Source organism: Carex rostrata, chromosome 11 (assembly GCF_964058835.1).
Source record: "Carex rostrata chromosome 11, lpCarRost1.2, whole genome shotgun sequence".
NCBI classification, from domain to species: Eukaryota; Viridiplantae; Streptophyta; class Magnoliopsida; order Poales; family Cyperaceae; genus Carex; species Carex rostrata.
In genome coordinates this window covers 10,437,146-10,577,920 of record NC_135928.1, presented here as the reverse complement: position 1 = coordinate 10,577,920, position 140,775 = coordinate 10,437,146, and the positions used below count along the sequence as shown (strand labels likewise).

General features: G+C 33.2%; 16 protein-coding genes and 2 non-coding genes across 27 annotated transcripts in view; 12 read left to right on the top strand and 6 right to left on the bottom strand.

Annotated features, from left to right (window-relative positions):
- Positions 1–19,095: 19,095 nt before the first annotated feature.
- On the top strand, positions 19,096–21,057 carry LOC144562360 (ammonium transporter 1 member 1-like). The gene has a single exon (XM_078311580.1). The coding sequence runs from the start codon at positions 19,201–19,203 to the stop codon at positions 20,737–20,739; it is 1,539 nt and encodes a 512-aa protein (XP_078167706.1). The 5' UTR covers positions 19,096–19,200; the 3' UTR covers positions 20,740–21,057.
- Positions 21,058–41,855: 20,798 nt separating this feature from the next.
- On the top strand, positions 41,856–45,692 carry LOC144562282 (nuclear transport factor 2-like). Of its 2 annotated transcripts, none has more exons than XM_078311485.1 (9): positions 41,856–42,153; positions 42,496–42,636; positions 43,338–43,653; positions 43,848–44,266; positions 44,361–44,553; positions 44,645–44,766; positions 44,871–44,936; positions 45,053–45,131; positions 45,216–45,692. In XM_078311485.1, the coding sequence occupies exons 1-9, from the start codon at positions 42,115–42,117 to the stop codon at positions 45,371–45,373; spliced, it is 1,533 nt and encodes a 510-aa protein (XP_078167611.1). In that variant the 5' UTR covers positions 41,856–42,114; the 3' UTR covers positions 45,374–45,692. The 2 variants fall into 2 exon arrangements, with proteins under 2 accessions (XP_078167611.1, XP_078167612.1); XM_078311486.1 differs by having other exon boundaries at positions 41,909–42,153; positions 43,851–44,266.
- Positions 45,693–46,286: 594 nt separating this feature from the next.
- LOC144562281 (uncharacterized) lies at positions 46,287–49,107 on the bottom strand. 2 transcript variants are annotated; one of them, XM_078311484.1, is made up of 4 exons: positions 48,563–49,107; positions 47,761–47,933; positions 46,568–46,651; positions 46,287–46,510 (listed from the first exon to the last, which is right to left on the bottom strand). In XM_078311484.1, the coding sequence occupies exons 1-4, from the start codon at positions 49,055–49,057 to the stop codon at positions 46,459–46,461; spliced, it is 804 nt and encodes a 267-aa protein (XP_078167610.1). In that variant the 5' UTR covers positions 49,058–49,107; the 3' UTR covers positions 46,287–46,458. The 2 variants fall into 2 exon arrangements, with proteins under 2 accessions (XP_078167610.1, XP_078167608.1); XM_078311482.1 differs by having other exon boundaries at positions 46,287–46,651.
- Positions 49,108–52,255: 3,148 nt separating this feature from the next.
- On the bottom strand, positions 52,256–54,202 carry LOC144561939 (uncharacterized). The gene is made up of 2 exons (XM_078311046.1): positions 53,571–54,202; positions 52,256–52,717 (listed from the first exon to the last, which is right to left on the bottom strand). Exons 1-2 carry the CDS (start codon positions 54,072–54,074, stop codon positions 52,385–52,387), a joined length of 837 nt encoding a protein of 278 aa, XP_078167172.1. The 5' UTR covers positions 54,075–54,202; the 3' UTR covers positions 52,256–52,384.
- Positions 54,203–54,404: 202 nt separating this feature from the next.
- LOC144561938 (S-adenosyl-L-methionine-dependent methyltransferases superfamily protein) lies at positions 54,405–56,565 on the bottom strand. Its single transcript, XM_078311044.1, has 4 exons — positions 56,291–56,565; positions 55,976–56,207; positions 55,744–55,896; positions 54,405–55,212 (listed from the first exon to the last, which is right to left on the bottom strand). The coding sequence occupies exons 1-4, from the start codon at positions 56,498–56,500 to the stop codon at positions 54,599–54,601; spliced, it is 1,209 nt and encodes a 402-aa protein (XP_078167170.1). The 5' UTR covers positions 56,501–56,565; the 3' UTR covers positions 54,405–54,598.
- A 1,200-nt stretch (positions 56,566–57,765) lies between these two features.
- Positions 57,766–57,839, bottom strand: TRNAI-AAU (transfer RNA isoleucine (anticodon AAU)). The gene has a single exon. It is a non-coding gene; the product is annotated as a tRNA-Ile (tRNA).
- Positions 57,840–62,307: 4,468 nt separating this feature from the next.
- LOC144561883 (uncharacterized) lies at positions 62,308–64,942 on the top strand. 2 transcript variants are annotated; one of them, XM_078310983.1, is made up of 3 exons: positions 62,308–62,462; positions 62,562–63,931; positions 64,553–64,942. In XM_078310983.1, exons 2-3 carry the CDS (start codon positions 62,615–62,617, stop codon positions 64,694–64,696), a joined length of 1,461 nt encoding a protein of 486 aa, XP_078167109.1. In that variant the 5' UTR covers positions 62,308–62,462; positions 62,562–62,614; the 3' UTR covers positions 64,697–64,942. The 2 variants fall into 2 exon arrangements, with proteins under 2 accessions (XP_078167109.1, XP_078167108.1); XM_078310982.1 differs by having other exon boundaries at positions 62,311–62,462; positions 64,541–64,942.
- A 2,295-nt stretch (positions 64,943–67,237) lies between these two features.
- Positions 67,238–73,677, top strand: LOC144561977 (uncharacterized). Of its 2 annotated transcripts, none has more exons than XM_078311083.1 (8): positions 67,238–67,451; positions 68,176–69,131; positions 70,372–70,828; positions 71,214–71,375; positions 71,718–71,746; positions 72,208–72,307; positions 72,904–73,002; positions 73,399–73,677. In XM_078311083.1, exons 2-8 carry the CDS (start codon positions 68,197–68,199, stop codon positions 73,459–73,461), a joined length of 1,845 nt encoding a protein of 614 aa, XP_078167209.1. In that variant the 5' UTR covers positions 67,238–67,451; positions 68,176–68,196; the 3' UTR covers positions 73,462–73,677. The 2 variants fall into 2 exon arrangements, with proteins under 2 accessions (XP_078167209.1, XP_078167211.1); XM_078311085.1 differs by having other exon boundaries at positions 67,241–67,451; positions 71,232–71,375.
- Positions 73,678–75,311: 1,634 nt separating this feature from the next.
- Positions 75,312–75,382, top strand: TRNAG-GCC (transfer RNA glycine (anticodon GCC)). Its single transcript has one exon. It is a non-coding gene; the product is annotated as a tRNA-Gly (tRNA).
- Positions 75,383–83,581: 8,199 nt separating this feature from the next.
- LOC144562280 (putative inositol transporter 2) lies at positions 83,582–88,188 on the top strand. 6 transcript variants are annotated; one of them, XM_078311477.1, is made up of 7 exons: positions 83,582–83,644; positions 84,776–84,978; positions 85,437–85,507; positions 85,750–86,085; positions 86,708–86,815; positions 86,908–87,510; positions 87,597–88,188. In XM_078311477.1, the coding sequence occupies exons 2-7, from the start codon at positions 84,849–84,851 to the stop codon at positions 88,062–88,064; spliced, it is 1,716 nt and encodes a 571-aa protein (XP_078167603.1). In that variant the 5' UTR covers positions 83,582–83,644; positions 84,776–84,848; the 3' UTR covers positions 88,065–88,188. The 6 variants fall into 6 exon arrangements, with proteins under 6 accessions (XP_078167603.1, XP_078167606.1, XP_078167604.1 ...); XM_078311480.1 differs by having other exon boundaries at positions 83,627–83,644; positions 84,806–84,978; XM_078311478.1 differs by lacking the exon at positions 83,582–83,644 and adding an exon at positions 83,663–83,734 and having other exon boundaries at positions 84,806–84,978.
- A 1,144-nt stretch (positions 88,189–89,332) lies between these two features.
- Positions 89,333–93,803, bottom strand: LOC144561793 (cycloartenol synthase-like). Its single transcript, XM_078310887.1, has 17 exons — positions 93,606–93,803; positions 93,340–93,525; positions 93,146–93,235; positions 92,708–92,902; positions 92,509–92,593; positions 92,260–92,426; positions 91,973–92,161; positions 91,502–91,738; positions 91,302–91,424; positions 91,103–91,201; positions 90,902–90,958; positions 90,741–90,787; positions 90,272–90,415; positions 89,961–90,138; positions 89,789–89,869; positions 89,604–89,687; positions 89,333–89,521 (listed from the first exon to the last, which is right to left on the bottom strand). The coding sequence occupies exons 1-17, from the start codon at positions 93,801–93,803 to the stop codon at positions 89,396–89,398; spliced, it is 2,286 nt and encodes a 761-aa protein (XP_078167013.1). The 3' UTR covers positions 89,333–89,395.
- A 7,206-nt stretch (positions 93,804–101,009) lies between these two features.
- On the top strand, positions 101,010–104,286 carry LOC144561419 (G2/mitotic-specific cyclin S13-7-like). Its single transcript, XM_078310381.1, has 8 exons — positions 101,010–101,030; positions 101,205–101,396; positions 101,489–101,614; positions 101,706–101,948; positions 102,045–102,203; positions 102,305–102,483; positions 102,575–102,707; positions 104,239–104,286. The coding sequence occupies exons 1-8, from the start codon at positions 101,010–101,012 to the stop codon at positions 104,284–104,286; spliced, it is 1,101 nt and encodes a 366-aa protein (XP_078166507.1).
- A 1,607-nt stretch (positions 104,287–105,893) lies between these two features.
- Positions 105,894–107,858, top strand: LOC144562193 (G2/mitotic-specific cyclin S13-7-like). The gene is made up of 8 exons (XM_078311363.1): positions 105,894–106,027; positions 106,127–106,190; positions 106,364–106,555; positions 106,643–106,768; positions 106,860–107,102; positions 107,199–107,357; positions 107,460–107,638; positions 107,720–107,858. The coding sequence occupies exons 3-8, from the start codon at positions 106,373–106,375 to the stop codon at positions 107,856–107,858; spliced, it is 1,029 nt and encodes a 342-aa protein (XP_078167489.1). The 5' UTR covers positions 105,894–106,027; positions 106,127–106,190; positions 106,364–106,372.
- Positions 107,859–113,228: 5,370 nt separating this feature from the next.
- LOC144561731 (G2/mitotic-specific cyclin S13-7-like) lies at positions 113,229–115,187 on the top strand. The gene is made up of 8 exons (XM_078310815.1): positions 113,229–113,338; positions 113,439–113,502; positions 113,675–113,866; positions 113,954–114,079; positions 114,171–114,413; positions 114,510–114,668; positions 114,771–114,949; positions 115,031–115,187. The coding sequence occupies exons 3-8, from the start codon at positions 113,684–113,686 to the stop codon at positions 115,167–115,169; spliced, it is 1,029 nt and encodes a 342-aa protein (XP_078166941.1). The 5' UTR covers positions 113,229–113,338; positions 113,439–113,502; positions 113,675–113,683; the 3' UTR covers positions 115,170–115,187.
- A 4,710-nt stretch (positions 115,188–119,897) lies between these two features.
- On the top strand, positions 119,898–121,396 carry LOC144561418 (G2/mitotic-specific cyclin S13-7-like). Its single transcript, XM_078310380.1, has 6 exons — positions 119,898–120,080; positions 120,173–120,298; positions 120,390–120,632; positions 120,729–120,887; positions 120,992–121,170; positions 121,258–121,396. The coding sequence occupies exons 1-6, from the start codon at positions 119,898–119,900 to the stop codon at positions 121,394–121,396; spliced, it is 1,029 nt and encodes a 342-aa protein (XP_078166506.1).
- Positions 121,397–128,665: 7,269 nt separating this feature from the next.
- On the top strand, positions 128,666–130,744 carry LOC144562135 (G2/mitotic-specific cyclin S13-7-like). Its single transcript, XM_078311293.1, has 8 exons — positions 128,666–128,775; positions 128,876–128,939; positions 129,112–129,303; positions 129,391–129,516; positions 129,608–129,850; positions 129,947–130,105; positions 130,208–130,386; positions 130,477–130,744. The coding sequence occupies exons 3-8, from the start codon at positions 129,121–129,123 to the stop codon at positions 130,613–130,615; spliced, it is 1,029 nt and encodes a 342-aa protein (XP_078167419.1). The 5' UTR covers positions 128,666–128,775; positions 128,876–128,939; positions 129,112–129,120; the 3' UTR covers positions 130,616–130,744.
- A 1,694-nt stretch (positions 130,745–132,438) lies between these two features.
- LOC144561951 (peroxygenase 2-like) lies at positions 132,439–135,191 on the top strand. The gene is made up of 6 exons (XM_078311057.1): positions 132,439–132,565; positions 134,033–134,182; positions 134,343–134,428; positions 134,521–134,615; positions 134,699–134,824; positions 134,913–135,191. Exons 1-6 carry the CDS (start codon positions 132,445–132,447, stop codon positions 135,061–135,063), a joined length of 729 nt encoding a protein of 242 aa, XP_078167183.1. The 5' UTR covers positions 132,439–132,444; the 3' UTR covers positions 135,064–135,191.
- Positions 135,192–136,892: 1,701 nt separating this feature from the next.
- The window catches only part of LOC144562081 (putative inactive histone-lysine N-methyltransferase SUVR2), a 5,956-nt gene continuing 2,073 nt past the window's right edge, over positions 136,893–140,775 (bottom strand). The window contains exons 2-8 of the mRNA XM_078311219.1: positions 140,725–140,775; positions 139,553–140,460; positions 138,875–139,140; positions 138,732–138,798; positions 138,530–138,580; positions 138,314–138,410; positions 136,893–137,132 (exon numbers count right to left, since the gene is read on the bottom strand). The exon at positions 140,725–140,775 is cut by the window's right edge and continues 445 nt beyond it. Coding sequence (XP_078167345.1) covers positions 137,107–137,132; positions 138,314–138,410; positions 138,530–138,580; positions 138,732–138,798; positions 138,875–139,140; positions 139,553–140,460; positions 140,725–140,775 — 1,466 coding nt within the window. The 3' untranslated portion in view covers positions 136,893–137,106. The remainder of the gene's footprint in view (positions 137,133–138,313; positions 138,411–138,529; positions 138,581–138,731; positions 138,799–138,874; positions 139,141–139,552; positions 140,461–140,724) is intronic.

Sequence of the window (140,775 nt, the reverse complement as noted above, 5' to 3'; positions counted from 1 at the left end):
AAAATTCGTGCTCATTTGATCCACATTAATTTCAAAATTGTTCATGTGAATCTTAATCTGAATTGAATGATTTTAACTGGGCATCAAATCAAAGACCGCTCCCGTTATTTGAAGTAAAAAGTGAAGTAAATTATTAGTTCCACGTTTAAACTGTAAAATAAAAAAAAGTAAGAAAAAAATTTAATTAACTTAAATTAAGTTGCTTCACCTATCCAGACAAATTAACTAAACACTTACTCCGCTTATAAGACCACTATCATAAGCAAAACTTCATTTTTCGATATTGTACTCTTTTAAATTAATTAATTTAAGTCATATAAGAGGTCGAAGTAAATATACAATATGAGAAGTATGATGAAGTAAGCAACTTAATTCTCGTTAAATTTAAGTAGTAATCAGACGTAACATATATTCTCGACTTAATAAGTTAGATGTAAAATGAACAAATTTTTACTATTTTTAATGATTTATGATAAATGATAAAAAAAATGACTTAAAAATAAAAGAAAATTGTCAATATTTTAGATTATTTTTTGCTATCTTTCATAAATAATAAAAAATTAGTAGAAAATTTTTTAAAAAATAATAAAAATTAGTATTCTGCAAATTCATTATATAATTAATTTAATGAGTTACTTAGATCTAAATTAAAGTTCATATAATAAATTTTGGGACAATAACACAAAAGATCTTTATGCTAGATGGGCCTCTAGAACCACTTTTTTGTTTTTGTTTTTTTTTTTTAGTCCCTTTTGGGTGGGGCGGGGGGGGGGGGGGGTCTATTCTGTTACACAGCAAGAAAGCAACCTTTGGACTTTTGCCGAATATACCTTTTTTTAAGTTCTAAACAAAATAGGCTCGGCCTAATGCCATATGGGCTTTGTGGCCTTCAAATAGGCCCAGCCTACTGGCTAGTGATGCTCTTTAGAATATGGGCTTAGCGGCCTTGTGGGGTCTAAATTCTTCACCTAGCCACTAGTGAGGATTGGATCTTAGTAGAGCTGTTCACAAATCTAAAGCTAGAATCTGAATGTTGATCAATTCAAGTATTCCATAAGATTCAAATAAGGTGGACCTGCACTAAAACATTTATTGATGGAATTGTACTTGATACCTATTATTTTACAACATCAGATTAAAATATTCTTAAGTTTACTAAGTCAAAATTATCAAATTGACTTCTCTAAATAATTAATGTGTTTATATGTAAATTTTATAAAATTTTGAATTAATTTGCTATAAAACCTAGGGGTTAATTAATGATAAAAATGTTTTAAAAATAATTTATAAATATATTTTTACCACTTAAATTTATACTAAATTAATTTTTAAATTCTATAAATTTACATGTAAACATATCACTCGTGAAGCAGATCAGTTTTAGCGGTTTGCATTTGTCATTTATGTTGTAAAAAACGTCCGTTTAGGCCAATTAATGTGCCGATTAGTCGTTGGCGGTAACCAAACCATCACAATTTTTCTCTATTAATCAGCTGATTATTTTCGATTATGACCGATTATTCCCAATTAATCGTTTGGCGGTACCATGTCTGTCCGATAACCGCATACCGTTATCATTTGTAGTCAATTTGATAGACTTTTGACTTGCTAAGCTTAAGAACAATTCAACTCTACTCATATTTTTTGGATATAATTGTTGACAATATTTTCTTTTAAATAAGGATTTCATTAGTTTCAAATTTCTTCTTTTTATATATATTTAACGAAAATTCATTAATGTATGTGCTGGAACAATAATTAATAGAGGAACGTACATACTTCCCTCTGACAGAGCTGACAGCTAGCTGAAATTATTTAAAAGCAAATCCTGGAATCAAAACTATATAAAGGAATCAAAGAATCTGACGGCATACTAAGTTTTACAGCTCCAAATTAAAAATTATGACATTTATTTTATTATAATTGAGAAAGAGGAGGTAGTACAATTGGCTAAGAAAATGTCCTAGAGTTGTTACACTCAAAGATTGAGAGTTCGATTTCCTCTCACGAACCTTGATAGCTACTACCAAGTTTTCAAAAAGACATTTATTTTATAATATATCCATCCATCTGTACCTTAGCTCTGGTCAGAAAGCAAAATATATTAAAATTGTAAAAGAGAAAGGAAAGCTAATAATACACACGACAAAAATAGAAAGGACATATTTGTATGAATTTGATAATATGAGACAATATATAATTTATTTATGTTTCTCCTTCTCATTTTTTAAATGCTACTGAATTTCAGGGAGATTCAAATAGAATGCCAAGCAAAAAGTCTTTGAGGAATAATGGGTTACCAGTCATCCAATTAAAAAAAATGATCTTCTAGAAGGGTCTTAATATATAATGCATGAAAAAATTTGTAATAATAATGGTACAAAGTACAAACTAATTTATAAGGCATGATTTTTACTAAATCAATTACTAGGGCATGTTTGGCAACACCGTTTCTCATGGAAATTCTAAAAGAAATTACAATTTCTAGTAACTTCTCCCCTGAACTGCTCAGCAGACTCTTTTTATTTATTTATTTTTGATTAAAAGGCTGCAAGCCCATTTTCATTACGAAAATAACTGTTAACTTACATCACAGCAGACTCTTTTTATTTCTCATTTCAAATCCAAGAGAATTGTATTTTCATTCTCCATGTTGTTTTTTTCCGGGGGAAAAACAATCTAATAGGACCTCCGTTTTTTTGCTGAATCTATCAAGTTTTGACAGTAAAAAAATAAAAAATGTAAAATGCCTTTGCAATTTGAATTTGACCATGAAACTTGCACAGTAGATAGGCAACATCCTAAAGATCATGTCTATATCAAAATTTTCATTTTTAGGATTTTTAAACTATTTTTTGAATTTCATCAAATGAAAAGTCAAAAACAGCTAAAAAAAACTGTTTGTTGTTCTATGAACTGTTACTTCACATATGTTTAGAATATGATCTGACATGAATTTACATATAAAGAACAAGAACTTTGGTTTTGTAAATTGCTCACAATTAATTTTAGTACATATAACGTTATATATTGCACAAGGCAAATAATATTTATTAATTTTCTAACAAAATTTTCCTGAACACTTATATTTTAAATTTTCTATGAGTTAAAAGCCTTTGGAAATTCACTAATTTGATATTTCTATTCCCATATTAAAAAATTTCATTCTCACAAAAATTTTATGTTACCAAACAGGTCCTTAATCTGTATGCATCGAAAAGACAAAAATTGCGCCATAGTCCTTGGATTACTTTTTTTAAGTAATTTTTTTTTTTTTTTTTACCATTGGACTAATGCAAGCAAACATAGAAAAATAGAAGTGTCACTTTATAAGTTTATTTCAGCTGCTTTGTTTATAATTGAAGACTAGGTCTTAGTCAGACTCCTAAAAATTATTATAGTACAAATTATGCGGCTGCATAACAAGAATTTTTTTCATAAACCATAATTAATAAATTGAAAATTAGGAAACCAATACGATTGTTTTTTTTTTTGAAAAACCATAAGGACCGAATGGCCCATTCGGTCTCCAGATTTGCATTTCCTCAGACCGAATGACCCATTCAGTCTCACCATTTTTTTTCCAGTTTTTTCACAACTTCTCGTGTGGTAGTTTGTGTAAGGGAATATTTAATGTAAGCTTTCAGATTCAAGAGCATGAATAAACTATAAATTTAAAACAATGAAAATTCCATACAAATAGTTAACATAAGCTTATGTTGATTTTTGTTAAATAATTGGAATGTCTAGTTTCCTTCAATCGTTAACTGAAATTAGAAAATTCAAAAGTAATCTGACCGTTCGATTAAATCGCGCCAAATATAAATTTAACGTAAATAGATAAATGAATTAGGTCATAAAAAGATGTTATTAAATTACATAAATGTACAAATTATTAAATTAAAATTCTATAAATAAGAATTTTCATAAAAATAACATACAATTTTTTTTTTGTGACATATTAAAAATAAGTAGTTTGATAAGAATAAAAATGTTAATAAAAAGTTTGCTAATAAAAAAAAGGGTAACGAAGATACAAACAAATTATAAATTGAGTTTAGAAACTTTCGTTTGATTAAATGTAATGTACGGTATTGTTCTTTTAATTGCCAGAGAAATCTCAATCGATCAATTACAACTTGCACGAATCTCAAAGCCCTTCTTACCTCTGTTAAATTTGGGGAACCCATTTGTACAGAGTAAATTTTGATGCGTACAGCGTTTAAATTTTTGATGGACCAAAAGACCTCTGTTCAGTTCAATCCCTGCCCTGTTTTCCCTGCCCAGCTCAATCTCTGCCTTCGCTATAGGGGTATTTTGGTCCGTAAAAAATTTAAACTCTGTACGTACAGAATCTAACTCTGTAAAAATGGGTTCCCTAAATTTGAAAGAAATTTGGCCTTAACCAAATTGAAGAATGGAGTCGGGTCCGCACCCCACCAAATTATCAAGACCGAACGGTGCATCCGGTGGAGTGCGTATCCTCTGAGATATCTCAACTTTTGCGTGACCGACGTGTCCGGTGCCTATTTGGGGGTGATGTATGGGTCAGTGTCATGTGGACTTTGAGATTTGTGCAAAACGTCTTTAAACGGTTAGGATTTTCCATAAAGTCACGCAAAGTTTGAGATATCTCAGAGGATACGAATTCCATCCTGTCTGGGATAAAAACGGGTAAAAATGGATCTTCTGTGGCTGCAGGTGTGAAGAAGTGGGAAAACAGAAAAAAAATGGTGAGACCGAATAGTCTGTTCGATCTGCAAAAAAGGCAATTCTGGAGACCGAATGGGTCATTCGGTCCTTATGATTTTTCAAAAAAAAAAAACAATCATATTGGTTTCCTAATTTTCGATTTATTAATTATGGTTTATGAAAAAAATTCGCATAACAACCTATAAAAATGGCTAAAAAATCATTAAATGACACAAGCAACTCCCATGTGGCAACTCGACATAGTTTAAATATGTTGTTATTCTAATGGAATAACAGGTTTCTGTTATTCCAATTCCAACTATTTAATTTTGTTGATATTTTAACATGAAAAAGTTTTTCGTATTGAAATTTGCACATAGAAAACTTTAAATAATTGAGATCGGAATAACATGTACATGTTATTCCATTAGAATAACAGCAGATTTATTTCCATAATCTATCAGAAACAAAAAAAAAAATGAATGGTGGCAATATTATTGTAGAATAATAATTATTATTACAATCGTTGTCGTCATCATCATTAGTGTAGTAATATTCAATCTATTCGGTCAAATATTCGGTCCATTCGGCCAAATATTCGGTCGAATATTCCTAGTTGGTTGCAATCTGAATAGAAAATCTAAATATGCGGTTTAGAATATATTACCGGTTTAGAGTATATTAACAGTGATAAAAATACATGTTTAGAGTTTATTAAGAGTGGTTTATACCACATATTACCGATTTAGAGTATATTAATAGTGATTTATATCACATATTACCGTATACTTGTTTATATATATGTGAATTATAGTTTAAAATCTGCATATATAAGTCCGCATAAAAATCTGCATATACAGTATGCGATAAGTCCGCATACAAATCCACATATGCAATCGCATACTGCATATGCCTATGCGGAAAGCCGACTGCATATGCAGTATGCAGTGACTTTCCGCATACCGCATATAAACCGAATATTAAAACACTGATCATCATAATAATAATATAAGAAACTCTTAAATTAGGCCACTATTAAATTAAAAAAATAAAAAGTGTACACACACACATAGCATCCGAGACCGTCACGGCACATAATGGCCTCCTTATCGGCTACATTTTTTTTTTTTTTGGATAATGATGACATGGTTAGACTTTAAGAGGTTTAGACTCAAGTATCTTAATTTGTTTATTTCAGCTACCCTAGTCCCTAGATTCCGATAATATATTTAGTTAAATTTGTCTCCATGACTTGGCTCAGAGCTAGTACGTTCCTGGTTTTGCTTGTCGTCATGTTCCTCTATCGATTATCACATATTGCACAATATGTCGCCAGACAATTCAAGATAAGATTCACCTTATTGAGTCTTAAATTGTTTTTGTTATAATCGATATTTTTTTATTTTTTTAGAAATTCAAAATTCAACTTTTTTTAGAAATAGATTGATTGTTTTTTCTTTACAAAAATAGACGACACTGCATCACTAGTGCGGTTCCGCGGGTGCAAGTTTCTGGGACTGCACTTGTGATGCAATTTCAGTAGTTTTCATATGGTTAATAATATCTGAACTACAGTGTGATTCCACCAGCATGTTCTTGGCGGAACCGCACGATTGACGGAGTTCCATCTATTTTTAAATAAATAAATAACCTATCTCATTCTCGAAGATTTGAATTTTTATTTTCTTAAAAACAAAAATAATCCTTATAATCCGCCAAACAGCTTAAATAACATTAAATTTTTTTTATATAGATTTTCTACATTATGAAAGACGATGACATTACTTCAAATAAATTTCTATAGAAGGCAAATATTAAAATAGCGTTTATCACATTATAGTGCACCGCTATAGTGCATGCTATAGCGCTGATAACGCCATATCTTTTATGGTCCAAAAACGCTATAACACGATATTTAGAACCCGGGTATGAAAGTTATAATTTATGTCAGAATACAACATAACAGAAGTACATTGTTGCACATGTTGCTACACAGGCTAACAACATAGAAGAACAGATGAAGTCCTCTTTGTCGTTGGTGTCCCTTTGCTATCTGAAAGAGCAAATGAGAAATGGCATCACTAAAAATTATATCATATAATTATTTTTTCTAATCACTTGCCGCAGACATTTTGCAAATAATTAGTTGTTTAAGGTTATGTGATGAGGTTGATACTGAACTAATCATTGTTTTAAAACAGCTAAATAGGCAGCATCCGTGTCCGTTCCAGATTCTTCGATTAAGTTCAACGGACATGCGTGTTCTCGATCTCAAACTTTCTATAAAAGAAATAGAGAACTAGGGATTAATCTGTTCAGGTCGCTCGACTCTTCTCATTATTTCTTATTTACTTTTTATATTTAATCAACACACTTTAATTTTAATATTTTTAATTATACCTCTCATTTATTTCATCTCTTTTAATTAAAGCAAATAAAAGACATATAAGAGAGACAATGGTGAGGTGAAGGATGAGGAGGACATGCCATTTTTTAGTTTTTCCTTCTCTAATTTAGCGGAGCTTTTTTATTCGTAGCAATTTGGATCGGAGTGCGAGTTGTAGTGCGGATTTGGGTCTTTCGGTTACTTTTTGCACTTGGTCGGGGAAACGTTAGGCAAGTAGAGGCCTTGAAGGGTAAAAGAGAGAAGAAATGTAAGCGAACACTGTCAAAAAGAATGTGCTTTGATAACCCGCTAACCCGATCATGAGTTTAGTCCTACACTCCTACTGGATTTGGAGTGAGGTGTTAAAATGCACTAACTACCATTGTCTATCTTCTTTTTTCCATGTCTTTATTTGGTTTAATCGAAAAAGATGAAATAAATGAGAGGTATAATGGAAAATATTAAAATTAAAGTGTGTGAACTAAATAACTAATTATAAGGAGTAAATAAGAAATAATGATAAGAGTTGATGAGGTAAATATAATATATTGAAATTTTGAAGAATAAATAATAAAATAAGTAAGAGTTAAAAGACACGTAAAAAATTAACCCTAAATATTAGAATTGCATAGAGCACAATGGTTAATAAAATAATAATGTTTAATAAATAAAATTTGTGTAGCCGAAATGAAAAGCTCATCTTGGAAAGTTGATAGCGTCGTTTGACAAAATTAATATTTGTAAAATTGTCAACTTCATGACAGCGAAGAACAAAAAATGTCAAACTTCATAGCGGTTTCTCTTTTCTCTTTCTTCTTCGTTATTATAATAAAATTATAATAATAAATTATTCATCTCTGCAGATGTATTTATTGTTGGCTTTTGGAGCCTTCGACTTGCTCGGTTGACTAAATTTGCAAAACATATATAATTGCATTTTACAGTTTTTTTCTTGAGACCTGTGCAGATTCATGACAACTGAAGATTCAATTAATACACATCGATGATGAATTAATGAACTTCAAAATAATATCAAAAATGTGGTCATAAAGCACAAGATACTGGATAGCAAAATCATAACTCAAGATTAAGGACAATTAATTTATAAAATTAGTAAAATAAGTTTGAGACTGACCTAAGTGAGACCTACCGTTACAACGGTCCAACGGAATAAATAAATTTGCAGAAATGACTGCGCCAGATTAAATCGGAATCAAGCGGCTCTAGCTGGAAGACAAGACAGAGACTTCCGTTATGGAGACCGTTATAACGGTCCTCAACCGTTACAATCCAAACCAGTTTGAACTACGTTACCGTTGTAACGGTCCATGTACCGTTGCAACGGTCAGCACCAAATACTTCCTTTTTATCAGCTCTCCATAAATAGAAGCTATACCAAAGTTTGGATTGACACTCTAGCCGCCCTCAACTTCAATATTTCGTACTTACAGATCTAGAGAAAAGTCATTGTTACTTGTGTGCTTAAACTTCAATACTCACAATCAATCTCAAACTTATTTAATCAATTCAACAACTCCTAGAGTGATCCTGCATGATCAAATCAATTACTAATTCGAGCCTTGTGCTCACCCAGCAATTCTTAGGTCCTCGCGAATTAGATTGTCTTCCTTTAAGTCTTTAGTGCTTATATTCGGGCAGTGTGACTTCCTAGAAGATTGTAAGGGCTCACCGGTTCCACTTTGTAATCATTTCTCATTGGGTAAAGAAAGGCGCTCCATCTCGAAAGTCGCGGGCTCCGGAGACGTAGGCGTTAGTGCCGAACTCCATAAATAACTCTCATGTCAAGTGTCTCTAAATTCTACTCTTTATTTTATTTATTTTACATTTTAGTTTATGACAAATTTATTCTAAGTTTTCGTCAAAAATAATTTTATGACACACTTGAACTTTATAACTTAAATTAAAAAATTTTAAAAGTCATATTTACCCCTCTAAGTGCCTTTGGAACAACATTTATTTCATCATAATACAATATGTATTATGATAAATATTTGAATAAAAAATGAAATTACAATGTGCTGATGTAACGAGTTCACATTCGTTGTCATAAAATCTCATGACATTAAATGAGGTTCACATGCCAACATTTCATTGGCAAAAGGATTGCAAAACAAGAAATTTGTATGGGACTTACATGTTAACTATTTATTTTTATTTTTTCTGAAAAACTTGGTGGAGAATAGCAAGGTGTTATTATATAGATCAATGTTGTAAATACCATGGTTGTGAAACTAATAGAATATTATTAAATAATTAATAAGAAATAATCAAAAATAATAGGTCGTGATTAAGAATAATTGGTCGATTAATCGGAAAAATTCATGACGATTTGGTCATTGCAAACGATTAATCAGCCAATTAATCAGTCTAAACGGACGTTTTTCACAACACTAATATAGATATGATTACAACTACAAGTCCTAAACAAGAAACCCAAACAAAATTAGATGTTAACTATTAATTGGAACAAAATGTCATTGACAACGGACTTGAACTCTTGTTGGAGAAAAGCGGAGTAGATTTGATAGGCATCAGACTTACTTTAAGTTCGCTATGCTCTAAGATCATATGATCCGCTACAAAATTCGTGTGATCCGCTTTAATATTCATATGAATAGATTTTATAGCAGATCATACGGTTTTGGAGCCTATTAGATTCAAAAGTAGATCCGATGTTCATCGAACCTACTCCATTCTATTGCTAGAGATGCTAGGGTTGTTTTCTGCGCAATTAAAAATATTAAAAGTTTCTATGAAAATGCTGTACTATATTTTTTTTCTTTATTTAGAAGAATTTGAATGACTTAAAATCATATCTAATTTAGTCCTTCAATTTCAATATTTATAAATTTGAAAAATGGATTTAGAAAACTTAAGACAACAGATAGATCAAAATGGCAGGAAAAAAAAAATATAGGACAGGTTGTGATTTCTCTTTTACAATAGTTAATCAAAGTCAACGATAGAAAACTATAATAAAATCATAAAAATTAAAAATTATTATCAGATATGAAAAGCGTATTTAGTGCTAATCGTTGTTCTTTGGTTGTTACAACCCACATGACAATATGACATAGCAATTTCTTTTATGATTTATCTAATGGTCAGAGAATCTGTACTTTGGTTGTTAGAAAAATTATCATGTTGTTTGCTTATATTAGTTACATTTTTTTTTATAATTGTGGAGGTTGGAATGATTTTAAAAATTAACTTTTCTGAAGCATGTATTAATTTGCAAGTTGACAAGAGCCGAAATTTTTATTTATACCATATTCAAAAATAAAATAAACCAAAACACCTCAAAATATGGAGATTTTGAAAAATAATGGAGCCGCAGATTGGCTTGGAGGTCTCTCAAAAACCTAAATATATTTAATATTACAATGTATTTTTTTAGTTTTTAGGGGGCCGCCATGTCAATCTGCGGCCTCCAAGAATAGAGCCATAGATTGATTCCTTGGTATTTTTCAAAATCCCCAAAACATGATTTTTTTTTAATATGATATAAATAAAAATTTCGGTGACAAGAGTTGATCAAAGTAATTTTAATAGTTAAATATTATTTGTAATAATTCAATATCTTGTAGACATAATATCAAACTTAAAAGAACCATTTCCTCTTCTCAATCTGCTAAAAGCTTTTAATTAATACTCTAAAACATGGCTTATAATATTACCTTTTACTTTATAAAATAAGTAAAAAAATTTTAAATAACCAGAAAAATGGCAAAAAAAAAAGAAAAAAAGCTTCCATTGAAATTTTTTTGTCATCTTTTATCTATTATAATATTACCAATTGGGATCTTAACATCTCAGATTCTCAGGGCTCTTTGACTTTGTTTTGGGGAAAGAATTCAACCAAATTCTCATGGAATATAAAATTAGATAATATATTCCATGTAGCAGAATAATTCTCGAATCTAGATTTCCAATTGGAATCTTATGCTCATCTGGATCGGCTGAAACAACATTTTTTTTTGTTACTTTTAGAAATATAATAAATATTTGTCGAAAATGAGATGGATGTTAATTTATTTTTCGATATCATAGAAGAAACCAAATAAATAATTTTGTTCTTAATGCATTGCTTCAATTCTTTAAATTCAAATTTGTTGGCCAAACTTAAAGACCTGTAATTTTATAGAAATGTCTAAGAGTGAGTCTATGGTACTATGCATATCACGGGTTGTTACCGTGCTATGGCTCTATATTCGAGTTTTCAAATCCTAACAGTCGATCCGAACCGTTCATCTTGTTCTTCATATTAATATGTGCTTGGAGACCAAATTTTACATTTTTTGAAAAAAAATTACTATTTTTTTAGATATTTAGAAAATCACTTGATCTGAAAATTCTGGACCATCCAAAAACAGTGATTTTCAATAAATCTAAAAAAATAGTAAAAAAATTTTAAAAAATATAAAATTTGGTCTCCAAACACATATTAATATGGAGAACAAGATGAACGGTTCGGATCAACCGTTAGGATTTGAAAACTTGAATATAAAGCCGTAGCACGGTAACAAATCGTAATATGCATAGTACCATAGACTCACTCAATGTCTAAAGAAACCAAATTATTGATTCTATTCCATCTAATATATAAAAAAAAAAGGTTCCTTCTATGTCCTTAAAGTAAAGTATTTAATATATTTCTAAAAATTAAAAATTCTGCTGACATATCCTTGTAATTTTTATAATTTCCCTATTATGATAGTGTTTGTGTCAAGAGCAGAGTTAAAATGCTTTATTGGTTTTGTAACCCATCAGGTCCCAATATTGTTATTTCTATTTTCAAAGTATAAACAGTCAATCCGAACCGCTTAATATGATATTCATATTAAAATGTGCTTGAAATCTTGGATACAAAATTTTATATTTTTTGAAACTTTTTTGGTATTTTTTAAGACAAATACAAAATCACTATTTTTAAAAGACCATGGACCATTAAAAAATAGCGATTTTGTATCTCTCTAAACAATTAGTAAAAATATTCTAAAAATTGTTATCCAATCACATTTTAGTATGAAGATGAACAATTTAGATCGATTATCTAAATTTTAAAAATAAAAATAATAATTTTAAGGCATGAAGGGCCCAAAACCAATAAAACATTTTAACTCTGCTCTTGTGTCAAGATGCATCGATCTGGTTATAAATCACAAGTCAGTTATTCTTGTACTCATGTGCATCTTTCAAATTTGGATTTGATTCTGCATTTCAACGTGATAATTATTCTATGTCTTATCAAATAAGAGGAAGGATCCACTTACAACATTTGTAAGTTATGATATTTTACAACAATTTAGTTTTGTGACTTTTAAAGTCCAAATAATCAATTCAAACTGTTCAAAATTATATCTATATTAAAATGTGCTTAGAGGTCAAATTTTATATATTTTTTATTTTTTACTATTTATTAAGTATTTTACAAAGCCTTCAGTGGTCTAGAATTGTCTAAAATAATGGTTTTGTAAAATACTTAATAAATAGTAAAAAAATTTAAAAAAAAATGGAAAATTTGATATCCAAGCATATTTTAATATAGAGATCATGTTATACGATTTGAATCGACTGTTTGAAGTTTGAAAATTGCAAAATCAAATTGTTATAAGATGTTATAACTTACAAATGTTGTAACTGGATCCCTCCTCATCAAAGAAAACATATTACATAGTTGTCATGTACTGAACAAACATCAATAATACATTTTGATAAATTTCAACATATACAAAATTATAATTGGACATGGTACATTTTAATTGGAACAGATTAACATTTATTTCATATATATGAACATGTGATGTGTATTTATTGGTGACAAATATTTTTTTTCTGTTAATTAATCTCCAGCTGTTAGTTTATAGCTAAGCCTGGTAAAGCTACCAAATTATTTGACAGTTGTGTCTGTATTAAAAGAATAATTAAAGCAAACTAAAGAGGCAATATAATTAGAAGAAGAAGAAAAAAAAAAAAAAAAAAAAAAAGGGAGGATAACAGACATGCAGTGCTTCGTGGGGTACACGATTGGAAGACTTCCATGTGGGGTCCGCAGTCCTTTTGCATTTTTATTGATTCTGTCAGAATCAGGAATCAAGAGCACATGGGGCTAGGTCTCTTTGAATCAAGCTAACCCTTTCTATGGAATCTCTCTATCATAAAAAAATAAATAAATATACTAAATTGTACAATTGCCCCTTAAATTTAGGAAAACTTTATTGTGGGGATATCATAAATCATGCAATTAGCAAAATAGGTTAATCATTGAGTGCCTATTCGGCACTTGGTGTTCTCGTGGAAAAAAAAAATTTACTTATAGTTAACTTTTTTTTTCTCACGTGCACAGTGTTTCGGCCATTCAAATTGAACCCAAATCCAAATCCATTTTTGTTCCCGCCTGGCAGCGGAACAGGCCCTGAAGGTGTTCGGCAATGAGGTTTAGAGCCTTGCATCTCAAGAGCTTAAGTTGTGTTAAGAAGTTGTTTGACTGACTTTGGCTTAGAGCAATGAAACTTAAAGTGTATAAAGATGTTAAAGAGGAGCTCTAAGGAGGCATTGTGTCGTAAGCATGAGTTTTTATCAGCTTAAGAATTTACTCTAAGGAAGCTTATGAAAGGTGCTCTAAGTCTATCCAAGGTGCAACTGTTCAGCTAGCTTAAGCAACTAAGGAAGCTAAAACCTATCCAAGGAGGATAAAACCTTGCAGCCGAACAACCACTAAAGTAGGAGAAAGATGAGAAAGTTTAGTCCCGATCATGATAAAATTAAGCTACTAATTTTTCAGTGTAAAATAGGTTAATTTAAATATATTAGAAAAAATATTTACCAATGTAAGGTTAATTTTAAAAAAATAGGTTAAATGTAAGGTTAATTTATTAAATATTAGAAAGATAGGTTAATTAAAAATATATTAGCAAAAACAAACATACAGTGTAAGGTTGTATTTATGTTATAAATTTCATTCCCTCACAAAATTTTAACTTTGAAAATTAAATTTTTCCTTTGAAAATTAAATTTTTGATGATATATTTTATTCATTGACTATAACAAATATTTAAATGGATATTTATCTTTCTCTTGAGTAGATATAGTTTCTAAATTAAAAAAATAATTTCAACAAATGATAAATTATAAGGGTGTATTTCATCATTTATCCGCGCAAGTTAACGGTGTTAATTAAATTAACAATTGGAGGAATAATTATCGCAAATTAAAAATTCAAGGGATTACTGTTAAAATTAAAAATTTAGAGGGTAATCTCTGGAAAATTTGAGATGGGAAGTATGGTAGCATTATACCATGTATTTTTCTTTTTATAAATAACGGCGGAGGCTGACCCTGTTATTTGTTAGCATCAAAAGTTTAAATAAGGATTATTACGTCGCTATAGTATGTTATAGTTCCGATAGCATCATAATTTTTATGATCCAAAAATACTGTAGCGTGCTATTTAGAACTTAATTACGACACTTATGTCTAAATATACCATATTTTACAAATTATACGGATGTATGCATCAAAAGTGATAGATTTTTATTTTTATATATTTTTTAATTAATTTTTTTAATTTATAAATCTTATCTTTTTTTTATAAAAGTTGGATGTCAAACCACCTAACTATTTTCGAATCTGTAATCTCCCGCAGAGATATATTTTCAAAATTGTAACAAAATTAATTAATTTGTTGTCGCTTTTATATGACTCCTGCAACTTTCTTAGAGAGAAAAATAGAGATTTAAATTTTCAAATTTCAATATTTCATATAGAATATTGTTTTTTTTGCCACTAAATCAAATAATTGTTCTTGTGAGTTGTGACTCTTTGTATTTGTGCAAAACAGAAAAATTTCCATTACCACAGAGCAAGCGGGCTAATATTCGATCCCAAACAAAATTTCGAATATACGAACCTATAACAGGAAAATAAAAATCGAATTTTGAACATATAACTTTCTACACATAAAATATTATCTTTTTTTTAAATAGATTAAAAATTAATTTTTGCAAACAGAAGAATTCAAATATGGGGCTAGGCTACTATGACATTGGTGTTATTTGAAATTAAATAACACCAACTTTTAAACCCTTAGATCTGCCTTGAGATTCGTACAAAATAAAGTGCTTGAACAGTAAAAACGGATATTACGAATCTCAAGGCAGATCTAAGGGTTTAAAAGTTGGTGTTATTTAATTTCAAATAACACCAATGTCATAGTAGCCTAACTCTCAAATATGTTAGACAACAAAACAAGACCCAGAGGTGCCAACGGATCGGATAGTGATAAAACTATATCCTTATTTGTTTTTATTTTTCAGATACGGATACGGATCAGATATTAGACGGATACGGATCGGACATTAACCGGATACGAATACGGATATCCACTTTTTATAATAGTAAACAACATAAATTTTTTCATAATATATATTAAACTATATAGTATATATCTACTATTCGAATACAGATAATTAAAATTTAAAATCATATCTGTATTATCAAATTTTCAGATACGGATTCAGATACGATGGAATAATATCCGTTTGCACCCCTGACAAGACCGCACAGTGAAAAACCGCGAGGCGCTAGTGCTTTAAAAAGCAAGACAGCACAATGAAACATGTTCACATAATTTGTACGCAAGTTTTAAATAATATTCATTCGGATCGATTAACGTGTAGCGGCTGGAATGAACATTAATTATGAGTTATGACTTACATCTTCCCATGTTATCGTATGTCATCATAAATTTAGAAGTAGAATTAGAGTGTCATCAAGCTCATCAAATTTTTTTTTTTTTTTTTTCAAAGTTTCGATAGATTCTCAGATGATACGAATTCAAAAGTTGATATAATATATTATTTTATTTTGTGGTTATTTTTTCATCAAAAACTCTAAAAGTTTATTCGTCGATGACCTTAAATTAATTTTCATTACAAAGAAATCCAATTAGATATATAATATATTATTTTATTTTATATTTATTTTTCACCAAAGATCCTAAAAGTCAAAAGTTGATATAATATATTATTTTATTTTGTGATTATTTTTCACTAAAGACTCTAAAAGTTTATTCGTCGATGACCTTAAATTAATTTTCATTACAAAGAAATCAAATTAGATATATAATATATTATTTTATTTTATAGTTATTTTTCACCGAAGATCCTAAAATTTTATTCGCCGGAATCTCTAAATTTATTTTTATTACAAAGAAGTCCAATAACATATATATTATATTATTTTTTTCGTGATTATTTTTCACCGAATACCTTAAGTTTATTTGTCGATGGCCCTAAATTAATTTTTATTACAGAGTGGTCCAATAACACATATATTATTTTATTTTATGTTTATTTTTTATCGAAGACTCTAGAAGTTTAATTTGGGGCTATCGGTAATTAAATTTCTAGGATTTTCGGTGAACAAACTTCTAGGGTCTTTGGTGAAAAATAACCATAAAATAAAATAATATATATGTCATTGGACTACTATGTAATAAAAATTAATTTAGGACTATCGGCGAATAAATTTTTAGGGCCTTTGGTGAAAAATAATCACAAAATAAAATAAAGTAATATATATGTTATTGGACTTCTTTGTAATAAAAATAAATTTAGAGATATCTACGAATAAACTTCTAGAGTCTTCAGTGAAAAATAACCATAAAATAAAATAATGTGTTATATATCTTATTGGACTTCTTTGTAATAAAAATAAATTTAGAGATATCTGCGAATAAACTTCTAGGGTCATCGGTGAAAAATAACCATAAAATAAAATAATATGTTATATATCTTATTGGACTTCTCTGTAATAAAAATTAATTTAAAGCTATCAGTGAATTAACTTCTAGAATCTTCGGTGAAAAATAACCATAAAATAAAATAATATACTATATCAACTTTTGAATTCGTATCATCTGAGAATCTATCAAAACTTTAGAAAAAAAAATTGAGCCACATTCCCTAGCTGCGGCCCTATTCTGGGGCCACATCCCCTAGATGTGGTCTCCAGAAAAAGAGGCCACATCTCCTAGCTGCAGCTGTGGTGGATTTGAAATTGTACAGAAATAATAGTTTTTTAGTTTTTTTTTTATAAAATAGTATTTTTTTTTTAATTTCGGATGGGCTCCACTCCTTATTGTATACTATACTATTATAGAAAGAAAATACGAGTTGGATTGGTAAAATTCTTACTCAAACTTTGAATTTTTTTGAATTAATATAAAATTTACCATTTTTTCTACTGATAAAAATCTAACAATACTCTATCAATTTCTCTGTATACATTTTTAAAATTTCCTACAGAAAAAGGAATTCTGTACTGGAGAGCACATCCTCAATATATTCGGATTCTTTGATGCACCAATTATTACTCTGCCATTTAATATTTTAAATTTGTCCTTTTATTCCTTACACGAGGGCGAAAAGCAAAGAAGCCCAAGTTCGTACTTTCAAATATGGAACAATTATTTATTTATTTTTTGAGAAAAAATATGGAACAATTGAGGGATGGGTTGTTGAAATAAAGTATAACTAAAAATGTATTGCAAAAAATATCCAACCAACCTATCCATTTTGTCTCGCAGGAGAATCTCCTTCCATTGCTTTCTTACTCAACTTTTACATGTTTCTAAGATACAGACGACCGAAAACTAATTTTCTATTTAGTGATAAAGTAGAACGCCTTTTGGCTATCTCATTCGAAGCTATTGTTTTTCTATCTATCTAAGAAGTAAAAACATTTTTAAAATATAAAAATTTAATCTGTAAGTTCATTTCATATGAAAAAATTGTTGAAGAGTCCAAATCGATTATTTATACTTTATAAATAAAAATATTGATTCCTAACTATGTTATGTATATGCAAAAATAACTAACTTTTAATCTAGTGACAAATATACATGGTCTTTTTTTAAAATGTTATAGGTTCGAAATATAAATAGAGAAAATCTTTTGTTGTATTACAAGAGTATTAAATAGTTGGGTAATTTGACCTCCACTTTTTACAAATATTAGAGAGCAGTTTACAATTTTATAAATAATTATAAATTATCCACTCATTTAATAGATAAAATAGGGGCAATAGAGAGATCTATAGAGATATATCTAAAATACAACTTGCTTTTATTAGAATCGTCATGTTAACCTGATTGTATTTTTTATTTTTATTTTCCAGCATAAAAAACAAAACCCCAAGACCAGGAACAAATGAACAGTGGACCATCTCCCAAGTCTTAGAAGTTGGAATGGTTTTTCATTGGCTTTGGGAAACTATGATCTTCTGTGGGTTTCAAGAGAGGAGACCAAGCACAGCGAATTTTTTTTTTTATAAACCATATTAGAAGAAAAAAATTTATGAAACCAACATGATTATTTTATTTTTACAAAATTTATAAGAATTAAAATGTCATTTTGGTCTCAAATTTTTTTTTTTTTTTTTTTACCGAAATGACAATTCAGTCCAAAATAATTTGGTCCAATTTTGTTTGAACCATTCTCAAAATCTGTGAAAATAACTGTGACCGAAATAACAATTCGGCCCAAAAAATAAAAAGAGGAATCAAAATTACATCTCAATTTTTATAGTTTTTATAAAAAATAAAACAATGAAGTTGGTTTGGTAAAATTATGGTTTCTTAAAAAAATTCCAAGCACAGCTGAGCAAGATTTCCTGGTTTCAGTGTAGCGAACGGATCTGTAGAGAGATGGGACTCACTACAGTGTTCTATTTTAGTGGTGAACAGGCTGCGGGACCAACAAACGGAAATAAATATGCTGTTATTTCTTTGGGATAACAGAATCCTGTTATTTTTCATCTATCCATTCAAATTTTTCATGTGCGAATCTCAACAAAGTTTAACGGCTGGATGATGAACAACAAGGCCCTATTATATCAAAGGAATAACAGAAGATTTATTTCCCCAACATACACCCAAAATTTAAACAAGAAAATAAAGTACTGTTTTATGTCCTTTTCATTAGTTCCCTCGTCGTCTATAAAGCCTCCTTTCTCTCCCATCTCTCTCGCTCCACCAATCAAACCCCCTCTTATCAAATCAAATCCATTTCATTTCCACGGTTCCACTTCCACCCCAATCCATGGCCATGTCGAACTGCTCGGCTAACCTGGCACTGTTCCTCACTGGCGCCGGCAACGCTACCGGCGCCGCTAGCATGATATGCGACCAGTTCGATTCCGTCTCCAACCAATTCCTCGACACCGGCTTTGCTGTCGACTCCACCTACCTCCTCTTCTCTGCCTACCTTGTCTTCGCAATGCAGCTCGGCTTCGCCATGCTTTGCGCCGGCTCTGTCCGTGCCAAAAATACCATGAACATTATGCTCACCAATGTTTTGGATGCTTGTGCCGGTGCTCTGTTCTACTATCTCTTCGGTTTCGCATTTGCGTTCGGCACGCCTTCTAATTCCTTTATTGGGAAGCAATTTTTTGGTCTGAATAAGCTGCCTGAAACCGGGTTTGACTACCCATTCTTTCTCTATCAGTGGGCCTTCGCCATTGCCGCAGCTGGGATCACTTCTGGGTCAATTGCCGAGAGGACCCAGTTCGTGGCTTATCTGATATACTCAGCTTTTCTTACCGGGTTCGTATATCCAGTTGTATCCCACTGGTTCTGGGCTGCTGATGGCTGGGCCGGTGCTGCTAGAGGTTCGAATCATTCGGTCTTGTTCAATTCTGGTGTCATTGATTTCGCTGGTTCGGGTGTGGTGCACATGGTTGGTGGAGTAGCCGGGCTTTGGGGTGCGCTTATCGAGGGTCCCCGTATTGGACGGTTCGATCATGCCGGCCGTTCAGTGGCTCTACGTGGCCACAGTGCTACCTTGGTTGTTTTAGGCACATTCCTTCTCTGGTTTGGCTGGTATGGTTTCAACCCGGGGTCCTTCACTATAATTGACAAGAGTTACGGCCCGTCCGGTTCAATTAACGGCCAATGGTCAGCTGTTGGTCGTACAGCCGTGACCACAACTCTTGCGGGTAGTGTTGCTGGCTTGACCACGCTTTTCGGCAAGTACCTTCAAACCGGTCACTGGAATGTTATTGATGTGTGCAATGGGCTTCTTGGTGGATTCGCAGCAATCACCTCAGGTTGTTCTGTGGTTGACCCATGGGCCGCTGTAATTTGCGGTTTTGTTTCAGCGTGGGTATTAATTGGCGGCAATATGCTCGCTGCCAAGTTGAAGTTCGATGACCCGCTAGAGGCTACTCAGTTGCATGGCGGTTGCGGGATGTGGGGCCTCATCTTCACGGCTCTATTTGCACGTGAGAAGTACGTGAACCAGGTATACCCGGGCCGGTCAGGACGTCCCTACGGGCTCTTTATGGGGGGTGGCGGTCGGCTTTTGGGCGCGCATATTGTGGGAATTCTAGCCATAATTGGATGGGTGAGTGCAACTATGGGGCCTTTGTTCTTTCTCCTGCATAAACTTGGATTGCTTCGGGTTTCGGCTGAAGAGGAGTTGTCCGGCATGGATATGACACGCCATGGCGGGTCTGCATACGTGTACAATGATGAAGAGCCCGGTGCGAATGAAGCCGGTAACGGTGGTGTCAACAGCTTCATGCTTAGATCTGCTCAGAACAAGGTGGAGCCAGGTGCCACCGTACCGGCCCAGGTGTAGTGAGCTCCATTTGGATGATAACAGAGAGGGTTTAATTAGGTCTGTGAGTGTGTGTGGTTTACTGGTTTATGTGTGATATATCATATATAGTCTCAAAAGGGTTTCTTTTTGTACTTGCAAATTACTCGATTTTGAAACCGTACAAGGATTTTGGGTGTTTTTGCTACGGATCTTATATTGTGGTGTTGGGATTTGGCATGATGTTCATGGATTTATTAGGGTTGGGATTGGTTATTATTAGTCAAGGTATGATTGGTTTTTTTTTTTTTGTCGTACTGTTTTTGTTTATAAAGCTGCTGATCTTTTTTTGTATATCCACATATATATCTTTATGGTTTGGTTCTGATTGGTTTTCCCACTTCCGTGATATTTTGTCCTTTCTTTCTGACAGTGAACTATTTTATTCCATTGTTTGTTTTGTAATAGCAACTACGGTGTGAATCACAAAAAAAAAAGATACATTGTGAATCACATGTTCCTATTGCGGGGGTTGGTAAAAAAGTTCGTAGGTGGGTGCTCAACCGTGACTCGCACTTGAACAATTTATTTATTATTGGAATGTGCTGTTAATCAATCAGCTCGTTATTAGTTCAGTTCAGAATTAACGAGTTCAAATTGTGACTAGTTTGTTCGTCAGCTCGCGAGCTAGTTCAGTTAAGCAATAATTTGTGAATTTGTATGTATTTTATACTGTCTAGTTCAATCTAAAAAATTTATAAAATTTATTTTCTTTTTAAAGCAAGAATCAGTCAAACTCAGTGAACCAGCTCGTCAGATCACGATATAACTTGATCCATCTCGTGATGATTGCAAGCTGAAATTTCAGCTCGAATATCTAAAGTCAGTTTGCTCGTGATTTGAATGATCCAACTCATAACAATTTCAAATTGAATCCAGTTCATGACAAGCTAAACTCGTTGCCACCCCACCCTACCTATTGCTAACCTTTGTAGCCTCGGAGAAAACTTTATGAATTATGACCTCAATTTCTAGTCCTTCACCCTTGTTCTTTTTTACTTATTATCTATACTCTTATGTTATTTTAAGGGAATTAATAACAGAAATCTGTTATTTCGATTCTAACCGTTCAAAAATTTTCAATGTATAAATTTCAACAAAAAGTTGTTTTTTTTTCATCCGCAAATCTTAACGATGATTAACAATTGAGATCAGAATAACAGCAAATTTATGTACAACTAGTCTTCCAAGTTGGCTAACTAAACTTAAATTTTATTTGTCAATGGTGTAGCTGTTTGTTGTCTTCTGGGATGATCAGGAGATGATTGTACAATATTTGATAATGACTTTGTTTCATTATGAAGAAGAATAGATTTATTTTTTGCTTAAATATATATAGTTGCATACATATATGAGTTAGGCTGGGGTGCTATGGATAGCATAGTGGCCTCTATGCTACGGCTCAATATTCGAGTTTTCAAAATTCAAACGGTCGATCCGAACCGTTCATCTTATTCTCCATATTAATATCTGCTTGGAGACCAAATTTTATAATTTTATGAATTATTTTATTATTTATTAAGCCACTTTGAAAATCGCTAATCCAACGGTTTTACTGTTTTGTGCAGCCACCGTTGGATCAACAATTTTGTAAAATACTTAATAAATAGTAAAAAAATTCAGAAAAAATGTAAAATTTGGTCTCCAAACAGATATTAATATGAAGAATAAGATGAACGATTCGAATCGACCGTTTGAATTTTAAAAACTCAAATATTGAACCGTAGCATAGAGGCCACTATGCTATCCATAGCACTCCAGCCTAACTCTACATATATTTTAGATATATCTTAGAAAGTTGATTTAACCACACAAAGCTAGAATGCTTTGTATGCGGTGTATCTTTGACCGCGTCATAAATAATATGAAAAGTACAAGCATTAATTTGCTTTCGTTTTTTATTTTCTACTGACAACGATACATCAAAGCAAAAGGACAAAATAACGTCCTTGGTAGCCATCGTTCTTTCGCGTGTTTTAATATTCGGTATACATGATTTATATCCGGCATGTGAAAAGTCACCGCATAATATATATGCAGTCGCATTTTTATGCAGATATATATATATAAATAAATATACAGTAAAATGTGGTATAAATCATTGTTAATATACTTTAAATCGGTATTTTTATCATTGTTAATATACTATAAACCGGTAATATGTTATATTAACCACTGTTAATATACTATAAACTGATAATATACTCTAAATTATATATTTGAATATAGATTTTTTTATTCAGATTGCAACCGAATAAGAATATTTGACCGAATAGACATAATATTACTACACTGGTTCCTTCTATGATGACGTCACTTTATATATTTTGGAAAAGTTGATGAAAAATTAAAAGATAATTCGAGGTGAGAATTTAGGGTATCTACTGTATTGGTTAACATAAATGATCAGAAAAAATTATGACCTCTCCTAAAGCATTTATTAACTTTTTGTCAGTCCACATTTTTTTAAATGCTTTCGAGTTAATTAACCTGTAAAGCTTCATAATTTAAAATAGTTTGGGGTTAATTGCTCATATGTCCATCAAAACTTTTGTAATTATGTATTTTCCTATTAAAACTCCAAAATTATTAACTCTCTGTTAAATTTTTTTTTTTTTCATTTTTCCTCTTATATTTATATTGTTAGTATATACACTTAATTTACCATCTCATCCTAAATATCTAGCTAGTATAAAGGTGTCCATTAAACTTTATTTTCCAACACCCATTCCATATCATTCTTCATTTAATTATGGTATAAAAATTTCATATTTTCTAATTTGAGAACAGTGTATAATGATTAGGTTTTTAATGGTTTGAGCAGTGAGGGGCGATTATTCCGAAATTTTTATTAATACCATTTCAAAAAAATAAATAAACCAAAATACCTCTGAAATTGGAGAATTCCAAAAATACTAGCGCCGTCAATTCAATATGCGACCCCATTCTTGAGGGGGGGGGGGGGTGCAGATTGAATTGGAGGCCCCCCAGAAAAACCAAAATATCAGCATATTACAGTGCATTTTTGAATTTTTGAATTTTTGGAGGGTCTCCAATTCAATCTGCAGTATCCGAGAACAGAGCCGCAAATTGAATTGGCGGCCCTGTTATTTTTGGAATTCCCTAGAAAATGTGATTTTTTTTTTTTTGGAATATGGTATAAATAAAAATTTCGGACAATTATTATACAAGTTTTCTTTTCTACAGTAGACAATTTCAGAAGTTTTGACGGGCATATGAACAATTTGAACCCAATTTATTATGCATATAGTTGACATTTATCTTTATTCTTCACATTGGATCTACAAAATAATATATTTTAAATTTAGGTTATCTTCCTGGAGATGTTTAAGACAGATAATTAGTAGCTATCATCATCCACTGAAATTTAAAATTAACAAATTTGAACTTAATTTAAGTAAGAGGAATTTTTATTTATTTTGATACTTGTGGCTCTCATGTAATCCTGAATCTTAAGTCAAATGAAAGAATCTAAATTAAAAAAAAATAAGAAGGGAAGTAAAACCCAACTACCAATTGTAAACATTTCTTTAAAATTTCCTTTGAAATAGTCTGAATTTGGGGATATTTATTCTGTGGTCAACTCTTTTATTTTTTGGAAAGAGAAGTCCAATTAAACATCATGGGTCACATATTAGATTCCAAGTATTATTTATTTATTTATTTCTACTACAACAAAACTCGAATTGTTTTTCTTGTTCATGGGATTAATTTTTTTTTCAAGGATAAAATTTAAATAAGTTCTCAATTGTTTAGATAAGATATTTCTGAATTATATTTTTGATGAATAATTTTGAATGAAGAACATGTCTATAATTTATTCTTGTAAATGGATAATATTTGCGGAGATATCAAATGAATGTGTATAAAAATTGCATGTACGCTAATTTTTTTTTAATCATATATTGGTAATTGATAGTTGGATTAATTTTTGGAGCAATTTTTTTGTAAAGGTTGTGACTGTATCTTTATGAAAAAAAAAAGAATTTGATTTCTATGATGATATTATTGTTTGAGTGAAGCTATGGTACTATGCATAGTGATGTTGCATGCGCTATGGACTCAAAATTTAAATTTGAAAGTTCTAACAATTGATCGAAACCGTTCAACTTGGTCTCTATATGAATATGTACTTGTAAACTAAAGTTTACATTTTTTTTCAGATTTTTTTTACTGTTTTTTTAGATTGGTAGAACATCACTTGATCTGAAAATTATGGACCATTCAAAAACATTGATTTCCAATCAATCTAAAAATAATAGTAAAAAAAATGTAAATTTTAGTTTACAATTACATATTTTTATGGAGACCATATTGAACGGTTCAAATCGATCATTAGAATTTTAAAATTAAAAATATTAATCCATAGTACGGACGAATCCACGCAATGCATAATACCATAACCTCTGTTTGTTTTTCCTGAAGAGGTTTGAATTAGCACCCTACAATTTGACAAGTAGTCATCAGTTTAATAATTCACAAACCATTAACTTTGTAGTTTTAAGTTTTAACTCAAACCCATGGACAAGACATTTATTCCTTGTAAATTTGGCAGCTTTGATTGGATCTTAATATCTTATAGATTAATAGTCAGATAGCTCCTCTGCTTTAAAAGATTATTGGATTCTTTACAAGATTCATTGCTTGTAGATTTAATTAGAGGTACAACTTTATAATTGATTTGACTTGCTAGAAATAAGATTTGTTTTCAACAAATATCAATCTCTTCCATCAGCTATGTAGATTATGCTAATATAGTTTTAACTTTTTATTAGTGTACGTAAGTCAAGATTTAATGATTCATACTTTAAATTAACTTTGATTTTGTCTATAAATATTACTTCTTTGAATCAGGCAGATTCTTTAATAATCCTCTTGAATACAGACACTCTAAAAAGAGAAAGCCCTTTATTGGATTTCGAAGAGAACGTTTTTCTTAGTTTAGAGGGAAAGCTCTCTATAGGGCTGAGTTGGATGCAATTGACTCCTCAATGTTGATTCTTCTAATGAAGTTTCTAATTCATATGTTAGTATTAGTGTTGTAGTTATGAGTAACACTTCTTAATTACTTTAGTGGATTATTTGTTTTGTCTATTATTACTCTTCTGTAAGACTATTATGCAGTTTACTTAGGTTTTTGATAAGCCTCAATTACATATACTTTCGGTTAGGGTTTTACCTCTAAAACTGCACCAAATCCCTTGTATTTTAGCTTAGTTTAACATAGAATATATCAAAGAACCAAGTTACTGCCTTTGCCTTGTTTAAATTGCAGAAATCGAGCAAAATGAGCAATTCTGTGGGTGTTTGTGTGGCCTGTAGGAATTCTGTGCGGGCCACACAAAATAAATTCAAGCCGAAAATAAAATTCAGAATTTATCAAGTTTTCTCCTTTCAAAACAGAGAGTTGTGCGGGCCTTTGTGCGACCTTCAGGAATTTTGTGTGGGCCACACAAAATCCTGCATGATCTCCAGCCAATTCTTCATTCTATGCAGGCCGCAGGAAATTTGTACTTGCCGCAGAGAATTTGTGAAGGCCGCACGAATGCCAATCTGGCCTGATTTCACCATATCTCTTCAAATTTCCTTCCAGATTTCGGGAGATTGTTTCCCAAGGCACAAAAAGAACTATATATTGGCAGGGAGACACCAGGGGAAGATAACTTTTCAGCTTAGCTTTTATTCTAGACATCTTTCCACATCTTTTCTATCTTCCCCAAGTGATTGAAGGTGATTAGAGCGAAGGATTGAAGGTTTTCTCGAGCGAGCAAAGGTTAAGACAAGGGGCAGCGAGCGAAGAGATTGGTGTTTTCTATTCTCTTTCTTGTTTTTCTTAGTTTTAATCATGTTTACTCTTGTATTTCTCTTGGATGTTAACACACCCATGAGAGGCGAGATTTCCTCTCTAGGGGCTTAGGCTTAAAACATGAACTTGTGTTAAAATCTACCTTAGTTGGATATTTTTCTCTATGATGATTGTTTGCTTGCATGTTTGTTCTTGTTGATTTTATAATTCATGTGCTTGTATGATTTGTGTGCTCGTTAATTAGCGTCCCGTTTAGGTCTAACAAACTTAAAGTGCTAGGATCAAAGAATTGATGGTACCAAATTGTATACATGAATAACCTTAGGATTAAGATTAGAAATGACCAAATCTATTTCTTAGTCCGAAACTACAAGAAACAAATGTTGAATTGAGGTGAATGACTTAATCGTGAAATCTGAATTATTTAGGCAAGTCATTAATTCACGAAAGTGACCCTTTTTGATATTTAAGACTTAGAAACCCCATAATTGTAAACATGAATTTAGAAACCAACTAAGTGTTGATTTGACCAAGTGATTGTATGCCGAAAGCCCCTAGACTTCCATCTCATTAAATCACAAAACTCTTTTTATTTGTTTGTTTAAATTGTTTTGTTTACTTTTAGACTCTCAATCGGGTATTGAACCCACAAACCAATTTTCAAACAAACCCCCCATTTACTTTTATTGCACTTTTTAGAATTAATTAATTTAGTAAAAAGTAATATTTCCCGTTGTCTTTGGATCGATACCTAAACTACTACAAGGATAGGTTGTATGCTTGCAACTGACCTATTATTGTGTACTAAGGTTTTATAAATTTAAAAGTGAAAAAGTGTATTAAATTGACCCATTATCCGATACCTAAAATACACAACAGTTTTACGATTCTTAATTTCTGTTTAAGTATTTTGCATAGTATGCTATTTCAGAGATTGTATTTCTCTGTTTTGTATGAACATTTAAATTTGTAATGAAATTGGTCGTATCCCCACTTTATTCAAAAAAAAAAAAATAGTCAAATAGCTCCTAGCTGTGGGATCTTATAGATTAATAGTCAGAAGTCATCTAGACCTTTTATTTTAAAAACAAGGGCAAGGATTTATGGGACTATCCCATGATATATTCAATTGGCAAGTGGTGCCAAGTGCCAATTAAGGGCCTGTTCGTATGTCGCGGAATTACACGGGATGAGATTTGACGGAGACAAGAATCTACTTTTGAAAAAGTGAAAACCCATGAACACAGATATACACATGAATGCATGATTGATTATAGAAATGTGTTAAACGAGTTCGGTTGTACTCTAGATATAATTGAAGGAAATCTTATTTTTATTTCTAAAATGGTTAATACCAATACAATTATACTTATTAATAATTATAAATATAATTAAATAAAATGATTAAACAATAATATAATAATATTTCTTAATTATTATTTCTTAAATTAAAATTTTGTAAAAAAAAAGCAACTGTTCTTTTCAAATGAATTAAATGTTTCATAGAGTGCCTTGCATATAGGCTCATTTTTATGTTACTAGTTAAGTGTCTGTGCATTGCAACGAGATTGAAATATTATTTTGATTACTTTCTTTAGATGTGATTAATATTTATTTGATTTTGTCATAATGTATTAATCAATAATGAGAGAAACAAAAATCAATGAATTCAATTGAGGTGTTAATAGATGGAAACACAAACAACCACATCAAACAGGGCCACGGAAGATCCAGGAATGTATCCTCTGAGATATCCCAACTTTTGCGTGACGCGTGTCCGGTGCCTATTTGGGGTGCTGTAGGGAGTCAGTATTATGTGTGTTTTGAGATTCGTGTGGAGCGTATTTAAACGGTTGGGATTTTCCATTATGTCATGCAAAGTTTGAGATATCTCAAAGGATACGAATTCGTGGAGAGAAGGGAAAACGCGTAGAAAGTTTGTTGAATTACTATGCGGCTTTTTATATGATGGATACATCTTTAATTAAATTTAGAGTTTTACACACTTGACAACATGAAACAGGTATATAAAATCAAAATTATTTATTAAATGCTGAGATTGAGATCTGTTTTGATGAGTGGCTGAGATTTATATAATGAACAGTTCAGATTTTCTCTTGACAGATAAAAGATTGGATCCCAAAAAAATATACGTGCTATTATAGTAGTCAGGATGTTTCTATTCTTATATTAATAATTTCGAACTATTAGGTTAATCACAACATGTCAAATGATAATTTTTCTTTATTCTTTTATGTACCACGGTCCACGGACAAGATAAGAAGCATTTATGATATTAATAATTATGATAAAATAGTTTTTAAACGAGTGCGTATCCTCCGAGATATCTCAGCGCGTGTACGGTGCCTATTCGAAAATAGCGCAGGGGGCAGTATTATTTATGCTTTGAGTTTCACGCAAAACAAATTTGAACAGTTGAGATTTTCCAGAAAAACATGCATGCGCTGAGAAGTCTCAGAGGATGTGAATTCCAACTAAACGCGCCTCGAATTAGGATCTCACGAAGTAACTTAACTTTTGAGTTTTAATTCAGACCATCTGACATGCTATAACACGAATCTTAAAGAGCCTTAACTCTTCAAATAATACTGGACCATGCGCTATCTCCGAATAGGCACCGGACACATCTAAACTCAAAAATTGAGTTACTTTAGGGGATCCGGACCCACGCGCCTCTCCCCCCAGTCCACATCCTCTGAAATGAAAGAAAATTTCTCTTTAGAGACGGACCGTCCGATCATAATTCGGATTAATCCGGTCAAAAATAGAATGCACGGATCCCTATATCTTAGGAGATAGGCACGAATATTGAAGGAACATTGTGCATTTCGCTTTCAATCATATTAGTCTAGATTCTAATCGGACGGTCTGGTTTAAACAGTTAAAGGGAAAGCATTTCAATGATCAACATGGATTCTTCCATTATCCCAAAAAAAAAAAATTCCAAGTTAACAGGGACACCGATACCAATACAGCTCTTGTAGCTTCTTTTGTATTTACTATTCAGCTTCGAATTCACATCCTCTCCAATACCTGATAAGGCAATCTTTTACCATTACTAGATCTGAACCGTTCTTTTTAAATTGGCACGAATCTCAAAGCCCAAAAATACTGCACCCTTTTACGACCGAATCCCAAACCGGTTGAGATTTAATCTCAAACCGTAAAGTGAGGCTGATCCTCTGCAATACCGGAGAGGATACGGATTCATTCAGCTTCAGTGTTGTTTCCCCTTTCCAACGAAGAGTTCAACTAGCATCTGGTGGCGTTTATTGGGTCCGGTTTAGTCAGTTTTGAACTGAACCGAATTTATTTGGATCAAACGGTTCAGTTTTTTTTGGTTTAATAGTTTGGTGTGGTTTGTTTTCTAAAATTGAATTATAACTTTGGTTCGGTTCGGATTGGAAATTTTCAAAACTGAAATAACCGAACCGATCAAACTTTTATATATTATGAATTTGATCCAAATTGCCCCGGTTTATTTCTTAATCAGTTGCTTTAAATACTTCGGTTTGTTTCTTAATATCCCGATTTATTTCTTAATACCCGATTTATTTCTTAATATACTTCGGTTTATTATAAATCAATTGTTTTAAATAAAATAATTAATATATTTCGGTTTTAACCCAACAAACCGAAATAAAACTTTGGTTCGATTCGATTCAGTTGCAATGTTAAATCAGTTCGGTTTTTTTTTTTAAAACTGAATTCCAGAACCGATGAACACCCCTGCTGCATCACAGAACAATATCAATAAAAAAAAAGGATCATACAGTTGAATAATAATAATAATAATAATACTTTGGATCTGACATGTACCGACAATTCCAGCATCCATCTCGATGCGTTGAACTTCATTTTAAACAGAAACTCGCTGTGTTCTTGCAGTTCTTTTTTTCTTACAGTTGTGGCCTTGGGGAATCTTGGATTTTATTGATTTTTTTTTTTTAATATCAACGAATTGTACGTACTTGGAAATAAATTTAACCTATGAATTCTCTGACACGTAAATACAACTTAGCAGCAGATCTGAAACCACACAGTTTGGAATATTCAAAACAAGAGAATTTTTTTACCCATTATTTATGATGGATGGGTTCCACTTTTATATGAGATTTATTTTTAATAATGAGGGATAAAATAAGATTATAGAATGAATTCTAGCTGAATCAAATAAAGAAAATGGGTCTATTAGATTTATCGGATTACTTTAAGATTTGCGCTGACTGCTGAGGCATAACAAACAATTCAGATCTAACTAACAGAAATCCAAATTCAACTTGGGTTGAGGTTCTCAGTCAATATTTATGGGCTTGGGTTGAGGTTCTCAGTCAAGAATTATGGGCTTGGGTCGAGGTTCTCAGCCAAGAATTATGGGCTTGGGTAGAGGTTCTCAGTCAATAATTTTGGCTTGGGTTGAGATTCTCAGTCAAGAATTATGGGCATGGGTAGAGTTTCTCAGTCAATAATTGTGGGCTTGGGTTGAGATTCTCAGTCAAGAATTATGGGCTTGGGTTGGACTTCCCAATTACAACATTATCTTAGCTTCTGTTTCTTTATTCTATACAGATCTAAAGTTCTAAACCCTACACCAACTAGTCTTCTTTGATTGTTTACTTCGGTTTTAATTTTAAGGGAGAATTTCTAGTGTGTCCATGTAAAAATTTTAATATTCAATTTTTTTATGAAAATATCATAGTATTCAATATATCTAATAAAACTTAACATTTTATATAGCCTTTCTATTTTCCTTCAGCCTGGGCTGTGGACTTTTTTTTTTTTTTTTTCAGTAGAGCGCCGTTTTTTGTAGAGGTCAACAGATATATTTTAAAATATTAAAATGTATAAAACTTGTTAAATATTTCATCTTGGTTTTGTTTTGTTTGTTTGTTTTTTTAATAAATAATTGTATAATATAATCATTTCATACATTAAAAAAAGCGGATAAATAAAATGAAGAAGAATTGCTCATTCTATGGTTATTATTCATTACAAGAGAATTGCCGTTGGAGTTACATTTTCAATCATTTAATTATCACCTAATTCTAGTTCGATTTTCCTCTCTAACGTAAAAAATGGCGCAGAGTTTCTGATTTAAATATTAGCACTGTATTAAATCTCATCTCTCAAACAATTTTTTTTATTTTAAATTATTTTTAAAAAAATTTATTTAAAACACGTCAAATAACACTTAATTCTAAATCTACTCATTTATTCTCTCTTATTTCTCTAAACCACTGTATTCTTCTATTCCTATATATCTACAAATATATATATATATATATATATAGAGTACGGCTAACGCGTTTCCTTTAGCATATGAGCCGAAATGCTTCCGGTGGAAATTTCAAATTTCAAAATCCAAAAAGTCGATCTGAACCGTTCATCTTCTTCTCCATATTAATATCTGCTTGGAGACCAAATTTTACATTTTTCTGAAATTTTTTACTATTTATTAAGCCACTTTGAAAATCGCTGATCCAATGGTTTTACTGTTTTGTTAAGCCACCGTTGGATCAGCGATTTTCAAAGTGGCTTAATAAATAGTAAAAAAATTCAGAAAAATGTAAAATTTGGTCTCCAAGCAGATATTAATATGGAGAAGGAGATGAACGGTTCAGATCGACTTTTTAGATTTTGAAATTTCAAATTTCCATCAGAAGCATTTCGGCCCATATGCTAGAGGAAACGCGTTAGCCGTACTCTATATATATATATATATATTATAAAATAGAAAAAAAATGTAATTTCGTGAATAATCTCCCCTGTACTCGCGGATAAACATTCTAGTCCGTGATTTTTTTTCTAACTTGGAAATGAATAAATTGATGTCATAAAACTCATACCTAAAATATCCAATTCTCATAAAAATTTTCATTGTCGGACAAGTTTTCTTTATATTTTATTTCCTCTCTTTGATTTTAAGTTCTCCAACGTCTACCCTCAACAAATTTTGTTCTTTCCAAACTTAGTTATCAATATTTGTTGAATTTATGCAATTTCTGAGGAGAGATTATTTTGAGAAAACAATTATTTCATTTTGTTCTTCTTCTTTACACTATTACCATTCCTATATATATTACAAACATCTAAGCTACTGTTTTGTTACCGTTTGTACCTTGTACCTATGTACAGTATACCTATTTGTTGAATATATGCAAGGAGGCCCCTTTACTTCCTTGATTTAATCCTAGCCTTCTATTTCTAGATCTATGATGATTATTAATCTGAGATCCTAGATCTTATTTCTCAACACTCCCCCTCAAGCTTGGAATGTATATATCATACAATCCTAGCTTGCTTAAAATTTTTTCAAATGAACTCGGGTCCAAGCCTTTGGTGAGGATATCCGCTAGTTGATCTTCACTCTTAACGTATGGTGTTTCTATTTCCTTTGCTTGAACTTTTTCTCTAATGAAGTGACAATCCACTTCTATATGTTTGGTTCGCTCGTGGAATACCGGATTCGATGCGATATGTTTTGCGGAGTTATTATCACAATACATCTTCATTGGTTGATCACAAGCAATGCCTATTTCTTTGAGTAGATGTTTTATCCAAGTTAATTCGCATGCGGTTGACGCCATGGCACGATATTCCGCCTCCGCGCTAGATCGTGCCACAACGTTTTGTTTCTTGCTTTTCCATGTGACTAAATTTCCGCCTACAAATGTGCAAAAGCCGGTAGTGGATTTTCTATCAAAACTTCCAGCCCAATCTGCATCGGAATAGCCACATATGATATTAGAATTATTGTTTTTCATCCAAATTCCCTTGCCGGGATTTTTCTTTAAATACCTTAAAATTCTATTTATTGCCTCTAGGTGTGGAGTTCTTGGTGAGTGCATGAATCTACTAATTTGGCTTACGGAAAAAGAAATATCCGGACGGGTGACCGTTAGATAAATTAGCTTTCCAACTAGCCTTTGAAATTGGTTTATGTCTTTAATTGGTTCACCATCCTCATCATTTAATTTATGCCGGTTATCAATTGGGGTAGAGATTGGTTTGCATCCTAATTTACCGGTTTCCTTTAAGAGGTCTAAAGTATACTTTCTTTGGGAGATGAAGAGTCCCAATTTTGAATGTACTACCTCTATTCCTAGAAAATATTTTAAATATCCAAGGTCTTTGATGTCAAATTTTTCCTTTAATTGGCTTTTAACTCTTTTAATTTCTTCTACGTTATTTCCGGTAACTATAATATCATCTACATATACTAGTACAAGGGTTATATTTTCTCCATCATTTTTAATAAATAATGAATGATCGGCACTACAAATTTTAAACTTGCAAGAAATTAAATAAGAGCTAAGTTTTCCATACCATGCCCGTGGAGATTGCTTCAATCCATAAATCGATTTATTTAACCTACAAACTAAATTAGAATTGTTTTCCAATTTATGGCCGGGTGGTAGGTTCATATATACCTCTTCTTCAAGTGTTCCTTGAAGAAAGACGTTTTTTACATCCATTTGGTACAAATTCCAATTGTTATTCGTCGCAATAGAAAATAAAATTCTAACGGTATTCATTTTAGCTACCGGGGCAAAGGTTTCATTGTAATCTATTCCATATGTTTGAGTATACCCTTTGGCAACTAATCTAGCCTTGTACCGTTCTATGGTACCATCACTATTATATTTGGTTTTGTATACCCATTTGCAACCAACGGGTTTTTTGTTTTTTGGTAATTGTACAATTACCCATGTCCCATTTTTTTCAAGAGCTCTTAGTTCTTCCTTCATGGCACCACACCATACCGGATCAATTATGGCTTCTTGGTAGTTATTTGGTTCTAGTGTTCTCTCAATGGAGATGAGAAATGCATTATAAGAAGAAGAAATATTTTTATATGATCTGAATTCTTGTATAGGGTATTGTACCGTATAGGTCTCATAGTCTCTAAGTCTAGTGGACGGTATTGGTGTTCTTATGGACCGTCTAACTTCTTGATTTTCTTCTATCTCATTATCATTGGTTTCAATATTTTCTATTGTTTCTTCAACAACACTTGTCTCAACCTCTTGGTCATTATCTTGTGTAACTAATTGGTCATTTACATGAGGTAGTACCATTGGTTCCTAATTTATTTGGTCACTTGCATGTGGTGTCTCACTCATTTCCATTGTTTTGAAATATAGCTTATCTTCACAAAATATAACGTCTCTAGACGTAAATAATTTTTTTGTTATAGGATCATAATACTTATATCCCTTTTTAAATGAGGAATATCCCAAAAAAATGGTTTTGGTTGACATATAGTCAAATTTATCTTTTCTTTTAATTTTTACAAAGCATACGCAACCAAATACTCTTAGATAATCAAAATTAATTTTTCGTTGGTAAAGGATTTCCATTGGACTTTTATTTTGTAAAATAACGCTTGGTAATCTATTTATTAAATGAGTGGCGCAAAGGATGGCATCCGACCAAAATTTTTTTGGAACATTATTTTGAAATAGTAATGCACGTGTCATTTCTAATAGATGTCTATTTTTTCTTTCCGACACTCCATTTTGCTCGGGAGTGTTTATGCAAGTAGTTTGATGTATGATTCCTTTTTCTTTAAAAAACGTTGTGAAATTTTTGTTTACAAATTCCGTTCCATTATCCGATCTAAAAATTTTAAGTTTTGCATCAAATTGATTTTCTATGAGACATAGAAATTCTTGAAAGCAATTGAAAACCTCATCTTTTGATTTTAATAAATACAACCAAGTAGTTCTAGAAAAATCATCAATAAATATAACAAAATATTTGAATCCACTATAAGAGTTAATTGGGGCCGGACCCCACACATCGGAGTGAACTAAATCAAACAATGCTTCACTTTTGCTATTTGATTGGAAAAAAGGAAGCTTTGTTTGTTTTGCCAACTTGCATATATCACAATTGATACAATTTGAAAATGAAAAATCTAGTGCACTATTTAAAATTTTGTTGGAAGGATGCCCAAGCCTCTTATGCCAAATGTCTTGGTTAATAGATTTAGCGGAAGCACAAACGTTTAATTCTTGTAAATTCAAGAGATAGTGTCCATTTTCAAAAAAACCTTCCCCAATCTTCCTCCCGGTTTCCCGGTCCTGAAAGATAACATTTTTATATGAGAAAATTACGTCACAATTAAACTCATATGTTAGTTTTTTTACGGAAATTAGATTTATAGGGAATGTATCAAGATATAGAACATTATGAACTTTTTTGTTAAAAATATCAATTTCTCCTACACCATTAATTTGTGCTTTCATACCGTTGGCCACTAATACAAATTGATTATTTTTTGCCATGTCTAAATTTGTAAGAAGGTCTTTATTTCCAAACATATGGTCAGTGGCACCGCTATCTATAATTATTTGATTATACAAATTTAAATTATTTGAGTTAGAGACAATACCACAAGTGTTGTTTGAATTTTTCTTGGAGAACCACACAGAGAACTGCTCAAAAAACTGCTGCATCGGATCTGACCCGCTTAACCCGCCAGCGCCATCTGGGTTAGACCCTGGTTCACTTGAACCAATCATTTTTATTGGCCGGTTGGGTTCAGTTTGAGCAGAAAAACCCCCACGCGACTCAGTCCGCGACTCAGTCCCTTTCTTTCTCTTCTTCCCTTCATTCCAGTCCGCCATTTTCACGTCTCTCCCTCCCCTCTTTGAATCCCACCACTTCGGCCTGAGATGTGGGTGAAGAAAATAACATTTTTCGGCTTGGTGACCCTCCTTTTTGCAGTGAGAGCATCTATCTCCCTTGATACTTGATCGGTTTGAGTAATTTGGGAAGTTAGGGTTTTTTCCGAAATTGGGGTTTTTTGTGGCAAAGCTATGAGTCTCGTGTCCCTCGCTGCCACCGACTTGTGGACCACTCATAGCAAGCCGTCGGCTTTCTTCTTGCTCCACCATGGTGGTAATTTGAGCAAAGGAGGGAAGGGAAGTTGTTAAAAGAAGTTGTGATTTCACGGCTTCATAGCTTGGATTGAGACCCGCGAGATATTGGAAGATTTTATCTTCTTCTTCTCTCTGAATGGCTATTGGATCTGGTATGGGTGGCCGATAAACTCGAAGTTCATGCCATTTCTTTTGAAGAGCACCCAGGTACTCTATATTACTCCTTGACCCTTGTTGTTCTTGCTGGATTTCTAGTTTTAATCGATAAATGTGGGAATTGTTGTTTTGTCGGCCATACATCGTTTTTATGCCTTCCCACAGTGAGAAAGCTGTTTCATGGCCAAGGAATATTTCTGAAACACTTGGCTCCATGGATTGCATGATCCATGCCATGACTCTGTCATTCTTAGATTGCCACTGTTTTCTTGCCTTTTTTTCGGCCTCAGTTGCCTCATCTTTCTTTTTTGGAACCGGCTTTACAGACTCTCCTGTGATGAATTCTAAAACCTCTCTTCCACTGAGAGATAATCTTGCGGCACTTGCCCATGAGAGATAGTTTTGGCCGTTGAGCAATGAGTTTGTGAGTTTTGAGGTATTGGTGGCTTCTTTCGAATGCTGCCCCTCTGAAGCCATCTCTTTGACGTGCTAGACTTCTGTTTATGGGTTTTGATTTTGCTTGTGTATATACCAGTTTTGCTGGTAAGAATTTGGAAGAGATTTTTTCGGTCACAGAGACTGATGCTCTGATACCATGTTGAATTTATGCAATTTCTGAGGAGAGATTATTTTGAGAAAATAATTATTTCATTTTGTTCTTCTTCTTTACACTGTTACCATTCCTATATATATTACAAACATCTAAGCTACTGTTTTATTACCGTTTGTACCTTGTACCTATGTACAGTATACCTATTTGTTGAATATATGCAAGGAGGCCCCTTTACTTCCTTGATTTAATCCTAGCCTTCTATTTCTAGATCTATGATGATTATTAATCTGAGATCCTAGATCCTATTTCTCAACAATATTTACATGTTCTCCCTTTATTTTATTTTCATTTTCATATCTTTGTATACTTAGTAACGTGATTTAAGCACGATTGGTATTTTAGTTTAAATATGATTTGAGAGTTTGGTTAGATACCATTACGTATTGAAACTACATAATATATAGATACACATTCAACCATTGTGTTGCAAAAAAAAAAAAAAAATTAATGGAAAAGCATAATTTTAATAAAAGACAAGCTTTACGAACGCCATAAATTAGATCTAAAATTATCACTACAAAATGATTAATTGTCTTCAAAATGAGTATAGATTTACCAAAAAAACATTAACCGATACTAACCGAGTTAGGCTTGAATTCGAGAAGGAGCTAGCAAGACTCATGACGTGTGTCTACCGTATCTAGTATGATATTTGTTTGATTTGGGGTTCTTTTATAGAGGTGGGGTTGCGAGATGAAACAAAGGGAGGGAGACAGAGTCGTCGCCTGAATTTTTAGATGAGTTTGATTTATGTCATAATCTGGTTTCGAAACACAAAATATATAATTCTTGCGCCATCGTCTTGTTTTTTTAGAGTTACAAATATATTTAATTTTAGGGTTTATAATATGGAAGCAGCTAACAGTCCTCCAACTCCAGTCCCCCAAAAATCCCCAGATATTTTCAATTAATCCTGTAAACATCAATACTAAATCCTGTAAACTAATTCAACAAATCATGTAAACATAAAAATACGTGAAAGCTGTTAAAAACACGTGAAAGCTGTTAAAAACGCGTGACAGCTGTTAAAAACGCGTGACAGCTGTTGGGGACCACCTTTTGTGAACATACACATAATATCTTGTAAACATACACATATTATCATGTAAACATACACATATTATCCTATAAACATACACATATAATTATGTAAACATATATATTGTACTTAAAATTATAGCAGTTAAAATTATGGCAGTTGTGTGATGTGATTTTGGTAGCTTGATAATTTAATCCCTAATCCTAATACAATTTGGTCACAAGCGCATGACCTTATCGCTTAGTAATTTGGGTATCGAACCACAGAGAGGTATTGTAAGTACTGGTTTACCGGTTTTCAGTAATCTAGACAAGCAAATATTAAGTGGTTTTCTTTTAAACTAAATTATAAAAATGCTGGATGAATTAACTAAATGCAGACTAAATTCCAGAACCTCAGCCTGAATTCCAGACAGAATGCAGATTGAATTAACAGAATGCAGAATAAATTTCAGAAACAGAAAATGATGAGAAATACCAGAGAAAATGGATATCTAGGGTTATGGTTTCACTATGATACTTTTAATTATGTATTTCTAATTATTTTTATAATATTTGGGTTGCAATTATTGAGGAGGTGTTATCCTAAGGTAGATGTTTATCCACTTTCGTGGCTTCGCACCGTATCTAGATTAAATAGGTCTCCTACGTTCGTGGCTTACCAGTTTTAATCTAAACCCATTAAGCTATTTGATAACCCGTGTTTTTCCCAAAAGCCTTTTGGACTACTTTCGTAGCTCTGAGTACTTAAGTTTGTTTATGTTGTTCTAGCAATTCAATTTCTCCTTTCGGTCCATCACCAAATTCACCTAATATTATTTGCATAATTATCACTATTTTAAAAAGTACTTCTAATATAAATTTCTCCTTTCGATCTCAATTTATTATTAGCGGATCCCTTAATAAAATAAGAAATAACTAAACAAATCAAGCAAGTATTCATAAACAAATCAACATCACAACCACAAATAGAATTCAAACAATTAAATCAACATAACAAAAGTATTAAGTTACTTCCATATCCCTAGATAAAATGTTTAGCCAAGCATAATTTCAACACAAACACAAGTCATATTTGCTTCCATTGAAATCAGAAAAATAAAAGAAAACGAGAATAAAGACTCCCTTAAATCCAGTGTTGCTCCTTTGCTTCGGTTTGCCTCTGAACGAATTCCCTTTTTCTTCAATTTTTCCTTCTGGCCGAATCCTCTCAATAATTCCCCGTAACCCAAGAAAAATAATTCTGCTCAAATAAAAGATGCCCTCTAATTTCCCCCAAAGCCGAATATATCATCTTTTGCTCCAATTCAATTTTTGGTAATAAATCAACTCGGCTCAATCAGCCAACCATGCACACCTAAATCAATATTTAGAAAACCGAATCTGCCAGGTGAAATCAGCCAAATAAAATGATTTAATTTTGGTAGAAAATATTATTTCCTCCATTTGTTTCTCCATTTGGCTTGGATCTTTTGTGCTCATGCAAATCGTGCGGCTTCGTGCTCCAATTCTGCAATAATTAACAACTTGCGCAATATCTTTTGTCTTGACTAACATTAATTAAAATTAAATGAACTGATAAATAAAATGCAATAAAACATGGTAATTAAGGTAAATTTTGGGTCAACTATGTGTCAAACAATGCGTTAATATATGGTTCATCATTGTGGCAGTTAAAAACGCGTCAGAACTAAGCTAAAAAGGGAAGGCCCTTATACACAGAGATTTTTGGGGGACTGTAGCCCGGGGGACATTACCTTTTCTCTTATAATATAGAGATGAGCTACGGTGAGTTGCGAAGTAAAACGCGTTTCTACTTCACGCCGTATTTTCATTTTGAAAGTCCAAACGACCGATCCGAACCGTTAGATGTGATCTTCATATTGAAATGTGCTTGGAGACCAAATTTTACATTTTTTTGAAATTTTTTTACTATTTATTAAGCAATTTTGAAAATTACTGTTTTGTTGTGAACAGTAAAAAGCAGTAAAAATTTCTGGATCAACGGATCAGCGATTTTCAAAATTGCTTAGTAAATAGTAAAAAAAATTCCAAAAATTGTAAAATTTAGTCTCCAAACACATTTCAATATGGAAATCATGATGAGCGGTTCGGATCGGTCGTTTGGACTTTTAAATCGCAAAATATGAGTGTAAAGTAAAATAGTTGCTTTACTTCGCAACTCACCGTAGCCCATATCTTATAATATATACCATACTTTTTTCAACGAGCTTGGTACTAGGCTCATAATAATTTTGGGGGCCTTTAGTTCGTGGGCCTATCATCATTGTTTATAGTGTACTTTCATGAGAAGCAAAATTGGAGGTTGGTTGACACTAGACACTAGTACAATAAAATCACAAGCTTTGTTTTTTTTTTCCTTTGGTTATGGTTGGATTAGTTTATCTGGTATTTTGAGTGAAGTTATGGTGTTCAGTAATGTATATTTATTTACACCTTGTTTGGATGGAGAGTAGAGGAAGGAAGGGAATGGAAAGAAAATAATTTTTTTCATCGAATCGTATTTGGTTGACAAAATTATATCGAAGGTGAAGGATACAGGAGGTGAAAGGTTTAACCTTGTAATATATTGTAATCAATATAATTGGTTTTCTTTTCAATTTGAGGTGTAACAGAGGAAAAGTAATTTTGTTACATATATTTTTAGAAAAAATAACACAAACACCTAACGCTATATCTTACCTATATAATTCTTATACAATTTCTTTTGTCACAATTCTACGCCATCGAATTTCTTATTAACCTTCTAAATTTTAACCAACCAAATAAGAAATAAGAAGGAAAGAAAAGATAAATTTATTTTTCCTCATTAATCATGCAAACACAAAGATGTTAAATGGTTGGGTTAGTAAAATAGTAAGCTAATTCATATAAGATAAACAAAAAATAGTACGTTAGTGATATTCTTATTCCATTCAAACATGAAATAGCTTAAAAAAATAGTACTATTTTCGGACTAGTGCTATTCTTACTCTATCAAACACACCAAGATGTCTCTCTCTCTCTCTCTCTCTTTTTTTTTTTTCTGGGCTCAAGCCTGATTAATTTATTTATATTTAAACAAAGAAACAACGGACCTAAATAAATACCTAATAATAAAACCGGACTAGGTTATCTTGTGGACCGTGTCCATAAACCAATTAGTAATTATCAGGCACCTCAATGGAGGCGCAAGTTTCGGGTAAAGATTTTAGCAGAGTAGTTTTTACTTCATGCAGCGCACAGACCATGTGCAGCCCTGTTTTTATTCTATAGCCAGTGTGCTTCATGAAGCCAAACCTAATCTGTTAAAATCTTTACCCCAAGTTTCGGAACACATATCCTCTGCATTAACTGAAAAAAAATCTTGAGTTAATGAATTTCGACCGTCTGATTTTAAACGGAATCAATCCAGCCGTCTGATTTTAACACCTGGATCCTTTAATATTAGTGCGGATCTAGTCCGCCAGATTCACACAGATATTAAAGCGGATTGAATGGTTCAGATTATAAACTCAAAAAATTCCTTTTTGAGTTAATGCAGAGGATACAAATTCCAAGTTTCGTCGTAGCCGAAAGAGGATGAAAAACCCCAACGAGAGAGGCTATAAAGGGAGAAAATAAACCGACTTTAGAAATCCTTTTATAGATCGAAATCATACATAAAATATCTCTTCCAGTTCTTCTCGATCTCTCCATCCTCTTCTTTCCTCTGTGCATCGATCGATCGATCACATCCGGATCGTGGGATCCGGGATCTGTTGCCTGAGCTTTTGCCTCCGTTGTGCTCCGGATCTAGGGTTTGACAGAGAAAAATGGCGGCTCCGTTTCCTGGTCAAATGAATCAATTCCAGGTACAGAAATCAAGCAGATTGGATTTGGGTGTCGGATTGTTTATCATTTTTTCTGGTGAATAATGTGCATGCTCTGCTGTATTTGTCAATTTTGCGAGTTCATGTCTGGTGCTATTGTTGGTTAAAAGCAGTTTTCTTTTCCGACCTAATCATAGTATTCAAGTAATAGGCATAACCAATCATGTTGGTTAGATAAATTTGTTTCCTTTCTGTGAACTGTCAGTCAGATGCTGGCATCTGATTCAGCTACATTTTTTACCCCTGATTTTGTCGAAATGTAACTCTTTGGTTCTTTAACTTACCTTTTCGACCATATCTGAGAGATTGAAATGGATGGTGCAGATTGGCTCGTACTTTGCAACTAACTACTATCAGATGCTTCAGACACAGCCACAACTGGTTCATCAGTTCTACAATAATGCAAGCACTATGGTCAGACTTGATATTGCTACAATGGAGACCGCAACTGCTGTCGGAATGCTGGTATTTATTTAATATGCTCTTAAAAAATGAACGCTTTATACGATTTCAATAGCTCTGTAAAATCTTTTCTAAACTTGCGCGAACTTGTGTTATTTACGCAATTTTGGTAGTAATTGATTGAGAACTTGGTAAATTTTAAGTTTAATTATTGTTTTTTGACATAAGTCTAGTGGTTGATAATTTCAATTTTGGTTATTATTTACCCAAAGGATTTGAATTGCTATTTCTGTCTCAAGTGGAGGAAATAGGTAGTTGCAATTTCTTTACTTCTACAGAACATCATTCATCTTGTAAAGAAGGAAATGCTTAGGGGTACTAATAAGGGCTGAATTACAAAGTTCAACATTTTCAATTCTTTTGACCTGGAATTCTCTTGTCATAATTATATACTACAGAATTAAGCCCTTCCAAAAATATGCTGGTTGTACTTCTTACATCTTCACGTTGTATCTTTCAAAATTGCAAATGAAGTTGTAAAAGTTGGAACAGTTCAATAATGCATTCATAAAACTGAGAAAATAATTTAAAATTACTGATTTCTTTGTTTCATCCTTCAGCAATTTTTAAAAGAAGAAAAATGGGTGTTTTTGTAACCTTCTCTTTCTTATTTTTAAAGCATTTTGATAAAATTTGGAAAAAATAAAACCACCTCTTTTACTTTTGAAATAGTAACATGGATGTCTTCTAATGTTTCTTATCAGCAAATCCACAGTTTGATCATGAGTTTAAACATTAGCACTATAGAAATAAAGACGTGGAATTGTCTTGAATCATGGAGTGGTGGGATCCTGGTGATGGTCTCAGGACTCGTGCAGATGCGGGACTGGCCCTACCGCCGCCGATTTATCCAGAGCTTTTTCCTGGCGCCTCAGGAGAAAGGCTACTTTGTGCTTAACGACATGTTTCACGTCCTCGACCAAGAGCAAGGTCCTCAGTTTGTTGGTTCCTTGCCTGTTTTCATGCAAAATGGGTTTGGCGCTAAGATTCCGATTTCCAATCCAGAACCCGAGGAATCAGGTATGGTCATTCTTCACTTGTTGCTGGGATATATGATCTGATACATATAAAATGGAACTTACAAAATTGACTTGTATGGATCAGTATTGATACGTGAAAACTGACCTGTTACAGCAAAAAAAGACGTTTCTTTACCACAAAAATGATTTTAGTTCGAGGTACTTTTTATCTGACACTACTATACTGTAATGTAGAAGTTCAGTCAAAGGAGATAGTTGCCCCACTACAATCAGAGGGTGAAACAGTTGACAAGTACAGCATCCATGAGCCACAAGTTGAGTCCTGTCCTGAGCCAGAACCAGTTGTAGAAGAGGCTACTTTGCAAGAGCCGGCCATTCCTACTATTCCTGAGCCAGACATGACAGAAATGGAACCTGAACCGCTTCAGCCATCCTCACCTCCAGCTTCAGAACCAGAACCTGAAACAGTTGTTACCCCATTATCAACACCAGCACTATCTGAAGCTCCACAGCCATCCCAGAGCAATGTTGTGGCAGCAGTCTCTGTGGAAGCTCCTGAACCTGAACCAGAATCTGTACCAGTGCCTGCTCAGTCCCGTGAAGTTGAGCCAGTTATTGTCGGCGAACAACCTAAGCTTAGTTACGCTTCAGTCGTAAGTTTCAATATATTAGTTCTACTTTGATATGAATAATTAATTCAATTACATATGGTACAATTTACATATTTCCCTTTGTCGTATTTAACAGTTGCGAGCAAAGGGTCAGTCACAGTCTGTGCAGATGCCATATTACAACCCTGCTCCTTTGAACAAGATGAGCGCATTGAGGCCCACGCCTGCTGAGGCAAAGCCTGTTGTTCAGCCTCCCCTGTCAAACACAGCACCTCTGCTTGAAAAGCCTGTCTCTGAGCCGCTTCAACAGCCGATCGCTGAAGATGAAGGTGTGTTTTGGACACGGTATTTTTTTTGTTTTGTTGGTGTTATTACATTTGTTAATATCGGTAATTTACTTCAATGTTGAATCATCTCTAGGTGAAATATTGTCGGTTTATGTTGGAAACTTGGCACCTTCGACCCAGATAGCTGACATGGAACATGTTTTCAAGGCCTTTGGACGCCTAAAGCCTAATGGTATTGCCATTAGGAGCAAAAAGGTATATATCTTGACAGAGATCTAGCATGGTGTACTAAGATGAATACTGTCTTGAAACTCTGAATATTACTTCTTTTGCTAATTTTCAGTTTTGGTTTGTTACAGGAGACGGGGCAGGTTTTTGCCTTCATTGACTTTGAAGAAGCTGCAGGTGTTCAGAATGCAATTAAGGTTGGTTTTGCACTTATTCAACATTTAGACATGTCTTAACAGAGTTGCAATTTCAACCTGAATGCCAAGACAGGTCATCTGATATTTTATTCCTTTGTTCATTCTATCTTCGTCAGGCATCTCCTATCCAGTTCAAAGGAAGGCAAATTTATGTGGAGGGGAGAAAATCTAACATCAGCTCATCTCATGGGCCAAGTAAACGTCTTTTTTTGCCTACAACATTTTTTTTGGTAAAATTGTGCTAGATACTGTTCTAATTATCGGTTGATACTTTTCTAGGAAGGGCTGGTGGTGGAGGTAGTGGCATTTACCCTTCAGAACCTTCTAGAGGTCGCTATAGCGGTGGTATGGGCAGGTCTTCTAGCGACCGAGATTATACCCACAGGCCTGGGTCTATGCGAAGGGGTCAGGCTTCTAGAAACGGAACTGCCTCGTAGGAAAGTTTTTAAGAAGATTCTTTGCTTAAGCTCTTCAGTTTTATGTCCTATTTGGTAATTTTACAGGAAGCTAAGCTATTTGTTAGTACCTTTATAATTGGACTGGCAGTAATTTTGTCAAGTGAGAGCTTTATATTGAGGTTACCTAGCTCGGCTATTTTTTGAATGGGCTTCTGTCAAAGCATTTTTGTCTGTTTTCTTAGTTTTTGTACAAGTTTTGGAAGAGGAAGCATGTCTAGTAATGCAGAGAAGCGTTTTTGTTACTTGTATGTTTATTTCGAGGGCATTATCTTTTTGGTTTAATTAAGCGTTTTTGCAATTCTTGCCTTCTTTGGGTTTGTTACCTATTGGAATCCTTGAATTATGATAAAAGCAAATCATTTTCATCTATTGGTATATCGTTTTGTCTACTATTAACAAACGGTATTCTAGCACATATAGGTTAATCAAAAGTGATAAAAGAGGGCCTAAGGGTGGCAAAACTGCTTGGTACGGAATTAACGAGCTTAAGCTGGAGTTTACTTTACTCGCCAACTCGGCTAAGTATCAATTTGTAAATCTGTATGAATCTATGTACATTTTATACTATCTAACTTGGTCCAGTTCGATTCAAAAAGTTTGTATTATTAATTTCTTTTTAAAACAAAATCCAGTCAAACCCAGCAAGCTAGCTCGGGCTAACTTGTCACCATTTCAAGTTGAGATTTTAGCTTGATGCTCTATATCCAGCTCGCTCGGCTATAGCTCGGTTCATAATTAACAAGTTGAGTTAAGGCCTAGCTCAGACCGAACCAACTCGTTGCCACCCCTTAAGAGGCTCCTCCTACCTCTCCTTTTACCACTTCATGGAATTATCGGTGAAGTTAGATAGCCCTGGTGATGCACGCCAAATTAACAGTCTAAAGATAGAAAAGAGTTGCCAAAATTTCCCTAAAATCGTGCGGAAGTATAGCTTGTATAATTTATCTCATTATTTCCTTGAGACCATTTTGTATCTTATTTTGACATCCACATTTGTATGTGCTAGATCTTACTGATATCTACAATTTAGCTTTAGTTTTGCTATTACATAACATATTCTTAGCTCAAGTTGTCAAAACTGGTGCTTCATCCTGAAACACTACTTTGTCAGAAAACCCAGATTGGAAATTGCTCTGATAGCCATCATCCTGAAACACTACTTCGTCAGAAAACTCAGATTGGAAATTGCTCTGATAGCCATGCTTGTTATCATCACCAGTTTCCCACAGGAACCCCGCATAAGCCGCAAAAACATGACTGCATAGACAAGAAATTGCAAAGATAGTAAGCAAAGTATATTGGAGCCATTTATTATATGGTTTTGTTAATAGAAGTAACTTCTCTTGCATAGGACCTTGTAATGCTACAATGAAAGTTGACAAAATGCTAAATTCAGTAAAGCTACACTGGGTAAAGCTACACCGGTTCAATAATGCAAGTTCTTTTATTTTTAGAAACTTGTAAACACAAATTTCTAAATTCAGAATAATTTTTTTATAGGTTAGGCATGCCCACAAACAATGCAATTTGTAAATGATCCAACAGTTATAAATATCCAATGTTATTGCACAGCAAGTGGATTTGATTAACAAACTGAGAAAAGGAAACTCTGTCTGGCCATGGAATTAAACAACCCCGACCATTCAATGAACTTATAATTATGACTGTAAAATTGTTGAAGTAGAATTAATTCAATATGTTTTCTGTGTCACTGCAAAGAACTACCACTTAGCACTATGATCGGTGTGCACACTACTATAATAAGAAGCCCCTCAAGTTCCTATTATTAAAAACAAGACTGAAAAATAGTAATAATTTGCCATTCAACTCTTTTAAACAACAGACAGTATCATATCACAGAAGAGGAAGGTACTAAATTGTGTCTACTGTGAATAACAATAAATCAAGTATAGTGAATTATGCAACCTTGTTACAGTGGTCCATTAGGAAACCTAAGTTTTTTTTTTTGAAAAATATCAACTAAGTACGGTATATATTAACAAGTTAACAGGTCTTCCAAAAGTACCACCCGTCTAGAGAAATTAAGTGAATAAAGCATCATCCTACTGGAACTGTCCAAAATCTAATAGCATTTTTAAATTAATAAGCTGTAAGTGGTTTTCCGTACTCGGTAATTTTTGCTATTACCAGTAGAAAGCATGCAGTGTCTTATTTTCCCATTTTCTGGTATAAGTGTCTGGATTGAGTGTAGCAGTAGAATAACCAAGGAAAGAGAGGTATACCAACAGTTCAATTTCTCTCTCTCACTCAAGATCAATATTTGACACAAGACTTCCCTGAGACATGATCAAAATTAAATTGGCTGGTATGTTGGTGCTAGTACAAGCAAATTATGATGGTTGCACCTGTTTTCTGGAGAGAGCTGAACCGCCTTCTGAAAGTAACTGAGAGATCGCTCCACGTCAGCATGCTGGTACCACACTAACTTAGCGTACTGAGCCAATATCTCACCGTTGCTGGGGTCCGCCAGTATAGCACGCGAATAGTACTCTTCGGCTCTCTTGGCATCTCCTTTGTTCTACTCAAAAAAAGATATTACAACAAATATTTTTTCAATTAAGCAATAACTATAATAAAGATCACAAAGCAGATAAATTTTTTTGGACCGTTGTAAAGGAGAATGTTCGGTTCAATTAAACATCCAGAGTTGTCTATTTGCCACTTATTATAGGCACAACTAGTTAATTTATGACAATGAACATCAAATTTTACATTTTTTTGAATTTTTTTACTATTTATTAAGTATTGTACAAAACTGTTGTTTTTAGACAATTCTGGACCTGAAAACAGCAGTTTTGTAAAATACTTGATAAATAGTAAAAAAAATGAAAAAAAATGAAAAATTTGATCACCAAACACATTTTAATATAGAGATCATGTTGAACGGTTTGGATCGACTGTTTAAACTTTGAAATTACAAAACTGAATTGTTGTAAGATGTTGTAACTTACAAATGTTGTAAGTGGATTCCTCCTCATATATTATTATTAGAAAATTTTCAGAAGTGCCCTTTAATTACTATCCCATGGATTATGTGAAAAGGTTCAATATATATATTCCCTTCATTTAACGTCTTTCTTATAAAAGAAAAATTAACACATAGCTCCTATAAAATGGGGGAAAAAAAGTTCTAACGATATCTCTTACCTGATGAAGAAATTGTGCATAATCTTTCAACGCCGTTGCATTGTCTGGCTCTTCCTCCACAATTTTCTTCAATTCCATGTCAAGCACCAAATTTTCCTCTCCATTTCCATGAGAAACAGGACGCTTCCCTTTCAACATCTCACCAACATCCAATAACTCTGATCCAAGGCGATCAATCCCTAAGCCTCTTGCAAGAAACAAAGGTACGGCATTATGACCGCATTTCTCTCTACTTTCTGTTGGATCCGAGTGCTCGGAGCCAAAGTTGAAATCACGATAGATCGTGTCTAGTTCGTGGTTTAAATCGTTCGAAGGTGGATCGTTGGCGTAGATGGAGAACGATGGAGCCGACTGGAGAGGATCTGGTGCGTCGATGAAGGAGGCAAGGTCGGTGGCCGAGTTGGTTCTCTTGTGAGGTTGCTCATGCGAAGAAGAGGAGAGGAGAGAAAGGAGGTCAGGATTTGAAGAGCTCTTTGTTCTGTGTAAAGTCCCCATTTCTCCCTCCCTCTCTTTCTTTCTCTTTGTAGAAAAAACTAGAAATTGAGAAGGTCATTTGAACAGTTTTATTTCTACTTATAGTTTCTAGAGTTTGGTCGAGGGGAATTCATATCACCTCAGGTAACTCAAATTTTGAAAATTTAGATCTGGATCGTCTGATCTCGGATTGAATTGGTTGGATTCTGATCAGACGGTCCAGATCCAAAATCAAAAGTTGAGTTACCTCAGAGGATTTGAACTCGGTCAACGGCTACAGTTATGATCCCAATAGATGGAACCCATTATTTGTTTGCTAACAGCGTGGAAATTTTCTAAAAATACTGTCATTAGTGTGGGAAAAATGGCACGGCGGAGCCGGCTCCATCACGGAACGACACGGCACAGCACGTGTTACTGTTCTATGCTACGATTATTCGCGTGTTATGACTACTTCTTGATATTTTAGTCACGGCACGGCACGCAAAAGATCTGATCACAGCACAGCACGTAATCACGCAAGTCATGTGTAATTAGAACCATTAAGTCTTAATCAAATTGTGAATTTTGAAAAAACTAACTTAAATTATGAAAAAATAGTTAAATGTGAGAAACGTGATCATACGTTTGGACACGGCACGGCACGGGTCACTGTTCACTTAGTCACGGCACGAGACCAAAGTCATAGCGTGTTAATCACGGCACGGTATTTTTTTTCCACTCTAACTGTCATCAAGAAATAAAAAAATAATAATAATAAATGGAAAGCATGCAGAACAATTTTAACATAGAGATCATATATTTTATACAAGTTCAACTATATCTTAATAATATAAAATTTGTTCCTAAATGTAAATGAAAATAAATATCTCACCATTTCTTAATTTTTGTTATTACTTTATTTTAGTAACAAGTTGGGTGCATTTGCATAAGGAGAGAAAACACTTTTAAAAAAATAAGATAAAAAAATACATGGTGCAAAAGCAACATCAAGTTATAGCCGTGCATCGAAAAAGAGATACCACAACAAGGCATGGGATCACGGGAGTGCGTACCCTCTGAGATATCATAACTTTTGCGTGACCGACGTGTCCGGTGCCTATTCGGAGATGATGTAGAGGGTCAGTATTTTATGTGCTTTGAGATTCGTGCAGAACGTCTTTAAACGATTGAAATTTTCCATAAAATCACGCAAAATTTGAGATATCTCAGAGGATACGAATTCGGATCACGGGCAGTCGGCACAGCTCTTGATAAAATGACGTGGCCAATTTGCTCAGTACAGAAGAGGAAAAAGCCGCTCCACGTTTGCATGTTTTACTTTGAGTCTTTGACCGCTTAATTCTGTAGCCAATTGCTGATACTTTAAAAGGAGAATTTCTTGTATAGCCCTCGTTAATTTTGAAATTACTTATTTTTCTCTTTAAATTTCATAACGTCATTTTTTTTTTTTTTTTTTGAGAGACTTGGTAGCACTACCAAGTATAACAAAAAATAAATGTGATTACAACAGCTTAACTATCAGCATACTATCACTCAATTACACAATTGAAAAGTTCTTGTGCACACCTACAACACCTGGCCCATATATATCCTCTTACTCTCTTGCACCAGGTATTTGTAATCTATCTAAGATCGTTTCCAAGTTGCATTCATTGTGTCAGTGTTGGTAATGAGTTGCCCCATAAAGTTTCAAATTAACTTGACTCGCATACCAACATTGAATGAAAACATGGTAAATTGTTTCCATTGGATGATTTATCTAATTTATTGTGTTTATAAAGTATTCATTTTATACTTTATTAATACTTTATTAAAAAGAGGAGAGTTCAAATGCCTCCATTTTTTGTGCCTCTATCATGCCTCTATTTTTTTAAATTTTAATAATTCAAAATTTAAAACTTAAAAATCAAAATAAAACCGTTGGATATGATCTACATCATTTTATCTATGCACATGTAAAAAATAATGACATTTCAATTTTATTTTGATTGTCATCAAGAGCTTGTAAAAAATGCACTAATTTGGATGATTTCTAGACGTTGATTTTTGAACTTATTGATTCACATAAAAACAAAATTGAAATGTAATAATTTTTTATGAGCACATAGAGAAAATAACATAAATCACATCTAACGGTTTTATTTTGACTTTTAAGTTTTAAATCTTGAGTTATTAAAGTTTTAAAAAATGGAGGCATGATGGAGGCACAAAAAATGGAGGCATTTGAACCCTCATCTATTAAAAAATATGTAGCATGTTTAATAAATATTCAGTTTTTTAATTGTCTGGGTGTGAGGATAAATGATATATTTTTAATTGTGATGTACACACAAGTTTGTGTGTATATCTAAGTATCATTGTATATGTGTTATAAATAGAGAAATAAATCATTGGTTCTCATAAATCAACTTATTAGAAGACTAAACATATTTTTTTACAAAACTATATCTTTTAATAAAAGATAAAATAAGAATTTTGAAAATTTAAAACGAGTTTCAATAGAAAAGAGTCGAAGACAATAATTTTGGTAAATTTATAAGATATTATTAGTTTTAAAGAAAAACTAATAATTTTGATTTTTTTTTAAATATACATGAAATATCTTCCTTAAAAAATAATTAAAAAAAAAAGAAGAAGGGATAATCAACAGGTTCACTCGGATCATGTTATTCATGTTGTTGGAAAGGAACTGGTTGTGCTCGTGAATAGTTGAGATAAGGAAGAAATCTAAAGGAGTGCTGCTGGCTTGCCGGATTACGTGATGCATTCAAGTTGGATAGTCACAAGATTTTTTTTTTTTGGGATGAATCGAATTTGGGGACTGTTTATATGAGTTCATATCATTTAAGGCTCGTACATTATATATTTTCAAGTTGGAGTAGGTTAGAAATGAAATCCAACCGGAATTAGCAACACAGAGACTCAGGCAGTCACCCATCTTAGTACTACTCCTATCCAATTCGTGGGGGTTCATTTCCATAAAGATACCGTTTCTTTACCACTGGCTCGCCAAGCCTATCACGAACTCTCCTTTTTCCTGGCTTGGGACAGGCTGTGTAGAAACTACACAGAAATATATATATGTATATTAGGTAAGAACTAAGAAATGTTGATTGAATTCAATCATCAAAAGTTTGCACAGCATCAAACTCCACAACTTCAATTTGCTAATAAAGTTTGCACAGCATCTTGAATAAAATTATTTCTCCTAATCAACACTCACCAAAATGCCAAAAAAAAAAAATACAATGTTACAACAAGCACGCATGTATGCATAAAATTAACTTCAAGATGCAAATGCCAATCTTTTGTTACCCAAATTTTTGCATTTTTCATAGACAACAATTAATCTAAACATGGTTCCTTGAAACTCACCCTCTTGACAACCCATGGTTTTGCTTCAATTGGCTTTATCTGTATCTCGCCTGAGTCTGTTGCCGGGTTAAGGCAACGCCATCCCTTAGAGCTCCCCTTGTGCTTGTAAGATTGTTTTCTCTCTGTTCTTCTCTTGCCGGTGTCTCTGCCTTTTTCCTTGCTGCTGTCAAACCTTGTCTTCTCTCTGACGTTATACGACCGATTGAGGTCTTGGTAGAGTGGAAGTGATTTTGCATAGCCATCGAGAAGCGCAACTGCTATATTCAAAATCCCTTGCGGGCGTAGTGAGCTGGGGCGTCGAACCTATACATAAGCAGTGTCAGTTAAGAATAATTCAGTGCAGTATGGTTTATGGTACATTTGAAATTTGATTCAATTGCAAATTTGCAATGCACAGGGCAAAGTTGCAACATTACACAAGGTGCTTTGGATATTTGATTTGTATTATTTCCAAGAAGGACCATGACTTGATATTGCTATACAAGTGAAATATCCACCACCCGAAATGGACTATTTAGCAGTGTTTTAATATTCGGTTTATATGCGGTATGCGGAAAGCCACTACATGTGAATTTTTATGCGGATTTTAAATGAGAATTGTTATATATATAAACAAGTATACGGTAATATGTGGTATAAACCACTGTTAATATACTCTAAAGTCTAAACTGATATTTTTATCACTGTTAATATAATCTAAACCGGTAATATGTAATTTAAACCACTGTTAATATACTCTAAACCGGTCATATGCTCTAAACCGCATATTCAGACCGAATGTAGATTTTCTATTCGGATTACAACTGAATAAGAATATTTGACCGAATATTCGGCCGAATAAACCAAATATTACTACACTGCTATTTAGTAATGTCATCAATATTCAAGAAAATAATGAAAATAGTGAGATTAAGTTATTTTATCTCCAAGAAGATCTTGATAAAATATAAAGCAAAAGTTTGAAGAACTTTGCAATTCTTTTGCACACTGACAAAAATGAAATTAAAAAAAAAAAAAAAAAAATCCATTCCGAGATATATTAGTTAAGCAATTGACTTTGTGAAAAAGGTAGATGAGAAAACGGCTTTCGTTGCTCCATTCAGAGTTTTTTCAAAAGGAGATTGTGTATAAGATGTGCAAATTAACATAATAAAACCTGAAGAGCATGGAATTGAGTGGCAAGGGACGGTCGCAATGTGGAGATCAGTGCACGTGCAGTGCCGAGCAGATTGTCTGAACGAAAGACCGATCCACGTGCATAGATCTCCACACTGACAAACGAGGTGTCAGACCGCAACACATCATCCTCCACGCGAAATACAAACTTCTCATTCCAAGATGGGTCAGTATATCCAATAGCGTCAAACCGAGTCCTGGATTTGCTTGATGGGTCGATCCATGCAACTGCATATGTTTGCATCGAGCGACCAGCTGGTTGCAGGTCTTGTGCAGATATTACTGTTACCTCGAGTAAATGGAAGTTGAAAGGGAAAGGAGGCAATGACGGGTAATACCCACCATTGCCAGACCTAGAACCTGAGGCTGCTGGTTCACTAATAGATTTGGATTTGGATTTGGATTTGGATTTGTGTTTGGATTTGGAGCGGGAGACTGACGCGTGGTCAGGTGCCATAGGGGTGGCGGTCCCCGCCACAGACATTGGTGAAGGGAGTTTGATGGGGTTGTCAGTGGAGAGGTATAGCAAGACTGCTATTTTAGGTTGACAGTTTTGATTGAAGAGAGATTACAGCTCAGGGAGGGTTGTTCTTGGGGCATAAAAGAACTGCCCCTGGAGAGTGGAGAATAGGAGGAGATATCAACTTATCTTTTTTATGAAGATAATGCAAGACATCAAATTATCCTAATTTTAGCGGAAGTTAGGTAAGTCCGTTGTTCTTTTCTAAATTTGATGGAATAACTACCTCCTTGTCAGAATGCAAAAGAAACTTCCTAATTTAATAAGGTTGAATACAAAAAGAAACATAGATTCATCAGAAGTAAAATGCATCTAACTCACATAATCATCTTCCATGTTTTTTTAAAATATAAAAGAGCTTCAATACGAGGTCTCTTTTTTTAATTGAAGGTATCTGGCTATTTATGACATAATGGAAAATGCAATGTAAACAAAGGAAGTTAAAAAATTATGAAAAAATATAACAAATAAAAAAAAGCTACAGAACATCACTTGACCAACATAAGCCCCCTCTTAACATAATCCAAGCAAGAAAACTTCAAATTCAACAGTGACTCAACCAAATTTGACTTTGATGCAAGCTGACTCAACAGTAAATTCCTGTTATCGAAAATCTTCCCTTTACATGCAACAAGAGTAATGTTACACAACTCCGGCACGGCCACTGTAAATGCTTCCCCAAAGTGCCCCTTATAAGCCCTGCAAACTTTCTGCACATACTTCCCCAAAGGCAACAAACTCTGGAAGAATGGAGAGTCATCACCTCCAGCAGGCACATCACAGTCTGAGTGAAGATTGACCACAACTGTGCCATGAACTGGGTTGACCCGGTTGACAAGGTTTGGTAGGAAATCCCCATTAATATCCCAAAGCTTGCAAGGGAATATATCATTCCCATCATATGCATCGACAAAAACTAAGTCATATATGTTCGAATCTTTTTGGATATAATCATGTGCATCAGATAAATGAATTGAGATTCGGCTTTCCAGGGTTTCATCCCATATGAAACGATGAGTTGGTTTAAAAGAAGGGAAGCCCATTGCTTCAACTGAGGCTTGTACAACAACCGGGTCAATTTCCACTACATGGACTCTAGCACCTAAATCATAAAGAAATAAAAAATAACAAAGGATTGCTATTAGCCTAGTTAAAGGCGGTTGAAACTGGTGAATGTGGTTCAAAGCTAAAATCAGGTCTTGGTTCATTTGGACTGGTTTTTTGTGTATTCAGATTATTTAAGGCTCATACTGATATCAGTTTTTGGCATCAAGGTGGGTCATAGAACCATCAGGTTATTCGGATCTTTGATGTTCTAAACTCGGCAAAAATTGCATTCAGGTTTGTGTTCATATGGGATCAACTTATTTGTAATGGTATGGCAACATTCAGATTCCTAGTTAAATTTCCGGCCAGGTCAGATCAGGTACTGATTGCAGGTCGGATTGGTTTAAGATTGGTCAGGTAATTGGATGTTTGGGTTCAGTTGAGTCCAGTGTGGATTATACTTGACTATAGGTTGGTCAGATTACTGATTGAACAAGGTTTAGCTGGTAATTCAGGTCAGGTCAGATTTTTGCTAGCTCAGTCTATGATTTTTGCATTACCAGTATAACAAAAGCGAAGTATTCACCTTTTATTTTACTAGCTAGAAAGAGCGGTATGGTACCACCTCCATGGCCGATACACAAAATGTTCATGCTCTTCTTTCCTAAAACAGCTTGAAGGAGATCAAATGAGGAAGAGGCCAGAGCTGTCAACCCAACCGATACCATGCTCTTTACATCTAACAAACATAAATACCAATTAAATACAAAATTGTAACAAGAATAAAAACCCATAAAATAATATCTGAAAAAACATACAGGGAACAGCCAGACAGTGAGATTGTTGCATCAAGATCACTGATCCTGGATCGGATGGTTGACAAGCAGCCATCACTTTAACCGTGCTCTGACGAGTGTCATCGTTAAACCGGAGAGTGCGCCACTGGTACCCAAGCACCTTAAATTGTTCATCTTTCCTATTCGATTCTGGATGCATTTTGGTATACCTGTGTTGGAGCCATTTCTCAGTCTGAAACCATTGCTCCACTGACTGAATGTATCATAAGGTCAGAATTCAATTCAATTCAATTCAAAAAAAGGAATTTAACTGAGGCGAGAAAAAAGGGATTTAACTGGTGTTGAAGCGGGAGAGGTGGCAACAGAGACGATGCCATTGCCGTGGTTGGAGACCTTACGGAAAATGGTATGGCCGTCTGACGCTGGGTCCCACCACTCGGATGAGTAGGACCAATCTCCCTCGTCTACCACGCGGTGCCGGATAGATGACGACAGCCGTCGGATATGCCACCTGTCTCTGGTCGAGCCAGACAACCAACGCCACATGACATCAGAGGAAGTAAACTCTTAAGCCCTAAACCCTCAAAGAAGCGGGTCCAGTAATAAGGGCGTGCTCCACAAACTCACGAGTGCGTATTCTCTGAGATATCTCAACTTTTGCGTGACCGACGTGTCCGGTGCCTATTCGGGGGCGATGTGAGGGGTCAGTATTATGTGTGCTTTGTGATTCGTGCTGTACTTATTTAAACGGTTGGGATTTTCCATAAAGTCACGCAAAGTTTGAGATATACGAATTCCACACTCACGTAGGATGGAAAAGAGGAATTCTTTTTAAGTTGGCACGAATCTCAAAGCTCAATAATACTGCTCTCCACGCTAGCTCGAATCTCAAATCATATGAGATTTAATTTCAAACCGTAAAGTAAGGATAAACCTTTACAGTACCTGAGAGTTTTAAACCACGTTACTCCGGTAAATATTATTTTAGGAATAAGGGAGAGGAGAGGGAAATTTAAGATAAAAAATAAATATTATTTTGAGTAGTTTATTAAATTTTTTATGATCTTAACTCTAAAATCTATTGAAATAATTTTAAATGACGAATTTTGAAAACGATTTTCTTCATGAATAATGTAATTTACATGTTAAATTTAAAATGAATTTTAGTATGAAGTCGTTAAAAAAAATAATGTTAATAAGTTAATTGTAATGCGTTCAATTTTTAATGATTTTTTTACCACTTTACTTTATACAAATTGTGATGCGTTTAATTAATTTGTTAATAATCTTTGCATATGCAAGATTACCACCGTGTCAATCTATATTTTTGCATTTAATTATATTTTGTTCGGATTTTGTCAAAAAAAAAATTGAACTAATTTCATCCAAAGTCAGATTAATATCGTCTGATGTGTGTTGAGATTCATACAAACAGATTTAAGATCTTACACCTTAGATCGTAATTACAAGAATATATGAGAATAACGATCAGGGACCAGGGACGGATGTGCTTTGTGAATCACATAAAGGTTTCCATTTTGTGGCTTTGTGATTCTGGTATCGTCTGAATCACAAACCACAAAATGGAAACCTTTATATGAATCACAAACCTCTGAGATATCTCAACCTGGTCTCGTCTGATGTGCTTTGTGATCGCCAGGTGGCAAGGTTGAATTGCTCACCTGGCGAGACCAGGGACGGGTTAGATCAACTGATCAAGTTAATTGGAAACAAGGCCGATTACCCAACAATGGGCCCAGAAATCTCGGCCCGTTTATTCTATAAATTCAAAAAAAAAAAAAAACAAATTATGGCCCATGCAGGTCTCGAACCTGCGACCTTCGCGTTATTAGCACGACGCTCTAACCAACTGAGCTAATAGGCCATTTTGATTTTATTCATCGCGTTATTTATATATTATTTATTTAAATCTTAGACAGTACTCCTAAATTATCTAGTAAAGAAACAGATAAAAGATTATAACTTCCAGATCATTCCAAGTGTTTGAAATAGACGATTTGGATTGAATATGATCAAATAGTAAGGCTTTATATGCGCCTGAATAGTACAATATTGCTTAAAACGTTTTAGGTTTGAATTTGAATTCATCAAAAATAATATAAAATAGTTATAATCTTAATAATATGAAAAGAGTATTATTTTTTTTCATTATTCCGAATATTATAAATGATGTTTAGATTATGAGGAGGGTTCAAATGCCTCTATTTTTGTGCCTCCACTATGTCTCCATTTTTAAAATTTTTAATAATTCAAAATTTAAAACTTAAAAGTCAAAATAAAATCATTGGATATGATCTACATCATTTTATGTATGCATGTGTAAAAAATTATGACATTTTAATTTTATTTTGGTTGTCATCAAGAACTTGTAAAAAACGTACTAATGTTGATAATTTCTAGACGTTGATTTTTCAACTTATTGATTCATACAAAAACAAAATTGAAATGTGATATTTTTTTTTATGAGCACGTAGAGAAAATAACATAAATCATATCTAACGGTTTTATTTTTACTTTTTAGTTTTAAATTTTAAGTTATTAAAGTTTTAAAAAATAAAGGCATGATGAAGGCACAAAAAATAAAAGCATTTGAAATCTCCTGTTAGATTATATGATTCGGAATAATATTAGCTCTAAAATTGTTAATTTTGTTATTCCTATGAAATATTAAATATTTAAACGAGAGCGATGCAAATTTTCTCTGGTTCGCAAATCAGTAATAGAAGACCATTTTCATTGAATAATTAAATGATATAAATGTAAAATTGAACAGTTATTTTTTCAATTTTCTTTTAGATTCTTTTATCTTCTTTTGTAATTTCAAATATCACCGATATTTTATCTAACGAAATGTGAAGGCGTAATCCTTTATTTAAAAAAAAGGTACAAATTATAAGACGGTTTTTTGGTTTAACAATTTATCTCGATTTTTTTATTTACTATAAAAAAACATTTAACCCCAATTTTTTGAAAAATTCCATATTTACAGGATTGTGATGTATTTAATATCACACTGAGTGAATTAATTTGTATATTGCAATACCAGCAGGGTAGTACCACATTTTTAAACTACGATCCTCATAAATATGAAAAATAGAATTATATGTTTTCTTTTAAGATGGTAAATAAAATAATTATGCAATTTATCTGTGTTAAACCAGACAGTTCAAATGCGTATTCGGGAATTGGATTTTTCCCAAATAGCTTTGAATGTATCTTATTTAAAACCGGACCTAATTAAGTTGTTCAATATATTTTAAGATTTATGTGAACAAATTTAGAACTTAAATGATTTGTAAATCTAAATCGTTCATACAAACTTTGAAATGAATCAGACAGTTTAAGTCTGACTTTATAAGACTCCGTTCAAAACTCTTGAATAATAAACCGATCCATTCGAGAATTAACCTTTGATCCACTAATAAAAGTAATGCCCTCTGCATAGAATATGGCAGATTTAAAATTCAGATAAAAATTTCTTTGTAAATATTAAATAATTAGATTTAAGTAGCTTAACTTTCAACCTTTACTCAAAAAGAAAAAAAAAAAAACCCTCATACAAACTCGAATTCATATAACCTAATTAGGTAGAATAAACTTATTTATGTTTAAATCCACACCGTCTGATCAGAATTTGATTAAATATCAAAGGGATTTCGTGTATTTCATCTCAAAGTGAATTGATCCGGATTCTGATCGGACAATTCAGATCTAAACAAAAATATATTTTTTTTCTTTTTTGAGGAAAGAATTAAAAATATTTCTGTTGCCTCAGACTCTTGAGAGTCAGTGAAGCGTATCCTCTGCGGAGTCGTAAGCTGCGAAGCTTTTGATATGGTCTGTTCATTTTTAATCAGATGGACCAAATCAAATCTCTGTAGTTCTTAGTTTAAATTTTGAGAATTTTTTCAATTCCGACAAGATCTGATCTGATCCGTCCAAACAAAAATAAACGGATCAGATTAAAAACTCTGCACAGCTTCACAGCTTACGACTCCGCAGATGATATGCTTCCTGAGAGTCAGGGGATATAGACTCGTCAGTGAAATTTTTTTATAAACCATAAATAGAAAAACAATTTTTAGAGAACCAGCATGATTGTTTTTTTTTTTTGAAAAACCACAAAGACCGAGTGGAGCATTCGGTCTCCACTTTTTTTTTTTCTCCAGACCGAATGCTCCACTCGGTCTCACTCTTTTTTCAACTTTTCCGTGCGGCAAACGGTGTGGCATATGTTTTATGTATATGTATAGAGTGACTTGAAATTTTAAAATCCAAAAGGTCGATCCGAACCGTTCATCTTGTTTTCCATATTTATATGTGCTTGGAGATCAAATTTTAGATTTTTCTGAATTTTTTTACTATTTATTAAGCCACTTTGAAAATTGTTGATCCAACGGTGGCTGCTAATTTTACTATTTTGTTATGCCATCGTTGGATCAACAATTTTCGAAGTGACATAATAAATAGTAAAAAAATTCAGAAAAATGTAAAATTTGGTCTCCAAGCACATATTAATATGAAAAATAAGATGAACGGTTCGGATCGACTTTTTAGATTTTAAAATTTCAAGTCACTCTCTATACATAAACATAAAAGGATTATTCGGATCTTATGTGGCCAAATCTGTGAAAAATTGAAAAAAATGGTGAGACCGAGTGGAGCATTCGGTCTGGAGAAAAAAAAAAGTGGAGACCGAATGCTCCACTCGGTCTTTGTGGTTTTTCAAAAAAAAAAAAAATCATACTGGTTCTCTAAAAATTGTTTTTCTATTTATGGTTTATAAAAAAATTCCCTCGTCAGTCGTCAGCTCTACCAATTTGGATGTGGTAAATTAATAAATAAAAACAAAATGGGAGGAATCTGAGTGGCCCCTCATGGCACAGAAAAAAGACAGCATGTAACACAATGCGTCACATGCCACAAAACCAAAGCAAAGGACAGACACTGGCAACGGGCTTGATTTAAGAGAAAAAGACAGCAAAAAGAAAAGGACAGACAATACTGTTGTGACTCGTGGAGTAATAATCAATCAAGACCGGATCAGGTTCATATTTGTTATTTGACTGAGCAGGTGAGGTAAACAATAAATAGTACAAGATGGTCAAATATTAGAGCTCTGACTGACAGTACTGACAAGCCTAGTCAGTAGTCAGACGACTGGGGAGGAATTCAATTGAACATAATTTTTTTACTAAAAAAAAAAATGAACCGAATATTTCATTTATAGAAATTATTTAAAAAAATAATAGATGAATTGGTATGAGATTTTGATCACTAAAAAGAATTGAAATTTTTTTTTTTTAATTTTCGTTTTTGGATTCCTTTAGTTTAGAAATAGAATTGTTTGTGACTTTAGGCTATTTTAAAAGAACCGAAAAAAAATCCATTCCTTCTATGAAATTAAAATTTTCATTCAATTTACTATTACTTAAAATTATTTTTATAAATAAATAATTCTGCAATTGAGCGTTCCATGACGGCGCAGAATCAAACAGGATCAGAATGAGGTAAGGAAATTATCTTTTTTGTTTTTGTTTTTGTTAAAGTTTAGATTCTTAGAAAATAGTTATTTGAACTTCCTACATAGAACTTGATAATATAAGAAAATACTGCTATGAATATGAATTGGAGGACAATGACAGTATAATACATTTAGTCATATGCATGTAATAATTAAATAAAATATAGCTATTATAATTTACCTAATTCATATATACTTATACAAGACTCAAATGTAAAAGTAACAACTCTTACAGATTGGTATTCTAATTTTAAAAAAATTGGGGATCAGATTGTAAAAGATCCAATGATAAGAGACGTTAGCGAGCCACACTGTTTTAACCCAATAAAACAAACCCCCACGGGCCCACTTCTCTGACAAGCCTGATCTACCTCTTCTCTTGACTGTCCCTGTAACCCGTCAAAACCGGAGAGAAAATTAAATTGAAGAAAAACAACTAAACAAGAAACCAGAATCATAAATGTGCAAAGCCTGAAAGCCCCCATTAACATTAACATTAACACTTACTAGCCGTTGTATATCCAAAAATTAGAAGTTTTTAACTGCAAGATTGCATTTTAAAATGGTTCGGTTTATTGGAACCTGAGAATCATTTAGAACCATTTCTTTTTTATTTCTTATATTCATATCATCACATGGGCCATGTTGTAATAAAGTCTGAGGTGGCTATTAAACATTTTACCAAACAACCTTCTAAGTTCTATCTATCTTCCAGCTTCTACTTTTAATTTATTCAAATTACCAGAATCTCTGTGATAAGAGGAAACAAAAACGAGGAGACAAAACATCCTCTATCTCTCCCCATCTCTTTGCTTTCTTTCTTCTCTCTCTCTCTCTCTCTCTCACACACACACACACACACACACACACACACACACATGCACAAGCACACAAAGAAATTCTCCTTCAAGTTGTTTTCTTGGTTGTGAAAAATTTGAAAGCTAAGACTAGGGCTCCTATTTGGTTAGTACTCTTATATAGAAATGTATATATCATTTCAATTTTTTTTTCTTTTCTTTATTATTTAGTACTAATTGTATGTTTCATTCTACACTTTTACAGCAAAGAAAACAGAAATTTATCTTATCTCAATCAACCAAAGCCAAACACAAGCAATGGAATTGAATTTACTGAATGAAATAGATAGCGGTGGAAAAAGGTTCAGCAACAATAACCTGTTACACAAATTATCAGAATTTGGTGAATATTCCAAGAAGGCACATTGCAAGATCCCCTTGAATTTTGACCCAAATCAGAAAAGAAAGAAAATAAAAGAAAATTCAAGCCCCAGTAAGAAGCTCATGCAAACTGGCACCGATTTGGCTCAAGTCATGTATGACTCGTTTCGTATTACAATACCTGCAGATTTGGTTTCAATAGATCATGTCATTAAAAGCTTGAAACACCATAGAAGAACACAAAGCATAAATGACATAAATGATTTCTCTATTAGTTCCCCTTTATCTAATTCAGGCTATATCAGTAGATGTACCTCAGAGAGATGGATCTTTGATTCCATCGAGCGACCGGTGCCCACTAAAAAGTTACCAAAATATCCTTTGAATTTGGGTAAATTTTCCATGGATTCAGGTCCAAAATCATCAGGTATTATTCATACAAAATGGAAGGATGGTTTGCCATATTTTGAGTTCCATCTAAGAGGTAAATCTGGAGAATACCTTGTTGCCAACCCTCTAAAGGTAGATAATTTAAATAATAGAGGCCTAGATTATATTTACTTGTTTCATAAGTGGGTATCAAAGAAAAATGGTTCAAACTTTGTGGGTATGATGGAGGTATCAAGTTCTTTGGTTTTAAATTCTGGAAGTTGTTGCAGCTATGTAGACACAGAATTTGTTTTGTTCAGCACCGATACCAGAGATAGTAATTTTTGCTGCACAAAGAATACGGGATTTATGAAGAAAGCATTCGAAATTTTAAGACCGAACAATCCATTCAGTAGGACCAAAAGTACCAGAAGAGGCACCTTTGGTGAATCTAGTGTAGTTGATGAATCATCTTTTACAAACTTTCTCTCTCAAGAATTCCCATCCAATTTTGAATCATGTGCAACTGTTGTGAGAAGTTATCAATACAAAAACGAAAAGGAGCCAATTTCCGGGGGCTGGGGTCTAAATTTTCTTCCAAAGGTTGCATATAGTGAAAGAAATGGAGAAAATTCTGAAGAAAAGGAGAGAAAAATTGGTGTAGAATTAAGTGTTTTACTACCGAGTGGAGTTCATGGAAGTCCAGATACTGTAAATGCGGGTCCCACAAGGCTAATTGAGAGATGGAGGTCCGGTGGGTTGTGTGATTGCGGTGGCTGGGATTTGGGATGCCCTATTACTGTGCTTAAAAACGACAGCTCAATCAGTAACAAAGAAGATTCACTTCAAGTTAATGCAAATGGTTCAATTGATCTATCTATTGAGGTGAGATTCTATCACTAATTAAGTTTCATTTGTCTGAAAATTAATTATATTTATTGTTGTTAGTTTATCTATGATGTCTTCCTGGTAAACAAGTTAGCGGGCTAGCATATCGAAAAGAAAAGAACATTATTTTTTTCCATCCATAATTTCTTTTTTACTGAAAAAAATTCTATATTTGGTCCCCTTGTTATGAGTAAATACTTAGTCTCCTTTTGTTCAAATTTTTTCGTTTCCTCTTCTCTCCAGTCTTGAGTACTTTATACAGCCCACCTGTCAGAGCGTATCAGTTCAGGTCTTTATTAGCTCATTGTTACTGGTAAAGGTATACATACTGCTCCTTTATGTTACCAGATATTAGCATTTCACAGCCTCAATTACCCCAGCCATATGATCACTATGCTGATTTTACTGTGATTCTGTAAAGTTTTAAGCGTAAAAAAAACCCCATAAGAAAAATTTTAATGACGAGAAAAGTAGCCCGGAAATTTGTATAAAATTGGGATCAAACAATAATCCCTGCTACAGACTGATGTCTAAAGTTTTTGTTAAGTAAACTATTTTTTTGCAATATACAAGAAGAAACAATTCTAATTCTAGTGTAATTATCAGTGTTCAAAGCAGGGAAATCCGATGATCAGAATATCAGGAGAAAAGGAAGCAACTAATGTGGTCTATATCAACAAAATGTTGTCAGCTCTGCAATGCTTCTCCGTTGCAGTTGCCGTTCTGCACCAACAAATTCCCGACTTGTGTCGAAAGATATGAGAAAATTTAGCTTCTTATGGTCAAATGTTGATACCGGTTCTTTAAAAGATTTGTATAGAGCTGATGATTTTGATATAGAAATGCTGTAATTGTAGGTCATGATTGTTTCTTAGTACTTGCTACAAAGTTCATTATGTGTTTGTAGAGTATTTTGCTGTCAATCAAGGTCTAATGATGCTTGAACCTTCTACTACTATTTCTATGTAAGGAAATGAGAAATATGGTGTGGAGTACTTATTATTTAACTGATTGTAAATTTTGTAGGTCATCAACTTCAACTAGGGGTGAAAACGGTATGGATAATATCCGATTTGTATTTGAAAACTTAGATGTGAATATCCGATATCTGAATATTCGCGTGGATAAGGATACTGATATGGTTTTACGTTTCAATTATTCGGAACCATATATTTTAATATATATTATGAAAAATTTATATTATTCATTATTATAATTAGATAAATATTATGAACTTTAATATTTGTTTATATTATTTTAATAAATATACCAACTGATCCGGATCCGTACCCGTATACGTTTGATATGTTTGATATCTGTATCTGTATCTGGAAAATGAAAAAAAGATATGAATATAGTTTTACTACTATCCGCTCCGTTTTCACCCCTAACTTCAACCTTCGTAAAATTTATTTTCATTTTCAACTGAAATTACTTGCCTAACTAAAAAATTGAATATATGAAACTATAATATATTAATATGTCAATTTAAGTCTTTTGGAGTGGTAAATTTCGCGATAAATTATCTTGTAAAAATTATGGGTTTTCAAAATTTTAGAACTGGATTAAAAATGAATTACCAGCTCTGCATAATGAATTTATGACTAGATATAAGTTTAGAAGCTAATATTTTGAAAAATTAATACGCAACTTAATGAGTATTTTAAATTTTGAAAATTTTTGGACCTGAAGGCATTACAATGTATTTGATAGAATCTTACTAGTTTTACCAATAATAGAATAATTTGTATTTCAAATTGGAAATATGCCGAAAATTCAGCGAAGATTATTAATCTACCGCCCCATTTTATTAAATTGGTAAATATGAACTAAAAAAAAAAAAGTTAGGAATTCCCTACTAAAAATAAATTTGGGCTGAAAAATTTGAGGCTTTAAAGCCCAAATTAGATACACTTTCAAATGAGCGATGTTGAGCCCAATGTAAAAAAAGTGGCCAGGCCCAGGGGAGATAAATTTGTAAATTTGGGCCCACGACGCAGTGTCACTGTGTCAGTGCGCACGCCATGACGCGATATATAACATTATCATCATATCGTGGTCAAAAGGACACCGTCCATTGTTAGAACTTAGAATGGAGAAGGGAACATGTTATTATACACGCACACGTGCGCACACATGTATTTTCAGATTTATAAAGTCTCGTTATATTAAAAATGGAATGAGAAGACAAATTTATCGAATAGAAATATATTCCTATTTGTGCTCTGTGTATATTTAAAGAAAAATCAATATTTCTAATAAAAAAAGGACCAACACTATTAACAACATGATTTTAAATTAAACTCGCAATTAAAACAATAATCGAAATATTATTGCATATGACAAAACCCACCTGACATTGTAACTTGTAAGAATTGACTGACCTGTATCGGTCACTTTTATTTTTTTATAACTATTTGTTTTTTGTGTTAAAAAAGGAAAGAAAAGCAAAAAAAAAGAAAAGAAAGAAGATTTGTTATTTTTTATAACTATTTATCAACACTATTGACTAGGCGCTAAAATTTCAATTCAAATATATTGATTTTAATTTTTGAGATTTGTAGAATCTAAAGATGCTATCTTCATATTAATTGTATAACCCGAAAATAATGAGTGCGCTGGTTCTTTTTTTAATATTTAAAATAAACTAACATTATATTAGATATTTTTAGATAGTTAATATTGACAAAACAACTCGAGGAAAACAATTAAAATAAATTAATAAATATTTATATTATATAAATACATCTGTAGTATATCTACAAAAGATTGTGTTCACTGAACTTCCAAATCAAATACCTCTGTAGTATATCTTAAAAAAAAAAAAAAAAATGATTCCTTCGCTGTATATCTTCAAACGATTTGCTCCGTAAATGGCAAGTTAATTAGAATTACATATTCTGCGGTACCTCAAATTTTGAGTTATTTCAGGATGAATCTGGACCGTCCGATCTATTTAAGCACGAAAATTAAACAGATCCCGTGAATAACCAGATTGCTGGATTCTAATCCCAAGATCTAAAATAGATTCCTTTGTAGGATATCTTCAAACGATTTTGCTCCGTAAATGGCAAGTTACTTGAACTTACATATTCTGCGGTACCTCAAATTTGAGTTACTTGAGGACAAATCAGAACTGTCCGATCTATTTTGGCACGAAAAATTAAAGGTATCCCGTGATTCCCGTGAATAACCAGATTGCCAGATTCTGATCTCAAGATCTGAGTTAATGCAGAGGATATAAATATCCGTACCCTATATAATGTAACATTCTCCCGAATTACGTTAGCCCCCAATTTTATTTTCCGATCATAAATCGTTCGCAACGCACCCCCATTTGCCGTTTACGCTTTAAAAATCGAAGAATTAGCCAAAACTCACAAGCAAACTAAAAGCAAGAATTGGCGTAACTTTGCGGTGTTTCTTCCGATTGAAGCGTTCTTTCACCCAAAACCAAAACGCAGCCAATCGAATAGCGGTGCCTGAGCAGCCCCCTCGCTCCGTTTCTGCGTTTAAGGTATTTTTTCTGATTCGACTTGATGTAAAGACGTGAAATTCTAGATCATGGGTTATTGTAGTTTATTTTTTTAAGTAGATTATGAGTTACTTGCGGTAATTATAAAGAATTGCAGTAAATCTAGCCAATTCTACCTCAATTTGCACCAATTCGAGACTTTGGTAGAAAATTAGGGATCCTTCATTTTGTTTTCATCCTTTCTGATCCTCTGATTGGGGGTCCTTTGTAAAAAAATTAAATGTAAAGTTCATGCTATCTTTATGAATCCATAACTAATTTACCTTTGAAGAAATTTAAATTTAAACTTCGCACCATCTTATTTGTATCCACCATGCATTGGCTTGATTCTTTCAGGAGTCGCAACAATTTGACTTGCCTAATTTTGTTTTAAGTTTAACCGAACAATTTGTTATACCCCTTTAATGCTTCTATGGTGCTAAGAAAGGAAACTTGGTGCAGTTTAGTCATTTATTACGTATGTACTAATTTTAATAAGACTTTATGAGCACGTAGATATATTCATAGGAATACTAATCTTTTTTTAGTCCGTAGATAAAAGAATCCACTGCTGTAACCATTTTTCAAGTTCTGTATGCAAATATTACAACACTATGTCATATATTTAAATTTTGTAAGGAGAAAAATGTAAAAATATAACTGTAGGGATGTAAATGCTCTCTTTTTGGTCTATTTTTTAATTTCTTTGGATTATCTAAACTTGCAGGGTTCTATCAATAATTTTGAGATGAATCCTGAATTCAGTCTTGAAGTCCCTGACACTCCTGATAGAATCCGAAGTCCTGTCGACCTACAAACAGGTCAATTAAACCAAAATGGACGATCAAGAAACTTGAGATTAGGTCTAAGCGGCAGAGTCGAACAACCTATCATCTTAAGCTCTCCTGCCACACCGAAGGATGAACAAAGGAAAAGAAAATCCCCTTCGTCAGTAATCTTAATTTCAGAAAGTTCAATTTCTGAATCTCGCTACAACAAGAAGGGAAAGAGTGTGGTTCAAGAGGTCGAAGATGAAAGTCGCAGGGGGCCTACTTTCAGGGACAATAAAGGTAAGGGGAAATTGGATGCAGGTGCCTATGTTGACATTCAAGATATAAGGCCCGACCATTCTGGCTTGAATTCTCCACCTAGGCGTGTAGGACAGAGATTTCTGGTGCGAAGCAGTGCTATTGCTCCAAGCAATACTGCAAGGGGAAATGTAGCATTTAATGGTGGGGGCACCGGAGGGGCTTTGAATACTCCAAAGTTGGGAGAAGAACGTAATAGGGGGCTCTCTATAAGGGACAATGAAGGAAAGGGTAAATTCGATGTGGATGCAAGTAATGATGCTATTTGTGTAATAAGCCCCGACCAGTCCGGTTTGAGTTTGCCACCTCAGCCTGTGAGGCGTAGGTATTTGGTACGAAATGGTGTGATTGATCCTAGAAACATTGCAGAGAGAAGTGCAACATCTAAAGAGGATGCGAATGCTCCAAAGCGGAGTGAGGTTGAGGCAGACCGAAGGGAAATTGTACCACAGCCTTCAGCTGTTATGCTGTGCAGGTCTGGTGCGCAGGGCCCACAGCATGCTGGTTCTTCATCTGGTGGAGGGGCAGGAGAGGATAAGTTACTAAGTGAGATAGTTGCTGATGATCTTTTCGAAAGGGTGATCAGATCAACAAGGTTTGATTTTAAAACCTAACCATCCTTTGTTTATAGCAATATTATTTGTTTATATGGAAATAGTTTGTTGTTTAGTGGCTATTTGATTATTTTCGCAATCTTCTTTTGCGAGATTAGAAAGAATCATTCAAGAAGGCCCACAAAGACCTCTAAGTGCGTTAATTTAGGAAACCCTAATTAAAAATTATTTAGAAAATGAGCTTGTTTGGTGGCTATTTGATTATTTACGCAATCTTATATTGCGAAATTAAAAAGAATCATTCAAGAAGGCCCAAAAAGACCTAAAGTGCAGTAATATAGGAACCCTAATTAAAATTTATTCAGAAAATGAACTTGTTTAGTGGCTATTTGATTATTTACGCAATCCTCTTTTGCGAAATTAAAAAGAATCATTCAAGAAGGCACAATAAGACCTAAAGTGCGTTAATATAGGAAACCCTAATTAAAATTATTCAGAAAATGAGCTGTGTGCTATAGTGGCATAAATTGCACGGCAGGATATATTGCACATTTTATCCAATTAGGAGTATCTTATTTATGATAGTATGTGAATATGGTAATATGTAATTTTGAAATTTTTAGAATACAGATACACTGTTTTTAGTGTAATTATATCTTTATGCTTTTTGTTACAGAAAAACAGTATATATTTATTTAAATGAAATCTATCTATATGATAATAATTTGGAATTCAAAATTATTGTTCTTTAAATTTTTTATTTCACATAAATTTGTACACTGGTTGCAAATTAATGGGTCAATGAGGGAGTTAAATAGGGAGAACGAAAAAATAAATCGAAATTAGCTAAATTTTATTGGAAAACTGTAAAAACACAACTACTACGGAGTTCACAAAAATTACAGGGTTAAACATGAAAGTTCTGAACTTTATTTGAGCTCCGGAACATTGCATTAATCCCACATTCTTTTTCAATAAATCCTGAACTCTATCATCCCTTTATATAAGCGAGGGTAGGGTAGGCGTTTGGGAATCCTCATGGTGCAGCAGCATCTGTGTGGTCTTCTGTGCAGTACATGTGTCCATACATGGCAGCCTTAGTGCATGCATTGCATGAGTATCCACATCAGATTTATATCTGATATGGCTGAATTTGTTTGCTTGGAGTTGGAAGATGAGTGTGAAATTTGTGGAAGGTTCTGTTTTCCATTAGTTCTCTTTCCTTTTTTTTTAAGATTTTCTAAATTTTTCGTACTTGTTAATTTTATAATAATTTTACAGCGGTGCTACCTCAAACACCAGCAGTTGGAGAAGCACACATAGCAATAGACCTGGTCGATTCAATCAAACCTCCACTGGAAGCAGTAGGCCCAACACAGCTGTCTCAACCGCTTCAACTCATGTAACACCTTTGCCGACTTCTGGTGCGTTATCATCAACCAATAGCACTGGGGAAATAGGAGGACACCCAAGGCAAAGAGGAAGAGCTGGGTCATCATCTCTCCATAGGGGTGAGAGCTCTAGTATGACCAATCTGTCTGCGGCAGCTAGAGCTAGGGGAAGGGGTTTCCAGGCCCAAAGAGCTGTTGTTCGACCTGTTATTGACGTGGACGAGATCCAATCGCCTGATTCTGGAGCTGCTGTGCGGGCCCGACAGCTGGCACATGATGAGATGATTGCTAGACAGCTCCAGGAGGAATTCAACAATGAAATTCCAGTGGATTGGGGCATGGAGGAGGTTAGTATTTCCTTTTTATGTTTTTCATCCTCTTTTCCTGAGAAGATAAAAAAAAAAAAAAGTAAATTAAGGATAATCACTCTTATAAACTTGAAACTTTTAGCAAGCACTTGATTCAATTTTCTTCAAATTATCATAAGAACTTTAACATAATTGATTGCTGTGGGAAATAATTAGTTTTAGCCCTCAATTTTCCTCTTTATTGTTATTTGAACTTTGTTTGTGTTTGTTATAGGGCTGATTCATTTGCTTTTAACAAAAGCAAGGTGAAATGAAATACCATAATCCCACTGATGAATTCATAAAACACAATATTTGAAAACATGAACTTTGTGGTAATTTTCATTTTTTCTTGCTATGGGTAAGTGGGCCTGAATTTTATCAGTACATTGAAATTGAACAGATGGATGCAAGAATAGCCATGTCACTTCAACAAGAGGAAGATGCTATGCGTGCTTCTTCTATTCGCCGGAGGGCACCTCGGGCACCTCGGGTCGGGAGATCTGCTCAGTTTGTGAATGCTTCTTCCTTTGTCAGAAACAATGCTGTAAGTAGATTTACGTACACTATAGTGTATAATTTGTGCTCTTTGTTTTGAAGGAAGGACAGCAGTAGTTAGTACTGTTACGTTTAACGTTTGGCACTGCTACTGCTTTCTATCTTTTAAGCCTTTTATTATTATTATTACCTTTTGTTGGGGTTAGTTATACAAAAGTTTAGGCCAGTTGTGCTTCAAGCAGTCTAATTTGGAATGCTACGGCTGCACAATTGGTGGTTCCGTGAAAGAAAGATTGATCTATTCTTTTGCTTAAGAAATTTATGTATTTTAATTTCTAATGTGGATTTATTGCTCATTTTCTCCTTTTTTTTCCTTTCTTATCTTCTCCAGGCTCAGCAGATTCATCGGGATTTCAATCCGTAAGTGTTCTTATTTGTTTTAAGTACTACATGTGCTTTGTTGTTTTCAATAATATAATATGATAGCTTAGAGCTTTAATCTTTTTGACGGTAGCACTACTAAATTGTAATTAATGGATAACTAATTGTTATGCGTAACCCATGTAAAACTCTGTTCTTTTTTTTTTAATGAAATCTCCATAGTAGGTGTTTGGCCTGCTACATAAAAAAGAATATAGTTTATTTGGTTAAATGTCTCGACTTTTCATATATACCCCAGCAGAATCATAGGCAACTTTTCACACACCTGAGAAACCACCTGATCTTTTTCACACTCTCCCCATTTATTCAAAAAGTAAATTGTCCGAAGTAAACCCATTTCTTAGTCTTCAATCAGCACCAACAGTGATTAAATGGAGATGCTTCAAAGATTATCATAGCTATATCAGGAGTCACTAATTATTATTTTTAAATATATTTAGACATGACTATGAAGCACTACTGGCGCTGGATGAGGACAACCATCAGCACACTGGTGCTTCCACTAGCCAGATAAACAGCCTTCCAGAGTCTGTTGTGAAGGTACACTTTTCTACTCCTTTTTTTTTTGGAAGTTTTGCCTTCCAACAATTTGATTGACAATTAAAAAAGTTCTTACAAGATCCTAATCTATAATTTACTCACACTCTATGTACATGCTAATCACTCAAAAGCATGAAACTAGATATATTTACAAAATCAGGTCATGACCAGATTCCCGTGCACCCAGCTGGCCAGCCCCCTTCTAACTAGTTTCAACCGAACACTACCCAGTTGTGCACATCCATTGCTAGGCTTTCTGGCTTTGTCTTATCTGAAAAAGTCCGCCTGTTCCTTTCCTTCCAAAGCGCCCATAAGCCTAATAATCCTGTCCAGAACCTTGCCGCATAGCTACATTCCCAAAAGAGATGCTCTCTTGTTTCCATGTCAGGTGTATAACACAATTTGCACCCTGTTGGTACCGTACATCCCCTTCTTTCCAGTGTCTTCTGCGTGAGTATTTTGTTTTGCATTGTCAACCAGAGAAAAATCCTTACCTTTGGTGGTGCTTTGATCTTCCAAATTTTCTTGTTCATGACCGAGCATACGCCCTGTCATGCATGCAACTGAAAATAATAAATTAATGCTGTTTTGTTCAGTCTTGCAACTTTGAGGAGCCTTGTGCAGTGTGCCTTGAGACTCCTTCGATTGGAGAGACAATTCGGCATCTGCCATGCTTGCATAAGTTCCATAAAGATGTAAGCCATTTTATTTATCTCATCTATTTCATTTTAGTGCAATTTATAAGGGTATTTTGCAAATTACAACCAATAAATAATTGATTTGCAACAAAGGCATCATTCCTCATATTTGCAAACCCTATCCATGTCTTGTGAATTTGAAAATACTGTTACGGGAATACGTGAACCATCTCTGAGGTATTCATTTTAAATTTTTGCTTAAACATAACTTGGGTGTCAATTTTTGGGGATTTATTTACGCAATGGAAAAACTCTAGGTATAGTTTTAAATATGAGATGTTTAAGGAAAATGTGGTTGTGTTTTGCAGAAGTTAATATGTAAGCCTTTTCTTATATGCTTATAATTATTTTTTTTTTATTACAAGCTAATTTCTATCTAATAATTTGGGACAGTGCATTGACCAATGGCTCCAAAGAAAGAAAGAATGCCCAGTCTGCAAATGCAGCATCTTTTGAATTGGAGTTCTCTTGTGGACTTGTGGCACTTCAGATTGAAGAGCAGAAGTTTTTTTTTTATTGCGTAAAAAATATTGAATTATAATGTGGTTATTCCGTAGTTTGTTGTAAAGTTTAGTTGAACCTCCTTGAGGTCAGTTTGTTATAATGTTAGTTAAATCTAATTAGTCCTAATTGTTAGCTTTTTATAAAGCATTAGTTGGTTATTTTCTCTGATAGTCTCTCTCCTTATCCCTGTTACAACTCACGACACACACACACACACTGCAGCAAATAGTGACACAGAAATATGTTTAGATGATTTTTTTTCTATATTATGTAATTGATGATCCCTTCTGGGCAGTGTGATGCTTTAAAAGAATTGGCATTGTCTGTCAAGTAGTGTAAGAGTAACACTATGTGCCGATCTTCCGTTGCGCAGTGTGTGTGTGTGTGTGTGTGTGTGCTGCACGCTATACGGAATTATAAACAGATTTTGACGAGAGATTTTGAGATAGAAATTGTAAGAACTTGTAAACAATCGAACAGATCAGATTCTGCACTGATACTTGCTGTGTAGCACAAGATCTGAACTTGTGTCGCACTAGTGCTATTGAGCATTGATTGAGTCTCGGTCTATGAAGAAGATAAAAAATATATATATTTTGACATGGTAACGAACTAACGATGGAATCAAAGTAGTTAAGGAAGAAAAGCGAGCGAGAAGGATAACAACTTTACAATAACAGGAATATTCAGGAAGACAAGCAGGTGTCATAATTTTGTGGAATCACATCACAAGCAAACTAACCAGATAATTAGATAATCCAGGACTAGTGCCATGCCATTAACCGAATAATATGTGAATAGGACGTATCCTAGGGCTCCAAAAATTCCGAGTGTAACTTGTCCCTTTAATTTTAATCACTTTATTGGAACCGGTGACGAAGGGAATTCACATCCTCTCCATTACCTGATAAGGGAATCTTTTACAATTAGTACATCCGAACCGTTCTTTTTAACTTGGCACAAATCTCAAAGCCCAATAATACTGCCCCCCTACGCTAGTTTGAGATTCAAACTGGCTGAAATTTAATCTCAAACCGTAAAGTGAGAGGAATTCTCTACAGTACCTGAGAGGATATGAATCCGAAGGGCCAAAAAATATAATAGAATGAAATACAATTTTCAGAATATAACATAATTGTATAATTATTTAAAAAATAAGCATATTTTTTTTTTTGAAAAAAAATAAAACATGACAAAAGAAACCAAACATATTAATTTTGTTTTTAAACATGGATAAGCGTCTCCCGCTTGCCTCATGTGCCTTCGTCAGGATTCATATCTGAAAATTATAAAAATATGCTTATTTTTAAAATAATTAACAATTATGTTCTATTCTGAAAATTTTATCTCATTCTATTATATTTTTGGCTCTGCCCTGACTGGAGCTTGATAGTACAATGAAGTAGAAATGTAGAATAAAGTAACTTGATGTAGTATGGATTTAAAATTGTAAAATTTGCTATTAAATATTAAAATGGAAAAAATGATTAGATTTATATTTTAAAGATGAAAATATCTCCATGTGTTGTGCTAGAAAGGTCAAGCCATAAGGCCATAAGGGCAATTTTTTTTAAAGTTAGGGTATTTTGATACTTCAATTTCAAAACAGGCGCAAAGATAGTATATATTGAAAGTTCACGTTAAAATACTTTGACACATTATTCAGATTTCATTAAGGTGATAAATTGATTATTGATACTACTAAGCACAAGGACAGCCTTCAAAAAGTTCAGTTTCTAGACTAAAATATACTCTGTATTGATTTATTAAACTATTTAAAAAGAAAACAAATGAACACCAAAGCACCAGTGGTCTAGTGGTAGAATAGTACCCTGCCACGGTACAGACCCGGGTTCGATTCCCGGCTGGTGCATTGTATTTTTATCTCCTCATTATCCAAATGGAATCGTGGATGGTAAAATTGTCGCTCGAGGCAATAATAATAATAAAAAAAAAAAAAGGTTAGTATTGTTCTTCCAATCGTCACTGTCAATAATTAGTCAACACACGTCAATTTCAAAAACACTAATATTTTGTTAGCCACATGAGATTTTGAATTAAAGTCCCTCACGCATCATTTTTCTGATGTATTAGAAAAATATAAAATTTCTGAAAACATTGTCGTGTCCACGTGGAATTTGACTTCAGATCTCTACAGAATTCGGCTGCTGTTACATTGAATTCAAAGTGTTCTAAAGAAGAGTACAACATAAATTTGGGTGAATCTTGATTTTTGGTTGAAATAAACTACTAGCAATTTCAAAGAGGATGCAATTATCGTTAAGCATTTTTCGCCTATTTCTTCTCTAACACAAGGTCTATTTTTCGCCTATTTTTTCTATCTTTTTTCTTAAAAACAATATTTTTTGAAGGTGTCGAATAATGTAATAATGTGTGAAATTAGATTGGAAGACTGAAACGTAAAATGTAATAATGTGTGAAATTTGAATTAAATTTTTTACAATCATAAAATGAAATCTTAACCACTATAAGAGCGTTAAATTATATAAAAATCTAGAAGAAAAATAAAATAAAATTTAATATATGATTAACAAAATTTAAATCATTAAATTGATAAAAGTATCACTGCTTTGGCTGTTAATTCGCCTCTCAACTTAATAAAAGATAAGCTTTGCTTGTGTGTCCTACCAATTACCGTAATCAAAAATAGAAAGTTTATAGAAGGAAGCAAATTTTTTACTATGAAGCGTTGAGCCTATTAGGAAAAGGGGAGGTAGCATAATTGGCTAGGAATAAGTTCTAGAATTGTTGTACTCAAAGGTCGAGAGTTCGATTCTTCCTCACAACTTCGCAGCTTCTGCAAAGATTTTCAAAAAAAAAAAAAAATTGAGCCTATTAAGGAAAATTTATATTTTAGAATGTCGTATGTATTAATGGCGTTATAGTTTTTATGATCCGAAAACGCTATAACGATACTATAGCACTGCTATAGTGCGCTATTTAAAACCCTGATCTTTTGTGAATTTTTCTAGCATATACAATTTACACGTACTGAGAAATTTAACAAATGAAAAAAATAAAAATAATGCAAAAGTTCTCAAGATCAAACTAAGAACAAAAAACTGGCATGAAACTGTCAAGAAAATTATATCCTCTAAAATTGAGGAACATTTTTTTTTTGTTAATCTCATTCCCTTTAGCATAATGCGATATACACATGTTATCTTACCATATGTTTATTTAATATTTTCTATATTTATCATTATTCAATTTATTCAAATAAAAAGTAACAAATTGTAGATCTAGTATAATATATAATTAATCATCCATCAATGACGGATAACTGCTAAAAGTCTAAAACTAAACATTCAAAGGATTTTATGAATAAGTTTATCCTACATACATTTTATTTAAATAATGAGATTAATGATAACACATATAAATAACTTATAAATTTAGATAATATTTTAACAAATATCAAATTGATGTATTATAAAAGATAAATATATTTTCCTCAAAAAAAAAAAAGATAAATATATGTTAGAATTGTCTATTAGAGAAAAGAAAACATACAAAAATTAAAAATCTCAAGAGCATAAAATTAATGTTCTATAACAAACCCCCCACCCCCATCCCCCCATTTTCCCCGCACTCTCTCTCTTCCTTAACTGCCATATATTCCCCCACTAATTTCTCTAAAATTTTCCTTTTATCCCCCCACTAATTATAAGAAACCCCCCACTCCCATACCCGCATTAATTATGCATTCCTCTAATAACAATTCCCGCATTAATTATTGTTTTAAAAACAATCTGCGCATTAATTATACTGTTATCTAATAACAATCACCGTTAATAAATACTTATCTGTTAATTGATGTTCAAAAAAGTATTTATCATTATTTCTGAGAAGTATTTACCCATGTAACATAGAGTATTTATCATTATGTCTGAAAGTATTTATCATTGATGTTTTACTGTAAGTTGCAATTATGTCTGAGAAATATTTATCTATGTAATACAAAGTATTTATCCATGTAACATAAAGTATTTATCATTATGCATGAGAGTATTTATCATTGATGTCTTACTGAAAGTTGCAAGTATGTCTGAGAAGTATTTATCCATGTAACATAAAGTATTTATCAATATAATGTAAAGTATTTACCCATGTAACATAAAATATTTATCATTATGTCTCAGAGTATTTATCATTGGGTGAGAGGATTGTTTATTTAATGGTCTCCAGTTGTGCGGGGACGATTCAAAAAAATAAAGAAATTTTGTGCGGGAACAATTAATGAATTGATTTATTTTTTCATAAATAGAGATCATTGCATAGGGTTTAATACTTGATAAATTCAAGTTAAATACTTTGATGCTTCAAGTTAAATACTAACAGTTTTTTAAACGCTCATTAATGATTGAGCGGTCCCCCCATGTTTAATGGTCCCCAGTTGTGCGGGGACGATTAAAAAAAAAAGGAAATTTTGTGCGGGGACAATTAATGGATTGATTTATTCTTTCATAAATAGAGATCATTGCATAGGGTTTAATACCTGACAAATTCAAGGTAAATACTTTAATGCTTCAAGTTAAATACCCGCAGTTTTTTAAACGGTCATTAATGATTGAGTGGTCCTCCCATGTTTTTTTTGGCAGTATCTGCGGGGATAAATGCAGGGATAAACCTGCGGGGATTGTTATCACTGTCCATATATATAACAGGAGCAAAAATTATATATCCCAATAAAAAAAACCAAAAAAAAAAGAATCCATTATTTAATTTCTGTTACAAGGAGTCTGTCTCGGTCAATTGAAGTCAATGAATGCACTTGGATAGATATAATATTAATTAGTTACATAAATGCTTCTCATAAATGAATGCATGCGACAGTCAAGGATTTAATTTAACAAATAAATGTTGAATATTTTATACTGTCAATGATCAATGGATAATGCTCTTTTATACTTTTTATGATCTATAAATTTTTTAATTGATTTTCGAATCAGTGTTGATGATCAGAATCACTGTTCAATTCTTTTATGGGTCAGACTTATTAAGTCCGATTCATAAATTTTTTCTGTTTTTTTTGTAAATTCTCTGTGCAATTTTTTTAAAAGAAGAAAAAAACAATGAATCTGAGTCAATGAGTCCGATCTTACTATATTTAATAGAAACGAGATACTCTTTTTTTTTTCAGTAATTTCAAATTGTATAATTTCTATGGATAAAAAAATCTCCTCGTGAGCACAGGCTCTGCTTGAAAAAGTGATCAGTGCACAATCCTTTAATGAACCCCATCTCTATTTTTTTTATTCAAATTTAAAAAAAATAGCCGTGATTAAAAGCAATAGATTACCGTCAATTTTTTTCTATTAATATTGAACCAAGAGTAGAACTAGGGTGCTCTTAAGCTCACCAAAGTTTTAGTGAGCTGAACTCTAAAACTCATTAAATCAATTTCAAATGACGAATCCGAACCGTTGAAACTCGTCTACTTTACGTGTGATGCATCTACATGTGAAATTTTTAAACATTCGAATTAATTTAGTATAAAGTCAAGCGGTCAAAATTAGAAGGTTAATAAATTAATTTTAGTGCAGTCATTTTTGAACGTTTTTTGACCGCTTGACTTTATACTAAATTAATTCGAATGTTTAAAAATTTCACATGTAGATGCATCACACGTAAGGTAGGCGGGTTTCAACGGTTTGGATTCGCCATTTGAAATCGATTTAATGAGTTTTAGACTTAAGCTCACCAAAACTTTGGTGAGCTTAAGAGCACCCCAGTTCTACTCTTGAACCAATATATATACCGATTATTTATCTGGATCATATTAAATCTCGGACCTAGTATGTGTTTCATCCTAAATCTGAATTTTTTTTTAACTTATTTTTTGAAACAATCAAGTAAACAAATTCCAACTTACATTTTAGTTAAGTTTCGAGTTCTTTCAATCCGGGTACTTTTTTTTTTTTTTTGAAAACCGGGTACTTTTAAAATTTTATTATTTTTAAATAATACCAATAGAGATGTCAACGGATAGGTGGAAGCATTTTCATATCCATATCCATTATGATTATGAATAAATCTTTACCCTTATCCATCTTTCCGAATACGGTACATGTTGGATAAATGAATAAAAAAATGCCATTGATATTTTCGATTTGTGTTTTTGATAAAGTATTTTTCAAAACAAAAAAATAATAATAATAATGAATACAACTAATTTATATCATGAAAATTTAATAAAATACAAAACTTTATTGTATCATATATTATTTTCATACAAATATATATCTATGCATAAATTTATTTTTAAAAATTATCTTATACAAAAATGAATAAAATAACAAAACAAAATTATTATCCTTACCTGTATCTGATAAACTAATAAAAATAAAAACTTATTTTTATTCATATTTTCTAATACAATACAGATCGAATTGTCATTGACAGTTAGCACCCCTAACTACCAATAAAAAAATGGGCTCAATATAGAAAAAGTGGAATCTTTTACACTCGGGTGGTTTGCTGCAGGGGCTAAAAGAGGATAGGCGTTGTGGAACGCTATCCTCTGTGGAATTGTGTGGAGCTTTTAATCTGGTTCGTTCGTTTTGATCGGACGAACCAGATCAGAGGGAACTCAAATTTTAAGATCTGATTTGATCCGTCCGATTAAAACGAACGGACCAGATTAAAAAGCTCCGCACAACTCCGCAGACAATAATACGCAGAGATACTCTCCCAGGCCCGATTTTTTTATTTTTATCCAAAAATTAAATTGAATTTCAAAAATCAACCGAACCGCATTTCAAATTTTAAAAGTACCCAAACCGCTAAACGGTTAACCGGACCCTAGGTTCGGTTAACGGTTTAGCGGACCAAGGGTTCGGTTAACCGTTTAGCGAACCCTTGGTTCGGTTAACCGTTTAGCGGACCAAGGGTTTGGGTTCGGTTAACGGTTAACCGGATTCGTTGGTTCGCTGAACCGTTAACCGAACCCATTTTTTTTTTTTTTTTTTTTTTTTTTTTTTTTTTTTTTTTTTTTTTTTTTTTTTTAAAACAGAAAATTTTCAATTTTTTTTTCTATTGAAAATATACATGAAAATTCGTATTTAGATTTATCAAATGTACACCAAAAATTTTTGTAAATCAAATATGAAATTTAAAATTATAGAAAAATACACATACACATACACATACACATACACATATACATATACATAAATAATATACAGTTACCAATTTTTTTTACTTTTTTTTTACTTTTTTTTACTTTTTTTGAAATATACAGTTACTAATTTAAACTGAGAAATTCATTTTGATGGTTCATGATTACGGATCTTATACGACGAATTTAAACTGAGAAATTCATTTTGGACGAATTTTGGATTAATCCGAGAGTAAATTTTTTTTTGGGATTAATTACTAATTTTAATCGGAGAATTATTAATTTTATTTAATTCTTTGGTTCGTATAAATTTTGAGAATTATTATTCTTGAATCAATTCATAATTATTCTTTATTATTAAAATTTATGGGAGATGCAAAAGTTGGAGACCTTTAACCTCCCAAGAGGCCTCACATGCGCATCTCTATTTTTGCTATATTGGATCTAATACAACTTAAGATGAACAAAAATTCGGTCCAACCTCAATGACAGCCATGCGTTTTGGCAAAATGGGCCGAACTTGCTGAATTTTGGCCAAAAGTTGATTGCATGGCTAATAAAGGGGAATGACCGAACTATGTGTTATATGTGTTGTATTGGATCTTGACTATATGTTATATGATAGGATAAGATGGGATTGCATGTACAAAAAACTATATGTGTGTATATGTTGCACAAATTGTATTATGTTGGTATTTTCTATGATTTTATATGAATTCATATATAATTTTCGGCCTAATTAATTTTCTGTTGCAGAAATTTATTATATATATTTTCATATAAATAATTTTAGACCTTATTATTATTATTATTATTATTATTATTATTATTATTTTAGACCTTAATAATTGGATGTTGCAGAAACTATATATATTCTGTCGGAATATTTATTTTATTAATATTCTATATAATCTATATACACTAACCCTAAACCCTAAACACTATATATTCTATATAATCTACATATACATATAAAATAAAATTCGTATTTAGATTTATCAAATTTACACAAAAAAAATTTGTAAATCAAATCTGAAATTTAAAATTATAGAAAAATATACATACACATATACATATACATATACATATAAAATAAAAAAATACATATACATATGCATTTAAAATTTTCTGTTTAAAAAAAAAAAAAAAAAAAAAAAAAATTGGGTTCGGTTAACGGTTCAGCGAACCAACGAATCCGGTTAACCGTTAACCGGACCCATGGTTTGGGTCCGGTTAATGGTTAACCGAACCATTTTGAAAAGGTCCGGTTAACCGTTAACCGGAAATTTGGTCCGGTTAACGGTTAACCAGTTTGGGTAGATTTCAAATTTGACATCCGGTTCGGTTATTTTTTGAAATTTAATTTAATTTTTGGATATAAATAAAAAAATCGGCTCCCAGGCGTTGTAGTGGAGGATTACGCTGTCATTCAGTCTATCTCTTTGAGAAAAAGCTCAAATATCAACATCTAATAAATGTCCATGTTTAAACCTAGTGCTATTTTTAATTTATTTTGTCCCTTCCGATATTTATTATGTGACCTCAAATTCTTTGGCAATTTTATTTCAGTCTTCCTCACTGGCTTGTGATACTTGCTCGATAAATCTGATATCTTAAACCAACTTAGGCTTGACAAAATTTTAAAATAAAAAATATCAAATAATTTGAATTTGAATAAATGCTCAAACTTAATATTCCATTAATAAAATTATTTGATTTCGAATGACTTGTAAACCCAATAAATTTCAAAATTATAGGAACTTGAAACTATATAATACGTGGTGATTATTGTCCGAATATGATTTAATTCAAATCGAGAATTATCAAAACATCAAGTGTATGTAAATGAAGAAAAAAAAAATTATATGTGTGAGAATTCAATAAAAAAATTGGAGCATAAATTTTTAACCAATTAGCAACTGAAATAATTAAATTTCTATTTTTTGATTTAACACATTCCTCGTAAATGTTTTTTTAACAGCATGCATCAATAATTTTTTGCTTGTTTATTTTTCATCCGTGTATGTAAATTACGTACACAATATTTACACAAGTGTAAACCAGGTTTAAAACTCCATGAACAAGATTTACGCTTAAATAAGTATTTTTTGACATAATTGAAACATTTGAAACTCTTAATGGTGAGCTTTGATAAATAATAAAAAATCATGTTTTAAGGTAAGAGAATGTGATTATCCAAAATTGAAGGGTGTTAATGTTAAATTGAAGGTCAGAGAATGTGATTATCCAAAATTGAAGGGTGTTAATGTTAAATTGTTATGTTTCCCAGACCATTTTATTCAATTAATTAAAGAAATCAAATCTCCTCTCTCTGTGGGCAGAAAATTTTTATACGCAAGTTCAATCCATCTATTAATTTTATATGTTTTCATTTGAATGGTTACATTTAAATGTTGATTATATTTTTTCAAACTCAAATAATTTTCATTCTTTAATTATAATTGTTGAGCAGATATAAAATAAATGAATAGATTGGTCCAGGGGATCCGTATCCTCCCAGGTACCTGATTCAACACAATTGAAACGGATGGCTCAGATTTACTCTCAGCCGGTCGAGATTCAGGATGACAGAGGGGGCAGGATTATCTGTGTTTTGAGATGCGTGCCAATCCATTTCCAGACCGTCCGATTCAATTATACTCAGTAAGGTAACCTGAGGGGATACGAATTCGTGTGCAGGTGAGCTGTGAGCAGAGGATTTGATTCCATCATTAAAAGAATGAGAACAATAATAGAAAGTTTGCTGACAGTTTCGGGGACCACTTTGAACGAATCAATTAATAATTCTCCTCTCAAGCGCGAAATCAGGTTGCATTTCACTAAACGAAAAACTACCACTCATCAATCAATGCACATTCGAACCATATCAGAATTTTCTCCAATTATATTATATAATATTTTGCAGGACCTTTCATTTACTTGTACTCGTCACTCCTCTCCTTCTCTCTGACTTCTCCACTGGAATCTTCTTTGGTAGGTTTTGCTATCGAGCCCCCTTTTTAACATTCTATTGTGTTCTTTGTTATGTACCAAGCTCTTCTGTTTCTCGCTCTCGAAACTGAGGTTGTAACTCTTTGGATAGTGAAGGCGGTATTGTCGATCTTTCTTTCTTTTTTTTGTTTGATTTTCATTTTTGAACTTGTAGCTAGGCATTGTTTGTCTCTCTCTCTATCTGAAAATTATATGTTACATGTACTTTGGATAATTGCTTGAGGTACAGAAAAAAAGAGAGAGCACTTTTCAAAGGAATCATTGGAATCTGAGAACGAGTTTTCTATTAGTCCCTTTTTAATTTTATCCCTCCTCTTATTTTGGAAGAGGTGCTTGCACTTTCGAGTTACAAATGTACTTTGGTGGCTGTATTTTTTAGTACTTGCAAAAGGAACACTTTAGTTATCTTACAAATAGGCACTTCAAATTATAAAAAATCGAATTTTATGTGCACATGTTAGGATTACGTTCGAATATAAGTGGAAAATTGAAGCGTATTGGCTACTATTTTGTTGGATTACTTTTGATTTCTTAATTTTGTAGTAATGATTAATATTTTTTTAAAAGGGCTCCTTATTCAAAGGAATCTTTGTCTGAAGTTTGCTTTGTTAATTTGATTGAGAAACAGAGAGTATAATTTTGTGTTTGTTGAGTGTTGACTACTTGACTTATTGGGTCTTTTATCCATGTGCACAAAAGGAGCACCATTCCAGGAAGCTTAAAATATATATATATATATATTTAAATTGTTGGTGGGAATTAATTTAATTCTGATGATGATAGAAAACTAGATGCTCTTAGTACTAAAGTAGTTTTCAGCAGAAAAGATTTAAGACTTTTAATTTCATTCTTTATTCATTTATGTCAAATTGGAAAATTGATTTAGATAGAGGATTTACAGTGTGGCACCCTAGATTCCTAAGATGATGCTCATATCTAGTAATTTATTTTAAGATAAAAAGTTATATTACTAGCAGTGACAGCATGCATCTATTCTTGTATTATCAGTATACATCTGTATGTGCTTAATGATATCTCTATATGCTTAATACCGGCTTTCCTATGTTGATATAATTTTTATTTAATTTGTTTCATCTTGGTTTATCATAATAGAGAAAGCTAACTACAGCGAGCGTAATACAGGTGGCATGTTCTGATAAGCCGGTGGACTTTGCTATAATCGAAGATGGAAGGTGTATATAAAGCAGACAAAACCGAATTTAAGGAGTGCCTGAAGCTGACATGGAAGCACCCGTACATTCTTCAACTAGCCTTTTCCGCTGGTATTGGTGGCCTCCTCTTTGGATATGACACTGGTAAGGAAAAGGAAAAGTTTTAAATGGAAAGCTGGTTAGAGGAATTTTTTTTAACATTGTTGGGTAGTAAATATCGGCAGTGAATTTCAATGGAAAAAAATAAATATCGGCAGTGAATTGATAGTTAAAAGATGTTTTACGAGCTGTATTTGTGGACATCCATTAATTAAATGTATTGAGGGCAAACCCTTGTTTTTGATAGAAAGAAATCAGATCCTCTAGTCCTGTGAAAGACAAACCAAATCATTCTGACTGGTACCGAGTACCAAATTGTTACTTAACAAAAACATTCTCTTCTATATTCTTCCTTTTTTATTGTTGGTTTTAAAATTATTATTCATTGCCAATTTTATTTTAATAGTCTTCAAATCTGCTGGATATATTAAACTTAGACTAAATCAACTTGCTGAAAAGATGTTATTCAAATTTCTCACTTCATGCAAAATTTTCAATACCAGGTGTCATATCAGGAGCTCTACTATATATCCGGGATGATTTCCAGTCTGTTCAAAGAAACACAGTACTGCAGGTTCCCATATCTATCTCGTTTGATCAATGCTTACTGAATAAGATGCCCAATTAAACAAAACTAACAAATAGTGCAAGAAATATATCTGTTGCCTGTGTGTGTATTAGCTCCATCATTCTGCTGTTAGCGCTTATGGTTAACTTTAGGTTCTGTGTATCATTATTGAAGAACTTATATTAGATTCTGGTAATATTGGATCAGAAAAGGTAATTGAGTTTCTCAACATTTCTTTAAACAAATAGGAAACAATCGTAAGTATGGCGGTGGCGGGGGCCATAATCGGAGCCGGCTTTGGTGGGTGGATGAACGACCGCTTTGGTCGCCGGCCATCAATCTTACTCGCAGATCTATTATTTTTTGTAGGTGCCATAGTAATGGCAGCGGCGCCAATTCCTGCAATTATAATTCTTGGGAGGATTTTTGTCGGGCTTGGTGTAGGCATGGCATCCATGACAGCGCCACTTTACATATCTGAGGCTTCTCCTGCAAGGATACGGGGTGCCCTTGTCAGTGCCAATGGGTTGCTTATTACTGGAGGGCAGTTTTTGGCTTACCTTATAAATCTTGCTTTTACTAGGGTAAATATTGTTTTCTCTCTCTCTCTCTCAAGTTTTTTTGTTTTTGTTTTAAATAGATTTTCATAACCAAGATCAAACAATTTAAGTGAAACATGCACAATAATGGCTGAATCAAATAATGTGTACTCTTTCTAAGATGAGAAGTATCAAGCACACTAGTCTGAAATTGGAGATTTTACCTAGTTTCTTCAGAAGGAATACCCAAAGTACCCCTGAGTCCTCCCACATTTATGTAACAGGAACCGGTCAAGAGAATTGTGGTAGTAGGATATCTTTCTGAAAATGGAAAGAGAGGAGAGTTGACTGTTGAGGGTGTTCTTGATATTCATGTAATGTGGAGCCATGCATTGTATTTCTTAGTTTGCTGGGACCTAACTATTTTTCATTTTACAGGGACAATCTTCATAATTTGGCTTCATTTTGATTTTATTTATTTATGTTCTATATAGTTGTTGTTGTCGTCTTGTTATTCTTCTTATTGTTAATGTTATTTACCTTTTTTTTTAAAAAAAAAAATTGTTGTGGTGATATATGAGTACATTCTCTTTCATACACCATTATTTCTTCTAATTATTCATCTCCGAAGATTAACAATACAAGCATTTTTGAAACTATTATACAGGCACCAGGTACCTGGAGGTGGATGCTAGGTATTGCAGGAATTCCAGCATTTGTCCAATTCATACTGATGCTCATGCTTCCAGAATCACCTAGATGGCTTTATAGAAGGGTATTTAATTGCAAATTATAAAACCTTGGTTCAAAGTATTATTTAAAAAAAATGATTTTAACTTTCAATAACCACAACCATTCATGATACAGGAGAGAAAAGAGGAAGCAGTTGCTATACTCCGGAAAATCTACCCAGCACACGAGGTTGAAAAAGAAATTGAGGCCTTGCGAGCATCAATTGAGGCAGAAATAGCTGAGGAAGGATCCATAGGCGAAGGCACCTTATTTGCAAAATTAAGAAAGGCATTAAGTAGCAGAGTTGTGAGAAGAGGCCTGCTTGCTGGGGTGGTTTGTCAGGTAGCGCAGCAATTTGTTGGCATAAATACTGTCATGTATTACAGCCCCACCATTGTTCAACTAGCTGGCTACGCATCAAATAGTACAGCTTTAGCTTTGTCTTTGATTACCTCAGGACTTAATGTGGTTGGGTCAATTGTTAGCATGTTTTTTGTGGATAGAGCGGGGAGAAGACGGTTGATGCTTATCAGCCTGATTGGTATTATAGCAATGTTAGCATTGCTCGGTGGTTTGTTTTTCGGAGCTGCAAGTCATTCCCCAGCTGTTGAGATTGCCGATACCAAAAACTTCACTAATTCTACATGCCCGAGTTTCAATACTGGAATCTCATGGAAGTGTACTGACTGTTTGAAGGCAAAATCTGGTTGTGGGTTTTGTGCTCATAGTGGAAATAAGGTAAGATCACCTTATATTTTTTTCTGTTTATTTTGCTCTAGTTCTACACTGCATTTACCCATTCCTGTATTCATTCCCATCTCCAGCTTAACCCAGGTGCTTGCCTGATCTCAAACAATGAGGTAAAAGCCACCTGTCATGCGGACAAGCGTGAATGGTATACGCAAGGCTGTCCAAGTAACTTCGGTTGGTTAGCCCTCATTGCACTTGGCCTTTATATCATCTCCTACTCACCTGGCATGGGAACAGCACCTTGGATAGTCAACTCCGAAATATACCCCCTAAGGTTCCGTGGTATGTGTGGAGGCATTGCTGCTGTTGCAAATTGGGTCTCGAATTTGATTGTGACTCAGACATTTTTGAGTCTGACTAAAGCACTAGGCACTGCACCGACATTTCTGTTGTTTTGTGGCATTTCGTGTGTGGCGTTTGTTCTTATATTCCTGTTCGTACCAGAGACCAAAGGGTTGTCATTTGAGGAGGTGGAACAGATGCTTGACCGGGATGATTATAAACCTTGGAAGAGGGTCTCTTTTGTGCAGTCTAAGGTTTAATGGGTGTTACTGTTTATATTGAATAAAGTTGAACTTTTGTGACACAACTTGGGCTCCATTGATTAAATAGTGATGATTTATACTAACTGTTATGTTGTGTGATAGAAGAAGGTTCATGAAATAATAAGCATCTTTTGCTCTTCATTGCTGCTTGATGGCCGCTTAATTTGTAGGTTATCTTTGTTTTACAATGTTGCTCGAGGAATGCATATTTCTTTACCAGAATCGGTTATTATTCACACCAGTAAAAACTAAAAAATTATATATGAGTTCTTGATGGGTCACAATTTATACCCAAACATTTATATCTTTAAATGATTTTAGTGATGGCACAATTTATACAATGTTGTGCGGTTTGATGGTTTGTTGCTTGCTCGGCCCTTCATGGGGGAAAGAATTCAATTCTTGCTCGATTATATTTTTACCTTTTTAGATTTCTATGGACTTTCTAGTGCGTTGCGATACAGCCCAGTAGCCCAAGAACACATTAGAAGGATTGGTCTATGACTCTTATTTCTTTTTTATACGTTGGGATACAGCCAGGCGGCCCAAGGCCACATTAGAAGGATTGGTCTGGAATCATCTGGACTTTTCAAATTAATTGGAAAGTCTGGTTAAATTCAGACCAATCTCCTGAATTTGCAAGAGCATCTACATCACAGTAACTCAAATAAGTTTTTAAATAACTGTTAACTACTTTTTAAAAATTAAAAGTCTTTAAAGTTTATAATTCTCACATCTCTGAAATAGTAACAAATTAAAAATGAAAAATAATTTGAGCCAATCATTTAGTTAGCTTTAAAAACAGTTTCTTAATAAAAAACTTTACTACATAGTTTATAAATAAGAAACTTTCTCACATTTCTAAAACTGGATTAGAAACTATAATAATAATATCAAAGATGTAGATGCTCTAAATATGTATTAGTCACTAGTCAAGTTGAGCTTCCATTTCAGTTTTTCCTTTTATGTTTTTTTTTTTGGTGGTCTTTATGTTGTGGAGGGGGAGAAAGAACTAATTCAATTATTATTGTTCATGTATGTTTGTGATTAAACATATCAATCATTTAGATTAAATATGTGATGGATCACGGATGGATGAATGGGTGTGGGTAGTACAAATCTTCCTATATATCACAAAAAAAGAAATCTTTCTGTAGCAAATCAAAAGAAGATAGAAATTACAATATAAATGACACTACTACATCACATCCAATCATTTGCTCAATGCTTCATTAATTATTCTCTTAGTGACTACCAGTACCAGGCCACTAAACTAAGAACAAGAGATGCATGCAATTTGCTTCTAGGATGCAAGAGATACAAAACTATCAATTTTTCTCAATATTGCCAAGTAATACATGACAGCGGTATTCACCAAGCGCCCAAATCGGAAATATGTTGCGATATTGTGAGTAGCTAATCATGCAGTTTAGATTGAACACCCCCATTATCTCCTACAATTCATAAAAAGATCGATGTTACAGTCAGATCATATCAGTAAATTGATCACACTTGCTGAGAAAAAGGTGCACATACTTGCTGAGGGAACTCGCCGTTCTCCATTTGTAAATCGATCAAAACTTTAGCTGCTTTGTGCAACGGCCTTGGGTCTCTATTGGCCTGCCACCAAAATACATACAAACAATGACTTCATAATTACTGTATCAAATCTACTACAATGAATGAATTATAAAAGATGAATTAGGTGCTTCTGTATTTACCTGACCAGCATCAATAAGTGCTAGCATAGCCCATCCAGTATTTACCGCGTGAACCTTGTTACCTTCCAGATTTGTATACACCTTTATGTTTTTTCCATCACAAACAACAAAGCATTAATTAGTGGTAGATAATTAGCTGCTATGAATGATTACCTCAATAGTAGTACAGTACCTTATCTTGGCACGACAGGTAGCTCTCACCCCAACCACCAGACGGTAATTCCTTGGAGAGCAAAAAATCACATGCTTTTCTTACGCAAACACTGTTCTCGTATGTTTTTCCAGCCGCTATTAAACCCTTAACTCCAAACCATATGCCATACGTGAAACAAACTGACCATGAACCGTACCTGTTGCATGCTCAAACAAAACAAATAACCAACCGACTTAAAAAAACAAAGGACAGAGATTCGGCACAGTATCAGCATTCTTATTTTAATTGTTGGTGAAACTAAATGGGAAATAAAAATAGAGTATACATACCATGAACCGTCAGGTCGTTGAATCGATTCAATATAATCAACGGCTTTTCTTATACATGTATCTATATCTTTCGTACGGTGACCTGGATATATCTTTCTAAATGAAGTCAGAGCCTGTATTGCAGCTGATGTACATTCTACATATCTGTCAATGCAATTTTACACACACTCAATTTCGTTGTATTTTTATTAAAAGAATATAAAAAGGGGGGAATTTCATGTATGCCACTCCAAATTCTGTTATTAAAAAAGGGGGAATTTCATGTATATATACCACTCATGATTAATTTGAGTTTGGGTATATTTGATATATATTTAAATTATATTGGGTAAATATGTGAGTTATTAGAATTTAGGATGGTAAATATGTAGTTATAGATTTTGAAGGGTGGAACAGGTAATTTCATAGTTTTTGAGTGGCATATATGAAATTTCCCCTAGAAAAAGGTAGTGAAGATTGTTGCTCTTACGGGTAGTCTATCACAATGTCACCAAATGTCTCTGCAGGATTTATCAGCTGCATTTTTCAGTAGCAGAAGCATATATAAGTATAGTTCCCATAATTATTCAAAGTATATTTGAAAAAAAATAATAATTAAGCACCATAGTTGGTACACAAAATTATTCTAACCTCCATCCATGCATAAGATCTTGTGAGTTCATACGTACCAAAACCACCATTCTCATTCTATATGGAAAAAGCAGCAGTACAAAAACAAGATATTATTAATTTAAATAACTTAAAATTATCAAGTTACTAAGCATACAAAAATAAAATTGAGTGAAATATTTGAGTTGCATTAATTAATTTTCAGTAGTGAAGTACACGTACCATCAGTGATAAAATAACATTGACAGCATCATACAACCTATTTGCTTCAATTGACTCACCGACCATCCCTTGAGGTAACTTTGACAATAGCAACGCAGCCTGACAAAGAAAAAACAGATTACACAATCGCGCATAGTTCATTTGGAATATCTAAGAAAAGAAGAATAATTCTTTGCACATATAATCAATAAATAAGTACCTTCAGTCCTTCAGCAGTGCAGTCAGAAATAGGCCACCCGTGATCTGCTGTAGAGAACGGCCATGCTCCTTTAGATATGTGACGGTACCAGTAACTAAGATCCCCAGGACAATCCGCCAGTACCTTTAGAAACAAATTTAATGTTATTATGTATACTTCTTTATGTTATACAAATTTGCTGCACAAGTAGTAATTGGTACCTGAGAATCTTTGATGTAATCATGAGCCTTGTAAAGTGTAGGTGCATATTCTTCAATTAGACCTGTAGCGTAGATTGCTTGAACAGTAAATGCAGTGTCCCATAGTTGACTCCCATTGTACCCTTGCATTTTCATGCCATCCTCCGCAATCCACAGATAATCATATATTCTAGGGATGTGGAGTTTAAATGCCTCCGAGCTCGGATCCTCTATCCAGCAACACAGCATATTTAGCACCTATTCCGAAAACAAAACCTAGCATTAGCAATTACAAGCATGCATCTTTCTTCAGACTAGGGTGTCAATGGTACCCTTTTATCCGTTTACCCGACCCGTATCGTATTCAATAAGACGCCCCTACTTCAGGGTAAGGGTATGAAAATGCTTCCACCCGACCAGTTCTGTACCCGTTGACACTTGATACCCCTGCTTCAGGGTAATTCACTAATCACAAAGGTAAGAAAAGCGTACCTTGTTAACAGAACCAATGCAAATGTAATGAGTGTTCTCATCTTCATAATGGATATGCTCAATGGCCGTGTTGAGAGCCTTCTCTCTCAACTTTTTGCCAGGCCAGTGCAATAGAACTGGTTCTACAAACTTGTGAAGTGTGGTCCACATTATATCTTGTATCATTGGGCGAGAGTAGTACAAATCTTCCTGCATATCACAAAGAGAAATCTTGCTATCGCAAATCAAAAGGAGAGAATTTCCTCAAAAAAAAATCAAAAGGAGAGAAATTACATCAATGAACAAACCTTAGCACACTCATTGCGAGCCTTGTTCCAATCAATTTTCTCATATGAAATCGAGTAAAGTTCCTTTCTTAGTTCCAATACCAGAGTTGTGATTTTACCAACAAACCTCTTTCCATATATGTAAGACATCGGCAGATAAACCATACGACAGTGGCACCACATCCTTCCTGTGAATTTTACATTAAACTATGAAGAGCATATCATAAACAAAATGTTTACAATATGGCAAATAAATATTAATGTAGGTACCAGGATGAATAGGGAGAATATACGGAAGTAGCCATATCTCAGGCGGTAGAGGATTATTTCCAGACCAATCAAACACTCCAAGTACCTAAAAGTATTCACATAAACCAGTAAATAAGTGATCTTAATTATGGTATGAATGAGTTATCTTGTAAAAGTAAAAAAAAAATGTCAAAGAGAGAGGACACAATTTGGCACTAACAGAGAGCCACATTTTGCCCCATGAAGTAATAGCGGTAGCAGTTCCATGGGTTATTATCCAATCCCTTGCTTTCTCCATTGCACCATCTCCATCATTTGCCCCTTCGCCAAGTAACCTCAAAGTGACGTAATTCAACACAGATCCAAACATGGTGCTGTGCCCCTCTATATGCAATCCCCATCCCCCATCTTTGTTCTGTTATTTCATTCGCAAAATCATTACCAGCATTACTACATAATTGCTTAACCACCCCAGGATTTAAAATTTAATCATGTATATTATAAATTTAATTGAATTTCCATTTTTTTAAAAAGTTTTTATATAGCTTAGTCCCCTCGTGAAATGCTAAATGTGTGCTACACATTATGCATTTTACGTTTCAGTCCTCCTATCTAAATTCTAATTTTTTTAGTTCCGCCCCTGAAAGAACGTACGTACCTGATGATTGTAGAGATAGCGTATCATCTCCTTTTGATGCTCTGGTGATAGAACAGTGTTCAATGCTCCAGTAACATATAAACATATTATCTGTTTTAAACAAGTAAAATTTTGAACAAATATATATAACATATTTATAATTCATAGTCAGTTAACTTAAGAAGCATTAATAAAGGTTACGAGAAAAGAAGTACCAAGCCGGGCATGAGAAACAGAGGGCCTCCATAGTCCCCGGCCCAATGCCCGTTATGTGTTTGTAATGTAGAGTATCTACTAATTGCTCTCCTTAGACAAGTTACCACTGATTCCTCTGTCACTTGCTCATTTTCTCCTAATTTTATTACTGGAAGGTCCAGTTCGAGCGGATTCAGTTTTGCAAACTGCACAAATTCAAATGAAGATGACACCATCATAAGTTGAAATTCGCATAAATTTCAAAATGCTCAAAAAATAATATGACCTGGAGGCGCATGAGGAGATCAGAGCTATGCTTCATTTGAAATCTATGAGCACGAAACGCCTGGCGAGCTCTATCGACCTCGTCTCTCTCCTCTTGCGATCCAGAATTGGAATCGAAGTCCCACACCTGTCTCCCCAAATGCTCGTTCGTCGTTCTCAGCCATGGATTTCCGCCTTCCCCCACCTTCAACCTCCACATTTCAACTTTGGATGTATCGATCGACTCTCAATCTTTCTTTTGATAATGAAGCAATTGAGCAGAGCTCGTTGGTTGTGAACAGCCAGACATGCTCTTTTTCAGAAACAAACAAAATTCAGATAAAACAAAAGTAACTCAAATTTTGAGTTTAAATTCGGACGTTTGAGATGCTTTGCACGAATATTAAAGCGGATTGTGCATTAATTATAAAGGTCCAGTACTAAATGCAAGAATCATGACTAAAAAGGAAAGTATTAATTATTTACTATTATTTTAGATATAGTCGTCAAGTAATTAATTTTCCAATAATTAATGGAAGAATCATAACTCAAAAGGAAATATTAATTATTTATTATTATTACAAATTTGTAATGCAGTTAAATGGAGGATTTAGATAGATGACCGTTTGTGAACTAAAAGGGACTGTTAATGGTGGATTTAGATTGATCAGCTGTTGACCAGTCAACTACGGTGATTAGAAAACATTGACTGGTCAACAGCTACATTTGGAAGCGATAAATAGGCTGGGAAAAATGGCACCGCGTAACCAACTCCGTCAAGAAGCACGTGTGTTTACGTGTCTTGATTTGCTTATGGTGTTGTGACTAACATGGCATGTTACGTGAAAAATCTAGTTACGGTACTACACGTAGTTACATGTAATTATTAGAAATATTAGATATTAAATTGTGAATTTTGAATAAACTAACTTAAATTATGATTAAATGGTTATGCGAGGCACGTCTGGTCACGGGACGTTTAGGCACGGCGTGACCATTTGCATGCTGTGATCACCTGTTGATATTTTAGTCACGGCACTAGGGGCGGACCCAGAGTAGAACCGGGGGGGGGGGGGGGGGGGGCAGACGCCCTCCTGGATTTCAAATTTTAGTGGTGATCTATGTTGGTCTCAAAGGCACTTAGAGAGGGGTGAATATGATATTTTTAAATTTTTAATCTAAGTTATAAAGTTTGAGTGTGTCGTAAAGTTATTCCTGGTGGAAATTTAGAATAACTTTATCATAAACTAAAATATAAAATAAATAAAGTAAATAGTAGAGTTTAGAGACACTTGACATGATAGTTGTTTACGGAGTTCAACAATAACGCCTACGTCTCCGGGGCCCGCGGCCTTCGAGATGATACTCCTTTCTTTACCCAATAAGAAAGGATTACAAAGTGGAACCGATGAGCTCTTACAATCTTTTGGGAACTTCTGGGAAGTCACACAGCCTGAACACGAGCACTAAAGGCCAAAAGGAAGACAATCTGATTCGCGAGGACTCAAGGATTGCTCGGTGGGCACAAGGCTCGAAGTAGTAATTGATTTGATCACACATGATCACTCTAGAAGTTGTTGAATTGATCGAATAAGCTTGAGATTGATTGTGAGTATTGAAGTTTAAGTGCACAAGCAATAACGACTTTCTCTAGATCTGTAAATACGAAATATTGAACTTGGGGGCGGTTAGAGTGTCAATCCAAATCTTGGTATAGCTTCTATTTATAGAGAACTGATAAAAATGAAATATTTGGTGCTGACCATTGCATTTGACTAGATTTGCAAAACATACATAATTGCATTTTACAGTTTTCATTCTTGAGATATTATGCAGGTTCATGACAACAATCTATTGGTACCGATTGACTTTGCTCCTCCCTAGAAATTTTTTTGCACTCCTCTGAATATTTGATTTGTAATTCAGGCTAAATTTAGTGTTAAAATTAAAAAAAATTCTTGAATTATCATTGATAATTAGAATTATAAATTAAAGAATAAAAAATTATAAGTCATTGAAAAATATAAGTCAAATTATTAATTTTTTTATCGAGTATCTAATTAGTTAATGGGTTTAAATCTGATAAATTATTTAAATTTGATTCAATGTTTTTTTGCCCCCTTGATAAAAATTATAAATTCGCCCTGCACAGCACGTGAAAAATTAACTTAATTACAACACAACGCAACACCAAAATCACATCATATTAGCACGTCACTTTTTTTCCATCTAGCGATAAATATGGCAAACATTGTCGTAGTGCCGAACAAGGAAGTGACACAAACAGTACGTAAGCTATTTATGTCAAAATAGATTTTTTGAAAACATTCAACTCTGTACATTGGTCTTGTTGAGTACAGTAATGCAAGTAAGGGGATTTCCATGTTACTCAACCTAAATTTTTTTTTTTGTTTTGAAATCTACTCAACCTAAAACTTAAAATTATAGATATATCATTGATATAGTTTCAAAGTTACTTAACCTAAAACTTAAAATTATAGAATTATAGACAATTCTATCATCCAGACACAGTTTATCAAATTCTGTACAATTTTAACGCCATTTAGTTTTTATCAAATAATTTAAATTTTTTGAGCAATTTAAAAATAAATAAATAAATAATGTATTGAATAACTTTTATCAAATTAGTCGACAACTAAGTAAATTTCAAATTATGCTGAATTTAATAAATAACATATTCATAATTTTAATTTCATATTTAAATAATGAGTACGTTTAAAATGTCTCATTGTTCACGTGCCTGAATCACATCTCACGTTCTTATCTCCATTTTCAAAATTAAAATAGCCGATCCAAATTGTTCAATATGATGTTCATATGAAAATGTACTTGGAAATCAAATTTTATGTTTTCTTAAAAAAAAAAATTTATTAAAGAAATGCAAAATTGTTATTTTTAGATGATTTAATATCTTTGAAAAACAATAATTTTGTATTTATCTAAAATTTTATTAAGGAGGAGGAATTGATGTGGCGAGACAACCTTACGTAGCTAGGAAATACCAGAAGTCGATAGAACACAACGGTAGCATATATTTTACTCTTTTTTTTTTTGAACTGACGGAGCATATATTTTCTCGATTAATTCTATGATCTAAGACTGCAGATGGGAAGAACAAAGAAGATACAATTATATATTTTATGTTAAAATTCACCATTAATTACATAGTTAATTTTTGTTTTCCACTTAGCGAAGTTATTTGTTCTTTACGCTCAAGAGAAAAAAAAATAACAAGGAACTTTAGCCGTTGTTCTTATCTTTTCTCTTTACACCTCTTTAATTTGTCTCTCTCCCTATTTTTAATCCTCACTTTTGATATAGCAATATTTTTTCTCTTTCTCATTCCTATCTTTTCGAACGAAGAAGAAAATGAGTGAGAGGGAGGAGGGAGCTAGGGAGGGGATCATACTCGAGAGTGCGGTATCGTTCGAATTTATAGTGTAGAGTCTCTGTTTTCATCTCGATCGAAGTGTGACAGTGAGAAAATTCGACCGTTGAAGCACAACAATTATCGGATAAAATCGAATCTGATCGTAGAGCGAGATGGAGAATGATATAATAGAGTGTTTAAAAGTATAGACAAGTAGAATTAATTGGTTAAAGTAGTTTAGATGATTTTATGATATATAATAAATGAGTTTAGATTTAGAAAGGAGATGTTGTAATATGTTTTTTTTTAATCAAAAAAATTATTTCCACGTAAGTATTAAAAAGAATGGAGACACTAAAATTTGTTTTTTTTTTTATTAAAAATTACATTGTAGTCTATTAATAAAGATAATATTTTTTTGTAGTGAGTTACCAATTCAAAATATGAATAACTTTTATATTAAAAATAATTAGGTAATTTGATTATCAATATTACATAAAAAAAATAATAAAATTACAATGCGGATGTAAAAAAATTTCCTTCACCAATTTTTTTCTGATTCATTGATTATGAACACAAAAGCACCTTTTCTGTTTAATGGGAAATCGAGATGGACAGTGAATGGGTTGTGTGTGTGTGTGTGTGGGGGGGGGGGGGGGGGGGGGGGGGGTTGAATCTTAGGTTTGCAAGTTCATATATGGAGATATTTTTCGTACTTGTGTTTTTATTTCAGCAATTTTTGTTTTATGGATAAATGATGAATTATTTTGAACATGTGTATCCCATACAGATCTGATATAGGAGAAGCTAGTTACTATATTTGGATTTGGATGAAAAATAAGCTAGAAACTTAATAGAAACCAGATGCAGTAAAGGAAAATTGAGGGGAGAAAAACAATATTTTTAAGGAAAATTTGATGTAAGACGAAAGAGATGAACAACTAAAAGTAAGAGAAAAGATAGCATGATTGTTTGATTTTTCATCTCTCTATTCATGTATCCATACACATTTCCCTTTTTTTTATTAAAATATTTCTTCAGTAAAGTAAGATTGAGGAGGAAAAAAAAAAAACTTTAAGAAAAATTTGATGTAAAACAAAAGAGAAGAACAACTCAAATTAAGAGAAAAGATAACATAATTGTTTGATTTTTCATTTTTCTATGCATGTATCCATACGCATCTCCCTTTTTTTTTTATTACAATATTTTTTCAGTAAAGGAAGATTGAGGGGAAAAATAAAACAATACTTTTAAGGAAAATTTGATGTAAAATGAAAGAGAAGAACAACTCAAATTAAGAGAAAAGATAACATGCATGGTTTCTTGATTTTTCATCTTTCTATGCATGTATCCATACGATATCCCTTGTTTTTTATTACAATATTTCTTCAGTAAAGGAAGATTGAGGAGGGAAAAAAACAATACTTTTAAGGAAAATTTGATGTAAAATGAAAGAGAAGAACAACTCAGATTAAGAGAAAAGATAACATGTATGGTTCTTTGATTTTTCATTATTCTTACCCGAACCTAATCATTATCAGCTACAAATTATCTTATATGTATTCTACCCTTACCCATTATGGTTGTCGGATAACGAAACAGTAGTGGATAAAAAATGGGTAATACTAATATAATAATTATTTTTATTATTTATTAAATGAAACATTAAAATATATACATTCATTTCACACATGATTGTATTTTATTGAAAAACAATTTTGATCATGCTAAGTGTGAGTAAACTAATGAAAGTATTTTTGTCAATGCTTATTAATATATATAATTTATAATTTCTTTTTATAATTACCCGATTGGGCAACGGGTATGAAATAGGCTTTTACCCGTACCATTACCCATTTAAATAACAGAAAAAAAAAATATTTACCCCTATTCGTACCTGATAAGTTTACAAAAAAAAAATCTTACTCATATCCATCTTATATGATACGATACGGATCGGGTAAACGAATAAAAGAGTGTCATTGACACCTCTAATTTGGAGCATCACAAAAAATATTAAAATTGGGACAGTAATTTCATGTTTCATCACAAAAAAAGAGAGATCTTAAATATTTTCTTCAAAATGAGTGGCCTCTAGAGATTATTTGTACTTAATTTGGTTACATGAAATATTGCCCTATTAAATAAACTTCATTTCTGTTACCTAATTCAGGTGGCTCTTGTGGGCCCAGAAAGTCAGGCTTCACTTGCAATGAGTTAAGCTAACTATAATTGATGTATAATATATATCTTCAGATATGTAATTGTTTATTTCTATAATTTGTTTTGAAGTTAGATACAAAATTTTCTGGGAGAAATTTCGCTGGAGGTAACTAAATTTTGTTATTTGTCACTTATGTTTAATTTGTCATTTTTAATCACTCAACTTTGTCATTTGTTCCAATCAAATCACTCTATATTTTTCAGTCCAAAATCTTAATAAAATATTCTCATTCCATCCAAAATATTAATGCAATATACTCATTCAGTCCAAAATACTAATGAAATGAGTATATTCCACTCAAAATACTAACAAAAATGTATAGAGTGACTTGATTAAGACAAATAATAAAATTGAGTGACTAAAAAGAGACAAATCAAACTTGAATGACCAATTTGTCACAAATAACAAAGATTAGTGACCTCCAACAAAATTTATCTAATTTTATGTTTATCTTGTTTAAACTAAATTTTACTTATATATATGAAGGGCGTGGTTTTGTTTGCCCTTTGCGTGTATTGTAACCAGTTTGTATACGACTTTTTAATATTTCATTTTTTTTTCTTTTATTGTGTAAATACTAAATACAATTGTGTAGTTTAAACAATGTTCGCATGTTTTTCTTGTAGGCTGTAAAAGCAAATCTTGGATATACTAATTTGAACACTTAAAAATTAGCTGACACTAAATATAGGATAAACTGATATAGTATTCGCATGTTTTTAATACAGATGCTATTTTAAATTAGTCCTTTTTATTTATTATAATATAATAGCCCACCGCCTTTCCGCCTCCGCTCCAATCAATATCAACCGTTCGATCAATGCATCCGGGTTATAGACCGTTACGATTTCCAATAGAGTAGACAGTACGTTGAGCGCTCCGCTAATTAAAACCGCTAAATTTAACGAACACAAGTTTATAGTATTCCACCGACTTTCCGCATTTGCTCGAGCCAATATCAGCCGTCCGATCGATGCCCTCCGAATTCTAGACCGTTGACATTTTCAATCGAGTAGACCGTTGAAGGCTCCGCTAAACCCCTCCTATATATATATTCCAACCTTTACTAGGAGATGACATTTCTTTCCGAGGTTTAGGGAGAGAACTAAAGAGAGAAATTAAGGCGAGAGAAAAAAAAAAAGAGAAGAAGTCAAGACCTCCATTTCTTTTTCCCTTGTAATCCAACAATGGCTTCGAATTTAGAGAGACAAGATGAGGAGAAGCTGAGGCTTCGGCCACTTCCAGACATCTTTCCTTCAATGTTCATAGGCTTATCTAAGAGAAACGATAAGAAAATGGATTCCAAGCTAACCATTAATCAAAGTATGGTTTTGCAACAACATAGAGCATATTAATTTCTATCATTTCTCTCCAAATTATTCGTTTTTTCTTCTTCCATTCATTGGCTGAGCTTAGGATTGTCTTTGTCTTTTCTTTGGTTTTGTGGATTTTGAAATGATTAATTTTGACCTACGAATATGGGTCCTCTTTTCTTTTATTCACAAAAGAAATACATAACAAAGGAACTCAGTATTATTGTATAACCACAATTTGTTTCAAATTTTAGGGGGTGCTGTGAAGAAACAGAGGGCTCATAATGCTAGAGAAATCATGAGCCGTATCGCCTTAAACAACATTGAAAACGTCAACTCATCCATAACAAGGTTAGTTTACTCGCGTGCGCTCTGAGATCATTTTTCTCCTTCTCAAATTTCATTGAAAATAAACATTTTTTTTATTTTTTATTCTTTTCTCTTGTTAGCAGGAGATATGGTGCAAAAACTTCCACAACTACGACGGAAATTCAAGCCATGGATGCTTCCAGCAATATTGTAACTATCTTATTTGTTTTATGTCAGATTTATTTATTTTTTGTTTTTGTAATTGGTAGAGTTAGATTAATTAGCCTGATCTCAAACTTTGTTAAGCCTAATCAGAATATATAAAACCAAGCACAAAATTAACAATGTAACCTACTTAACATTGTTTATTTAAAATTTCTTCAGCGGCCAGTGATGTTTCCATCTGACAAACAAGAAGCACTGCGGATGCTTGCACTGAAACCTGCAACGAAGAAGCCGGTTAAGCTGGTCTCTGAAAAAAATGAAAATATCAATTTGGACTCTGATTTTGACGACGGGACCAAACAAATGTCTGTCTCTGTTTCGCTCACTTCTGTTCTCTCAGCCCGTAGCAAGGTGCTTTTCAATTACTACTCCCTCACCTTTGTTTCAGTTTATATGTAAATAAAGATATGCAATGACAGAGATTAATTATTGTGTTTATTCAGGTAGCCTGTGACATCAGTGAGAAATCGAATTCAGAAATTGACGAAATAGATTTACCAGATGTATTTAATCACCTAGCTGTAGTGGAGTATGTTCATGACCTGTATACTTTTTACAAGCAACAACAGGTATTATCTTTAAAAATTTATGAAATTTACCAGTACAATACCTTCTAACAAGTTAGTAAACTTCATTTCTTTTGTTTATTTGTTCGAACAGCATGTCGGTAGGCCCATTGACTATATGGAAAAGCAGCCGCACATCAACCCAAAAATGAGAGCGATTCTGGTAGATTGGATAACAGATGTGCACTTCAGATATAATTTGCAGCCAGAGACTTTATATCTGACAATCTACATAATCGACCGGTACCTCTCTCTAGATGGAGTAAAAAGACTCCAGCTTGTTGGCATGTGTGCGCTGTTAATTGCTTGCAAGTATGAAGAACTCCGGGCTCCTCGCGTATGCAACTATATATGCCTTTCTTTTCAATTCTCAAAATTATTGCCGAGCAAATTTGCAAATTTTAAACTAAACTACGGCATTGTGTTCGTGCAGGTGAATGATCTCATGGATATTTCCTTCAATAAGTACACAAGAGAGGAGATTCTAAGGATGGAAAAGACAATCCTAAACAAGCTCGAGTGGTACCTAACCGTACCGACAGCCTACATGTTCTTGGTCCGGTTCGTGAAGGTAGCCAAAGCTGACCAGGAGGTATTGCATGTTTGCATCATTGCATGCCATCAATCTCTTAATAGTTTTAGTTTCTTGGGGTACTTAATTTGGATTCTAAAAATCTTGTTTAAATTTGTCAGTTGGAGCACATGATCTACTTCCTTGCTGAGTTAGGGTTGATGCAATATGACCTGATCAAGTACTGCCCCTCCATGGTAGCGGCGTCAGCCGTGTACACAGCTCGTTGCACTCTCGGGAAGTTCCCTCTCTGGACAAAAGCCCTTGAGCACCACACCTCCTTCTCCGAGCCGCAGCTACTGTAAGTGTGCCATCACATTTCCACTAAGTTCATTTTTTTTTTCTTCTAAATTTCATCCTTATTTATTTGTTTGTTTAATTTGTATGTGTAGAGAATGTGCACGAGTACTGGTAAAAGCTCATTCGACGGCGCCAGGTAGTAATTTGAAGGTGGTTTATAACAAGTACATGCTTCAACAATTTGGAGGTGTTGCGCGCTACCCACCAGCAATGAGTCTAATTGAGGCATAAAATTCGGGGCACCTTCTTCTTCTTGAGGCCGGAAGAATGTCGACATTTATATATCTTCTTCGTGCAATCCATGCTGCCTTCAACTTATGTGTTTTGCCATATGTTCAATCTGAATTCATTTAATTCCATGCACGAGGATTTTTTTACATGTAAAAAAACGGCAGTCAATTAATTGTGTGGATGATTTGATATTCTGGACTCTGGAGTCACTTCATTCAATGTTTAGTTCAATTCATACCTTTTGCTTTAAAATAAATGTTCGAACTCTCCATCTAGCCTTGGATTAATATTACATTGATTATTGAAGTTGCAACATTTTTTTTAATTAAAATAACAACAAATTTGGATACACCATATTGAACTTCAAACCGGTGCCACTTTATAAATTTTATGAAAATTATTATAACCTCCGATCTTTAGTTTCAAAAAATGTATATTAATTAAATTTGCAAAACCGCCCCCTTAATTTACAAGTACAAAATTTAATATATGCAGTCAATGTCAAAAATCATATTTTTTACACCATTATTAGTGATATTAAGTGAGATCGAATACTCTAATTTTGAATGTTATGAAATTCTAAATTAAGGATGTATGGGTATTGAAAGTTTTCCATTATTTAATTAGAAAGATCGACCAAGAAATAAAAATTCGAAAACTATATAAAGTTTTTATTGCGAAAACTAATATCAATTTAACTATTTTTATTGTTGGTATTTTAAATTTTTTCAAAAGATCAAACATACATATATATATATATATAAAAGAGTAAAATTTATGTGTCACAATAACCTAAATTTCATAAACAAGAGGGTTCAAATGCCTCCATTTTTTGTGCCTCCATTTTTAAAAACTTTAATAACTTCAAATTTAAAACTTAAAAGTCAAAATAAAACTGTTGGATATGCTCTACATCATTTTATCTATGCACGTATAAAAAATTATGAAATTTCAATTTTATATTGGTTGTCATCGAAAGCTTGTAAAAACGTACTGATGTGGATAATTTATAGACGTTGATTTTTCAACTTATTGATTCACATAGAACCAAAACCAAAATGTTTTATTTTTTTATAAGCATATAAAGAAAATAACATAGATCACAATTAACGATTTTATTTTAACGTTTATGATTTAAATTTTGAGTTATTAACGTTTTAAAACTAAAGGCATGGTGGATGTACAAAAAATGAAAGCATTTGAACCCTCTTCATAAAAGGTTGATGGTCCATTGAATAATTTGAAAAACCAACAGTATAAATGACTGATTTTAAATATTATCTGACATTAATCAATGGCCAAGTATGCTGAAAAATTTATCTGGACAATCACAAATAATATTAAAATAGGGACATTTTCATGTTTGGTTCTACAAATTATCATATGTTTATAACAAATTAAAGAATAGATATCTTAAATATTTTCTTCAAAATGAGTGGCTAAACTCTAGAGATTATTTGTACTTAATTTGGTTAGATGAAATATTGCTCTATTAAATAAACTTCATTTTTGTTACCTAATTCAGGTGGCTCTTGTGGGCCCAGAAGATCAGGCTTCAGTTGCAATCAGTTAAGCTAACTGTAATTGATGTATAATATATATGTTCAGATATGTAATTGTTTATAATTTCTATAATTTGTTTTGAAGTTAGATACATCATTTTTTGGAATAAAATTCGCTGGAGTTGACTAAACTTTATTATTTTTTACGAATTTGCAACTTAAGTATAATTTGTCATTTTTAGTCACTCAATTTTGTCATTTATTCCAATCAAATCACTCTATATTTTTCAGTTCAAAATCTTAATGGAATATTCTCGTTCCATCCAAAATACTAACGAAAAAAGTATAAAATGACTTGATTAAGATAAATAACAAAGTTGAAAGACTAAAAAGAGACAAATCAAACTTGAGTGACTATTCCGTAACAAATAACAACGTTTAGTGACCTCCACGAAATTTACCTGAATTTTCTATTTATCTTGTTTAAAATAAATTTTAGTTATATATGAAGGGTGTGGTTTTGTTTGCCCTTTATGTGTATTGTAACCATAGTCACAAGATTCGCAAATTAAACCCGAATAATTTTGTTTTTTGTGATGCCGGACCGAATTCGGAATTATTATTCTGTTGACTAAACTTTGACCGAATTCAACCCGAATAATTCGCAAATTTTATGAACTTTTCACGAATTTTTTCTAGAATATTTCTTTTTTGCTCTCTTGTAGGACTGAGATCTCTGTTCTGGATAAATCCAAATCATTCTCGAATTATACCTGAATTATTTCCGAATCACGAATATTTAATCTCGCTGAATCAAATCCGAATAATTTATTTGTCACTAACCAGTTTGTATACGACCTTTTAATATTTCATTTCTTCTTTTATTGTGTAAATACTAAATACAATTGTGTAGTTAAAACAATGTTCTCGCATGTTTTTTTTGTACGTAGGCTGTAAAAGCAAATCTTGGATATACTAATTTGAGCACTTAATTAGTTGACACTAAATATAGGATAAACAAAATTGGTCAACGTGATACAGTCTACTTAATTACCCAGTGTGCTATTTTAAATTAGTCCTTTTGCTAAATTTAACGAATATAAATAAGTTTATAATAGCCCACCGACTTTCCGCCTACGCTCCACTCAATATCAGCCGTTCGATCGATGCATCCGGATTATAGACCGTTGAGATTTCCAATCAAGTAGACAGTCCACCGCCTTTCCGCCTTTGCTCGAGCCAATATCGACCGTCCAATCGATGCCTCCGAATTCTTGACCATTGACATTTTCAATCGAGTAGACCGTTGAAGACTCCGCTAGCTAAACCCCTTCTATATATTCCAACCTTTACTTGGGAGTTAGGAGAGGACATTTCTTTCCGAGATTTAGGGAGAGAACTAAAGAGAAAAAAGAAAGTCGATCAAGACCTCCATTTCTTTTTCTCTTGTAATCATCCAACAATGGCTTCGAATTTAGAGAGACAAGGGGAGGAGAAGCTGAGGCAAATTCGGCCGCTTCCAGACATTTTTCCTTCAATGTTCATTGGCTTATCTAAGAGAAACCATAAGGAAATGGATTCCAAGGCAACCATGAATCAAAGTATGGTTTATTCACAAAACAAATGCATAAAAAATGAACTCGGTATTATTTCTCAAACAAAAAAGGAAACTAGCAACAATTTTTGTATAACCACAATTTTGTTTCAAATTTTAGGGGGTGCTGTGAAGAAACAGAGGGCTCATAATGCTAGAGAAATCATAAGCCGTATCGCCTTAAACAACATTGAAAACGTCAACTCATCCATAACAAGGTTAGTTTACTCGCGTGCGCTCTGAGATCATTTTTCTCCTTCAAATTTCATTGAAAATAAACAATTTTTTTATTTTTTATTGTTTTCTCTTGTTAGCAGGGGATATGGTGCAAAAACTTCCACAAGTACGACGGAAATTCAAGCCATAGATGCTTCCAGCAATGTAACTATCTTATTTGTTTTATGACAGATTTTTTTTTTTTTTTTTTTTGTAATTTGTAGAGTTAGATTAATTAGCCTGATCTCAAACTTTGTTAACCCTAATTACCAGAATAAAACCAAGCACAAAATTAACAATGTAACCTACTTAACATTGTTTATTTAATATTTCTTCAGCTGCCAGTGATGTTTCCATCTGACAAACAAGAAGCACTGCGGATGCTTGCACTGAAACCTTCCACGAAGAAGCCAGTTAAGCTGATCCCTGAAAAAAATGAAAATATCAATTTGGCCTCTCATTTTGACGACGGGACCAAACAAATGTCTAATTCTGTTTCGCTCACTTCTGTTCTCTCAGCCCGTAGCAAGGTGCTTTTCAATGACTACTCCCTCACCTTGTTTCAGTTTATATGTAAATAAAGATATGTACTGACAAAGTTTATTGTGTTTATTCAGGTAGCCTGTGGCATCAGTGAGAAATCGAATTCAGAAATTGACGAAATAGATTTACCAGATGTATTTAATCACCTAGCTGTCGTGGAGTATGTTCAGGACTTGTATACTTTTTACAAGCAACAACAGGTATTATTTTTAAAAATTTATGAAATTTACCAGTACAGTACCTTCTAACAAGTTAGTAAACTTCAGTTCTTTTGTTTATTTGTTCGAACAGCATGTCGGTAGGCCCATTGACTATATGGAAAAGCAGCCGCACATCAACCCAAAAATGAGAGCGATTCTGGTAGATTGGATAACAGATGTGCACTTCAGATATAATTTGCAACCAGAGACTTTATATCTGACAATCTACATAATCGACCGGTACCTCTCTCTAGATGGAGTAAAAAGACTCCAGCTTGTTGGCATGTGTGCGCTGTTAATTGCTTGCAAGTATGAAGAACTCCGGGCTCCTCGCGTATGCAACTATATATGCCTTTCTTTTCAATTGTCAAAATTATTGCCGGGCAAATTTGCAAATTTTAAACTAAACTATGGCATTGTGTTCGTGCAGGTGAATGATCTCATGGATATTTCCTTCAACAAGTACACAAGAGAGGAGATTCTAAGGATGGAAAAGACAATCCTAAACAAGCTCGAGTGGTACCTAACCGTACCGACAGCCTACATGTTCTTGGTCCGGTTCGTGAAGGTAGCCAAAGCTGACCAGGAGGTATTGCATATTTGCATCACTGCATGCCATCAATCTCTTAATAGTTTTAGTTTCTTGGGGTACTTGATAATTTGGATTCTAAATCTTGTTTAAATTTGATAGTTGGAGCACATGATCTACTTCCTTGCTGAGTTAGGGTTGATGCAATATGACCTGATCAAGTACTGCCCCTCCATGGTAGCGGCCTCAGCTGTGTACACAGCTCGTTGCACTCTCGGGAAGTTCCCTCTCTGGACAAATGCCCTTGAGCACCACACCTCCTTCTCCGAGCCACAGCTACTGTAAGTGTGCCATCACATTTCCACTAAGTTCATTTTTTTTTTTACAAATTACTTCTATTCATTTGTTTTGTATATGTGTAGAGAATGTGCACGAGTACTGGTGAAAGCTCATTCGACGGCGCCAGGTAGTAATTTGAAGGTGATTTATAACAAGTACATGCTTCAACAATTTGGAGGTGTCGCGCGCTACCCACCAGCAATGAGTCTGATTGAGGCGTAAAATTCGGGGCATCTTCTTCTTCTTGAGGCCGAAAGAATGTCGACATTTATATATCTTCTTCGTGCAATCCATCCATGCACGAGGATTTTTTTACATGTAAAAAAACGGCAGTCAATTAATTATGTGGATGATTTGATATTCTGCAGTCACTTCAATCAATGTTTAGTTCAATTCATATCTTTTGCTTTAAAATAAATGTTTGAACTCTCCATCTAGCCTTGAATTAATATTACATTGATTATTGAAGTTGCAACCAATTTAATAACAACATTTTTTTTTATTAAAATAACAACAAATTTGGATACACCATATTGAACTTCAAACCGGTGCCACTTTATAAATTTTATGAAAATTATTATAACCTTCGATCTTTAGTTTAAAAAAATGTGTATTAGTTGAATTTGCAAAAGCGCCCCCTTAATTTACAACAACAAAATTTATTATATGCAGTCAATGTCAAAAACTTATCTACAATTTTAATTTTCTATTTTATGCATATATAAATTACAAGAATAAGACAATATTCGCGATGGTAAAAAAATATTACTAGTGCATTTTACTGAATATAATGAAAAAATGGGTTAAGTTTATTAAGATAGTTGTGTTTGACTAATAAATTATTACTAGTTGCATGTTGTGGTTTGTGTTTAATTGGTCTATAATTATGGAGCTTCTCTATATATTAATGCTATATAATAAAGACTTAAGTGGTCCTTAATCTATGCTAAAATTTATTCCTTTTATATATTTATTATTTAACCTTTCTTTTTTTTAAATAAATATAATATCAAAATCCCTAAATTGTATACAATAGAGTGGCGCAAAATTGTTAGAATAGAACATAATCCGATTTTTTTATATATATCCAAAACTTCAATCAAATTACAAAAAATAACCGAAGAACCGTTGAAATTTGATTTTTACCCAATCCGGTTATCCAATAACCGGATTTTATAGAAATGTCCGGTTAACCACTCCCCGGACTCAAAATGCACAAATCCGGTTAATGGTTACATTTTGCCTTTTCTTTTCTTTTTTTCTTTTTTTTTTTTTGAAAACAGAAATTTTTTATTTTTTTTTATTTTTTGTATTAAAATATTAGAAATATTGAATATATTTCTTTGAAAACAGATATAATACAATATAATTTGATTTATTAGAAAGACTGCAACAAATAACCCGGATCAATATTTTTCAGATCCGATTTTTCGCGGCTGTAAGAAAAATTAATATATTTCTTTATATGTTATTGGAAAAAAATAAAAATAATTAGATTCTGAGTTATTGATCCCGGTTCAAAAGTCACTTCTAAGTAATTCAGAAAATATTGTGACCTTTCTAGTACATTTAATTAATAAAAAGTTGTATCTATTTTTGAAAAAAATCAAAAACTTTAATTTATTTAATTATTGTTTTTCAAAAAGAATTCTCAAAATAGATACAACTTTTTATTAATTAAATGTACTAGAAAGGTCACAATATTTTCTGGATTACCTAGAAGTGACTTTTGAACCGGGATCAATAACTCGGAATCTAATTATTTTTATTTTTTTCCAATAACACATAAAGAAATATATTAATTTTTCTTACAGCCGCGAAAAATCGGATCTGAAAAATATTGATCCGGGTTATTTGTTGCAGTCTTTCTAATAAATCAAATTATATTGTATTATATCTGTATCTGTTTTCGAAGAAATATATTCAATATTTCTAATATTTTAATACAAAAAATAAAAAATTTCTATTTTCAAAAAAAAAAAAAAAAAAAAAAAGGCAAAATGCACAAATCCGGTTAACCATTAACCGGATTTGTGCATTTTGAGTCCGGGGAGTGGTTAACCGGACATTTCTATAAATTCCGGTTATTGGATAACCGGATTGGGTAAAAATCGAATTTCAACGGTACTTCGGTTATTTTTTGTAATTTGATTGAAGTTTTGGATATATATAAAAAAATCGAGAACATAATTGTATAATTAATTTTAACATAATCATTTGTAACTTTTTCTGAAAAAAACAAAAAAAAAATCATTTGAAGACTGAAAAAATGAGCCAGAGATAGGTAAAAAAAGCAACATTATACATCGATGAACAAGACATCACTCAGTGGATGCTTAGGAGTTAGGATATAAAAACGTCTCAGGTCAAAAACCAGTCTTTGATGATGTCGCGAAGATAATGTTTTTTGCGTGAAAGGTCACATGTTTGAAATTCAGAAGGAAATTTTTTGTGAATATTAAATAGTTGGGCGGCTTGACCTCCAACTTTTACTCAATAAACAATGGTACCATATAGATAATATATATGTAGTCTCAAAATATATCAATTTTAATTCGAAAAGTCTACGTGCGGTTAAGACGCATTAGATGTGTTGGATCACCCCACCCGCTCGGCATACTTAGTTTTTATATTACTCTCTTACTTATTTAAATAAAATGAAAAAGTGTAAAAATAACAGCGGATAACTTGTAAAAAAATATGGGAAAGTAATTGTATGGCTAAAAAAAAATCACCTTCCAATAGTTTTGTGATTTTTATTCTTGAAATTTTTTAAATTGTATTTTTTTTTCTTCTTATTATTTTCTGATCTTTATCAAGTATTTCAATCGATCTGCGTTAGTGGATTTGAAATCAAAAGCCCAAACAAATCTAGAGAGAGATCGTACAAGTTTCAAAGTTAAAATATTGAAAAGTAATAAAATATGATTTTAATATTTTTTAATTTTTTACACCATTATTAGTGATATTAAAATACTCTAATTTTGAATGTTATGAAATTCTAAATTAAGGATGTATGGGTATTGAAAGTTTTCCATTATTTAATTAGAAAGATTAAGAAATAAAAATTCGAAAAGTATAGAAAGTTTTTATTGCGAAAAATAATATCAATTTAACTATTTTTATTGTTGGTATTTTAAATTTTTTGAAAAGATCAAACATACAAATATATATAAAAGAGTAAAATTTATGTGTCACCATAACCTCAATTTCATAAAAATGAGGGTTCAAATGCCTCCATTTTTAAAAACTTTAATAACTCCAAATTTAAAACTAAAAAGTCAAAATAAAATTGTTGGATATGCTCTACATCATTTTATCTATGCACCTATAAAAAATTATGACATTTCAATTTTATTTTGGTTGTCATCGAAACCTTGTAAAAACGTACTGATGTGGATAATTTCTAGACGTTGATTTTTCAACTTATTGATTCGCATATAAACAAAACCAAAATGTTTTATTTTTTTATAAGCATATAAAGAAAATAGCATAGATCACAATTAACGATTTTATTTCAACGTTTATGATTTAAATTTTGAGTTATTAACGTTTTAAAACTAAAGGCATGGTGGATGTACAAAAAATGAAAGCATTTGAACCCTCTTTCATAAAAGGTTGGTGGTCCATTGAATAATTTGAAAAACTAACAGTATAAATGACTGATTTTAAATATTATTTGTCATTAATCAATGGCCAAGTATGCTGAAAAAATTATCTGGAACATCACAAATAATATTAAAATAGGGACAGTTTCATGTTTGGTTCTACAAACTATCATATGTTTATAACAAATTAAAGAAGAGATATCTTAAATATTTTCTTCGAAATGAGTGGCTGAACTCTAGAGATTATTTGTACTTAATTTGATTAGATGAAATATTGCCCTATTAAATAAACTTCATTTTTGTTACCTAATTCAGGTGGCTCTTGTGGGCCCAGCAGATCAAGCTTCAGTTGCAATCAGTTAAGCTAACTGTAATTGAAGTTAGATATGTAATTGTTTATAATTTCTATAATTTGTTTTGAAGTTAGATACATCATTTTTTGGGATAAATTCGCTGGAGTTGACTAAACTTTATTATTTTTCACGAATTTGTCACTTAAATATAATTTGTCATTTTTAGTCACTTAATTTTGTCATTTGTTCCAATCAAATCACTCTATATTTTTCAGTTCAAAATCTTAACGGCTCATTCCGTCCAAAATACTACCGGAAAAGTATAGAATGACTTGATTAAGACAAATAACAAATTTAATAACTAAAAAGAGACATATCAAACTTGAGTGACTAATTCGTAACAAATAACAAAGTTTAGTGACCTCCAACGAAATTTACCTGAATTTTCTGTTTATCTTGTTTAAAATAAATTTTACTTATATATGAAGGGCGTGGTTTTGTTTGCCCTTTGCGTGTATTGTAACCATAGTCACAAGATTTGCGAATTAAATCCGAATAATTCTTTTTTTGGTGATGCAGAACCGCACGCGGAACTATTATTCAGTTGACTGAACTTTGACCAAATTAAACCCGAATAATTTGCAAATTTTATGAATTTTTCACGAATTTTTTCTAGAGCATTTCTTTTTTGCTCTCTTGTAGCACTGAGATCTCTGGTCTGGATAAATCCAAATCATTCTCGAATTATATCCGAATTATTTCCGAATCACGAATATTTAACCTCGCCGAATCGAATCCGAATAATTTATTTGTCACTGTGATTGTTTACCATCAGTTTGTAGACGACCTTTTAATATTTCATTTCTTCTTTTATTGTGTAAATACTAAATACAATTGTGTAGTTAAAACAATGTTCTCGCATGTTTTTCTTGTAGGCTGTAGAAGCAAATCTTGGATATATATACTAATTTGAGCACTTAATTAGTTGACACTAAATATAGGATAAACAAAATTGGTCAACGTGATACAGTCTACTTAATTACCCAGTGTGCTATTTTAAATTAGTCCTTTTGCTAAATTTAACGAATATAAATAAGTTTATAATAGCCCACCGACTTTTCGCCTCCGCTCAAATCAATATCAGCCGTTCGATTGATGCATCCGGATTATAGACCGTTGAGATTTCCAATCAAGTAGACAGTCCACCGCCTTTCCGCATTTGCTCGAGCCAATATCGACCGTCAAATCGATGCCTCCGAATTCTTGACCATTGACATTTTCAATCGAGTAGACCGTTGAAGACTCCGCTAGCTAAACCCCTTCTATATATTCCAACCTTTACTTAGGAGTTAGGAGAGGACATTTCTTTCCGAGGTTTAGGGAGAGAACTAAAGAGAAAAAAGAAAGTCGATCAAGACCTCAATTTCTTTTTCTCTTGTAATCATCCAACAATGGCTTCGAATTTAGAGAGACAAGGGGAGGAGAAGCTGAGGCAAATTCGGCCGCTTCCAGACATTTTTCCTTCAATGTTCATTGGCTTATCTAAGAGAAACCATAAGGAAATGGATTCCAAGGCAACCATGAATCAAAGTATGGTTTATTCACAAAACAAATGCATAAAAAATGAACTCGGTATTATTTCTCAAACAAAAAAGGAAACTAGCAACAATTTTTGTATAACCACAATTTTGTTTCAAATTTTAGGGGGTGCTGTGAAGAAACAGAGGGCTCATAATGCTAGAGAAATCATAAGCCGTATCGCCTTAAACAACATTGAAAACGTCAACTCATCCATAACAAGGTTAGTTTTACTCGCGTGCGCTCTGAGATCATTTTTCTCCTTCAAATTTCATTCAAAATAAACAATTTTTTTATTTTTTATTGTTTTCTCTTGTTAGCAGGGGATATGGTGCAAAAACTTCCACAAGTACGACGGAAATTCAAGCCATAGATGCTTCCAGCAATGTAACTATCTTATTTGTTTTATGACAGATTTTTTTTTTTTTTTTTTTGTAATTTGTAGAGTTAGATTAATTAGCCTGATCTCAAACTTTGTTAACCCTAATTACCAGAATAAAACCAAGCACAAAATTAACAATGTAACCTACTTAACATTGTTTATTTAATATTTCTTCAGCTGCCAGTGATGTTTCCATCTGACAAACAAGAAGCACTGCGGATGCTTGCACTGAAACCTTCCACGAAGAAGCCAGTTAAGCTGATCCCTGAAAAAAATGAAAATATCAATTTGGCCTCTCATTTTGACGACGGGACCAAACAAATGTCTAATTCTGTTTCGCTCACTTCTGTTCTCTCAGCCCGTAGCAAGGTGCTTTTCAATGACTACTCCCTCACCTTGTTTCAGTTTATATGTAAATAAAGATATGTACTGACAAAGTTTATTGTGTTTATTCAGGTAGCCTGTGGCATCAGTGAGAAATCGAATTCAGAAATTGACGAAATAGATTTACCAGATGTATTTAATCACCTAGCTGTCGTGGAGTATGTTCAGGACTTGTATACTTTTTACAAGCAACAACAGGTATTATTTTTAAAAATTTATGAAATTTACCAGTACAGTACCTTCTAACAAGTTAGTAAACTTCAGTTCTTTTGTTTATTTGTTCGAACAGCATGTCGGTAGGCCCATTGACTATATGGAAAAGCAGCCGCACATCAACCCAAAAATGAGAGCGATTCTGGTAGATTGGATAACAGATGTGCACTTCAGATATAATTTGCAACCAGAGACTTTATATCTGACAATCTACATAATCGACCGGTACCTCTCTCTAGATGGAGTAAAAAGACTCCAGCTTGTTGGCATGTGTGCGCTGTTAATTGCTTGCAAGTATGAAGAACTCCGGGCTCCTCGCGTATGCAACTATATATGCCTTTCTTTTCAATTGTCAAAATTATTGCCGGGCAAATTTGCAAATTTTAAACTAAACTATGGCATTGTGTTCGTGCAGGTGAATGATCTCATGGATATTTCCTTCAACAAGTACACAAGAGAGGAGATTCTAAGGATGGAAAAGACAATCCTAAACAAGCTCGAGTGGTACCTAACCGTACCGACAGCCTACATGTTCTTGGTCCGGTTCGTGAAGGTAGCCAAAGCTGACCAGGAGGTATTGCATATTTGCATCACTGCATGCCATCAATCTCTTAATAGTTTTAGTTTCTTGGGGTACTTGATAATTTGGATTCTAAATCTTGTTTAAATTTGATAGTTGGAGCACATGATCTACTTCCTTGCTGAGTTAGGGTTGATGCAATATGACCTGATCAAGTACTGCCCCTCCATGGTAGCGGCCTCAGCTGTGTACACAGCTCGTTGCACTCTCGGGAAGTTCCCTCTCTGGACAAATGCCCTTGAGCACCACACCTCCTTCTCCGAGCCACAGCTACTGTAAGTGTGCCATCACATTTCCACTAAGTTCATTTTTTTTTTCACAAATTACTTCTATTCATTTGTTTTGTATATGTGTAGAGAATGTGCACGAGTACTGGTGAAAGCTCATTCGACGGCGCCAGGTAGTAATTTGAAGGTGATTTATAACAAGTACATGCTTCAACAATTTGGAGGTGTCGCGCGCTACCCACCAGCAATGAGTCTGATTGAGGCGTAAAATTCGGGGCACCTTCTTCTTCTTGAGGCCGAAAGAATGTCGACATTTATATATCTTCTTCGTGCAATCCATGCATGCACGAGGATTTTTTTACATGTAAAAAAACGGCAGTCAATTAATTATGTGGATGATTTGATATTCTGCAGTCACTTCAATCAATGTTTAGTTCAATTCATATCTTTTGCTTTAAAATAAATGTTTGAACTCTCCATCTAGCCTTGAATTAATATTACATTGATTATTGAAGTTGCAACCAATTTAATAACAACATTTTTTTTATTAAAATAACAACAAATTTGGATACACCATATTGAACTTCAAACCGGTGCCACTTTATAAATTTTATGAAAATTATTATAACCTTCGATCTTTAGTTTAAAAAAATGTGTATTAGTTGAATTTGCAAAACCGCCCCCTTAATTTACAACAACAAAATTTATTATATGCAGTCAATGTCAAAAACATATCTACAATTTTAATTTTCTATTTTATGCATATATAAATTACAAGAATAAGACAATATTCGCGATGGTAAAAAAATATTACTGGTGCATTTTACTGAATATAATGAAAAAATGGGTTAAGTTTATTAAGATAGTTGTGTTTGACTAATAAATTATTACTAGTTGCATGTTGTGGTTTGTGTTTACTTGGTCTATAATTATGGAGCTTCTCTATATATTAATGCTATATAATAAAGACTTAAGTGGTCCTTAATCTATGCTAAAATTTATTCCTTTTATATTTTTATTATTTAACCTTCCTTTTTTTTAAATAAATATAATATCAAAATCCCTAAATTGTATACAATAGAGTGGCGCAAAATTGTTAGAATAGAACATAATTGTATAATTAATTTTAACATAATAATTTGTAACTTTTTCTGAAAAAAACAAAAAAAAAATCATTTGAAGACTGAAAAAATGAGCCAGAGATAGGTAAAAAAAGCAACATTATACATCGATGAACAAGACATCACTCAGTGGTTGCTTAGGAGTTAGGATATAAAAACGTCTCACGTCAAAAACCAGTCTTTGATGATGTCGCGAAGATAATGTTTTTTGCGTGAAAGGTCACATGTTCGAAATTCAGAAGGAAATTTTTTGTGAATATTAAATAGTTAGGCGGCTTGACCTCCAACTTTTACTCAATAAACAATGGTACCATATAGATAATATATATGTAGTCTCAAAATATATCAATTTTAATTCGAAAAGTCTACGTGCGGTTAAGACGCATTAGATGTGTTGGATCACCCCACCCGCTCGGCATACTTAGTTTTTATATTACTCTCTTACTTATTTAAATAAAATGAAAAAGTGTAAAAATAACAGCGGATAACTTGTAAAAAATATGGGAAAGTAATTGTATGGCTAAAAAAAAATCACCTTCCAATAGTTTTGTGATTTTTATTCTTGAAATTTTTTAAATTGTATTTTTTTTTCTTCTTATTATTTTCTGATCTTTATCAAGTATTTCAATCGATCTGCGTTAGTGGATTTGAAATCAAAAGCCCAAACAAATCTAGAGAGAGATCGTACAAGTTTCAAAGTTAAAATATTGAAAAGTAATAAAATATGATTTTAATATTTTTTAATTTTTTACACCATTATTAGTGATATTAAAATACTCTAATTTTGAATGTTATGAAATTCTAAATTAAGGATGTATGGGTATTGAAAGTTTTCCATTATTTAATTAGAAAGATTAAGAAATAAAAATTCGAAAAGTATAGAAAGTTTTTATTGCGAAAAATAATATCAATTTAACTATTTTTATTGTTGGTATTTTAAATTTTTTGAAAAGATCAAACATACAAATATATATAAAAGAGTAAAATTTATGTGTCACAATAACCTCAATTTCATAAAAATGAGGGTTCAAATGCCTCCATTTTTAAAAACTTTAATAACTCCAAATTTAAAACTAAAAAGTCAAAATAAAATTGTTGGATATGCTCTACATCATTTTATCTATGCACCTATAAAAAATTATGACATTTCAATTTTATTTTGGTTGTCATCGAAACCTTGAAAAAACGTACTGATGTGGATAATTTCTAGACGTTAATTTTTCAACTTATTGATTCACATATAAACAAAACCAAAATGTTTTATTTTTTTATAAGCATATAAAGAAAATAGCATAGATCACAATTAACGATTTTATTTTAACGTTTATGATTTAAATTTTGAGTTATTAACGTTTTAAAACTAAAGGCATGGTGGATGTACAAAAAAATGAAGGCATTTGAACCCTCTTTCATAAAAGGTTGGTGGTCCGTTGAATAATTTGAAATACTAACAGTATAAATGACTGATTTTAAATATTATTTGTCATTAATCAATGGCCAAGTATGCTGAAAAAATTATCTGGAACATCACAAATAATATTAAAATAGGGACAGTTTCATGTTTGGTTCTACAAACTATCATATGTTTATAACAAATTAAAGAAGAGATATCTTAAATATTTTCTTCGAAATGAGTGGCTGAACTCTAGAGATTATTTGTACTTAATTTGGTTAGATGAAATATTGCCCTATTAAATCAACTTCATTTTTGTTACCTAATTCAGGTGGCTCTTGTGGGCCCAGAAGATCAGGCTTCAGTTGCAATCAGTTAAGCTAACTGTAATTGATGTATAATATATATGTTCAGATGTGTAATTGTTTATAATTTCTATAATTTGTTTTGAAGTTAGATACATCATTTTTTGGGATAAATTTCGCTGGAGTTGACTAAACTTTATCATTTTTCACTAATTTGCCACTTAAGTATAATTTGTTATTTTTAGTCTCTCAATTTTGTCATTTGTTCCAATCAAATCACTCTATATTTTTTAGTTCAAAATCTTAACAGAATATTCTCATTCCGTCCAAAATACTAACAGAAAAGTATAGAATGACTTGATTAAGACAAATAACAAAGTTGAATGACTAAAAAGAGATAAATCAAACTTGAGTGACTAATTCGTAACAAATAACAAAGTTTAGCGACCTCCAACGAAATTTACCCGAATTTTATGTTTATCTTGTTTAAAATAAATTTTACTTATATATGAAGGGCGTGGTTTTGTTTGCCCTTTGCATGTATTGTAACCATAGTCACAAGATTCGCGAATTAAATCCGAATAATTATATTTTTGGTGATACCGAACCGAACGCGGAATTATTATTCGGTTGACTGAACTTTGACCAAATTAAACCCGACTAATTTGCAAATTTTATGAACTTTTCACGAATTTTTTCTTGAACATTTCTTTTTTGCTCTCTTGTAGCACTGAGATCTCTGGTCTGGATAAATCCAAATCATTCTCGAATTATATCCGAATTATTTCTGAATCACGAATATTTAACCTCGCCGAATCGAATCCGAATAATTTATTTGTCACTGTGATTGTTTACAATCAGTTTGTATACGACCTTTTAATATTTCATTTCTTCTTTTATTGTGTAAATACTAAATACAATTGTATAGTTAAAACAATGTTCTCGCATGTTTTTCTTGTAGGCTGTAGAAGCAAATCTTGGATATATATACTAATTTGAGTACTTAATTAGTTGACACAAAATATAGGATAAACAAAATTGGTCAACGTGATACAGTCTACTTACCCAGTGTGCTATTTTAAATTAGTCCTTTTGCTAAATTTAACGAATATAAATAAGTTTATAATAGCCCACGGACTTAATTTCCGCCTCCGCTCCAATCAATATCAGCCGTTCGATCGATGCATCCGGATTATAGACCGTTGAGATTTCGAATCAAGTAGACAGTCCACCGCCTTTCCGCCTTTGCTCGAGCCAATATCGACCGTCCAATCGATGCCTCCGAATTCTTGACCATTGACATTTTCAATCGAGTAGACCGTTGAAGGCTCCGCTAGCTAAACCCCTTCTATATATTCCAACCTTTACTTAGGAGAGGACATTTCTTTCCGAGGTTTAGGGAGAGAACTAGAGAGAAAAAAGAAAGTCGATCAAGACCTCCATTTCTTTTTAATTCTCTTGTAATCATCCAACAATGGCTTCGAATTTAGAGAGACAAGGGGAGGAGAAGCTGAGGCAAATTCGGCCGCTTCCAGACATTTTTCCTTCAATGTTCATTGGCTTATCTAAGAGAAACCATAAGGAAATGGATTCCAAGGCAACCATGAATCAAAGTATGGTTTATTCACAAAACAAATACATAAAAAATGAACTCGGTATTATTTGTCAAACAAAAATGGAAACTAGCAACAGTTTTTGTATAACCACAATTTTAATTGTTTCAAATTTTAGGGGGTGCTGTGAAGAAACAGAGGGCTCATAATGCTAGAGAAATCATAAGCCGTATCGCCTTAAACAACATTGAAAATGTCAACTCATCCATAACAAGGTTAGTTTACTCGCGTGCGCTCTGAGATCATTTTTCTCCTTCAAATTTCATTGAAAATAAACAATTTTTTTATTTTTTATTGTTTTCTCTTGTTAGCAGGAGATATGGTGCAAAAACTTCCACAACTACGACGGAAATTCAAGCCATGGATGCTTCCAGCAATATTGTAACTATCTTATTTGTTTTATGTCAGATTTATTTATTTTTTGTTTTTGTAATTTGTAGAGTTAGATTAATTAGCCTGATCTCAAACTTTGTTAAGCCTAATCAGAATATATAAAACCAAGCACAAAATTAACAGTGTAACCTACTTAACATTGTTTATTTAATATTTCTTCAGCGGCCAGTGATGTTTCCATCTGACAAACAAGAAGCACTGCGGATTCTTGCACTGAAACCAGCAACGAAGAAGCCGGTTAAGCTGGTCCCTGAAAAAAATGAAAATATCAATTTGGACTCTGATTTTGACGACGGGACCAAACAAATGTCTGTCTCTGTTTCGCTCACTTCTGTTCTCTCAGCCCGTAGCAAGGTGCTTTTCAATTACTACTCCCTCACCTTTGTTTCAGTTTATATGTAAATAAAGATATGCAATGACAGAGTTTAATTATTGTGTTTATTCAGGTAGCCTGTGACATCAGTGAGAAATCGAATTCAGAAATTGACGAAATAGATTTACCAGATGTATTTAATCACCTAGCTGTCGTGGAGTATGTTCAGGACATGTATACTTTTTACAAGCACCAACAGGTATTATCTTTAAAAATTTATGAAATTTACCGGTACAACACCTTCTAACAAGTTAGTAAACTTCAGTTCTTTTGTTTATTTGTTCGAACAGCATGTCGGTAGGCCCATTGACTATATGGAAAAGCAGCCGCACATCAACCCAAAAATGAGAGCGATTCTGGTAGATTGGATAACAGATGTGCACTTCAGATATAATTTGCAACCAGAGACTTTATATCTGACAATCTACATAATCGACCGGTACCTCTCTCTAGACGGAGTAAAAAGACTCCAACTTGTTGGCATGTGTGCGTTGTTAATTGGTTGCAAGTATGAAGAACTCCGGGCTCCTCGCGTATGCAACTATATATGCCTTTCTTTCCAATTCTCAAAATTATTGCCGGGCAAATTTGCAAATTTTAAACTAGACTACGGCATTGTGTTTGTGCAGGTGAATGATCTCATGGATATTTCCTTCAATAAGTACACAAGAGAGGAGATTCTAAGGATGGAAAAGACAATCCTAAACAAGCTCGAGTGGTACCTAACCGTACCGACAGCCTACATGTTCTTGGTCCGGTTCGTGAAGGTAGCCAAAGCTGACCAGGAGGTATTGCATATTTGCATCACTGCATGCCATCAATCTCTTAATAGTTTTAGTTTCTTGGGGTACTTGATAATTTGGATTCTAAAAATCTTGTTTAAATTTGACAGTTGGAGCACATGATCTACTTCCTTGCTGAGTTAGGGTTGATAAAATATGACCTGATCAAGTACTGCCCCTCCATGGTAGCGGCGTCAGCCGTGTACACAGCTCATTGCACTCTCGGGAAGTTCCCTCTCTGGACAAAAGCCCTTGAGCACCACACCTCCTTCTCCGAGCCGCAGCTACTGTAAGTGTGCCATCACATTTCCACTAATTAAGTTCATTTTTTTTTTTTTACAAATTACTTCTATTCATTTGTTTTGTATATGTGTAGAGAATGTGCACGAGTACTGGTGAAAGCTCATTCGACGCCGCCAGGTAGTAATTTGAAGGTGGTTTATAACAAATACATGCTTCAACAATTTGGAGGTGTCGCGCGCTACCCACCAGCAATGAGTCTGATTGAGGCGTAAAATTCGGGGCACCTTCTTCTTCTTGAGGCCGGAAGAATGTCGACATTTATATATCTTCTTCCTGCAATCCATGCTGCCTTCAACTTATGTGTTTTGCCATATGTTCAATCTGAATTCATTTCCATGCATGCACGAGGATTTTTTTACATGTAAAAAAACAGCAGTCAATTAATTATGTGGATGATTTGATATTCTGGACTCTGGAGTCACTTCATTCAATTCATATCTTTTGCTTTAAAATAAATGTTTGAACTCTCCATCGAGCCTTGAATTAATATTACATTGATTATTGAAGTTGCAACATTTTTTTTAATTAAAATAACAACAAATTTGGATACACCATATTGAACTTCAAACCGGTGCCACTTTATAAATTTTATGAAAATTATTATAACCTCCGATCTTTAGTTTCAAAAAATGTATATTAATTGAATTTGCAAAACCGCCCCCTTAATTTACAAGTACAAAATTTAGTATATGCAGTCAATGTCAAAAATCATATTTTTTTACACCATTATTAGTGATATTAAGTGAGATCGAATACTCTAATTTTGAATGTTATGAAATTCTAAATTAAGGATGTATGGGTATTGAAAGTTTTCCATTATTTAATTAGAAAGATCGACCAAGAAATAAAAATTCGAAAAGTATATAAAGTTTTTATTGCGAAAAATAATATCAATTTAACTATTTTTATTGTTGGTATTTTAAATTTTTTGAAAAGATCAAACATACATATATATATAAAAGAGTAAAATTTATGTGTCACAATAACCTAAATTTCACAAAGATGAGGGTTCAAATGCCTCCATTTTTTGTGCCTCTATTTTAAAAAACTTCAATAACTTCAAATTTAAAACTTGAAAGTCAAAATAAAACTGTTGGATATGCTCTACATCATTTTATCTATGCACGTATCAAAAATTATGACATTTCAATTTTATTTTGTTTGTCATCGAAAGCTTGTAAAAACGTACTGATGTGGATAATTTCTAAACGTTGATTTTTGATAAGCTGAAATTGTATCTATTGAAACCTAGGGTTAGGTATGTAAATTAAGCCAAGTTTTGATTAAATTAGGTTTAATTAGGTTAGAAATGTCCAAAAGTTCAAGTTACTGCCCTAGTTATGTTTGTTTTACAGGTAATTAAGTGTTTGGAGCTTAACGAAGCAAAACGGGTGAGTTAGCACGAAGATTGGAGCAACTGCCAACATCCATTGCGGCCCGAAATGGAGTTATTGCGGCCCGCAACCAAACAAGTCAGAGCTTTCTTTTTTGCACAGTCATTGCGGCCTGTAATGACCTTTATTGCGGCCCGCAATTAGGTCGGTTCAGAGCCTGAATTTGCTATTTTTGGTTGGTTATTTCTAGGTTTTAGAGGGGGGTATAAATAGGGACCTGTAGAACAGATTGAGTATGGTTTTTTAGGCAGAATTTCTAGTTTTGAACAAGGAAAAGCAAGGAAGAGAGAAGAAGGAAGAAGAGAACATCATTGATCAACCGGTTTTATTAATTTCTTTCCTTTGGAACTCTTTTACTCTTTTTTATTTCATTTGTGTCTTAGCCATGACTGACTAAGGGCTTTTCTAGGGTTGATTGGGGTTGTACTTGAAACTTTTGTTATGATTTAGTTGGTTTTATTTTATATATTCTTGTTCTTTGTTATGATCTATTCTTTATTTTAATTGATTGTGAAGACTTAATCGAAATCACATTGTCACACCCCGGAACAGGGGGTCGCGCAGTTTTCGCCAGTGTTTTAAAATGCGGTTTTGTTCATGCATGCGGAAGGCCACTGCACGCCGCATATGCGGTATGCGGACGCATATGCGGATTTTCATGCGGATTTATATATATATTGTTATGTTTATGTATGTGGGCCTGCTTCTAGGAGTATGCGGGGGGTGGCAGGGGGGCGGCAGCCCCCTGCGAGCGTTGTCTGAGGTTACGAAGCAAGTTTGGTTTAGGGTTTAGGGTTTAGGGTTATTTCGGAGAAGTCAAATTTCATGAAAATCCTTTAACCGACGACCCAGATTAGTCAAATTACCGATCAAGATGGACGGTCCAGATTAGTCCTTTTTCACATAAATTTTAATTAAAATACAATCAAATTATCATATGATTTGATTTAAAACAAGTTTGGTTCAAATCCGATTTAATTTGGCTAAGTTATACCCAAAACAGCATTTTTCAGAACCCCATTGCGGCCCGCAATAGGGCTGTTGCGGCCCGCAACAAATTCCAAAATTTCCAGCCTCTGCAAATTGCCTCTGCCTCCATTCATTGCGGCCCGCAATGAATTTATTGCGGCCCGCAATAAGGGTACTGTTTTTCATTCCTTTGCCCATTTTCGTGAAATTTCACCCCGTTTTCAAACCCGATCAAATCCCCGTATAATTAAACAATTATTCCCCATTCACTAGAAATTTTTAATGACATTTAACATGCAATTTCAACATTTAAGTCATAACAACAATTTAAAACATACCGTTAGGGTTTTATAACATAATATGGTTCGATAATAACCTATACATCAAAATAACCGACTACGGGTTCAACTACACATTCAAAATGGGCATAAAGGGTTTGGCATAACCTATTAGCTCGACCTATACTCACGCGTCGAGCCCGAGTCCCACTTCACTCGCGTTTACCTACACATATCAATTCAAAGGGAAAAATTCCCCGAGGGGAGGGGGTGAGAAAAACCTGTCATCCGTTTTCTCAGTGCGGAATTTAAAGGGCTACTGGATTTGTGAGAAATCCATCACCAGAACTAAATACACTAGCAAAAGGGTATCTATTTATTTATTCACCAATAATAATAAATGCACATGTACCGGGAATAGATTCAAACGGATTTCAATTCACATCTCATCAACATCAATCAATGAATTTCCAGAAAGATTTGGTTTCACAGATATAATATATATAAGTCTGGTTATGAGGTACAGATATCAACTATCGATCACCTCCGGCTTAACAGTTCTATTTTCTGGTTTCAAGTCATACAATCTCATCAATTCATCACTTAAAATATACACGGGCATATTCCGCAAATATGCAACAGAATATCACTTTTCTCAAAAAGAAATCACTGACACTTTCACTGAATCACTGAACCACAGTTCTACCTAAAATTACACTGCACTTCCCTTACCCAACCGGTACTGGGTTCACTAGGGCCATTCTCCAGATGCGCATAAGGGTCCTGGATGAAAGTCTAGTAGCTAGCTAGACTTTCCACTATGATACACTGTTCACTTCACACAATCAATCCAAGTCATACTGTGGTTCCACTCACTTATTCAAAACGACATATCAACAATCGATAAACCGTACCAACATGAGAATCATAACAGTTATACAATTCAATTACACTAATATCACAATTAATGCTGGCTACTGGCCAACTGTCCTTCAAAATATATCGACAGTTATACAATTCAAAAGCTCCCGTTGGGAGATGTAAATAAAATTTTCTTATTCAATATATCGACAGCTGGCTACTGGCCAACTGTCCTTCAAAAAAATAATATCACAATTAATGCAATGCGGCAACAAATGCTTTCAATCAGAGATTCAACATGCTATGCACAGTTTATTTAAACCAAGCAATCAACATAAATATAATAATATGCACCGTTATTTAGTTCTACGAATAAACCCCAAAACAGATCCCGTGAACCCCCGTACCTGGTTACGTAGGGCACATAGAGGGTCCGCGATCTCGCGACTCGGTAAGCTCGTCAATCCCGCTAGCCGTGCTCGTTAGGATCTATACATAGGTCAATTTATTAAATTCCGGCACTTTTACAATTTAAACCCTAATCAATTTTTTTTTTTTTTTTGGAAAATCCGTAAATTGGAAATTTGGTTGCACTTTGGAACACGGAATCAATCAATTTACACTATAGAAACAACAAAGGCACGGAATAATCAGTTTGGTACGATTCTACGGGTTTTCACCGAAACCCTAAAAACACGGAATCAAGAAATGAGAGAGAAATAGAAAGGGGAATTACCAATGGAACGGATGGATGTGCGAGGTTTGAGCTCCTCTTCCTAAATCTCCGTTTTCGGGCAATACGGTCACCGGGGGAGGGTTTAGGGTTGTCTCTCTCTCACTCTCTCGTTGTCTTTCTCTCTTGGCGGAAACAAAGGAAAAGAGAGAAGGGATGGGGGTGCAGGAAAGGAAAGGAAGGAGGGGAAAGAGGAAAGAATGACAAGGGCCCCCACTTGTAAGTGGTCTTTTAGCAAAATAAACCCTCCACTTTTTCGATATTGATTAAATGATATATATAACACCTATTGCTCCTCTTTCTTAACACAATTAATCGTATAATTATTGTTCACCATCCACGTCACTAATTTCGTATATACGTATATATATATTATTCGATTTAACCACTTATTATTTTAATTAAATCTGAATTTTAAAAGTTCACAGTGTTACACACATGAAACCCTAGGATTTGGTATTTGCAATTGAGAAATTGAATATTAGGTCCAGACCATAAGGAATAGGGTATTTGATAGGCTAAGTACCGAGAGGTGATGCTTGTCTTATACGGGCTTTACCCAATAGGTTAGAAAATTGTACCAAGTACCGAGAGGTGAAGTTCAGTTTTCTAGATCAATTGGGACAGTAAGAACTTAATGACTTTAGATTAGTGTAGCCAAGTACCGAGAGGTGACGTTTATTCTAATTTAAAGATGATATTAATATAGAGATATCACTTTGTACCTATAACATCCAACTGTGCCTTCATAATTATAAGAACAAATTGAATAAACCAATTAGTCATGACATTAGTGGAGAAGAACCCTAATTTCTCATTCTTGTTAAAAAAACTGAATTTCGCCTTAAGACTTTAGTTTAATTCAGTTTGATCACCATCAAACAAACCACTTGAACAAACACAAAACCTTTTTTATTTCACTTTTACTAAATTAAATTGTTAGGTTAGAGTTAATATTCCAACTTGTCCCTGTGGAGACGATCCCAAAGTACTACTTGACAAGGTTGTACACTTGCAACCGAATTGAGTATCAACTAGGATTTATTACTTGTATTGCAAACACCACATCAATTTTTCAACTTATTGATTCACATATAAACAAAACCAAAATGTTTTATTTTTTTATAAGCATATAAAGAAAATAACATAGATCACAGTTAACAATTTTATTTTAACATTTATGATTAAAATTTTGAGTTATTAACGTTTTAAAACTAAAGGCATAGTGGATGTACAAAAAATGAAGGCATTTGAACCCTCTTTCATAAAAGGTTTGTGGTCCGTTGAATAATTTGAAAAACTAACAGTATAAATTACTGATTTTAAATATTATTTGCCATTAATCAATGGCCAAGTATGCTGAAAAAATTATCTTGAGCATAACAAATAATATTAAAATAGGGACAGTTTCATGTTTGGTTCTACAAATTATCATATGTTTATAACAAATTAAAGAAGAGATATCTTAAATATTTTCTTCGAAATGAGTGGCTGAACTCTAGAGATTATTTGTACTTAATTTGGTTAGATGAAATATTGCCCTATTAAATAAACTTCATTTTTGTTACCTAATTCAGGTGGCTCTTGTGGGCCCAGAAGATCAGGCTTCAGTTGCAATCAGTGCTAACTGTAATTGATGTATAATATATATGTTCAGATATGTAATTGTTTATAATTTTTATAATTTGTTTTGAAGCTAGATACATCATTTTTTGGGATAAATTTCGCTGGAGCTGACTAAACTTTATTATTTTTCACTAATTTGCCACTTAAGTATAATTTACCATTTTTAGTCACTCAATTTTGTCATTTGTTTCAATCAATTCACTCTATATTTTTCAGTTCAAAATCTTAACGGAATATTCTCGTTCCGTCCAAAATACTAACGGAAAAGTATAGAATGACTTGATTAAGACAAATAACAAAGTTGAATGACTAAAAAGAGACAAATTAAACTTGAGTGACTAATTCGTTGCAAATAACAAAGTTTAGTGACCTCCAACGAAATTTACCCGAATTTTCTGTTTATCTTGTTTAAAATAAATTTTAATTATATATGAAGGGCGTGGTTTTGTTTGCCCTTTGCGTGTATTGTAACCATAGTCACAAGATTCGCGAATTAAACCCGAATAATTCTTTTTTTGGTGATGCCGGACCGAACGCGGAATTATTATTCGGTTGACTGAACTTTGACCGAATTAAACCCGAATAATTCGCAAATTTTATGAACTTTTCACAAATTTTTTCTAAAACATTTCTTTTTGGCTCTCTTGTAGGACTGAGATCTCTGGTCTGAATAAATCCAAATCATTCTCGAATTATACCCGAATTATATCCGAATCACGAATATTTAACCTCGCCGAATCGAATCCGGATAATTTATTTGTCACTTTGTATACGACCTTTTAATATTTCATTTCTTCTTTTATTGTGTAAATACTAAATACAATTGTGTAGTTAAAACAATGTTCTCGCATGTTTTTCTTGTACGTAGGCTGTAAAAGCAAATCTTGGATATACTAATTTGAGCACTTAATTAGTTGACACTAAATATAGGATAAACAAAATTGGTCAACGTGATACAGTCTACTTAATTACCCAGTGTGCTATTTTAAATTAGTCCTTTTGCTAAATTTAACGAATATAAATAAGTTTATAATAGCCCACCGACTTTTCGCCTCCGCTCAAATCAATATCAGCCGTTCGATTGATGCATCCGGATTATAGACCGTTGAGATTTCCAATCAAGTAGACAGTCCACCGCCTTTCCGCATTTGCTCGAGCCAATATCTACCGTCAAATCGATGCCTCCGAATTCTTGACCATTGACATTTTCAATCGAGTAGACCGTTGAAGACTCCGCTAGCTAAACCCCTTCTATATATTCCAACCTTTACTTAGGAGTTAGGAGAGGACATTTCTTTCCGAGGTTTAGGGAGAGAACTAAAGAGAAAAAAGAAAGTCGATCAAGACCTCAATTTCTTTTTCTCTTGTAATCATCCAACAATGGCTTCGAATTTAGAGAGACAAGGGGAGGAGAAGCTGAGGCAAATTCGGCCGCTTCCAGACATTTTTCCTTCAATGTTCATTGGCTTATCTAAGAGAAACCATAAGGAAATGGATTCCAAGGCAACCATGAATCAAAGTATGGTTTATTCACAAAACAAATGCATAAAAAATGAACTCGGTATTATTTCTCAAACAAAAAAGGAAACTAGCAACAATTTTTGTATAACCACAATTTTGTTTCAAATTTTAGGGGGTGCTGTGAAGAAACAGAGGGCTCATAATGCTAGAGAAATCATAAGCCGTATCGCCTTAAACAACATTGAAAACGTCAACTCATCCATAACAAGGTTAGTTTTACTCGCGTGCGCTCTGAGATCATTTTTCTCCTTCAAATTTCATTCAAAATAAACAATTTTTTTATTTTTTATTGTTTTCTCTTGTTAGCAGGGGATATGGTGCAAAAACTTCCACAAGTACGACGGAAATTCAAGCCATAGATGCTTCCAGCAATGTAACTATCTTATTTGTTTTATGACAGATTTTTTTTTTTTTTTTTTTGTAATTTGTAGAGTTAGATTAATTAGCCTGATCTCAAACTTTGTTAACCCTAATTACCAGAATAAAACCAAGCACAAAATTAACAATGTAACCTACTTAACATTGTTTATTTAATATTTCTTCAGCTGCCAGTGATGTTTCCATCTGACAAACAAGAAGCACTGCGGATGCTTGCACTGAAACCTTCCACGAAGAAGCCAGTTAAGCTGATCCCTGAAAAAAATGAAAATATCAATTTGGCCTCTCATTTTGACGACGGGACCAAACAAATGTCTAATTCTGTTTCGCTCACTTCTGTTCTCTCAGCCCGTAGCAAGGTGCTTTTCAATGACTACTCCCTCACCTTGTTTCAGTTTATATGTAAATAAAGATATGTACTGACAAAGTTTATTGTGTTTATTCAGGTAGCCTGTGGCATCAGTGAGAAATCGAATTCAGAAATTGACGAAATAGATTTACCAGATGTATTTAATCACCTAGCTGTCGTGGAGTATGTTCAGGACTTGTATACTTTTTACAAGCAACAACAGGTATTATTTTTAAAAATTTATGAAATTTACCAGTACAGTACCTTCTAACAAGTTAGTAAACTTCAGTTCTTTTGTTTATTTGTTCGAACAGCATGTCGGTAGGCCCATTGACTATATGGAAAAGCAGCCGCACATCAACCCAAAAATGAGAGCGATTCTGGTAGATTGGATAACAGATGTGCACTTCAGATATAATTTGCAACCAGAGACTTTATATCTGACAATCTACATAATCGACCGGTACCTCTCTCTAGATGGAGTAAAAAGACTCCAGCTTGTTGGCATGTGTGCGCTGTTAATTGCTTGCAAGTATGAAGAACTCCGGGCTCCTCGCGTATGCAACTATATATGCCTTTCTTTTCAATTGTCAAAATTATTGCCGGGCAAATTTGCAAATTTTAAACTAAACTATGGCATTGTGTTCGTGCAGGTGAATGATCTCATGGATATTTCCTTCAACAAGTACACAAGAGAGGAGATTCTAAGGATGGAAAAGACAATCCTAAACAAGCTCGAGTGGTACCTAACCGTACCGACAGCCTACATGTTCTTGGTCCGGTTCGTGAAGGTAGCCAAAGCTGACCAGGAGGTATTGCATATTTGCATCACTGCATGTCATCAATCTCTTAATAGTTTTAGTTTCTTGGGGTACTTGATAATTTGGATTCTAAATCTTGTTTAAATTTGATAGTTGGAGCACATGATCTACTTCCTTGCTGAGTTAGGGTTGATGCAATATGACCTGATCAAGTACTGCCCCTCCATGGTAGCGGCCTCAGCTGTGTACACAGCTCGTTGCACTCTCGGGAAGTTCCCTCTCTGGACAAATGCCCTTGATCACCACACCTCCTTCTCTGAGCCGCAGCTACTGTAAGTGTGCCATCACATTTCCACTAAGTTCATTTTTTTTTCTTCTAAATTTCATCCTTTTTTATTTGTTTGTTTAATTTGTATGTGTAGAGAATGTGCACGAGTACTGGTAAAAGCTCATTCGACGGCGCCAGGTAGTAATTTGAAGGTGGTTTATAACAAGTACATGCTTCAACAATTTGGAGGTGTCGCGCGCTACCCACCAGCAATGAGTCTGATTGAGGCGTAAAATTCGGGGCACCTTCTTCTTCTTGAGGCCGGAAGAATGTCGACATTTATATATCTTCTTCGTGCAATCCATGCTGCCTTCAACTTATGTGTTTTGCCATATGTTCAATCTTTAAATTCTCAATCTGAATTCATTTCTATGAGGATTTTTTTCATGTAAAGAAACAGCAGTCAATTAATTAATTATGTGGATGATTTGATATTCTGGAGTCATCACTTCAATCAATGTTTAGCTCAATTCATATCTTTTGCTTTAAGCTAAATGTTTGAACTCTCCATCTAGATTTGAATTAATATTACATGCATTGATTATTGAAGTTGCAATCAATTTAATAACAACAAATTTGGATATACTATATTGAACTTCAAACATGAACCACTTTATTAATTTTATGAAAATTATTATAACCTCCGATCTTTAGTTTAAAAAAAATTACATTAGATGAATTTGCATAACCGCCACCTTAATTTACAACTACAAATTTTAGTATATGTAGTCAATGTCAAAAACATATCAACAATTTTAATTTTTTATTTTATGCATATATAAACTACAAGAATGGAACAATATCCGCTAGGGTAAAAAAATATTATGCCGAGGGTACACCGACAAAAACATGCTATATCTGAGGTATTACTGACAGGAGTATCCGCAACAATACTGTCGACAAAAAACACTTTTACCATCGTAGATACTGTCTTATTCTTATAGTATGTTGGTTATTTTAGATGTTAAACAAGTTGGTTATTGTCTATTTTGTATAGTCCAATATATATACAATGAGTGCTTAATTAATTGACTAACATCCCTCTACCATTTTTACAAAGGGATGTGATACTTAGCAATGAAATTATTTGACAATGTTTATATTATCTTTAAAATAAGTTTATGGGTGCATTGTTCGATATATAGATTAATTAATTAGTTGGCTTCCATACTGGTGCAATCTTAATGTTGTTTCATAATAAGTCATGGATCATTAGATTCATAATGTTAATAACTTTAAATCGTTTGATAAACAGTAAAATATGCATCAAATTAAATTTGATCATGTTTAATTTTATAGGCACTTTCATTTTGCTTTTGTTTTTTGGTAATTTTCAAGTTGCTCGAGGTATATATAATTGAATTCTACATTTTTACAAATATGTCACCCCAGCTTATGTTTGCTTCGAATTTTTCATAAATTATCTTATGTATTACTATGTTCATAAAAATAACAGTTGACATGGAAGTTTCTAATTAGGACTATATTGTGTCATTTACTTCGCATAATATTCCAAACAAATTAATTTAAAGAAAAAAATACATATTGATGGTATGATGTGAAAATCTTGTAGGATTGTAAATAGGTTGGAATAAATGTTGCTATAATGAGGGGCAAGAGATGAAGATGGAATCCACCTCTTAAGTATTTATTTGCATATATTTTATTAGATATGTTGTATTTTCAAATACTTAAATAATTAATTTAACAAAACTAATTACATATTACATATAATCATGAAAAATATTGAACAAGTTAATTCTTATTAATATTTTATGTGCCTCAATTTTTCCTAAATTAAATTTGGGCCAAGATATAACGTACCCGTTTACGTACTTGGGCTAGATGCCACGTGCGCATCTGAGAGAAATAAAGAGCCAGAACAAGCCGACACGAAGCAAGCAGAGAAACAGGCTAGATGCCACGTGCGCATCAGCCATGCACACCTGTACAGCAACCACGTAGCTCACCACGCGCTGTCTTATCTAACCTTAGCTTGCACCTTGTTATTTTTATCTGGTTATTTTGATCAGGAAAGAGCAGAAGCAAATTGAGGAGAGAGATGGCTGAAAGAAAAGAAGAAATGAGTGAAAGGGATAGTATGTCTCCAGTGGCGCTTCAGGCGCCGATTACAATTGTCAGACCGGTACGAGATGACCTTGAAAGGCACCTGCCCAAGCCTTGTAAGTTTTTTTTTTTTTTTTTTAAGATCAAGAACTAATTTTTTATCTCACATGATGTAGAAGGTCATCAGTTTGAAATCCGAATGAAGGAAATCAGTTGTTATATTATGTAATAATAAAGATATTAGAGGAGGGATCAAGTTACAACACTTGAAAGTTACAACAAAGTTACAACATCATTTTTTTTCATTTTCAAAGTCCAAATCGTCGATCCAAACCGTTAGATATTCAATCTATATTAAAATGTGCTTGCAGACCAAATTTTACATTTTTTGAAATTTTTTTGCTATTTATTAAGATGGGTACAAAATCGCTGTTTTTATTAAAATTCTGCACCATTAAAAACATCAATTTTGTACCCATCTTAATAAATAGCAAAAAAATTTCAAAAAATGTAAAATTTGGTCTGCAAGCACATTTTAATATAGATTGAATATCTAACGGTTTGGATCGACGATTTGGACTTTGAAAATGAAAAAAAATGATGTTGTAACTTTGTTGTAACTTTCAAGTGTTGTAACTTGATCCCTCCTCAAGATATTATATAATTTGGATGGTTTGATCTCTAACTTTTCCTTAAAAAAAAAAATTAGGACCAGCTACAATTAGTACCTTTTTTTTAAATTAAAAAGGTCACTCGATAATTGCTCTTTACAACCTTTATAAAGTTTGTTCATTTATTTATTTTTAATTTTTTGGAGTCAAGGGTGAAAAAGGATCGGATAGTGGCAAAACTAGATCCGTATCCTTTTTTTTTCAGATACAGATATGGATCCAATACTAGACTATATGTCGATATTGTTGGATTTATTGTTGGATTTATTGTTGGATACATACCGATACGGATTGGATATTGGATATCCGTAGATATATATACATAAAATTATATTATATACTAAACGGTATGGTATATGAGGAGGGATCAAGTTACAACAAGCATTTTCTACATTTTCAAAGTCCAAATCGTCGATCCAAACCGTTAGATGTGATCTCTACAATAAAATGTGCCTGGAGACCAAATTTTAAATTTTTTTTAATTTTTTTACTATTTACTAAGATGGGTCCAAAATTCAATGGTCTGAATTTGATTAGTTTTTGTACCCATCTTAATAAATAGTAAAAAAAATCCAAAAAATGTAAAATTTGGTCTCCAGGCACATTTTATTGTAGATATCACATTTAACGGTTTGGATCGACGATTTGGACTTTGAAAATGTAGAAAATGTTTGTTGTAACTTGTTGTAACTCAAAAATTGTTGTAACTTGATCCCTCCTCATGGTATATATCTACTATTCGGATACGGATAATTAGAATTCAAAACCATATCCGTACCACTGTCCGCACGGATATCCGACCCATTTTACCCCTACTTGGAGTACCTATAGTAGTTTCCTTTTAAATGGATGCATGCTTGGATTGAACCTCAAGTTAGAGAAATCTGTAATTTTGTCCTTTCTTTTGTTAAGATGTGGCAAGAGCTCTGGCGGCACCTGATATGCACCATCCTGAAGGAACTACAGATCACCGGCATTACAACCTAAGTGTAATGCAACAGCATGTGGCATTTTTTGACCTAGACGATAACGGCATCATATACCCTTGGGAAACATATGGAGGTAATTAATCATAGACAAAAGTAATTACAATTAATAGTCCTGATTTGAATGTGAAAATTCATCAAAAAGTAATTAAATATACTAAGTTGCTATTTAATTAATAAGGATAACATGCATTTGGACTGATTATCAAGTACTAATAGTGAAGCACGTTTATTAGGATTCCGGGCTCTAGGGTTCAATGTGATTGTATCTTTCATTATGGCGATAGCAATTAACGGGGTTATGAGCTACGCAACTCTACCAGTGTGTAAATCCTTTATTTAATTTCCAGTACTTAATTTTTGTAATAATAAACAAATATCATATACTGATGGTGTCACATTTAAAATTTTTAGAGCTGGATACCATCACCTTTTCTTCCAATATATATCCACAACATTCACAAAGCTAAACATTCCAGTGACTCTGGAACTTATGATACAGAAGGAAGGTATAATTCAAAATTTTCATTCTCTCTGTCCGTAACCTTTTGTTTCAAGTACATTTCATTATCAGATGCTATTTCCATGTAAGGTACATGCCGGTTCAGCTTGAGAACATGTTCAGCAAGTATGCACGCACATTTCCGGACAAGCTTTCTCTGAGGGAGCTTTGGGACATGACTGAGGGAAATCGATGTGCTTTCGACCCGTTTGGATGGTATTAAATTATATAATTGATCAAAATTTATTAAGCTCTATCCCTTTGAGACTTGGGTTATTGGTAAGGATGTTAAAATTGAATGTAGGATTGCTTCCAAGAGCGAGTGGTTTGTATTGTATGTGCTGGCTAGGGATGAAGAAGGATATCTGTCCAAAGAGGCAGTCAGACGGTGCTTCGATGGCAGCCTCTTCGAATACATAGCTAATCGGCAAGAAGAATACAAGAAGATATATTAGCTTAATTACATTTTATGAGAAATAAAAGGTTCCCTTACCTGTTTAATTTTCCCTACTGAGACTTGATGTATAAGTTGGACTGATAAACTAATAAGTGATAACTGTATTTAATTAGTTGGTACGATGTTCTTTTTTTTAGTAAAGGTTGAGGTTAAGCTACCTAACTGTCTAATTCCTTTGTAATATAACAAAGGATTTCTCCCATTTGGGTTTCAAATTTATGACCTTTTAGATAGAGGTTATGTGTCTTTGTTACTAGACCAAAGGTTAGTTCTTTGTTGGTATTGATATGTTGTTCTCAGTGTGGATGGTTTTGGCAGAATATAAGGCATAACTCTTGATTTTATTTCTATATGCAATTGGTATAATTTAACATAAGAAATAATATACTCTTATTAGCCACACTTATGATTCTAAAATTTAATTAAATTTTAATTTTTAAAGTTGTGTATAGTTCAGTTTCTTATTAAATATAATGTTAAATGTGCAATTGTAGTTATGTGGTTAGAATTTTATTTTTTGATTGTGAAATTAGTTAGATTTATTTTGTGGTCGTGAAAATTAGATTAATAAACAATTTTTCATAATATTTTACGTTTCAAACTTCTCAATTAAAACTTTTAGTTCCACCCCTGTATATACCAGTCTCACCTCTATTATGTATACAAGTCTCACATTCAAGTATATATAGTTGATCTATTTTATAAGTTTTCACCTTAAAATATAAGGTATTCCTGAGGTTTGCAAGAGTACTGAACAAATATATTGTTAAGTGCCTTGACTCTTGAGAGTACGTACCGTCAAGTGCGGGTTTATAGACTCTAAAAATTGACACGTCGGAGGCCAGTTATGTTACGGCTTGGCACGTGTTGGTTAGATATCGTGATTCGTGTGTTTTGTATCGTGATTATTTGCGTGTCGTGATTAATTATTGGCCAAAAAATGATACGACATGGTACGAAAATCATTTTGATCATGGTACGATACGGAATACTACATGTTTTTCTCTAATATTAATTCTTCAATTTAATATTCAAAGAATCGATCTATATTTTTGTGAAACTTCTGTGAATTCTTTAATAAATAAATTTAAATTAAAAAATAGTAAATGTCATCAAACGTATCCGATTACAACACGTTTGGTCACGGCATGACCAACATTTTTTTATGAATTATTTAATAAACAAATTTAGATTAAATAAATAGTCAAATATAATTAAACGTGGCCGGTTACAACACAACTTGGTTACAGTATCATCATTTGCGTGTCTTGATCATCTTTTGATATTTTGATTATGACATGACACTTGAAAAAATTGATTTAAATACAGTACAACATAATAGGGAAACTAAAATTACAGTATATTAATCACGGCATAGCAAGATTTTCTCACTCCAGATTAACTTGAGGTTTGCAAGAAGTAGCCGTAGCTACTTAAGTAGCAGTATTAATTTGGTTATGCAGGGGAGGGTGACAAATATCCACACCACCGTTTACTTCTTGATCTTTTTTTCTTTTTTTTTCTTTTGGTGATATATCACCATCTATTTTGGGACCACACACCTTAGGGGCTCTTGCTGTCCTCTCTCCCACTGACAAATGGACTGTCCAATAAATCAAACTTTGGAGTTGTGGGGGTGGGGGGCTGGAACGGAAACACAATTGATATCCTATTTCAATATTAGTTGATCATATATGAGTATCAAGCTATGCTTTTGTTATTATCTGGATAATATATCCTATGTATATCTTCATACATTTCTAACAGGAAGTGCCATTTGAAAATAGAACAAAATGCACCAATTAATTTCGGACCGCATTATAACTTTCCAACAATAAAACTTTCATCAAAATATAATTTACTATGTTAACCTATCGAATCAATACAGCAAAATTTTTAAGATTACGACTTGCCAGCATTCAACTATCAAAAAGAATAGCTGTGGGGCTGGTTAATGCCCTTCAGCCATAAAAAAAGAAAACTATCTAAAAGAATACACAGAACAATTTCATAATTTTCTGCAATTCATAAATCTTCAGCCCTAAAGCAGCTTTCTCGACCTAGCTTCTGCAAGAAAACATACCAATATTACTACAAGAGAGAAGGAAAATAAGAAATACAAAAAGGAAAGGAGATCCCAATTGTTTGAGGTGCACTTAACAAAAGGAAAGAATTATGAAGTTCAAGGAAAGCCGCCACTGCCCGATTTTCAAAAAAAAAAAAAGAAGTTCAAGGAAAGCCCCCATGTCATAATCAGATTCCTTTTTTTTTCAGTAGTGTCAAAATAACAAGCAATATAAATGAAATCAGAAATCTAAAAGCTCAAATTTTGAGATACTGGAGCAATTGGCTGATAATCTTTTTGCATAATTCCAAGGGCATCACAACAGTGTTTACAGAGGATTGCAAACCAATAATAGTACCGCATCGCTAACATCGTTTGCGAACCAAAATGCATCCATTGAATACGATCTTCTTACTTTACAAGGATTCAATTGTTTGAGGTGCACTTAAAAAAAAGGAAAAAATTATGAAGTTCTAGGAAAGTCCCCATGCTCATAATCAGATTCCTTTTTTTTTATTAGTAGCGTCAAAATAACCAGCAATATAAAAGAAATCAGAAATCTCAAATTTTGAGATACCACAGCCATTGACTGATAATCTTTTTGTATAATTCCAAGGGCATCACAATAATGTTTACAGAGCATCGCAAACATCATTTGCGAACCAATAATACTAACGCATCCATTGAATGCGATCTTCTTACTTTACAAGGATTCAAGTGTTAGTTTCCATGCCGGTCCCGTTACAATTGAGAAAATAAGTGTCTTATAATAGTTAAAGTCTTCTTATCTATTACAACATTTACAGACGGTTCCCGGTAATCACAGATCATTACGTTTATTTTCACTTTTTATTAATCATGGAAAATGACAACAGTGCCCCCCATAAAATGTTGAACCGTGCATATCAATGATTATTACGGATGTAAAACTATTAGTAATTTCAAATACCAATGGGATAATGAACTGGGTAATGGAAATGACCTTTTTTCAAATTTGTCCCTTAGAAAATGGGCCTTTTGTGAATCTCAAGAGGGGAGCTCTTTTGCAATTACCTTATAATGCAAGGGTGACTTACAAAAGTTTCTTTTAGTGCATTAACATACACTGTGGCAGGTTGGTTTGCCTACTTCACCAACAACAGTTTGTACAGTAAAAAAGATACTAATGGCAACATATTCTTACTTGTAAGTCTTTTGCGGTCGCGACAATATATACTTCCACATTTGCAAGGGAAGGCCTTAATTGGGTGTTTGTCATCATCAAAGTCTATGGCATAATCCTGAAGGCAGATAACATTTATTGTAAAAAAGTCACTTGGTAGAAACTAAACAAAATTCAGAACTATTACAAGTTGCATATATTGGTTTTAATAATTATATGAAAAACAAAATTGCATACCCATGTCAGTTCTTCCTTTGCTGATACATCCCGAGTTGTGAAAAAAGCCAGCTGAGAAAAAAACAAACACATGAACAATTAGCCTTAATGAATAGTTTTCAAATTGTTTGCCTGCTCAGTTGTGAGGCAATGATTTCCAAACTAAATATCATCAAAGTCAAGGAACTCAGCACTTAGTTTCATCACTTCTAAGATCACGTACATGGTAGTAATGATGGTCAGGTGTCTCGATTTCTACTGGTATCCCAATCAAGTTCCCATCAAAGCACCTTGCACGAAAAAGAAACAAAATAAAAAATTGTAACATACAAAATAAAACAACTTTCCTACATAAGCAAACATTACCTGTGGTTGATAAACCTTGCAACGTTACCATAGTACGTGGCATCAAGACAAAGTGCCTCTTCATCTTTCAAAACCCCTTCTGTGCTCCAGTCAGCATCAAGTAAAACTGGGTAGGTGTGACGCGCATTGCCTCTGGAGCCCATCTGGCGGTCATACAGCTCAATGTTTGTGAGTATTTCACCTACATACTCGCACACAAACTTTCCTTTTGGCAGGTCTTCCATTGTTCTAAGGCCCCAGCCTTTCTGCTCCCCTGTCTTAAAAACCTTAAACAGAGAAAGTATATACAAGTTAAGGGGAATTATTTTCTGTCAGCATTGAGCGACTCTACCTAGCATCTCTTATTATCATTATTATCAGCATTTTAAGATGGCTAACAAATTCTTACAAAAACAGAAACTAAGGACCTGAAGGCTTTTTAAATTGATAGCAGATTTAACTTTCTGCTCCCCTATCATAATTATTTGCACTGTTAGATAGCAGATTTAACTTGATATCATATTTCAAACATTTGTATACACAATACAAAGGTTTTTTAAATCAAAAATTATATTTTCTCTTTGATTTATATAATTTCCTTAGGTATAGAATCTGATGTTTTGCATGTTTCTCCAATGATCTTTTCAAGTAGACTACACTAGCAGCAATTAAATTTTGACAATAATGGGGAAAAAGAACCTGAAGGCTGCATGTAATTCCTCTTTGCACGATCCGATTGCCGCACTGCCTCTTGCACCCACATTTAGCCCAGCACTCCTTGATAAACTTCCGCATTAAGTGCCCCTTGCACTTCTCAGGTTGCTTATCATTCTTAACCCTCTCCAAAGGACAAGCCTCCTTACAATAAAAGTTATCACTTAACTTTGGGTCCCTCAACATTGTCATGCACGCATCCAAGAACTCAGCGCGTAACAGCCCCTCCTTGGTGTACGCAAACACACCTGCTGTCTCACTTGCACATGCACACGCAAAAGGTTTCTGGAGGCAATCATCATAACAGTCAGAACAACAGCTGTCATCTCCTATTCTGGCAAGAGAGAAGCTTATGTAAGCGTTCTGGTATGGTATGTTTCTTGCAATGTAGTGAAATTGAAGCGGGTACTCCTCATGACTGCCTACTTCACTTGCAATGGAGATTTGCACCAGTTCTTCACCCCTACTTATGTCGTCAAGATAATGTGGTCTGGGAGTTGGCGAACAACCTGAAAGTCCATCAAAAAGGTGCTGTGCACCTGGTGCAGGGACGATAGTAATGTTACCATTCCTTCTCTGTTGCTGGGGTGTGTAACCAAGCTCTGAGAATCTACGGCACATTTCTTTGAACACATTTAGGAGAGAGAAGGTTGGATCAAGGATTTTGCAAGATGCTAAACATCTCTCCTCGACATCTTGGCATACAGCCTCAATACTGGGTTTTTGGAACTTGGGATCACATAGAAGTTCATTCTGGCATGTCAAGTATAGATTAACTCCACCTGTAGCAGCTATCTCCACATTCGTTGATAAACCTTGATCTTCTGGTTTTGGGGATTTTTTCTCCTTCCCTTTGGTCTTTCCCTTGCAGCTTCCGTAAAAATTTGGATGGCCTAGAAAATTACAGATGTTATGTTACATAACGTAGCACGAAACATCATTGATGTAAACACTTATGATCCTTGTATTAATGATAATGTACAAGTTCTTTATCAAATATCAGTATCAACCTGTTTTCTCTGATTTCTTTTTCTCAATTTAGAAAGATTTTTTATTGTATTGCTTAACAAGAAGAAGTAGTATTTCATAAAAAACAACAATAAGTAATAATTTATGATAATCTAGAGTGGCCCAAAAGATAAAACAACAGTACTTACTATTTGCTGGTGAGTCTAGCACATAAGACTGGTGCACCACTGCAAGGGGCC

Bases quoted from the DNA above. Each gene is read 5' to 3' on its own strand.
- LOC144562360 (XM_078311580.1), top strand. From the start codon at position 19,201: ATGGCCATGTCGAACTGCTCGGCTAACCTGGCACTGTTCCTCACTGGC.
- LOC144562282 (XM_078311485.1), top strand. From the start codon at position 42,115: ATGGCGGCTCCGTTTCCTGGTCAAATGAATCAATTCCAG. The intron at 44,937-45,052 runs GTTGGTTTTGCA...TATCTTCGTCAG, and splicing joins GTGTTCAGAATGCAATTAAG to GCATCTCCTATCCAGTTCAA. The intron at 45,132-45,215 runs GTAAACGTCTTT...ATACTTTTCTAG, and splicing joins CAGCTCATCTCATGGGCCAA to GAAGGGCTGGTGGTGGAGGT.
- LOC144562281 (XM_078311482.1), bottom strand. From the start codon at position 49,057: ATGGGGACTTTACACAGAACAAAGAGCTCTTCAAATCCTGACCTCCTT. The intron at 47,934-48,562 runs GTAAGAGATATC...TTTTTTGAGTAG, and splicing joins ATGCACAATTTCTTCATCAG to AACAAAGGAGATGCCAAGAG. The intron at 46,652-47,760 runs GTGCAACCATCA...TTGTCTATGCAG, and splicing joins CAGCTCTCTCCAGAAAACAG to TCATGTTTTTGCGGCTTATG.
- LOC144561939 (XM_078311046.1), bottom strand. From the start codon at position 54,074: ATGTCTGTGGCGGGGACCGCCACCCCTATGGCACCTGACCACGCGTCA. The intron at 52,718-53,570 runs GTTTTATTATGT...GCTTATGTATAG, and splicing joins CTCAATTCCATGCTCTTCAG to GTTCGACGCCCCAGCTCACT.
- LOC144561938 (XM_078311044.1), bottom strand. From the start codon at position 56,500: ATGTGGCGTTGGTTGTCTGGCTCGACCAGAGACAGGTGGCATATCCGA. The intron at 55,897-55,975 runs GTATGTTTTTTC...TATGTTTGTTAG, and splicing joins TCACTGTCTGGCTGTTCCCT to ATGTAAAGAGCATGGTATCG. The intron at 55,213-55,743 runs GTGAATACTTCG...TTTATGATTTAG, and splicing joins TCTAGCTAGTAAAATAAAAG to GTGCTAGAGTCCATGTAGTG.
- LOC144561883 (XM_078310982.1), top strand. From the start codon at position 62,615: ATGGAATTGAATTTACTGAATGAAATAGATAGCGGTGGAAAAAGGTTC. The intron at 63,932-64,540 runs GTGAGATTCTAT...TGTAATTATCAG, and splicing joins CAATTGATCTATCTATTGAG to TGTTCAAAGCAGGGAAATCC.
- LOC144561977 (XM_078311083.1), top strand. From the start codon at position 68,197: ATGAATCCTGAATTCAGTCTTGAAGTCCCTGACACTCCTGATAGAATC. The intron at 71,376-71,717 runs GTAAGTAGATTT...TATCTTCTCCAG, and splicing joins CCTTTGTCAGAAACAATGCT to GCTCAGCAGATTCATCGGGA. The intron at 73,003-73,398 runs GTAAGCCATTTT...AATTTGGGACAG, and splicing joins TGCATAAGTTCCATAAAGAT to TGCATTGACCAATGGCTCCA.
- LOC144562280 (XM_078311477.1), top strand. From the start codon at position 84,849: ATGGAAGGTGTATATAAAGCAGACAAAACCGAATTTAAGGAGTGCCTG. The intron at 84,979-85,436 runs GTAAGGAAAAGG...TTTCAATACCAG, and splicing joins CCTCTTTGGATATGACACTG to GTGTCATATCAGGAGCTCTA. The intron at 86,086-86,707 runs GTAAATATTGTT...ACTATTATACAG, and splicing joins TAAATCTTGCTTTTACTAGG to GCACCAGGTACCTGGAGGTG.
- LOC144561793 (XM_078310887.1), bottom strand. From the start codon at position 93,803: ATGTGGAGGTTGAAGGTGGGGGAAGGCGGAAATCCATGGCTGAGAACG. The intron at 92,903-93,145 runs GTACGTACGTTC...ATGAAATAACAG, and splicing joins GCTATCTCTACAATCATCAG to AACAAAGATGGGGGATGGGG. The intron at 90,959-91,102 runs GTACGTGTACTT...TTTTCCATATAG, and splicing joins ATGTTATTTTATCACTGATG to AATGAGAATGGTGGTTTTGG.
- LOC144561419 (XM_078310381.1), top strand. From the start codon at position 101,010: ATGGATGCTTCCAGCAATATT. The intron at 101,397-101,488 runs GTGCTTTTCAAT...GTGTTTATTCAG, and splicing joins TTCTCTCAGCCCGTAGCAAG to GTAGCCTGTGACATCAGTGA. The intron at 101,949-102,044 runs GTATGCAACTAT...GTGTTCGTGCAG, and splicing joins AAGAACTCCGGGCTCCTCGC to GTGAATGATCTCATGGATAT.
- LOC144562193 (XM_078311363.1), top strand. From the start codon at position 106,373: ATGTTTCCATCTGACAAACAAGAAGCACTGCGGATGCTTGCACTGAAA. The intron at 106,769-106,859 runs GTATTATTTTTA...TTGTTCGAACAG, and splicing joins CTTTTTACAAGCAACAACAG to CATGTCGGTAGGCCCATTGA. The intron at 107,103-107,198 runs GTATGCAACTAT...GTGTTCGTGCAG, and splicing joins AAGAACTCCGGGCTCCTCGC to GTGAATGATCTCATGGATAT.
- LOC144561731 (XM_078310815.1), top strand. From the start codon at position 113,684: ATGTTTCCATCTGACAAACAAGAAGCACTGCGGATGCTTGCACTGAAA. The intron at 114,414-114,509 runs GTATGCAACTAT...GTGTTCGTGCAG, and splicing joins AAGAACTCCGGGCTCCTCGC to GTGAATGATCTCATGGATAT. The intron at 114,950-115,030 runs GTAAGTGTGCCA...GTATATGTGTAG, and splicing joins TTCTCCGAGCCACAGCTACT to AGAATGTGCACGAGTACTGG.
- LOC144561418 (XM_078310380.1), top strand. From the start codon at position 119,898: ATGTTTCCATCTGACAAACAAGAAGCACTGCGGATTCTTGCACTGAAA. The intron at 120,299-120,389 runs GTATTATCTTTA...TTGTTCGAACAG, and splicing joins CTTTTTACAAGCACCAACAG to CATGTCGGTAGGCCCATTGA. The intron at 120,633-120,728 runs GTATGCAACTAT...GTGTTTGTGCAG, and splicing joins AAGAACTCCGGGCTCCTCGC to GTGAATGATCTCATGGATAT.
- LOC144562135 (XM_078311293.1), top strand. From the start codon at position 129,121: ATGTTTCCATCTGACAAACAAGAAGCACTGCGGATGCTTGCACTGAAA. The intron at 130,106-130,207 runs GTATTGCATATT...TAAATTTGATAG, and splicing joins TAGCCAAAGCTGACCAGGAG to TTGGAGCACATGATCTACTT. The intron at 130,387-130,476 runs GTAAGTGTGCCA...TTGTATGTGTAG, and splicing joins TTCTCTGAGCCGCAGCTACT to AGAATGTGCACGAGTACTGG.
- LOC144561951 (XM_078311057.1), top strand. From the start codon at position 132,445: ATGGCTGAAAGAAAAGAAGAAATGAGTGAAAGGGATAGTATGTCTCCA. The intron at 134,616-134,698 runs GTATAATTCAAA...TTTCCATGTAAG, and splicing joins ACTTATGATACAGAAGGAAG to GTACATGCCGGTTCAGCTTG. The intron at 134,825-134,912 runs GTATTAAATTAT...AATTGAATGTAG, and splicing joins GCTTTCGACCCGTTTGGATG to GATTGCTTCCAAGAGCGAGT.